Raw genomic sequence first — 131,319 nt, 5'->3', positions numbered from 1 at the left:
TCAAGCATAAGCCACTATACTATTTTTCTCAAGTGGAAAATTTTTATGTCAAATGAAAATACTAACAGAAATCCAAGTCTAACATTTGCATTATTTTCACTCAAATGAATAAATTTTTGATCAAGTGAAAATAATCACAACCGAACCTTATCTTTGCCCTATTCTCACTTTGGCAAGAAAATTTTCATTGTTATTTTCTTTTCTTCTTTTATGTTGTTATTTGTGCGTTTTCCTTATAATGTTCAAGATACTAATTATGATAAATGATAATTGCACAAAATGTATATAAATAAGTGTATGATATTCAAATTGTTATATGACGTATGATGTACCGAGTGGTAGGAATTCAAACGTGAGTCTAAGTTCCATATTGAGTAAAAATGAGAAAGTTGAGTATATATAAGGATCAAGGTCCATAAACTCATCGTCTTAAGGTGTTGGGTTGATAGTGATGTCAATGCCTTATGTGGTTGGATTCAGGTCTCATTGAGATTGTATCTCACTGGTGAAACCCCCTCTGTAGACCTAACACCGAGAACATAGTTATTGGGCCCACAAAATCGGCTTGTAAGGTGATAATTACACTCACTTATAAATTGTGAATTGGCCTCTCGTGCGTGGAACAAAAAATTAGTGAGTGGTCCGTTAACAGTCCGATATAAGATAAAACATAATGTTTAAGAAAGTTCGCTAGGATATATATATATATATATATATATATATATATATATATGATGTATGATGTATGATGTCCATAAGTTATGAGATGTGATATATTCCATTTGCACATGTTTAATTTAGATGGTGGCGTGAAATGAAAAGCAAAAATAGTTGTAGAAGAAACGTACGTGTTTGTAGAAAGCATAAAGAAGGGCATAGAGTGAATTGTGAGCATGCATGGAGCAGAAAAGAGGTTTGATGCTTTTGGCTTTTTATTTTTAAGTGCATGTATGTACCCTAAACTATTTTGGTCGGTGCAAATTAAAGCTATGCTACTCAAGTAACACATTTACGATTATAATATCATGCACTTTTCCCCTTTCTCTTTCTCTTTCTCTTTCTCTTTCTCTTTCAAAAATAACCCTTCTTATCTTCATCAAATCCAATACTTTAACTTCTCCAAATTTAATAAACCTTTTTCAAGCATCTAATTATAATTATAATGGATTTAACACCCACCCCACAATCACAAACAGAAAAGCCTTATGCCCATTTAAATGCTCAGGAATCATGCCCTTAAAATTAAATATATACACATAATTTAAACAACACATAGTTAATAAACTCACAACTAATTACATTTTATTATTTTATTAATTAATGCGGTGCTTTCAAAATTGTAAAACCTTTTTTTTTCCTCTATTTCTAGAAATATCCATTTTAGTTTCTATATCTAGCATTTCATTTTAATCTCTTATAATTTGTATGGTGAAAATCAAAAGAGACCAAACCAATATATATATATATATATATATATATATATATATATATATATATATATATATATATATATATATATATATATATATATATATATATATATATATATATATATATATATATATATATATATATATATATATATATATATATATACTAAAACTTTAAAAAATATATTAATTAGAGATGAAATCTTTTGTATACATTTCGATGTAAGTTAGAAGTTTTATATTAAAAATGACTAGTATATAAGTAGAAGAACTGGTAAATTTATTATTTAAAAATTTTAGTTTAAATAATAGTGTTTAAATTTTATATCAATTCCTTCGCAACTCATTGATGTTAAATTAATTTTGTATAGTTTAACAATTGTCTAATAAAAGATAATTTATTAGATTCAAAATAATTATTACGATAAATTATTGGTTTTAAGCTTGAAAGATAAAAATGACTTTTTTTTACTAACTAGTATAACCCATCTATATAACCATAGTAAAATCATATTTTGATTTGCATGGTATGGCACTAATTGAAGGTAAAAATGGTTTTAATTATTTTGATGTGAAAAGCAATGTGATGAGTAATGCAAACAATGAGAAAGTGAGAGAAAAAATGAAGGGTTTTGTGGTGAGTTGAGTGGAATAATAATAATTATTATTATTATTATAATTAATAATAATAATATTTGCAAAAAAAGGGCAACATAAATATTACTAATTAAAGAGTTTTAAGGTGGCTTTAAGGAGAGTTTAGAGAGTGGAAAAGAAAAGACGAGGAGAAGAGTGATTGCTTTTGAAGTGCATCATTAACACACACTTTGTATGAGAGAGAAGAGAATAATGCTTTGAGAAAAGAGGGTACTTTCACACACACGCTTACAACTTATAACATGTGTCTTTAAGACCATACAAAGAGATAAAGAGATCAACAATGAACCTTGAGACAACTAGTGATGTGAACACTGAAACTCCAAATTTAACTAATGTCCCACTACACCCATTTCGTTATATTTTTCACCTATTCTTATCACTTAAAAAAATATAAATAACCGAATTTTAAATCTAACTTAATTTTATAAAAAATTTTGTGTAAAATGATGTTTGCACGATTTATATATTATAAATTGATATTATTTTTAGTCAATATAAAATTTTTAACTCATTTTTCTTTTATATCAAAATATATGCATATATTTTGTGGATAAGATTAGATATTAATGAATAGTCTGATAACATGTAAAACAAAAGACTCAACAAATAACAAATTTTATCGAGATAAACTTTAACCTGGTCTTTTAAAATTGTTATGGATGAAGAATGGGACTGTTTTGCAGAAAGGAGCAGTGCGTAATCTTATTAAAGAAGGAAATAGTTGATCCTTGACAAGAAACAGACGACTTGCGTCGGATTGCCTGCAGGTATTCCCACCCTCAGAATTCACGTAAGAAACAGATCCAGAGAGAGTCCGACAAGAAGCAGAAGAAATATCAACACAGAGAAATTTTTAAGATCATCTAATTCCATACTAAACCGTGTCGATCAAGTAAAACCATGTTATCCCATTATATACCGTAAAATTTAGAAAAAAAATTATGTTAACTCACAGTTATATCGTACCATACCATGTTGTTTTTCTTTGTTTCTCACGTGTTTTATCTAACACTTGTTGAGGCCATTCTTGATTAATCATCTTGGCCAAAAGTTTCACAGCTAATTAATGGCCCTTAAGACACGAGCTTAGACAAAAAGGCAAAGAAGTGAAACCTTTTTCCCATTCTCTTTTATTTTTCGTTTTCCTGTTTCTTTCGTTCTTTCTTGTTTTTCTCACGTAAAAGTTTGTGGCTAGTTACTTACAGCCACCATGCATCATCTTACACGCGCCACACCACTCATCAAACTTTTTCTTTGGGGCTTCTAATTAACTCGCAAGTTTTTAAATTTAAAAAAAAAAGTGTCATTTTTACTATTCACAGACACGTTTTACGTATAAAGTTTAAATCACCATGCTTTTATAAAGTATACATTTGCATTTTAATTATCAAAATCAGTATAATTTTTCTGTATCGATCGAAATAATTTTAGAAAGATGAACGATGGATTTACACCTTGCTTGTATACGCTTTTCAATTGTAAAATTGTATTATAATAAAGTACAATGTAAGATTTTATGAAGTATAGAAAAATATATAATGGTTTTTAATGATAAATATTTTAGAAAATTTGAGTCATACTTAATTACGCTTACAAAAAGTTTAATTTATTTATGGTTTTAACATTATCGATTTCCTGTAATTTATTACTTTTATCACTTCACTATGCAGTGGATTCACTAATGGTAGCAGAGAATTTTGTCTGCTTGTCTTTGATCTTTCACTTTCTTACTTTCATGAGTTTATGGGTTTTGTACAAAATACAATTATGATGTTCTTTGTGAGAGTGTCCCTAGTTAGACAAGGGTGACAGATTGTTAGGTTTTACAAGGAGGGGGTTTCACTAGGGAGAACAAACACCAATGAAACTTGAGCCTAACCACATAAGATATTGACACCATTCTCAATCCAAAACCTTAAGACAATGGGTTTATGGGTCTTTATTCTTATATAGTGCTATATTTTTAAGTTTAATATATTTATGGTTTTAAAATTTCATAATTACATTGAAAAACACAAGTGTTTCTTTTTTTCTAATTGGCATTAATAGAATACTACAACATGTTAGTATTAGGAAATTTACATTCACCAAGTGAGTTAGAGACAAGTTATTGAAATACGATACTAAAAAAAACAAAACCAATAAACTGAATATTTTATATTAAACACTTCTCAAATTCGTGTGTTTTGATCATCAAACATTGATGAAAATATTTTTAATGTTTCTCTCTTGAATTCATGGCGACATTATAGTAATAACAAAACTTAAATTATTTTTTTTTTCTTTTAATACAAAATGATAACAACACAAATAATGTTGACACACATTGGATATATATATATATATATATATATATATATATATATATATATATATATATATATATATGTTAGTACGAGTATTAAAAAATAAAGTTTAGTTGGTGCTAATTAGAGTTGTGAAATGTAGTTGGACTACTTTTTAATGAATGCTTGATCTTATATTGAGTTGAAGAAATTTTTTATCAACATTAGAAATCTAAAAGCTATATTGTAATTAACAAGCACAGATATATTACTTAATTATTAACGGTTACATGATTTTATTCTAACCTTATACTATAAAACTAACATTGGTTATTGTATTAAATGATGGGTTAAATATAGTTTTAGTCCCTTAATTTAAGTGAATTTTGGAATTAGTCCATTTCAAAACTTTAGACCAATTTAGTCATTCATCTTTCAAAATACGTGAATTTAGTTCTTTTAATCAATTTTGTTAAGTTTATTTGATGTTTCGTTTGCATTTCAAGATTGTATTTGAGTTGTTTATACTGTTTGACACATTTTTGTTTTAATGTTAAGTCAAATACTATTATGAAACACACTTGAAATGTCAAATAAATTTAACAAAATTTGATTAAATAAACTAAATTCACGTATTTCGAAAAATAAATGACTAAATTGATTAAAAGTTTTAAAATGAACTAATTCCAAAATTCAACTAAGTTAAGAGGGCCAAAAACATATTTAACCCTTAAATGATTTAATAAAAATGGGTTATGGACTTATTTATTTCATATGATTGTGTGAAAGGTAATTAAGACCTTCATTCATATTGAGTTGTGAAACCATAGTGAGAATAAGATATCAAAGTTTTACAAAAATTTTGGTAAAATATTTTATTGGGTATGTATAATAAGTCAAATAGATTGCATATGTAGGTAAGGGAAGTTTTGTACAATACATAAGTGAGTGTGTATAACAAACTATATTAACTAGTTACATGTGATAATTGTGTTTCAAGTTAATTTAATCAATATTTATTTTCTTAACTCTTTATTCATATATATTATTTAACTTTGCCAGACAAGAAAAATGTTTATATATTATATATTTAAATTTGATAAATTATACTCATTTAAATAAGTTTTGATTTATCCTTTTTAATCTTTCAAGGCACACATAAACATGTGAAAGGAAGAATTTGACAGTGAAGGCCAATAACATTCGATGATATGCATGCACAGTCACGGAAGATTTGAAGGGTCTTTTCCCCATTTTTTTGTTTGTTTTATGTATTGTCCTTGTTGCATAAGAAACTTGCAGAAAACAACACTATATGAAATGAAAAGCAGCAAGCACATTCATTTCATCTTGCAACCTCATTTGTAAAGGGAAAAAGAATAAACTTTTGCGACCAATAAGTACGTTGGAGGATTCCTAGAAGTACACAAATATGTGTACATGTGAATAGAATTTATAATATAGTGTCTTGTTGTGGTACACACAGTGCTGTAAACCATACCAACAAAACATTGTTTCTCAGAATGGACTTTAAAATTAATTTAGGTTTGATGCTTTGCTTCATTTACAACACAATATTGTGTTCACACATTTTCATTCTCCTTTTTTGTGACTTTAATCACAAACACCATCACCTATTATTAGTTTATATGAATTGAATTCACTTGTTCATTGTTAATCCCTTTGGATTTTCTTAAGTTTATTGATTAAGCAGATACCGAGTTTGATTAATAAAAATAAATTATTAACTTAAAAATCATCTTAACATAATATGTGATTAATTAAGCATATAAGTTGTGTTTCCGTTATAGGGACTAAACACCTATCTTCAACACTTTTTACTTCACATTTATTACAGCATTAATTGTACTTATCCGAACGAACTTGAACTGACTTAAACATTAGAACCTTTTAGACAAGTATCCCGATCTTCTGGACAATCGAACCAGAAAAAGAACGAGATAGCGGATAATAAAATGTTGTACAAAAAAACTTAAAAGATTATATAAGTGTTGGACATAGGTGTTTGGTCCCTATACCTGAAACAAGTTGTTTTATATTGTGAATAAAATAATCCCTTTTGCTAAATAAAATTGAGTTAGATTTTATTTATTTATCCAAGTTTTTTGTATGGTTTGGTCTGAATTCACATATGATGATGATTTTGAGGGTTTGGTATTATATATTCTTCATGAATCTGAGCATGTTCAGAAAAAAAAAAATGGTGATATTGTTTTGTCCCTTCAAAGAGTCTCATCTGAATTGTATCGAAACTCATGATATATTCCTTTTGTCTATGTGAAAATAAAACCTTTTCAAATTTGATGGATGCATTTTATTTCAAGCAGAGGAATTTTCACTGCTCTAGATTTGTACCTTATCTTTCTATTTTAGTAAATATAAATATTAATTTCATGTATCTCATTCAATGTCTATAAAAAGACAACTAAGTTTGGAACTACTTATATTAGATTCAAGGAAAAAAAAAAAAACCAAACTAGTAAAAGTTTCTCAAATCCTGTCACAAAAACTGTCACCACAAATGTGATGATTTTACTTAAAAAAGTAACTCGAACACTCTATTTACTCTCATGCAAGAAGATGAATTCAGATTCCAATATGTTTTAGCTTTTCTTTTATAGACAAATCATTATAAATAAATTAATCTATGATAAACAAATATACAGATACCTTGAAAATATGTAAAAAAAGATGCATTAATTGTTACTCAAAAAGTATTTTTTTTATATCATATCAAATAAAATAATTTTAAAGTAATATTAAAAATATAATATAGTACAAAAAAAATTTACCCATGGAGTTTAATTTTATCTATTACACTAAAAAAAATATGAGTTTTCTAATCTGTGATCTAAGTTGTTACTTCAAGCATGTCAAGGTAAAAAATTCAGTGTTATATTTATTCATTTCATTTAAGTATAGTTTGGTAACTAATGAGAGATGTGTTTGAATTATTTGAATTGATATGTACAACGAATTGTATTGAAGAGTAATTGAAGTTGAGGCTTAATTTAATATTTTTGAATTTTTCTTCAACATTGTATGTGTTTTATTGATTTAGATTGTATGCACTTTACCTTTAACCAGAAAGGTCCAACATTTGAGCTATATTCCCCCACTAAACTCACGAGACAGAAAACTACATTATTATGTAATAGAATAAATGAAATTTACATTAAATAATTATTGTGATAACAATATACTTTTTTTTAGTACCAACGAGTAAAAAGATTAATATCAGACATATATAATTTTTTATCTCACCAAACTAGTTATTTTTTACTACAACCCTGTATTCAAATTTAATAACAAATTTAATAACAATATACATACATTACATTACATGTTAGTGAAGATAAAGCAATTATCAGTGTTAACTTTGATTTTTTACAACAATAAACAATCCTTTAAAGTGCACACTTTTGTATAATTCTACTCCAATCCTATCTCAGCATATTACAGTGTTTCTTGACATTAATGTATTGATGAAATAAAAACCAGAATTCTTTTATTGAACTGAAAACCTTAATTTCTAGTTAAGAACTTCAACATAACCTACACGCAAAGAGAAAGCTAAATCTGAGTACAATAAGTGCCAAATTTCGGCTACAAGTTATTGTCTTGAAACAATAATATGAAACACCCAACAACCAGCACCAAAATCATTCAATTATTGCATGAAATCATAATGTCAAGTTATTAGACAGAAGAATGAATATATTTATTTTCTGTTAAGCATGCATAAACTGAGGAGTGTAACGATTGAAGAAGAAGAAGGAGGGTATAATAAAAATTAAGTGACATGTGAGGGCATGCAGAGAGAAAAGAGAGAAAGTTTTGTGAGAGTGAATAAATTGAAATCTGACAAAGACGATCTATAGAAAAGAATTCATAGATATGGGTTGGAAGGACTATCTTAGGAAAAAAGGAAAAGATATGGATGACACCTTAGATTATAGACTACAGTATATAGCTCAGTGCTACTCAACAACATGCTTTAATTTTATTCTCAAAAATAAATAACATCCAAATTACATGCGTGCCACACACACACCCTAATTGCGTGCACGCGCCTTTCTTCCGATTGAGACGTCAGTGCTGCCGACGTGACTCCCACGCGCCAGAGCCCACAAGCAATGAGTGGCGTCATGTGAGTTCTTAGAGACTCCATAAAATTACAAAAACAACACAACAAAAGTCTTTATGCTCTCTTTCTCTTCCATTCCTCTCTCTCTCTTTCTACTACTTATTATCAGAGCCTGATTATTGGAGAGAGAAGAAGAAAGGAAGCCATTTTCAGTTTCACTTTCCATAACAAGCCAAAGCCATAACCAGAGGAACAAGGAACAAGGAAGACAAAGGTGGTTGTGTTTATAGGGAGAAGATCAATTTACAGATTATAAGGTTTGTGTTGTTGTGTTGTGGAGGAAGAAGAAGAAGAAGATGATGAAGAGAGAGAAGAAATAAAAGAGATAGAAAGAGGGACACAGTAAGTAAGTAAGAAGTCGTTATTGCATTTTCTCATTCACTGCTCCCTCTGCACTCTGCTGGACCCTTCAGAAACTGATTTTCTTTCTTTCTTACTCAGAAACCAAAACTTTTTCTTCCTGTGAAAAAAGCCAAAGTGACAGTAGTAGTAGTAGCCACAATAGCAGCAGCAGAAGCAGAAACAGAAGAAGCAGAGAAGTTGTTCGTTTTCCCTTCCTTTTCATAGAGAGAGAAAAATCTAAGTTTACTCAACTCTCATCCCCCAACAAACAACAAGATCTCTCATCTCTTTCTCACCAACAAACTCCATCAAAAGAGAACTTCTCTTTTCCTCCACCAACAAATTCTTTCCCTGCCACACAGACCCCACACCGAGAAGAATAACACCCGCATTAGATACACCCTCATATATACACAACATATAAATACATACTCTCACACTCACACACAACATACCTGTTACAAGATCTATGTTTCATCATCTTCTTCGATAGTTCTGTGCTTCCCACGCACCATACATCCTACCCTCATCAACACTGTATAATTTTTTTATTTTATTGTCTTTCATCTGAGAAATCAAGCACTTTCAGTTGTGGCTACTACAAGGAGGTTACCTTCAGATTCTGGTGCCTTTGCGGACTGGGCAGCGACTGCTTCCTCCGCCGCTGCTGCTGCTGGCCGTGCTGTCCCCGTGGACGACCTCTCCCTTGGTTTCAATGCTGGTCCTGCCGCCCCAGCAGCCGCCACCGGACAAACCACCGGAATGTGGTCCGGCGCCAGCAGGTCGATCAATTACCCCGAAATGGGAATGTTCGTGGTGGCGCCAGCCTCGTCCTTCCACCACCATCACCACCACCAGCAACAGCCCCCGCACGACCCCGTCATGGCAGATTCCCTCAACCCCGCCACTGCACTCGGCGTCGGCGTCATCCCTCTTCTTGCCGCCACGCCGTGTCTGGAATCCGACAACTTTCTCGGAAACAGGTCACGTGGTGGGGGAATTCAGTTTTGGCAAGACCAAGGGCCCCATCAGAGCCACTACATGAAGAAGCAGCAGCAGGGGCTTCTCGACCAAAGTAACACGAGTTCTGGAAATTTGGTTCAAACCAGTGGCGGCTTAACTGCTTCGGGTACCAGTAGTGGGGGAACTACGTGCCAGGATTGCGGAAACCAGGCCAAGAAAGATTGTACCAATAGAAGGTGTAGGACTTGCTGCAAAAGTCGAGGTTTCGATTGCCCTACCCATGTTAAGAGCACATGGGTCCCCGCCGCACGCCGGAGAGAGCGCCAGCTCATGACTGCGGCCACTGCGGCGGTCGCTGGCTCCAGTGGCTCCACCTCCGGGACTAAAAAACCTAGGCTCATTGCTTCGCAAACCACTACAACATCTCACACTTCCACCTCCAACACCACCCCTCCCAGAAGCTTCGACACAAGCTCTAGCCATCAAGGTTCGTACTTTCCTCTCCCAATACCATTTTTTTTTTCCTTTGGTTTCCCATGTGTTCTCCTCCCCCGTCAATCACAGTGTTAGATGCTAAATTTTGCAGAGTTTCTTGATAAGTATGCATGATTACACACAACCATAAACTCATGCATTGTAGTTTCTTTTGGGTTCATGCTTTGACTAGGAGTTCATCGGTTGAATTGTGTGCAGATGCGGGGTTCAAGGAGTCTTTACCTGGGCAAGTACGTGCACCGGCGGTTTTCAAGTGTGTTAGAGTGACGGCGGTGGAGGACGGGCAAGACGAGTACGCGTACCAGGCTGTGGTGAAGATCGGTGGGCACGTGTTCAAAGGGTTTCTGTATGATCAAGGGGTGGAGAATAGGGATGTGTATCCAAACCTATCGGAGTTGCATTTGGGTGGTGGAAACGGCGGAAGTGGGAGCGGAGGGAGTGGTGGGGTGGGGAGAAATGGGGTTTCTTCTTCTTCTCCGATGATGGATCCTTCTGATGTTTATGCAGGTTCGGGTGGAGGGTTACTTGGGGGTTCTTCTGCTTATGGTAATCCAATGAACTGAACTTAAAGGGTCTTTCCAAGTGCAAGAAGATATTAGTACACACGGGCTTGGAGTGGCTGACGTAGGTTGTGGTTCAAAATCTTTAATTTTCTTCTAGGATTTTGTATCTCTATTGCGCATGTTACTCTTTCTTGCTGCTATTTTTCAACTTGTTTTTAGTTCTCTATTCTTTCTCGCCCAATTTGGCCACTGTCATTGCATGAGATCATCATGGAATGTCAAGCCTGCCTCACTCTATCTAACTGTTAAACAAATAGTTTCTTTATGTACTAAATTAACTCAAAATGGAAACAAAAGGTGGATAAAACTTGTTTTACTCGGTTCACCATTTTAATTTTAGTTATATACCATTATTCATTCCAAGTTTCCAACCCAAATCACTTCTGTTTTCCTTTATTTTCATTATTATATAGTTTTTGATTGGTGCAAGGTGAAATCTACAGTAATGTTATACCCACAATCACAAAAGCTACAGTATAAAGCACACCATAAAGATAAAAATTTACATATGTTAATGTCTTGTGATAATTGTTATTGATGTGCGTCCAGTCCTTTGCGTGCCAGATGTATTTTCTCCATGATTTATCTTTATTCTGGACTGCCTCCATTTTTCTGAATATAATATTAAATTTCTGTGATATATTTATATATATGCTAATACTAAATTACCATTTTGTAATAGCTGAGTTGGTTCAGAAATAGTAGAATAAATAAATGTTGATTTCACAAGTAGATGCTGCTTTAGACTCGAGCAATATTAGTTGTTGTAATGTCACCATCATTGTATGTCTGTCCTTTTCATCCAAGTTTATTGGTCATCTCTGATGCGTAAGAAACCTGCAAAGTTTCTGCATTCATGAAGACTTGATGTACTCTTATTTCCTTCTGTTCTTCCATTAGAATTTGGAGTTAAGGCAACACCTGTTACCGCATCTTTCATTTTCTAACCCTTGTAACACTTTGTTTTGCATTGCTCCAACTGAAATTAGGGTTATTTAATTCTTCTGTTGCTTCATTTTCGTCTGCTAAACTTCCATTACCAATAACTGCACCTTATTGATTTCCTTTAAGTTGATCCTACATTTATTTCATTTGCAATTTAATTCCATTTAAGATTTAAAATACCATTCCTTTGTGTTTAATAGTAATATTTGCAATATTATATAGTAAATGATGTTGATATCCTAGAAGTTGCCTGGTATGTTACTTCTCAACAAGATAAATTCATGTCGGAGTTGCATACTCAGCTTTTATATACTTTATTGTGGGGAAACTGCAGTTAAAATATGTGACACTTATTTTTTTGGCTAGATTCTTAGTTGCCGATTCCGACCATGATAAACAAATGAATGATTGTCTCTATTCATTGCATATTTAGATTATCTTTCCCTGCACATGCTTCCCCCTTTTAGCTGTCTGAAAGTGTTTTATATATTGGACGATTATGTCATGTGGATTGCAATACATTTTATATATATACATATATTTATTTATTCATTTGTTACCTGTGTTTGCTACATCTGAAAAGTGCATGAAGCATAAGATTGTTTGTGGCATGGTATGATAGTGCTCATCAACTAATATGAAGAATGCAATCACGTTTTTATACTGGACCTTTTTCTTAGTGTTGTGAGGTTTTGAATCATACACCATTCATATCATGTCAATGAAAAAGTGATCATCGGCTATACTTTTCACTGATGTAGAATCAATTACCCTGTCTTTAGTTTAGTCCATCTAAGGGTTCTATTGGAATTTTGAACAATTTGTTTGTGTTGTGCCCTAGAGAAGGCATTTCTTGTGTTGATATTGATATTAGTTCTAGCTTGTTTGGTGCTGGCTATTTTGTTTTTTCCTTTCTGGGATTTTGGAGTAAATGAAGATATGTGATCTTAAGCACACTATCTATGATTTGTTTTCTTCTCCACTGTAAATGATTGGGTAACCACTCTTCCTACTATCTGCTATAAGCTACTATTTTTTACACATGGTTGGTGCAAAAATGTTGGTACATTTAGGTACATGTCTGAGTTTCTGAGTACACTATTCTTAAATTTCTCACATTAAGTAGTACAGTTGAATTTTGTGTCTGCCTTGGTGTGGTTCTGCGAACAATTTGGTTGCTTGGTGCCTTATGATTTCTGCATTTTGTCATGTTCTGAAACATGGTTATTTTTTGTTTGTGAACCCTTCTTCACACACTCTCTGTTGTTACACACGTATAGATATATGGATTTTCATTTTGGTTTATGTTTTGTTTTGTCCTATCTGTGCTTTGTTAATTAAACTTGTAGAGATATGATTAAGGTCTTTGCAGTGACATAACTTTCTCCCTTCTGTGTTATGTTTTGTTTTTGGACAATGAATTATTTCTCCAAACATGATGGTTCTGCCAGAGAGTCTAAAAGTTTCGATTGTATATATATATATATATATATATATATATATATATATATATATATATATATATATATATATATATATATATTTTTCCAAAGACACAGTCTTGTGATTTCTAGGAAAATGATTGTTTGTGTAAGGTGATTTCTGTTGCATATTCTTTTCACTTATTTTTACCTTCTCTTGGGTTTTGCAGTGTGTAAATTGCTGCAATCATATTCTTCAGTCTCAGTGGTTTTTTTTATCAGTGTGGCCACTGTACAAGATGATTTTTATTGTGTAAGAAACTGGGAATTTTTTAGGTGAATAAATTAAGTAACTTATTTGGTGGATGATTGAATTGTATACTTATCATGTGTGCTCATTTTTTAATGTTGCAGTGTTTTGTTGACACCATCTACATACCAAAGTGAGCCTCATTTGTTTCATCTTATTCTTGCATGGACACACCATTTTTTTCTTTTATCTTTTTGAATTAATTAGGTCATTTTAGGGGGGAAATTTCATTATTCACCATAATTGTTATTCTGTTTGTTTTAGGTTATTGCATTTCTATGTTATGGATTTTGCTAAAAGTCTCTTGTTTATTATTAGTTTTTTTCTGATGATTTCATTGTATATGATTCTGTTTTGAACTTGAATTCTTGTTGTTCCTTATCTTAACATACCATTGTGGTTAACTTAATCGTGATTAAGTTTAATTTAAAATTTAATATATCGTAAAATTTAACTTTGATTTATTTTAAATTCCTATTATACAAAATTTATCGTTTTTATTTTTTATTTTGTAATCTTTGGATGTACTAAATTCTGATTGCTATTCGTTGAAATCGGATTATTAGTACAATAATTGTTGAGGTTAGAACTATGTCATATATTACAAACACATGGGATTTTGTTTTGTAGTTAAACTTTCAAGTTATTTTAATGTAATGGAGAATCTTTACTTTATTTAATTTTCACAAGTACTTCAAAAAAAATATTATTTGTCATGTCATCTTCCTTCTCTTAAGTATTTACATAGTTTTTTGAATTTTTGTTATATTGTACACATATTTTTGATTTAATGGTCGTTATTGTATACGTGTTTTTCTTTAATAATTTGAGTGTGATAGATTAATGTAGAATGATTATATTCTCTAACATTCTAAATCATTTTTAGTCTGCGATTCAGTTATAATAATTTTTTCATTGGAGACATTTGAAAATAAGATTTATTTATTTATTTTTAACTTGTGTTATCTACTGTTCAAATAAACAATTATTTTGCTTGAAATACTTTTAAATGCAGGTCTTTCTTTTAATGGATGGTTTTTCCAAAGCATGAACTAGCCGACTTTGAATTCATACCTAAAAGAAAATTATCTATTAATATTGGTTAGTTTATCGTATTTATACACAGAAAATTAAAAGGTTAATATTAATGAATTAAATTAGTCTTTTTTTTATTGCATGAATAATGTTCATACAAAATTATTCACATGATAACAAATACGCTTTAAACAGTTAAAGTAAAAGAAAGTTGTAGTTTTCATGACCACTGAAAGAAAAGTCTGCAACTTGCTGAGAAGATTTTGTTGATGCATTGTATTATGAACAAAATTTCTTTGATTTCCTAAGCAAAAGTTTGCAGAGTGTCCTCATGATTGAAAACATGGTTTGAAATGAAATCGGAAAATGCATGAATTCCAATGCAATTTTTTTCTGTAAATAGACAAGTTCTATCACACATGGGTGCATGAGCATGACCTCCATTAATGGTGTGAAGGACAACAAAACCTGCACAAAACATAATTTTCACCTAAAAACTGTCATATCCTAATTCCAAGGTTCATATGCCATTTCGTACGAAAACAAAACAACTACGAACAAAGAACAAAAGAATATATAGAGCAATGATAATCATAATATAAATAACTAAAGTTCTTCACCACTGTTAATGGGAGACAAACTAACTTTCACGTGAAATTATATAAACATGCCCAAAAAAAATAGTATTGAAAAATAAAAAATAAAAAATAAAAAATTCCAAAAAAGTTATTGTACTGTGTGAGAACATCAAATAATTATTTATTAATGAAAGTGGTAGGGTCGGAAAAAAAAACGTAAATTAATTTTGTTGCGGAAAGTAGAATGATAGAGGTCACTATGTAAGTGTGTTTTGTCGCATGATTGAAAGTATTAGGGTTTCAAAAACAATTTATAGAATATGCGAAAAAATATTTGTTTTTGTTAAAGCAGAATCTTAATGTATATTATATTACTGCAACAAAAATATCTTATTCTTTTTTAAGCATACACCAGATAATACTCTTTTTATTTATTTTTCTTAGTTTTATAATAATATTTAAAATTTAAATTTTTTATTAGAGATGTAAATGAAAATTTAATTACATGTTAAATAGAAATGAATTGGAAAAACAATATATAAAAAAGGAAGATCTACATATCTTTTATCTTACAATTTTAAATTAAGTAATATTTTAACTTTCTTAAATAAAATATTTATGATTTGTTGATAAAAAACCTTTTCTAGGATGAAGTAACATGACCTTATACTAAATTTTATTCTTCTTAAACAAAATTATTAACACAATTAATTACATGATTCTCCCTGTTTATCTTATCCGAAACTGTCTTCTTTTTTCCTCTATTTCTTTTGGCATTAATCTACCATCACACATTTTGTTAAACTATTTCACTTTAATTATTATTTTAGGAAACCAGCCACTTTTTCTCATTTTATCCACTTTTTCTTCTTTGACCCTTGTAAACCATAAATTAAATCAATAGAGTTAAATAAATAGTCACTATCATCATATAAGTAAAAAACCTTTCTACAAAATATTAAATTCAACCTCATACACAATAAAAATAAAAATACTAATAGATAGACACATCTACGAGTCTTTCTGCTAATAATAAATATTGAAACTTTGACTCGTATGAACTTTGTGGATGAAAGGACTTACAAGATAAGAGGACTAATATATTAAGTTTATCCTGTTACTTTATTATTTTTATAAGATTTAAACAAATTTAATTTCTAAAATATAACTTGACATGTCTTGTTGCTATCAAATTTTAAAAATATTATCTTTATATTAAAAATGAATTTTGTGAAACCAGATTCATACTTTTAATTAAATGTGAGAATGAAACAAAACAATGAACACAAATTTGTTGCAAAGTGATAACAAAAAAAACAGAATAAGATATTGAAGAGAGTTAAAATCGTCACAAATGTGAAGTTAAAAAAAAAAACAAAAGTTGTGGGGACTATAACTAACTTCATATTGTGTTTTATAAGAATATGATTTAATCAAAAGTTTAAGTAGTTGATGTTGAAGTCAATTGTTAAGTGCCCACCACCCTCACTTTTGATATAATTAAGGTTTTGTTTAAAGATTAAAGATGCATGTTAATGAAATATTACAACTACCTATACCCAACCTTAAGCTAAAACTCATAGCATGAAATCATTTTGGACACGGCATCTAACCTAAGAGCATCAAAATTTTGACTTCATGTACTTAGACGTGATAGTTAAATTCATATTTGTTAAACATTGGTTCGTCTTTTCCAAGAGAAAATAAAGAAGTTTAGACATAATATATATATATATATATATATATATATATATATATATATATATATATATATATAAATCACTTTTATTCACGAAATAATGATAGGACAAAAATTTGTCCGTGGATTTTGGATAAAGTTTACTAAAACATTTATCGACAAGAATAGATAATCTCAAATTTGTTGTAAATAGCCGTCGATAATATTTACTAAAATACATAATAAGATTTTCTTTTTGTCCATCCTCTTCACTTATTTTTTTTCCCTCCTCGCCATTGACCGACAAGTGCGCCAACACCATTAGTCCAAGTTATTTCATCATTTGGGTTTCATCATCATCCTCTTATTTCTCTTCCTCTTCCTGCTTCCTTTTTTCACACCTCTTACTATAAGTCAGGCCACTACCATCACCGTTAGTGTCGATCATCGTCATTGGCGCACCTCACCAGGGCGCATTATCGACAAGCCTCCATATCACCTTTATTGACAAAAATTCCATTGTCGATAACTGTGATGGTAAGTTATCGACGGATTTTTCCAACAAATTTTATACTCATTTCATATCAACAAAAGTATCGTCATTAAATTTAAATATGAAATATGTTAAAAACATTCATCGATAAATTAGAATTTACTCAAAGATTATTGGTTGTCAATAATATAATTAATTAGTCTTCTATTGAATTGATGTTAACATTGTTTGAATATATTACATATCAAAATTTGATCATCTTCTTCCTTCAATCCTCCTTTTTTTTTCTGTCCTCCAAATTAATTAGCTTTTATATATAGAATCAAAATTATTTTTATATTCGTTTAATTGAACTAAGAAAAATTTGAGACAAAAATAATGTCCACCTGAACTCGTTTTATGCTCATTATAAAGTGTCTCCAAAAGTGATTCTACGTTGTATCGACATTGCTGAAGGAATTTTGTTTTTTTAGGTTAATGAGTGGAGTTCATTCTTTTGGGATGTCGTTTCCATTTTGGTTTCTAAACCACACATTCCAATCAACCAACTCATTGGATGCCTCCTTCTTTACACCCTCTCCATAAAACATCTCAAAACTAAAAGGAAAAAAAAAATATCAAATATACAATTTAAATATTTATACTCATTTCGTATATTTGTATATCCTTATTTAAATTTACATTTGAGTTTCATAACATATTTTATTTTTTTAATTTGAATGTTTATACTTAAAAACAAGTTTTTTAATTTATTGTAATTCATTTTTATTATTATGATTATATAATATCAATTAATTACTTGTTCCCAGAAACAGCTCTCACAGTACCAAAGGAATAATTAAGAACTAATTTATATTTTCGGTGTGACTTCTATGGATGGAAAACGACTAAGAAAAATTTGGAAAGGAATAAACTTTTTTGCCGTCAAAATTGGGAAAAAGTGGATTGCGAAAAACTCTGAATTGTTAATATGTTAATTGGATGAAACTAGTAAGAATTATTTATATAGAGACATTCTAAATGCACATTATTGTTATTGGTTTATGGAACATTATTCTAAAGTGGTTGGTTTTGTGGGTTGATGAAAACTTTAGTTTATAGAATACAATAAGAAGATATTTCAAATAGTTTTTTTAGTCTTTGAGCATCTTGAGAATTGCTTTATAAATCAATCGTTGAGAATCAAAATAAAAGTTTTGGTTGGAATGTGCACCAATAAGTGCTAATCACACTTTTAAATCAATTTTCATGGTTTCATTAGAATCACTCTAAAAGTTTCTTTTTGTCATGTTAGTTTAGTGATTCACCTTCTAATTAATTGCACACCATTAAAGTTGCTTCACTCTCCTACTCATCTTCTACAAAATTCCAAATTCTTTCCTTTTAGGTCTAACCTTTTTCAATTTTTCAAATAACTCTCTTTCCTCGTTGATCCTCATTTTAATTCACAACAAATAAGTAAAAATCTTAAAAAATGTTATTTATACTAATTCTAATTACATGTACTAAGAATGTGTTTTGTTCAGCGTTAAAAATAATTGATTCTAGCTGAATCAATTCTCTAATGTAGAAACAATAACTAATTGTTTCTCATTCATAAAGAGATGAAACAAAATACTTTATATTCAATTTACAGACGAAACATAATTTTTTTATAGTAATTTAAGAAGGTAAACCTATTTAATTTTTTTTTTCATATCACATAACCCTCGTGTATGTTATATCTCATTTTCTATAATATAAAATTTAAATTTTACTTATATAGTTAAAGATATAATCTTTATTACATATTGTTGTAATTATCTTTTCACATGTATATTTCTATTCTTAGCTATCTGATTTCGTTTCGAAAAGTTAATTATACTAGGACGCTATATTAAAGATAAAAAAGAAAATAGTTTTGAAAAATTTAAGGATTATGAAGCGTAGAGTTAACATTTCAAAAATAAATGAATTAAATTTAATCATCACAGAATCACAATTAATTAGTGGTCTTGGAGCTGCTTATGTTCGTTATATATATCCAAACATTTACAAGGATTATTATATTTTAGTTCTTTCGATACAGATTTTGATCGTGTTTTTTCGTTAGGGATTTTTTAGAAATAATTATTAATCGTCTTTAAAATTTTTCGAAAAAATAAATTATGAAATTTTTAATATTTTAATATTTTTTTTATCGAATAACAAGAATATAATTTAGTTCGGCTTTACCTATAAATGGGCCACTCACAAGTTTTAACATGGCCCTTATATCAAAATAAAAGAAGGGCCGTAACTATACCTGACAGTTACTGGACTTTTGCTGTAGGTCGATTATCTGGGCCATTGTTTTATTAGTCTCGAAGTAATTTCTTTCAGCACCACCGTAAATTTTATATGCACCCATCAATTTTGTATTTTTCAGTATGCAGTTTAAAATATAACACTTTTTTTGTATTTTAAATTGTATATTATAAAATAAAAATATGAAATATATTTCAAATTATACATTTTGACATATAAGGTTTATATTTTAAATTATATAATTTAAAATATAAAAATTTATGAAAATGTAGATTGAAATTTTTGAAGTGACACTGTCTAGTATTAATTTTCTTTCACTGGGTTTTGTAGTTGGGTAACATACAACCTGCTTTCTTAACCTACTGTTTTTGGTGTAATAACTATTTAGTTTTTACTATTTTGATTAATATTTTAATTTTATCTTTTTATTTCAAATGCTCTCAAATTACTCTTTTTTTTATGATTATAAATATTTCGATATATTAAACTGATGGTAAAAGTGTTAAAATAATAATATATGATACTAAAAAAGTAATAATATGTCAATTTGTAAATTGGTGAAAGCTGACATGTGTTACCATAGAAACGCTAATATCATGTCTTTGATGAGTAGAATAGTGCTAAGTCATATTTCTAAAAGTACCATGGTAAATTAAAAACATAAAAATAGTATTAAGCACACGGTTCATAGATAGTACAATTATATCATATACAATACTTAATATTATAGATTAATTAAAATAGTCTTTCAAGAAATTTAAGATGGATATATTACAAAACATAATTATATACACAATCATAGCATGTGGATATTATAACAACCAAACATTAAGCTAGAATAAATTTAACTCATACTACTTATAAAGTTAACATCAATCCATAAGAATCATTCAACCTTTCATGATTCAAATGTTATACTCAAATAAATCAAATGTCTAAAGTGTATCACACAAACAAAGCCCTCTGACTAATTTACACACAATTAGACATTTGACGTCACCTCTAAAGGACAAATATGTGGAGTAAAATCTGAAATCATACACATGTTATCACCCACTTACTCTTGCCTCTTAAAAGTTATAGTTATATCATGGTCGGACCACATCCTGAGCAAAGAGTATGACTCTCACAACTAAATATATTTCTCTATGTGAGTTCAACTAAATATATAATCTCATTACGGATTGTATCGTTATTACACTTCACACATCACCACATAGTAGTATCCACCCTAGGAATCACTATACTCACAGTATACAACACAAGCTAAAGACCGTATTACACATTCATAATTAATATTCTCGCTCCAGTAAGATAAAACTCACTTGATGACTATATCACTCGTCCAACAAGATTATATCACTGATGCTCTATGTTTTCACATTAAATTCCCTGCTCACCGAAGTGCATGTTCACCCACAATGAGATAATGCTAGGCTAAATTCTTTGAAAATTCACCAAGTGTAAATCCTCTTGTTTAGTGAGTCAAGCAAATACATCACTCATAGGTTTTTGATATATTCATTTTCGGTCAGCCACTCTTTTATTCGCCCAACGAACATAACTCTTTGCACTACTTTTGGCAAGCTCGTCTAACGAGTTATGGTTAGCCGAACGAGTAAAGGTGTTGGAGTTCCCTTTAATGCAGATTCTGCGTTTTCGCTCAACGAGCCAAATGCTCGTCAAGCTAGTCTACATAATTTTATAGAGTAAGTTATGATAAACCACTCTTAACCAATCTATCAAGGCATTCCACTCATTTTTTAGATAAAAACAAACAAATTATAATTTTATCAATGTCTCAGACAAATCTAACTGGATGTCATAATCAACTAAAATTACCATCACAACAAAACTAGCTCAGAACACACACTAAAAAAAACTTGATTATTAAAAAATTATTTATAATTATATATATATATATATATATATAATAAACATTAAAATACACTAATCTTTTTCATGTGTTAAAAATATTATAATTATTTGGCACGAAAGTTGGATTACATTTCACTCTAAACATGATATTTAATATTTTGTATGTTAATTAATTGAATTGTAACAGTAATAGCAATAAAATCTTTATATATATATATACTCACAGTATACAACACAAGCTAAAGACCGTATTACACATTCATAATTAATATTCTCGCTCCAGTAAGATAAAACTCACTTGATGACTATATCACTCGTCCAACAAGATTATATCTCTGATGCTCTATGTTTTCACATTAAATTCCCTGCTCACCGAAGTGCATGTTCACCCACAATGAGATAATGCTAGGCTAAATTCTTTGAAAATTCACCAAGTGTAAATCCTCTTGTTTAGTGAGTCAAGCAAATACATCACTCATAGGTTCTTGATATATTCATTTTCGGTCAGCCACTCTTTTATTCGCCCAACGAACATAACTCTTTGCACTACTTTTGGCAAGCTCGTCTAACGAGTTATGGTTAGCCGAACGAGTAAAGGTGTTGGAGTTCCCTTTAATGCAGATTCTGCGTTTTCGCTCAACGAGCCAAATGCTCGTCAAGCTAGTCTACATAATTTTATAGAGTAAGTTATGATAAACCACTCTTAACCAATCTATCAAGGCATTCCACTCATTTTTTAGATAAAAACAAACAAATTATAATTTTATCAATGTCTCAGACAAATCTAACTGGATGTCATAATCAACTAAAATTACCATCACAACAAAACTAGCTCAGAACACACACTAAAAAAAACTTGATTATTAAAAAATTATTTATAATTATATATATATATATATATATATATATATATATATATATATATATAATAAACATTAAAATACACTAATCTTTTTCATGTGTTAAAAATATTATAATTATTTGGCACGAAAGTTGGATTACATTTCACTCTAAACATGATATTTAATATTTTGTATGTTAATTAATTGAATTGTAACAGTAATAGCAATAAAATCTTTATATATATATATATATATATATATATATATATATATATATATATATATATATATATAATACATAAATGTAATAAATGTCATATTTAATATTGTGTAGATAAATTTAAGAAATAACCTTAAATGGTGCATAAATCGTGTATTTAGAGGAGTATCAAAATGAGTAGATTCGATTTACACGGGTTGGCTAACCATGGGTTGAGTTAAAAAATGGTCAGCTCAACCCGACTTAATTTATGGTGAGCCATAAATTTTGCAACCTGGTCTGATCACCACGGATTGATGAATTAGTGAGTTAGTTTACTTACCAATGTTTTTTTTTTTTACAATTTTATATATTTATTGCATTATAATTATAGTGAATTGACTTAATTTATTTTTTATAATAGTGAAATCAAAATAGTAAAAACTCATTGTTACAATAACACTTATCACTATTATGAAGTTGATTAACAATATTATAAAAAATAAAATTGAAATTATGAAATGTGATAACATGTCAAATAATTTAATGTAAAATTTATTAAATGTATTACTTTGTTCTTACATAACAATTAAATGTAATGAAAATTGATTCATTTTTATCTCTCATTTTAAAAAATTTAATGTAATATAACTGTTTTTTCCTAATTATATCCTTATTTCAATTTTTATTATGAACTAATTATTTTTTGAAAAAAAAAATCTCAAAAGAGTAAAATAGATAATAGGTAACTTAATTCTGCATATTTTTTTTTATTAAAACATAAAACTTATGGATATGAAAAGTAAATATTCAAATTTGATTTCGTAAAAACTATCATATCTTCATTTAAAACTTTGATTTTTCTTTAATATTATGAATAATATGTCTTTTTTGTCTGATTAGTTTTTCTTTTATTTAAATAAATTCTTCTTTGTCTTTTTATTTTTGAGTCAATTTTGAAAAGTTTGGCCAGAATGAGAATGAGAGTTCCCATGTGGTCTCATTATGGACAAGATAAACCTGTTAGTACATCATCATAAAGATATAATCACTTTAATTGCAACTAACTAGATTGAAGTTTACAAATTGTTAAAATAATTATTTTTTATATAATTATTCTATATTGAAATTTTATTTTCAATTACTTATCTTTATATTGTTGTTGTCGTGTGACCAGTAATGACTAAGTTATATACACGGGCATATATAAGTACAACTGTAAAGAAAATATTTAAACTAAAATAAAAGTTTTATTTTAACTTATTTTATCTTTTAAATATTTGTATTTATGAATAATTTGCATATATTTAAGTTATATAAAAAAAATATTATATATTTTACAAAGATGGATTATCTTATATGTTTAATTTTTGTTTTCTAAAGATGTCACAATATATTTGTATAAATATTGCGTTATTACCTTTCTAAAATGTAGTTTTTTATATTCATTTATCAATAATTATATGACGTCAATAAATTTTGTTTTTTTTATAATTTAGCATGTTAATATTTTTTTATAAAATATTAATTAATAAAGAAAATACTATCATATCATATATAAAAAAGTTAAATAAGTTGCTGGAATCTTTAAAATTGGTACAAATTGAAATTAACACCTTTAATTTCTTTTTCAATATTTTTAAATCCTATATTTAATAAACATGTCAATTTGATTTCGAGAGTAATTATATTACTCCTTAATTAATTAGTAATGTTGACATAGGAACATATTAATATATTTGTAGATACATTGTTATATGACGTTCACAAAATTAACTTAACAATACGAATGATTCAAAAGTAACATAATAATAATAATTATCAGAACTAAATTAACTCCTTATATATATATATATATATATATATATATATATATATATATATATATATATATATATATATATATATATATATATATGTATGTATATAATCAATATTAAAAACACTAGTTTTTTTTTTTCAAAAAATACTAATTTATTACCAACCAAATGTTAATATGTGTGTAGACACATTACTATATGGCATTCACAAAATCAACAAAATCAACATATAAATAAGATTAATTCAAAAGTAACATAATAATTATCAGAACTAAATTTTCTCCTTATATATACACACAACATATATAATATTAATATAAAAAATACCAATTTTTTAAATACTAATTTTATTACCAGGCAATTTTAGAATTACTACAAACTTATTTAACCATACATAATTTTTTTTATAAACACAAACCACTTCCTTGGAAAAATATAAGAATTTATTTATGTATTTGTAAAGAAATTAAGTACTATGAAAAAAATATTTATTTATATATTTGTAATATTATAATTAAGTACTAAATGAATATTCATTATCGATTTTAGTTTCTCTTTTTTTCAAGTCGAGTTCACGGTAGATATATTTCTCTCAATTTCATCAACTTAGTTTTCCAAAAGAAAATAATTGAAGCCAATTTTATCCTCGAAAATAGATGAGGAGACTTTCCACTGATTAAATTATGAAAAAAGAAATGCTAAAAAACTACTATTTAATAATTTAAGTATTTTACATAGAATATAAGTTATATTTATTCTCTACTTAATAAAAATTGCACAAAATTCATGTAAAAGATTGATATCTTTTTTTTTTTAATTATTTGAAGTGATTAATGAATAATACATCAAAACGATATATTATTTAAAATGAATGCTTTCAATACAACTAAGTAGAATTGACGACTCAGTAGCAATGGTCCTAACAATAATCAACATGACATCACACTTTTCTAAGTTATTTATTTGAACTTTACCATTCTCAACAAAACTTCTTATTGCAACTCTGCAAAATTATCCCAATAATAATAGTATACTACATTTTTCAAATATTCTTTACCTAATGTTCACATTCATCCTACAAGGCACCTTTAATTTAATTTCATCTAACATTAGTAATAAAGTCAAAAGATATTTGACTTTTTATGACTTTTAACTTAGTGGAAAGTTCTTCTAGGTTCTAGCTCACAATTTATGGAAATGCTAGCCACACATGACACTACTTAACCTAATAAATTATTGCAATATTTTGGCAAAACAAATTGATTGCAATTTTGACCAGACATTATGAGAAAAACTCTCAAGTAGTGCACGACAATGGTGTTCATGATTTCAATTTCAATCGATCCTTATATAAACATATATCTAAATTTTTATTTATTTTTAAATAATGATATTTAATAGATTTTACTACACATAATTTAAAATAGGGTTAAATATGTTTTTTGTCTTTAACTCTTAGTGAAAATTGAAATTAGTTTCTCTCTGAAATTTTGACTCAATTTAGTCTCCAAACTTTAGAAATATATGAATTTAGTCCTTCTAACCAAATTTTGTTAAGTTTATTTAACATTTCAAACACATCTCATGATAGTATTTGAGTTGTTTACCCCATTTAATACATTTATACTTCAATATTAGCTAAGAAACTATCATAAAACATATTTGAAGTGTCTATTAAATTTAATAGTTAGAAAACTAAATTCATATATTTATAAAATTGAGGGATTAAATTGGATCAAAAGTTTAAAATATAGACTAATTTGAATATTTACCGAAGAAAAAAAAACGCATATAACCCTTTAAAATAAATCATTATATACAGCTACTTAAGAGGACAAAAAGTCTTACATTGATGTTGTTGTTAGGAAGGAATAAAATGATAACAGTTGTGTTCCACTGGGGAATGAAAAAACCCAATTAATTAATAAATTATGGGGAAGTCTATGTCATCACGTTTCATCATGCTATGCATGCATGGGGTATGAACAATTTGACAGTGATGTGAAGTTTTCTTTTTCCCACTAATTCTAGTGTTTCTCTCTTTCTCTTCTATGGTGAAGGTCATTACCAATGGCTACGAGTAGTAAAGAAAAAAGAAACAGTGAAAGGTTATGATTTCTGATGTTACCTCCATTGCACATATATGCCACATCTTCAGGACTTCCAACATTAACTTTTTTGCTTAATCATCATTCAAATTAACAAAGTGAAATGGATTTTCCAACAACTCCCTCTGTTACAAAAAGTTTGGTGTGGAGAAAGCTTCCTTATCAGAGTTAGGACATGAAAAACTTTTTAACCAAGAATCTCAATTTAAGACACTTCATTCTTATCTTCCAACTACTTCAACCTCCATCTTGAGTTCTTGACTTGAAGTCAAAGATATCAGAATCCACACAAAGTTGAAAAATAAATTATGGTGATAATTCCAAAATCAACTCTTTATTTATTTGTATGAATACCAAGTTGACCAACACTATTTATGTATTTAAACTCTAGGAGTTGTCTAAAATGAGAGAAGAAAACACAGACAAGATTTGTGTTGTGTTATTTGATTATGAGAGACAGGGTAATTTATGTTGTCTGAATGGTGAGGGTAGCATGAAGTGAGTGATAATGAAGATGGTGGGAAGTGGGTCCTGCAACAGCATTAGTGTGAGTGGAGGAAGTTGTGCACTAGAGATATATGGAAGCTGCATTGTCAAGCAAAGCAAACACCAAAAGAAAAGTGGCATCCAAACAAACATGTACATCATAACACTCTTCTCTGTTCATTTCCATGCCTTCATCCTTCAATTTTTTCACCTACTACCACAATTTCTTTAAACCCCACTTCCATTCAATAAAGCAACCCACTTCATTCACCTCCAAGTTTCTCTCTTTATCCATGCTTCTTCCTTAATCCATGGACTCATTTCACAAATGTCTTCAACTACAACAACATTCTTATCTACCTTTCTCTTACCATTCATTCTTCTAGGTGAGTAAAGAAAACCCTCTTCTTCTGCTGCTGCTGCTGTTTAATCCTTTAAAAACTTCATCTTTTTGCCTACTTTCTTCCACTTATTTGTTTTTTATGTATCTGAAAGGTGATCATTGATGATCCAAATATCTGCACCTACTCTTTTTCTCTTGTGTTTCCTGATTTTGGAAACTTTTTGGAAGAGAAGCTCCAAGGCATAAGAGGGTTGGAATGGATTCATTCAATCAGAATTGTCAGAATAGCAGCTTCAGATACAGTCCAAATTTGAACACTGGGACACATGCTGATGATGAAGAAGATGAATTCTCAGGGATTCTTGATATCTTTGTCCATCATGCAAGAAATATTCATAACATATGCATCTATGACAACCAGGATGTGTATGCTAAGTTCTCTCTAACATACAACCCTGATGAGACCCTCTCCACCAGAATCATCAATGGAGGTGGCAAAAACCCAACATTCAATGAAAACATGAGGATGAACATCACCCAAATAGACGCTGTTCTGAAATGTGAAATTTGGATGTTTAGCAGGGCAAGGATTCACATGGAAGACCAGTTACTGGGATTTGCTTTGGTCCCAATTTCACAAGTTCTTGGCAAAGGAAAGGTAACTGAAGATTACAGTCTTTCCTCCACTGATCTTTTCCACTCTCCTGCTGGAACTGTTCAATTGACACTGTCTTTAGACCCTTCTTTGGCGCTGAATTCCTCAGTGAATTTGATACCTGAATCAGCAAAGACTTCATCCATATCATCAGAAGTTATTTTTCTTGATAGAAAGATCTCAGAAGTTATGTTGGACCCAGTTGAGTATGCAAGAATTGAATTTCCTGACATCAGTGTTGTGAAGGAGAACCAGAAAATGGTGTCTGAGTACTTCAATCTTGCAGCTACTTCAAGGTCCAACAATGGAAGATCACTACCATTTCTCCACCTTGGTGCATCTCCTCAACTTGATGATCACGAGATGAGTATGAGTCCACCAGATGAGAATCATGTAGGGTCCCTTTCTCCAAACGAGAGCATTCAGAACTCATGCTTCCTAGGCTCCACCATCACAACCTTGAGTGATGACAGAAACTCAGCAGATTCAGTTGAGAAAAAGAACCACTTGAATTCTGTGACCGTGGAAGCTACTCAAAACTGTGGTGGTGCTTGTCCTGATACACCAACTTCTAAGAAAGAAGGTGAGGCCCCAGATGAAAAAGATGCAACCTTTTCGACAAGCAAAGACAAGGAAAGCAAAATCAGTAGCAAGAACACAACAGAAGCTTCAAAGTTTGGTCAAGTTTTTTCAGCTCCTTTAGGGAACATCAATCTTGAGGCTGAGCAAGCTGCTATGCAGAAACAGATAGTGGACATGTATATGAGAAGCATGCAGCAGTTCACTGAGTCCTTGGCCAAAATGAAGCTCCCGATGGACCTTGACAAGCCTGAGAAAGTTGATCATGGCGATGGTGATGTGATTCAGAATCATGAAAACAGCAAGTTAGAAACTGACAAGAAGAAAAAAGATGGATCTCGTGTGTTTTATGGTAGTCGAGCATTCTTCTAATCACCTCTTAGTGCTGAAAGTAGCAAGAATGAGATTGTGAGAAATTAGTTATCGTAACATCAGGTACCTACCTTACCTCAATTTGATCAGTGATATTTGTTAAAGATTTTAGTTTTAGTCCTGGTTTGTTTGACCTCCACTTTAGGTGATCACAATAATCTTCTGTTTTAAATATCTTGTTCATTGATTAACTCATACCTGTGTAACCTCAAAAACACCTTCATCAGTATGCAAGTTTTCATACCGTAATCAAGACAACTTTTGTCAAAAAATATAAATATATATATATATATATATATATATATATATATATATATATATATATATTGTAAATTTGTCTTTAACATATCCTACACCGAATCATATAAATCTTTAGCACGAGACTAGGTGTTAACGACCGATCAGATAACGGATAGCATGATAGGTCCAACAAACAACAAATCTTACTAGGATAAACTTCAGATGTCTTTGATACTATCTTAAAAAGTGAACTTTAAACCTAACTCGACTTTACAAACTAATTTGTTAGGTAAAGTTTACGTTGAATTATATATGGGTTCAATATGTTTTTGGTCCCTCAAGTTTCAGTGAAATTTGGAATTAGTTTCTCCTCTTCAGAATTTTTGACCAATTTAGTCTTTCATTTTTAGAAATGCGTGAATTTAGTTCTTCTAACCAAATTTTGTTAAGTTTATCTGAAGTTTTAAACGCATTTCATGATAATATTTGAATTGTTTATACAGTTTGACACATTTTCGCTTCAATGTTAACTCAAATATTACCATAAAACATGTTTGAAATGTGAAATAAACTTAATAAAATTTGGTTAGAAGGATTAAATTCATACATTTCTGAAGATGAAAAACTAAATTGGTCAAAATTTTTGAAGAGAAACTAATTTCAAATTTCACTGAAACCTGAGGGACAAAAACATATTTAACCCATTATATATTGTATACATACATACTATATATAGCAAAGTGAAAAGCTCCTTTCACCATTCTAGTGTGATATAAGTTTTTGATTGAAAAATAGTGTCATGATGAAGTCTAAGAAATCTTAACCAAATTTTGTTAATTATTGTAATTCTGGTGCACGGTGGGGTAGATTCACCAATTTTGTCAACACAATATGGAGGTGATAGTGAGAACGGTGCAAGAAACACACTTCATGAGATGAGACAAGGAAATCTAATATAATCCACATCCATATTGGTTTTGTTATTGCTTATTGCCACAATCAAAATCGCAAAATGCTTCACAATTGTCAACGTAACTGCAACTAACTAGATTGATGTGAAAAATAGTTAATGAGGTTTAGGTAAGTAACCATAATCAAATTAGGCACATCATCAATCATACACTATTTTGGTTAATAGTGTTGCTTAAGGAATAAACAATCTATTTTTGTGTGCTTAGGACAAAAAAAGGGACACCCCCAAATTTGTTTGATCCAGCAAACAAATTGAATTGATTGGCCTCGGACCTGGTCCATACTACGTTGTTGATGTTGACTATGAATTGGTTGCTTTATTGTTAACCATTTTTCAATGGTTTGTTTTGAAATATTGATAACCTAGCCATCGTGATAATCGATTCAGAACTAAATATCTCACTTTCTCATCGATTGAATGGGACAATACTGTCACAGTTATGCTTTTATTTCATCAGAAATTTCTCATCTTCATACTTATTATATACCTTTTTTTTATTTTTTTTAATACATTTGAAAAATCCTCTCAACGAAAATGTTTTTTTAATTGGTAATAATTTAATTTAAGAATAGTTTTCTTCTATTTTTTTTAATTCTGAATTTAAAGGAATTCTGAGGTTTCTATGGAATAACCCAAAGTGTACCAATATCAAGTGAACCAAAGCACCAATTTTAAAAAATATTAAACCATAAAGTGTCACTACTTTTATGATTGGATTGGATTAACAATCCTTGTCCATATTTAAAAAAATAATACTAAGGATTTTCTCAAAACCACTTACAAAAATGAATGGGGATTTCTTCCTCCACCTTCAAGATTTCTTCTGCATCCCAAATATTTTTTCAATTCCAAAAATGTCTTTTGACTATTTGACTAGAGTAAAGCAGATTTCACTTCCAAATTTATTTTTTATTTTTTTTTAAGTAATTTATTTTAAAATTTATATATTTTACAATTTTTAATATTTTTAATATATATATAATTTTATATATATATATATATATATATATATATATATATATATATATAAATTATCAGATGTCTACTGATGATATATATTAATATTTATGAATGTCGACTTCTAGTAATATATACTGAAAATCAACTTCTGATTATATATAAATATACATGTTTTTTTACATTCGAAAGTTTAAAATCTTCATCATATGTCGACATAGGAAAGTATTTTTTATGGAAAGTCCACATCCGAAAACAAATTTAGGGTGAAATTTACTTTACTTGGTCAAATGATCAAAAGACATTTTTGGAATTTGAAAAATATTTGGGAGTACAAAAGAAATCCCCAAATTAATTTGGTTTCTGTATTGATTTTAAACCTATAATGGGCTTTAGGTTGTGACCCAATTGTAAATCCAGTTTTTAAAAAACATTCTTTTAACTATACGCTGGTTTTTTCAAAAAGCAGTCTTAAACTTGGAAAAATCAGTTTGTCAAGAGGATCTATCTGAATTTTACTGAAAAATATTATATTAGAAATAATTAAATTTGATGTGTTTTAAAACCAATTTGAATACCAACTTGATGTGTTCACCAAATTAATACTTGATTTCGTCTCTGATTAAGTTATATCTTGAACTTTAAATTTATAAATGAAAAATAATCGTTTTAAATACAAATTAAATTTGGAATTAAAAAGTTTTGAAAAAACGGTTGTTGATTACTAATACTAAATATATATATTTTTTACCAATTTTTTTAGAGAATAAAAGTTAAAATCATGAGTTCCAAAAACAGTTTTTTATTTGTATTTAACAAACTTACCTTATGGTTGTTTAGTTACAACTAAAAACTAGTTGATGTTTTTTTTTTTTTTTTTTTACTTTTGGATTATTTTAATAATGTTTAATTTTTATTATTTTTATAAATGATTTTACTTCTAGAGGGTTTCGGTTTGGACACGGGAAGAAATGGAGTTTAAGTAATTGACGTACACGTGGGATGATGGGAATAAGTCATCCAAGATGTTACTCTTTTCATTTTATTATTAATTTAATATTATTTTATTTTTAAGTAACTAAACAGAAAATAATAAATAAGAAATAATTTAATGACAAGAAAAAGGAATAAACAATTTGGTTTTTAAAAGTTTAGGTTTATTTAATAGGTTTTTTAATTATATTTTCATCCAAATGATTTTTGAAAAGTTTTCAATTATTCATTTAATAGCGACATTGTTCACAGAATTCTATATCAACATAAATGTGATGGTAACTTTTTTTTTTCACTCGTCCAAGATTAGAGATGATAATATCTTGGATAGAGTACGGTAAGTGTTGAAAATAATTTCATTAAATAATTTAATTATGAATTTAAGTTTTACATTAAATAAAATTAATAAAGATAAACACTACATAAGAAAAAAATTATAATTTCAATATCTTAGATTTTGAATTAAAAATTATATTAATCCCTTGTATCGGTTGGTTAAGATCACATTTATATAATCCATTAGCTAATGTCTATATGTTATTTGTTTAGTCTAAAAAAATAGTTGGGGTTTAAATATTTATTTAAAAACAATTTTTAAAATATAAACCTAAACAAAAAAGATTAATTTAAAGTGCAGTACAAATTAAATTGTACAGAAATTATTAATACAAATAAATTTGGTCTCTTAAAAAGTAAATTTAAATGAGATATACCAAAATATAAAATTTAAAAACTTTTTTGTTTAATAATTCATCACTTAATTTTTTTTAAAAATATTCAAATAAAATTCAATAATAATTCTTAGCGGATGATGGGATAATTGTGGGTTAAATAGCATTAGGAATGACAATAGAACCGCGGATACAAGTTTCGTTATCCCATACTTATTCTTATATAAAAAAATTTCTCTTTATTTTCATACCTAAATCTAACGGGTATCAAACTTTTATCCCATCTTCCTCCCCACCGGGTAACGGATATATTCTCATACTCATATTCGTACCAATTTTCTTACTATTTTAATATTAATTAATTAATTTTTGTAAAATAATACAAAAATTACAGTAAATGAATCATAATATTATCAAATATTCAATATTAAGAGGATAGTTGTTTCTTCGATATCAAATATTTACAAATAAATTGTAATTGTTTACCATTAAAATTAAAATATCAAATAAAATTTCATGACAACCAAAATATTTATTAAATTTGGAAACACTAATGGAACTTGATAAAATTTAAAAGTATTTCAAAATATATATAAAAAGAAAACAAATATTCAATTTAAAATATACTTTAAATATTTGTTAACTTCAATTTTTTAAATTCCATTAAATATCTTTTTTATACACTAATAAAAGTTAGAATACATCACTCTATCAAAATCATACAAAGAACAAATATTAAACTAATAATAATAAAATTTTAACATATCGTGTATATCTTTTGAACTTCAATATATTTTGTATGATGATAAAAAAATCATGGCCCTTACATTAAATTTTTGTAGTAAATAACATTTATTTATATAATTATAGTGATAAAGTTACAGTATGATTGATAATGAGTTTAGAAAATAAAAAATAATTATACAAAATATATCAAAATAGCATTCTACATAATAAAATAAACAACAAATAAAAATATTAAAAAATTATTAAATGTGTGTGTTAGAAACAATTTGAGAGACTATTAAATAGAATAACATCAAAGAAAAAAAATGTATAGTTAAAGGTATGATAAGATGAAAAAATTTCAGATATCAAGTAAAGTCAATGGTTGAAAAATAATAAAAATTGTTTTAGGAAAAAAAAAAGTTTTTCAAATGAAACAAATATTAATAATAATAGAGTAAAACAGATAATTTGTTTATATTTGTTAGTAAGTGAAAGGTTTATGCTATTAAGCACTTGAATTGAGAAAGTTGAACATTCTCATGTGAAAGGAAAAAATATAATATATAAAAATATTAAAAAAGAGTATAAATATTAAAATACGAGGCATAAAGATATTTAATTGACATATATCATTTCAGCATAACTGTATAAAGGTTATGATAAGATGAAAAAATGTATTGGGAAATGCCAATGAGGATATGGTGTGGACGAGTATACGAGTATTATGGCACACATGAGGATGGGAATGAGGCGGATATGTACATCCCATACCCAATTAAAAGAGTCAGGAATTCCTCATATTCATATCCATACATAGTCAATGCAAAGATTTTTCATCAAAACGAGGACAGATTCGAACAATACCACAGGGGCGAGTTTATTTGTCATTCCTAAATATCATAATACCCAAACTCAAGAAGCAAATAAGTAAATTTTCATACCCACCATATGAGGGTATTCATTAAAGATATTCATTTAGTATATATCATATCTCTTACCCATAAAATATGACTAGCGCATATCTCTATGTTATCCCTAAGATATGTTGTAATAAAACTTAAATGCATATAATTGACGGTTTCACATCTTAATTACTTTTAAAATATTTTCAAAGAATCATTAATATAAACTAAAAATTCACATTATTATTTGTTTTTTCACCTCTTCTATGGATTTGGAAACATGATAGACAATTATAAAAAAAACAATATATATTTTGTTATAAAGCACTTTTTTACCCTTTTTTTTTAAGTTATCAAAAAGTGTGTAGGGATGACAATCGATGAAAGAGTATGGGTTGACCATTTCAATATTATCATTTATGAAATAAAAATTCATTTTTTTTTTGGTTTAATATCTAATAAGTAGTATATTTTTGTCTCATTCTCATTTTCATCAAGAAATGGATATACTAATCATACCCATAATCCAACGTCAAATATCAAGAAAAAGATTATAATTGTATAAATATAAAATAAAAGTATAAAATAACAAATTGATAAAGGTTAAATAATTATAGAAAAGAGTAAAAAAACCAATTGGTTCTTACAAATAAGTTACAAAAGTAAAACAAATAAAATTAATATAAGTTTGTTATAGATTACTTGAGAAATTAAAGATGTTTTAGTAATTAAATACTTGGATATGTACATACACATTTTTGTCTCTGTATCCAATTTAAATATTATACATACATATAATAATACAAATATTTTTTTGTCAAAATCAAAACCAATTTAAACGATACATGTGAGGACGAATTCATTTACCATCTCTAATTGTATATTTGTTAGAAATAAGATTGTATGTATAGTGTGGTGGGTGGTAATGGTAGAGAATTGAGGTTATTTGAGTCTATGTTGGTAATGGTGGTAGAGGAGAAGTAGTAAGGATGATTTTGTGATGGTATATTGAGATCAAAGATTTTGTTTAGATCATTGACTATTAGCTACATAGGTTAATGAAGAGAGTTTCAATTTTATTTGGTAGGTATTGTTGGTTTATCCATCATGCTAAACTTTTGCTAAATTAAAAGATTTCTATTGTGTGTCTGTCTGACTAATTTATTTACTTATTTTATCATTTCATTGATTTTAGTTGACATGGAATTGTTTTTTTTTTACGAGAATGAGTTAGAAGAATCATTTACAACACAATTACATGTCTTTATAACTCTCATTTGAATTGACTTTTACAACTAAGAGTAGTTAAAAGTCAGACTGAGTGAGAAATGTAATACAATAACATTCAATTACAGATAATAATCAATTAAAGAATCAAATAAGAGCGAGAAATGTACTCCATAATATTTAATTGTCCATGTTAACTCTCATAACGGTTAAGAGTTTTACTAACAAAAAGACTTAATATGCAACACGACAAAACAAGTCCACTCATTATTAATATTTTGACACTCACTTCAATAATATCGTTAGGATCAATCATCGCATTTCTAATATATTGTCTGTTTTGGAGAGTGAAACTTCGTTACCAATACCGAAACTTAAACAAAAAAATCCATGAGTACCAAATTATATTTTTTATATATAACTTTTTTAATTAAAAAAAACTCTTCGTTTTCTCTATTCAAACCAATCACACATGGTAGTAGAATGAAAAAAATATAACTATTATGCACTATCATATCATAAAATAACCATAAAATAAACACAAAAATCCCTAAATTTCAAAATTTAAGATTATACTAATTTGGGTAAAAATATAATTAAGGTTTATACTGATTTCATAAAAGAATTCCTAAAATCGTAATTAGTATGCATATTAATTTGAAAAAAACTTAATTTAAAAGAGATTATGTGAGGATGTGTTATTCAATCTTTTTGTTAGATATACTCTGAGAATGCATTTCTTAATATCTTTGTTCTTTAATATCTGTTTCTTAATCTATTTTTTTATCTTTTTCTTTTCTCTCACCTTTTTTATATGGTTTACCTTATAACTAGACATAGAACCTTCATCTCCTTTATTAACAAAGGTCTTTATAAAGTTGCTTTTTATATTACCTTTATTTTATTTTTTATTATAATTTTTTATAATATAAATAATATAATAATAAATAAACATATAAATATAACTTTAAAAATATAAATTATATGTAAAAATCAAAATAAAAAAAAAACTTTGGGGGAGGACTCCCCGGTCATCACCAAGGTCCACCATGTCCATTATCATTTTATTCTTAAAAGGCACATTAGAGAATGAAGAAAGAAAAAAAATATTTAAATTATGTTTAATCTCGAGTCCTAAATGATGTAAAACTATTCTGTATACCTGATAATTATAATTTAAATTATAAAATATTTACACGTTACGAACCAGTCTTACCATGAACAAATCTTATTATTGCTCAAGACTAATTTAGAATAATATCATACAAGTATCAATAAATAGATCGAAGTATTTTTAAATATAAAATCATTACATCATAATAATCGGAAAACAAATATGAAGAGTAATCTAATAAATATTAGCAAAAATAAAGCAAGACCAAAATTCGTTAAATTAAGATAATAAGGATTTGCCGATAAACTTAATCCTTGGAAAAGGACTTACAAGTCCAAGAAAATTTATAAGATTGGCAAAATTAAGAATAACCAAAAAGTACTAAATATTCTACATGAAGGGATCATCATATTTCTTGAATAAATCATACACACACATATCCAAAATAAAAAAGTAAACTAGGGGACAAACCAATACTCACTTTTATTATTGAAACGGAACAAACTAACTAATTATTTCACTTCAAAAATAATATTTGCCCATATACATTAATTATATATATAAAGTAAACTAATGGATAAATCAACGGTCTATTTATATTTATTTATTTTTATTACACTATTAAAAAATTCATATTTCTTACCAATTTTGTTTTGAAATTTTTTATAGAAAATACTTATAAATTTTGTTATAAAAAAATTGTAGGAAATTGTTGTTAATTTTTTTGCAAAATATTTTGTATAAAACATTTTTTGCAATAAATTTTGTAGGAAATACTTGCAAATTTTATAATTTTGTAGGAAATAATTACCCACAAAGAAATTACCTGCCAATTAAAATTCTTAGAAAAAATAGAAGAAAAAAATTTTTTTCTTGCAAATTTTTTTAACAAATTTATAAGGAGTAATATGAGAATTTTTAATAGTGTTAAAACGAATTAAACTAACATATTTTATCATTTCTATAAAATATGTCAATACTTCTTTTTATCTATTAAAATGAAATGCAATGACTTATTTTATCATCTCTAAAAACAAATAATAAAATAAAGGCAAAAAAAAAACACAAATAAATAAATAAAATGAAAATATTAAGATACATTACAAGTGATACTAACAAATCATGACATTACACAAAACAACTCATTGCCAAATTTGAATCCTTAAAAACAATATAAAACGTCACTGTATTTATTGTTCAAAAATTTTCAAATAAATCAAACCTTCACTTATTTACTCATCCTATTTATTTACAATAAATGCTTTGAAAAAAAAATTAGATAGATGTACATTTAAATTAAATCCCTACGTAGACCCTATTCACTCAATCTTCAAAACTGTTCTATAAATAACAACACCAAATCCTCACATTTGTATCTCTGAACTCTTACTCTTTCTTTCTCTCTCTCTCTCTCTCTGATATAGCTCAGTCATAACCATGGAGAACAATGGTGAATCCTTCGTTTTTCCACCATCACCTAACCCTTCTGAGACAACAAACATTCCTAGTCCCAAAGAACCAAATGAACAAACAAATCCAACACCAGAACCACAACCAGAAGCTCCCATGGTTGAAACTGCTAAAAGTTCTGAAGGGAGTTCCCTGAACTCAGAGAACGAGTCTAATAATCCAACCATGGATTTCCCTTTACCATTCACTGATGATGATGACTCGGAATATCCGAAACCCATAATCATGATTGTTCCTGCTGGCGAGGACATCGTGAGTACCATCCTTGACTATGCTCGCGACCAAGATGTGAGCATCTTGGTGCATCATGCTTCAGGTTCTATATCTGAAGTTTCCATAACCAACCCTTTGTGCCCTTCCAGTGAGTCTTCTTTCCGAGGAAACTTGCACATGTTTTTCCTCTCAGGTGTTTACACCAAATGTCTCTCACCCACACCACCAAAGAACGTTCCTTTTTCCTTCTTCAACGTTCAATTCTCCGTGGAACACGCTCCTGAAATCTATGGTGGCCTTGTCGGAAACACACTTGTCGCTGCACATCCTGTGCCGGTCACTGCTACTCTCTTTAAGGAGCATGAGTACTATGAGTACCATGGAAGGGTGTCTGATTCAACTGCTCCAAATGTTGAACCTTCAATTCTGGGTAATGACCCTAATGCCACCGCCACCGCCACCACCACCATCACCGCAGTGACCACCGATATCACCGATGTCATCACCGACGACAACGACAACAACGACGGCAACACAGTTTATCTTCATAATGGATTCTTCTGTGGAGGTTCAGTCTCTTCTCCTACAGATTTTAGCAAGCTTCATGGAAACAACCCAACCAACCCAGGAGATGATAACTAGGTTTAGATCACAAAGCTTCATATGCAACTTTGTGTGTCATGAATAATCAATAATGTTTGTTTCTTGTTTCTTATTATGTACCCATGTGCCTTTAGGCAACAGTAATAATAATAATAATATTTTTCTTTTGTGTTTAATCGCATAGTCTTAATTTTGCATGAACTTAACGTTATGGAGTTCTTAACTCAGGGTACTGTTTCTGGTTTTCTTTAACCACTTTACTTTTCTGTTATGTTCTGCGTATGATTTTTTTGTCTGTCTTGTTCTTGAATCAAATTTTACACTACCGTTTTTTTTTTCTCTTGTGTTTTCCCTAAAATTTCGGCAATACATTGATATATAATCTCTTAAATCTTAATTAGTTAAAAGTCTTGAAGTTTAAGAAATATTTGCTTTTTGTCTGAAGGTACTGGGTGGTAAATATTGTAGTGGTTATCGTTACGAAATAACAGTGATTTTAATACTCTTGAAGTTATGAAAGTTATTATTCAACTAATCGTTAGAGTTTAAGTAACACGAGGATGTTAATGAAAGGTGTAGTTTGTATTGAAAATGATGATTGGAATATATTATTACTTTTAAGTTTTGGATTTTTGATAAAATTTTAATTCATTAGTTAATGGGTTAAATAAGAGTTTTCTACTTCAAAATTTCAATTTAGTATCAAATAATTTTGAGTGTCTGTTATACTTAATATTTAACATTCCTTTGGCTATAATAGGATATAATATAGCACCATAATATACAAAAATCAGGAAAAAAATATATAAAAAGCACAAAATTTATATATATATATATATATATATATATATATATATATATATATATATATATATATATATATATATATATATATATATATTAGGTTTGTAACATGATAACAAAATATCAATATTGTTGTGGTGGTAAATATATAACAACAATAATGATAATAAATATGAGATATGAGGATTATAATGAAAATAATAATGATACTCATGAAATAAAATAAAAAACTACGAAGAGAGTTATAAGAATAATGGTAAAAGTAGTAATGAACAATATGAATATGATAGTTGGGTGATTTTGATAAAAAACTTTTATGAAGTTAAAATTTTTAAATAATTTTAGTGAATTTAAAATAGAGTTTTGGGAAATATATATATATATATATATATATATATATATATATATACTTAAAAAAATTAGAGATAATAGTTTATAAAATACACGACTACATTTTGTCGCATAGAAGACCTACCACTTGTTATGACAATAAAAGTGGCATTGACAACAACGATGGTAAAAGAAGAGAAATTAAGGTTACAAGAGACATTCCAATTATAATTGCTACAATAAAGATAACAATGAAAGTGATAATGCTAGTAACAATATACTAATAATAATGGTAACAATGACCATGACAATGTTGTAATGTTTTTATAACAATGATGAGAAAGTGAGTATAAGCAATACATATGAACTAGTAACAACATCAATATTAAATATAATTTTTACAATAAACATTTCTTAGTTCCATCGTTATCTGAACCTATCATGTACATGATTTAACAAATATTTTTAGAAGTTCTCCATTAATATTTATTAAAGTAGATTAATGACAATAATTAATATGTAACCGTCTTAACGTATAACGCACATGATTTAACATCATTATTTTCACTACTTTTAAAAGTTTTCTCTATTAATTTTGTTTTTAGAATTAGATGGGTGACATAAATCAATATCTGTAACGCCAAACAATATTTCTCATACTTATTTTAAGTATCACCTTAATATTTAATGAAAAATTATTCTTGGAGACCTAAAATATTGATCAACACTTGAGACACATACATATAAAGAGATAACAAAAGTTATATACATTTTAATTGGTGTATATAAAATGAAGGAGCATATATATTTGTGTCTTATTTAACGTAATATATATTCAGAAAATATTTTTAAGTGTCAAAATAAATGCACATATTTTGGAAAGGACAAAAATATAAAATTTACTAAAATTAATATATATATATATATATATATATATATATATTAATTTGGTTTAATTACTCTTTTGATTCTTGATTTTGTCCAAACATGTCAAGTTGTTCCTTTAGTTTTTTTTTTAAGTTTTAATTTGGTTTTGATTTTAAAAAAATTGGTGCAATTTTATCATTTTCGTTAAATATCTTGAAATGAATCAATGATTTTTTTAATCAAAATTTATATTATGATTATGTTAATAACATCAATAAAACAAATCATCATTATTAACAACTTCAATCTTAATGTAAAAATCCTTTGTCCTTTACAAGAAATTTAGTAAAAAGGATCACATTGCATCAATTTTTTAAAAATCGAAACCAAATTGAAAATAAAAAAATTAGATGACCAACTTGACATTTTAAAAAAAAATAGCGATCAAAAGAGTAATTAAACATACTAATTTATATGCATGTGAAAAAAAGTTAGGGGACCAAAGCCCTCTCACTCTACAAACTTGATAATTGTAATCAAGATCAAATTAGTTGAAATATTACATATGTATTGTTAAACTATAATATTTTTTATACAAAAATCAGGTAAATAAATGTGAAAGCACAAAAAGTAATGAGTATTAATATATATATATATATATTTATTTATTTAATACGTTAGGTTTGTGTCATGATAAACCAAATATTAATATGTTATGGTGTAATTATACAATGATGATAATAAATATGATGACAATAATAAAAATAATAATGATAATGACAAAATAGAAATAGAGAGATTATAAGAAAGATGGTAAAAATAGAGATGAAGGTTATGATAGTTGGGTGAGTTTGATAGAAAACTTTTATGAAGTTAAAAGTTTTAAACAATTTTGGTGAATTAAAAAATTTAAAACAGTGTTTTGAGGAATATATATATATATATATATATATATATATATATATATATATTACTTTGTATATATCACTAATACTCACTGTCATTATTATTACCATCATTATTACTGTATTCTTATTAATATTATTACTTTCATTGTTATCTTTATTATAACATATATAATGGGATGTTTCTATTAACCTTAATTATATGTGTACAATAAAGATAACACAATAAAAGTGATAGTATTAATAAGAATACAGTAATAATGATGGTAATAATAATAATGACAGTGAGTATAAGTGATATATACAAAGTAATATATATAAAAGATATGATTGAAATAAAAAAATTTACAATAAATCATTTCTTAGTTTCATCGTTATCTTAACCTATAACGTACATATTTTAAAAAATATTTTTAGGAGTTCTCCATTAATATTTATTAAATTAGATTAATGACAATAATTAATATTTATAATCGTCTTAACGTATAACGCACATGATTTAACATGACTATTTTCAATATTTTTAAAAGTTCTTTCTGATAAATTTTTTTTAAATCAGATGGGTGAGACTAATAAATATTTGTAACGCCAACAATATTTCTTATACTTATTTTAAGTATCACCTTAATATTTAATGAAAAAAATATTTTTGAAGACTCAAAATATTGATCAACATTTGAGACACGTATAAAGACACAACAAAAGTTATATAAATTTTAATAGGAGTACATAAAATGAAGGAACATGTATATTATTGTCTTATTTAATATACATGGATATTCAGAAAATGTGTTTAAGTGCCAAAATAATTGTACACAAATTTTGGAAAGCAAAAAATACAAAAATTACTAAATTAAAAAGGAAAAACTTATATGTATGTCAAAAAAAGATAGAGGACAAAGCCCTCTCACTCTACACAAACTTGATAATTGTACTCAGGATAAAAATAGTTGAAACATTAAATATGTATGGTTAAACTATAATATTTTTATATACGAAAATTACATTAAAAAATATGAAAGCACCAAAAGTAATATATATATATATATATATATATATATATATATATATATATATATATATATATATATATATATATATATATATATATATATATATATATATCAGAATACTTTTGTTAATAATATTCAATTTATTATATATAATCAATTATAATTTTGTAATTCAATAAATGTGATTTAGATGTTGAAATTTTAGAATAGAAGATCTATTCCATTCGATCTCATTAATATCAATCATCTTTTATCATATAATAGTTCTACATTGTTTAAGAGTTGAGTCAAATATAATTTAAATATGCATCATTTCATCAATTCTTTGAAATATCTTTGTATAACAAAATTGTGACACAAATTAGTGACTCCAAAAGAAACAACATTCACATAATGTGATTGATTTTAACATTGTTGTCTAAATGAACTTGAAATTGAAACATTAATAATATTTAATGTATTGTGTAAAAGGTATAAAGATTTAAGATTTTTTTTTCACTATTTTTAAAGTTATCGATTCATTTTTATATATAATATTTTTAATTGATGAATGTGATTGAAATATTAAAATTTGACGATAAAACATCTCTATCACGCAATTTTATCACTATCAAATACTTTTAACTACAATATACATGACAAAAATGTTTAATAATATTCTTTTCTCTTTTTGTATAAAAGTTGTGATTTTTAATTATCTAACTAAAAAACCACATTCTTTACATAAATTAATTCAATGCTTCAATGTAAGTATATAAGTGAAGTCATACCAAGTCTCTCCAAATTAATTCAAGACATGAAAAAAAAAATGTAATCCAATTGTTTATAATATAAGTATAAGAGTGAGCATTAGATTAGATCTGGATCATCTATACTCATCATCACAAACTTAGACAAAAAAATTTAGGAGTACCAAAAAAAATTCTTCATTTCCTTTCCTTAAACCCTTTTCATACAATTATATGCATTTTAATTTATTATATTTCTAATTTAATGAATTCACACAACATGGATATTCTAATTTTTATTACAATTTAAGGCTATCAACTAATTTATTATTTGCAGCGGAATTCGTAATGCAGCCCAATATATATTCATAAAATTTTACAAATTTTATCATATACAACAGAAAATACAAAATTCCTAAATTTCATAATTTAGGATTATACTAATGTGGATAAAAGTATAATTAGGGTTCATGTCAATTTCATAAAAGAAAGAATCCCTAATATCATAATTAGGATTCATACTAATCCGGAGAAAACTTAATTTTGGTCAAACATTGTAATAGCACAATCATAAATTTAAGATATGTAAATCATAATAGAATACTAATCTTGATTCATGATTTATGAGAAATATTGTGATAATGTATTCTTTAATCTCTCTATTTTCCGATTTATCTCTTTATCTTTTTTTCTACTTTCATACTTTCTTGATGACTTACTGAGAAATAATTTTATGGCGAGTCGAAACTCTAATGTCTTTAATTAACCAATGTCTATCAAATTGATTTTTATTCTATTTTTTAGACAATAAAAATATATAAATAAATAATGTATATATAAATAAAATGGTGTAAAACTTTCCAAAACTTAATAAATAATATATAAATATATAAATATAATTTTAAAATATATAAAATTTAAAATTTAAAAATTTGGGAGGAATATGTCACGTTTAAGTTCCACCGATGTTCATCATTCAACTTGAGTAAGAGTGCAGTAGTTTCGATTGTGTCAAAAAGAATTATTTAATCATAAATGAACTCCAGCCAATCTAATTAGAATTGATGGATGAGTTAGATTATCAAATAAACACATTTATTAAAACCATAGTTATATTCATAATACTCAATTTATTATATATTATTAAATATAATTTTTAGTTAAGTAAATTAACATTTCGAAATTTGATACTAAATATATTTTATTAAATAAATAATTGGCTACTGTACATTATATCTCTACTTTAATTACCTTAACATGTAATTAGTCAAAACACATGTATATGTGTGATTTTTTCTTTTTGCAACAAAAATTATTATTATTTGTATACAAGTAAGTTTAAATAATTTTTATATTTTATTGTATTTTATTATAATAGTTATTTTAGTTTTAAAAAATATTTAAATTTTAGGAAATAAAACGGTCAAATTAAAAAAGAAATGGTCACTTTAAAGGATAAATACGGAAACCGTAAAAGTGTACATCAAAAGAGATAATTTTCTTTATGTAATAGTATAAGAATATAGATAAGAATTAAATATGTTTTTTCCCTTAATTTTTACTTAAAATTGAAATTAGTTCTTTTTTAAAACTTTGGTCTAATTTAGTTTTCTAACTTTAAAAATGTATGGATTGAATCTTTTTAACAATTTTTTTTTAAGTTTATTAACATTTTAAACATGTTGTATGAGAATATTTGAGTTGTTTAACCCGCTTGACACATCTCTGCTTCAATGTTAGTTAAGAAACTGTCTTAGAAACATATTCGAGATGTGAAATAAACTTAACAAAATTTTGTTAAAAGAACTAAATCCAAACATTTGTAAAGTTGGAGCACTAAATTTGGCCAAAGTTTTGTAGAGGGACTAATTACAATTTTCACTGAAAATTAGGGAATCAAAAACATATTTAACCCCTATAGATAATGTACATATAAGATAAAAATATATTAAAGTAACTTAATTTATTTTGTACAATTAAATACGATACTTTTGTTGATAATATATAATTTATCATATAATGTAACTAAGTATAATATGTTTTGTTGAATGAATATGATTAAAACATTAAAATTTTATATTCAAATGTTTCTTTCATTCTAATTCCATTATTATCAATTACATTAACTTTAACTTATAATATAGTTAACCGTGCATTTTGTCCCACTTTTCTAAGTTTTTGTTATTGCATCCATGTTTTAAGCATTGTAATATAATCACTTCCACTTGAAAAAGACGTTGTTAAGAATCTAATGACGTAATACATATGTTCTTGATGTATCTTATGTATATTTAGTCATGGTGTGACACAAAAGCAACATATTTTTTTATTATTCTTAATAAAGTTAAAGACTTAATTGAAAATATAAATTTTAAATTCTTGTACATATTTTTTTATTTATATATAAGTTAATTTTAACTTATAAAAAAAATTAAACTATAATATGTGAGTAATTAATATGATCTTCGAACACTATTTCATTAACTTGGTTTTCATATTTTGAAATTGATTTTAATCAAAGTCTCTTTAACTTGATTTTAATTAGAACTTTTAACTCTGGTCTCAAATAAGTTGTTTACAAAAGCGAATTAAATTAAAACAAACAACTTGGATTGGTTCACTTTTTATTCTTTAAAAATCAATCAATTTTAATAATTTTTTAGTTAAATTAAAAAAACATTTTTAAACTGATTTTTTTATTGGCTTCTTTAGTGCTATTAAAAGTAGACCTTTAAGTTTAAGTTAATTTAAAAAAAAATAACTTGTTAAGTTAGTTTTACATTCACTTTTATATATCTATTGTGAATTTGTATTATCCAATAAGATTACCATATTAAGAAACAATTTATTCTATTTAAAGTTTTATTTATTTTGGGACCAAGATTTGTAGAATTCTTTTCCACAACCTAGTCCATCATGTATTGTGCTGTGGTGCAAAAATAAACAAACACACTCATCACTAATTATAATGGTGCAATATTTTACTAAAATATATACATATAATTTAACATTATATTTTTTAGGGCCCAGGCTTCATCTGTTACTAATTTTCTCAATAAAAATTATACCTGAAAATTAACAACTTAAAGAGATATGTGCATAGTACATCCAGCTTCAACACTCAACACAGATCTTATTACAACATAAAATTATACCCAAAAGCGATGTGAGTGAGTGATGAAATTATCTAAAAAATACTTTGATTTACAAAATAATAAAACAATTTTTATGTATATTCTGAAGAGAGTTACAATATATGAAGTGTGGATTAGTAGGGAGGAATTAAAAAATAATAATAAGAAAAGCTCCAGATCCGAACCTCTAGCTTTCACACATGTATTTTATTTTATAGAGAGAATTGCTGCTCCTTCTAAAATAATTTACTCCGGATATTTTTTAGTGAGAATCATAGTTATAATTTTTAATGAATTTTAATCATAATTAAATATAGCTATTAAAAGAATGTATAAAGAAAGATAAGGATAAACCTCGGGAGATGAGTATATATAAAACCTATTTCTAAATCCGAAATATTCTTCAAAGAACCTTCCAAGAGAAACAGGCACATCAAGATTCATAACAAAACCTCATATTCCAAGTTCTAACAAAAAGTTTAAAGAAGAAGAAGAAGACCATGTTACATTGCCTTGAGCTTTTTCTCCGCTGACATCTTAACAATTATTTCAAACCAAAAAACAAAGAAAAAGAAAAAAAAAAGTGACAGACATAAAATGCAGCAGGAGCAGCCTCGTGATGCACACGGCGGTTCAAGCCGACTTGGGCGGCGCCGCCGGCTTATTCTTGGTCGGAGAAACGGCGGCGTGAGGGGAATCTTTGATCTCTTGGTGGGTCGAAATGCGTGAGGCTTGGGAAAGAGAAGCGGCGGCGGTGGCGGCCGCGGCCGCTCCGGCTTGCTCGGCGACGGCGTGTGTGAAGTCAAAGGGCTTCGTGATGTCGTCGCCGGCGAAAATTTCCGGCGGAAGGGCTTGGGAGGGTTGGCGTCGATGACGGGACATGGCTACTCGGAAGTGAGAGAAAAGAGAGAGAGAGAGAGAGTGTGAGAAAATATGAGAATGGATATGAATATGAATGTGTTTGGGATTTTATGGGGATGTTTGGTTTGGTTTGGTTTCGACAGAGAACTAGACTCACGCGCTTTTGTGTTTCGTGGTTTTTGAAACTTTCTTCTTTCTCTTCTTCTTTGGGGTTTGTACGAAGGAGAGAAAAACAAAAGCAAACTAGTTTTGCAAGAAAGACAACTTGCGAAGTGCCAATGTCTACGCCTTCATGGTTCCATGTTACCCGACGTGCTTCTTCAATTTTTTAGCTTTTTCTTAAATCTTCTTTTCTAAGAGATAATTTAAACAAATTATTTCTAATGTTTAATCAATGCGATTCTTCATCTACAAGCTTCTATTATATGTTTTCTTCACATGATTTGTGATCTCATTTGTTTAATTGAACTTGCATATATACAATTTATGTTATAACTTAAAGACACTTTTTTTTTAAATTTTATATTCAACATAGGATGAATCGAGAAAACCTAAGTAAAGTTATTTATTAGTAGTAAGAATTGAACCTATTTTGATTAGTGACGATTGTTGAATTGTGGCAATTAAAGGTTGGACAAACTTGAATTGTATTGTAAATTATTAGAAGTTGCCAAAACCCTACATGTTGGGTACATGGAAGAAATGCATCGTGCAATGAGGGAGTGGATCCCTTGGTGAACAACTATGGAAATGTATTTATATGAACACCCTAATGCACAAATAATTAGGGTTCGGGTAAATGCGAGTGAGTAATCAATCAAAATTATAGGAATGATGTTTTGAATAAGGTATATATACATACCAAAGAAGGAATCTTGGTTCGAAAGTGTAGAGGTTAATTTCAATTATGAGATTGGATTTTAAAATTTTTTGCCATATATTTTGAGGAGATAAATTTAAGTTATGTTTACAGTAATTTCTAACTCACCTCAGTATAGTTAGGAACTAATTTTTTTTTTCAACATAACTTCGATAGAAAGTATTTTTTTTTTTAGAAAATTACTTTTCTAAAAAAGTGTCTTTAATTCAATTTTTTTAAATAATCACAAATAGAGATAATTTTAAAATGTAAATTAATTATTTTTTCAGTTTATGATTATAAATTACAAACACAAACTTGCTTCAACTTTTCCCTTAAAGCATGATTTTTTTCTTCTTCAAGATTTCCTAGTTTCATAGTTCTTCTTTCTGGTTTTGTGGCGTTTGTGATATCTATGGCCTTATTCATTATTCTTGTTCATGATCTGGGTTGCTTGTTGCTTGTTTTTAAATGGTTACCAATGACTACTTCAGAAGAGAAAGACAATTCTTGTATTTGCTTCGATGGTAAAAATTATCTTACTTCAAAATTTCAATCCAAGATTCAAAGGAAAAAAAAATTATGAGATCACTTGGGTGGAAAGACACAGCACTAGTACAAAATTGCATTTTTACCTCGCCTTATAGGTCTCGGTTGGTAAGGAACCGAAGCATATAACGGCGCGGTGGCATTTTTGCAATTCCAGGCAACTTTTATGCCTCAGTTCAAGAAAAGTCCGAAGCCAAAAGGGGTTATAGGCTTCGGTTCAAAAAAAACTGGTGCCAAAAGGTCCTTATATGCTTCGGTTGAACAGACCCGAAGCCAAAAAGGTGGCTAAAAATTTTAAAAATGCCACTAGCTGTTATGTCTTTGGCCTCGGGTGGCACTGAACCGGGACCAAAGAGGGTTATATGCCTCGGTTATTAATTGAACCGAGGCCATATAGTTTAATTAGGGAAAAAAAAAACACGAACCCTCTACTTCTTCCTCGCGCCGCTGCCTCTCTTCCATCTCTCTCTGCGACAACACTGACCCCTCACCCTGTTCAAAATGAACACTCTCCTCACTCTTCCCCTTATCGCCACTCTCCAAAACATCATCCGGCATAACAACAACCTCATTGGTATTCTCCAGCGAGACCAAAACCTACGCCTCTGCGCGCACTGAGGGATTGGTAGAAGACCCGCCACTTTGGTTGGCGTTAGAAGAAGAACCACCGCCGGAAGAACCCCTCTGACAACGCAACGCAAACCCTAATCCCTCTCACGGGGACTACGTCAACGATTCACGCCGGCGCGCATTCGTCTCCAAACCCTAACTCTCTTCTTCCGCACGAGAGAAACGTCCTAGGTCCTGCGACTCGCTGCCACCACGCCAGTCACCGAGACTGGGTCCGCGAGCACCAAGGACCGCTCCTGTCCGAGACTCCGACTCTCTAGAGGTTCCATTGACCAGCCGTGTTGTTTCTGGGAGAGGCTGATGAGGTTGTGTCGATTTTGGAGAAGGAGTTTCCGCTTCTTGGGTTGAAGAAGGAGAATTGTACCGAGGTGAGTTGGATTGATTCTGTTCTGTGGTGGAACGATGATGAGAGTTTGAAAAACAGTGACAAACCTAAGACCCTACTGGATCGAAATCTAAACTCTGTTGGTTTTTTGAAAAGAAAATCCGATTATGTTGAGAACGCCATTTTAAGAGACGGGTTGGAATGGATATTCAAGAGGATGATCGAGCTGGGAAAAACGGGGTTTGTTTTCAGCCCTTACGGAGGGAAAATGGGAGAGATTGCTTCTGATGCGACACCGTTTCCTCACCGCAAGGGGAACCTGTTCAAGATTCAGTATTTTGTGAACTAGGACGATCCTTCAAGCGGTGCGGCTCAGAATTTCACGAATCAGGCTAAGAGGCTTTACAATTACATGACCCCTTTTGTTTCTAAGAATCCCAGAAGGGCTTTTTTGAATTACAGAGACCTTGATATTGGAGTGAACAACTTCGGTGAGAATAGCTTTGAAGAAGGACAGGTTTATGGGAGCAAGTACTTCATTCAGAATTTGGAGAGGCTGGTGAACATTAAGACCAAAGTGGATCCTGAAAACGTTTTCAAGAATGAACAGAGTGTCATTAACTGGGTGCAGATGTGTGTTCGTGTGACTACAGCGGATGATGGAGATGATGAGTATGCATATCACCTATGGCCTCGGTCCTAACTGACCCGAGGCAGTAAGCTACGTATATGACACCGGTTTCAAAACAACCGAGGCATAAAATTGGATCTATGGCTTCGGGTGATAACCGAGGCCAAAATGTGTACCTTTTGGCCTCGCCCCAATATGTCTCGGTTCCAGACCCGAGGCAAAATGTGGAAAACAACCAGGGCAGAAAGCCCTTACTGCACTAGTGCAGTCCAAAAAAAAATTGTTATATCTACATGGGAGGTAAAATATATAATAACATTTATTATAAAGATGATTCATTTTTTTATGTACATTTCACCCTTTAAGTTAATATAAATTTAACTATTGTATATTATAAAATAAATATTTTATCATTTTAACAATTATTTTTTAAAATTTAAATAACTATTTACAATAAAAATTTATAATTATTTTATAATTATTTTTAATAAAAAAATTAACGCACGTTTCGACTTGTAAATCTCAATATAAATTTTACACTCATTTTAGTTTTTAATTTACTTTTACATAATTTAATAAGATAAATCTATTATTACGTCAATTACGGAAATTAACATGGTTTTGTCTCTTATTACCCTTTGAAAAATCCAGATTTAGCTTTATATAAATAATATCACTCATATTTCGGTCGAATAATGAAGAGATTTAAGTCATGACTTAAGCCTAAACACATATTTAGTATTAATATTTATACGTACTTTTTTATTTGTAGATGCGTAATGATAACTAAGGAGTATAAGGCTTCTAATTTTTCCATTACTCTCTCTAAAATTAAAAATTACTTAGTTATTAATTTCAATTAAAAATCCTGTCTCTATATTGGATATCGTTAATTTTATCCCCTAACTAGTAATACAAATATTATTGTTTTAATAAATTATTATTATTATTCATAATAACTATCTTTACTAATTTTAAGAACACGTGGCCTAAAAACATTCATTTTGAGCATAAAAATATATTCTAATGATCCTAAAAAGTAAAAATTCACATCATCCTCAAAATTTAACACAAGTCTAGTGTGTCTTGATAGGTTAAATATCAAATTTGTGAATCAATCTTATGCATTATGGATTCAAATTGGATTAGATAAAATGATTTTAACACAAGTTAAAAGTGGATTGACTCATAATTTATTAACAATCTTTTATTATTTTTTATCATTTTTTCATAAATTTAATATTATAATTATTTACTATTTTTAATGATAATCAAGATTCAAATAGTTTACATATTTAATTTATTTATTTGTCAGAGATTATGTAGTATAACACTATAATTTTTATGTAGTATTTTTATTGATATTATAACACTATAATTATTTTGATTCATTTAATACCCAAGTGTGGCCATGGTTATATAAGCTATGGAAAAAGTGGGCCACAAGCTACCTAGTAATACTATTAGTAGGAAAAAAAATGGATGCAGGGTACGATAATATATTATGAAGTGTAGAAGACCAAGTATCCAACTTATACATACATGCATATGTATGAACCTTCCGTACGTACGTGTTTATAGTTTGTACGAGGAATGAAAACATTCAATTTTGTTCAAATGATCAAAAGGAGTGTAATTATCATTAAAACATATGCATAATTCAATTTTTATATTTCTATTTACCATATATAAATAATTAGTATAGCCATTAATTTGCCTCATTCAATGATTGTGTGTCAACTAGCATTTCATGAAACTCTTGCTATGTAATGTTTTATACGTTTGAAAAAGTTTCTTGTAAAATTTATTAAAATTAGTTTAAAAGAACTCTTTATTTTCATGCAATAGTTTTGTTAGAATTTTATATCAATTGATTAAATTATAAAATTTATTGTGTATGAAAAATTAGTCAGGTTTTAATGTAATGTTTTTGAATTCGAGCAAAAGCTTTTCAGTCATGAACTCTTAAGTTAAGCTTTCATTTAGAAAAACACATCAGAAAAATGGGTGGCATAGGAAAAGTTGAACAGAGATTTTCTCAGATGTTATGTTTAAGGAAAGAGTCAAAAAAAAAAATTGAAAAAAGGAAAATTAGAAAATGAAATTCGTTAAAGTATCAAAATCAAGATAGGACATCGATGACATGTGGTGTATTCTTAATGAAAGACATTAATCAGTAGTTTGTCCAAGAATAATAATTGCATATTTTGTGGGGATCTTATGATCCTGTAATGGGTTTTTCTTTTGTATAAATATTCCAAAAGTCTGAATTTAGAAATGGAAATCTGAAAGATGAAAAAAACAACGTTGTTCAGGAAAATGTTTTCAGATTACCAGAGTGAATAAGCTAGTAGTCTTATAATTAATGATAATTCGATGATCACCATATCAAAATCTCTAATCCTCGGAAAAAATGATAAAAAAACGAAAAGAAGAATATAAATAGACAAAACAAGTTATTTAGTTGAAAATAAATGAAAAAATAAAGTTAAGTTTATTTATTTTTAATTCATTAATTTATTCCAATATACTTATTTCTTTATTATTATTATTATTTATTATTTATTTAGAGTTGTTGTATTATATAATAATCGAGATCATCTCCAATTATATATATCAGAATACTTAAATGTGAAAGAACGACTATGACGTCTTAAACTAAAGAGTGAAAACATAAAAAGCTAAGGGCCTTTATCAAGATATATGTGGTCGAAAGAAAAAAGGAAACTCATGGTACTGCGTCTAGGTGCCTTCGGTGTGCATAAGGGCTTTTAAGTAAGTTTCTAAAAAGCCAAATCACGCATAAATTACATTTTAAATATGGTTTACAACAGACGGTTTAAAAAAAAAGTGTAAGATTTTTTCTTGAAGAAGAACAACACATAATAAATTAAAAAAAAAATTGAAAAAAATTAACTCTAAATTATGTGTAGCGGACAATCTATTAAAGAACTAAGTTAAAATGTTAGAGTATTTGATAATAAGGTGTAATGGATGGATGTGATGGAAGGGTATGATAGAAGGTGACAGTACTCTTTCCTAGAGATTGTCGACTGTAATAGATAGTCGAGTACAAAAAATTAGTAAATTATCACAATTAGGTTAAATTTATCAATAAATTTTAGAATTTTAAATTATTGATAAAAATATCTATAAGTAATGAATCAATTAGTAATATTTCTTAGTAAATTTACATATGACGTATATATTCATCGATAAATTTCATTTATTTTAAAATTTTTATATTTGTCTATCGATAAACTTTGTTAATAAAATAACGATAAATTATTAACTGAGTTTTATCAATTTGTGTAAAATCCATCAATAAAATTCCTCAATAATCATGCCTTAGAAAATTCATTTGTAATTTATAATTATTTTTTTCAACAAATTTTTCCATGAGTAAATTTTGTAGTAAAATGAGTGGAAAAAATTATCGTCAAGTCAAATGATTTTTTTTTTTTTATAAATCAAGTGGAGATGAGTGTGAAAAAGAAAAGAAGGAGGAGAAGTGAAGTCAGAGCTCTTGTAACAGTGATGATGGAAAAAATGCTACATCAGCTCGTCGATGGTGCAATAGCAAAATAACGATGAGCCCACACATTACAAACATTACAAGAAAATCTTCATTTAAAAATTAATTTTAGAAACAAAAAATAGCTATTTACAGTAATAACCAATTTAAATTTAAATTTACAAAATTAAAAATTATTAATTATTAAAATAATCATTATTATAATAAAAATTTATAATTGATTAATAAATTGTTCATTAATTAATTAAATTTTAATTATCTACGATTATAATTGGATTTTACGTTATGATCATTCACTTTATATACCACAATAGTTTGTTAGTACATATGACTTTTTTTTTTATTTAGGTTATTATTGTGTCAATGATTATTACTTTTTGTTTACAAAATTAAAGAACAAGAAAAAGAAAATCGTCCTTCACACTTATTTTTAGCAACAATATAAAAAAAATGTCAAGAAATTTCTATTCTTTTTCCCTTTCATTTACCATCCTGAGTGGTTGGCACACTCGAAGCATCATCATCATGGTGTTGGAGTTTGTATTTTGTTTGGCAAGTTGAATTTTGTAAATTCAAAATAATAGAATAAAAAGAAAAACATTGCTCCTTGTAACATGGTGAAAACAAGGGATCAATGAAGAGACAGCAGCAACGTTGTTGGGTTGCAAAATGGAGAGAGTTTGCGAAACACGATTGTTGTGGAAGCAGTGGCACATGCAAAAACACGTTGTGTATAGTAAGAAACCAGTGGTCGATGATGATGGTGTTGGGGAAAAGAAGGTGCAAAAACAAAATCTATTGTTCTCCATTATTTTTACGTGTGCAATTAGGGCAAGAGAAGAAGACAAAGAAGGTGCAGTGACGCGCGCGCGTGGTGTTGGATACGGTGGAAGATTGAAGTGAAAAGGTTGGACGCGTGGCAATAAAAGAGCCTCATCTTAAAAATCTATTATCTTTGTGGTGTGGGTCTAAAATCTATATATATAGTTCAACTAACCAAATCTAATGCATACATGTGCAACAAAAATAATTGGCACAAACACTTTCTTTTTTCAATCTCTTCCTTTAAAATCGATCAAATAAATATTTTTTAGATTAAATTAAATTCAAAGCACGTGCCTTTCATAAAACTTTCTTATGTTTAGGTCAAATATTACTACTTTTTAGATGCCTTGTTGATAAAAATCTATCCACAGTTCGTACATGTAGAATTATTTAAAACTGTATTTTAAGATTCTAAGCATTGTAAAATATATTTTGTTTCATGGGTTAGAAAAGAATGTAATTAAAATATGCTAATAGTTTAAAAAGTTTCATTATTATTTAATCACGAGCTATTATTTATGATGGTTATTTTTCATTTACATAAGGACTACAAAAATCGCATTTAAAGTAATTTTCCTCCGCTTGGTAGAAAAAAAATACTTCCGAAGAAAATAAGTTAAAGAAAATATGCAATACCCATCTGACATCCTGCACAACTATTGAAATACAATGGATATTGTGCATAAGGATATAAAAGTAAACTTAGAAGTGTACATTACTCTTAAATCAATCTTATAAAATTAATTTATAAGATAATATTTGTATTTATTTATATATTGTAAATTATTTTTATTTTTAATTGATGTGAAATTTTCAATATACATTGAGTCATATATATCTTGAATGAGGGAATAAATATGAATAATTGATTCAATAGTGATCCAATAGTTGATAAAACAATAAGTTTAACAAACAATAAATTTCTTTAAGATAGACTTTAATCATGATTTTGGTACCATACGAAAAAGTGAATTTAAATTTAACTTAATCTTACAAAATCGATTTCTAAGATATGGTTTGTATCTACAAAAATATTTATATTAACTTTTTTATTTATACACATTAAATCAACCTATACAAAATTTTTAATAAATTACATGTATGTTGTATTAATTGAATATATAAGATATATAAGTAGGTGATGGTTTCTCCTTTTTTTCATATAATGTAAAATGATTATATTTTAGTTGATTTTTGAGTGTACATTCACAAAATTAAGTATTAATCAGTAAGTTTTTGAAAAAAGAATTTAGAAGAGCTACTTCAATTCATACAAGGAATTAACATGATTAATAAGTTTATGGGTCAAACTTTTTCATTTTTATATATTGTAAGACTTAGACTTATATTTCATTATAAAAAAATTCTTGAATAATAACCAATTTTAGTGATAAAAAATAATTAGTCACCAGTGATCAATTTATAAACTAAAAATTATTGATAATTAAAATAATTTCAAAAAATTATAATTGGTTTCTAAATTAGTAACAAAATTAGTTCATATTATGAATTGATTTCTAAATCGGTCACTAACACCAATTACCTAGGTTTTGACTTCCAAATGATTTAGTCTTTAAATTAGTCTTTAATTAGAAAATTAGTCTCTAAATTATTTTTTGTCACTAAAATTGATTATTATTTAATAATTTTCTTGTAGTGTTGGGATTTCCAACACTTAAGGGGTGAATTTCACACATTAATGTATTTTTCCTCGAACATAAAAATTCCCAACCACAAATATCTTAAGTTTTTATACCTATTTTATGGTATCAATGAGACACACTTATCTAAAACTCCTCTTTAAGAATATTTTCAATACAAGAAATCATCTCTTCTACAATTTCATTATAATATATTTGAATACTATGATCAGAAAATTGAATCTTAGTTGAATTTGAAGTGTATTAAATTATGGTACATGGCATATGGAGGCAGAAAGATAATCCCAGAGTGTTGGGAGGATCCCATAAATGCAGAATAATTGATGTACGATGGTTTTGATATTGTAGTTATTGTAGTTCATCACAATTGCTAAAAATAAATGAGAGGGGACACCACTGCTTTTGTCTTCATCCCCATTTATTCTTCAACAAACCACAACACTGCCAAAATATCCTTCTAACATTATCCATTCTATATTCTAAATCTTCCTTTTTATTTTACTGCATTATTATCCATCCATTCTGCATTCACTCTTTATGCTTTCTACACGTGGGATGTCTATCATTTTCACCATTCCATTTTCTTTATTGCCTTTTCTCTTTAAATCATTCATCAACTCTTTTAGTACCACATACAATAAACTATATACCAAACTGTTATTCAGAATACACATGGGATGAGATGAAGATGTGACTGATATGTTTTTGCATCGGAAGAATGTAAAGCAGTGTAAATGAGGGACTGTTACAGCTAAATTAAGGAGCTACTCGAAACGATGGAGTCTTTAAAATTGGAATGCTGCTAATGGTATGAAGCAAAAGATTTTGGACTTGTGCTGATCACGCAGGAATATGCCAGACATATACTTAGGGAGACATACATATCGCTTTTACTCTTTGTTAGTGAATTACAATGGTGATTCTTGTAGTTTTGTTTTAAGTGGAATCTTTTATTTTGATGGAGCTAAAATGCTACACTAGAACATTAATGTATATAACAATGTTTTTTGTATAAAGATTAAAATATACCTCAAGTGCTCTTTTTAATTAAATTTATTCTTTGTTAATAAAAAAATTATATACAGTAAACTCTTGGAATAAATACTCTTGTTGAGTAAAAGGAAAGTTAATTTATTGTTTTTATAAAATAAAACTTTAAGGAGGAATATGGTGATTTTTTAATTTGATATTAACCGAGGAAGGATTGTGAGATTAGATATTAAAAATTTTGGTTGATTTTTGGCAAGTTTTAGTATTGATATTTAAAAGATAATTCTCATATCAAAATTCTCTATATTATTAAACTCGAATGAATTTTTAGCTTTGATTGGAGGTTGTTTGTGTAAATAAATATGTTTAGTAATTAGTACTGAATGTTATGGTTTGCACAAGTTAAAGAATTTAAACTAATTGAACTAAAACATTGTAGGTAAAGTTGATAAGCATGGTTTGAATATGTAAGTTTTAATTTATGGTTAAATCGAGAAATAAATATACATGATAGTTGTACATTTTAATTTAATATAACAGTCCCTTTTTATGACACTTAAAATAGATTTTTTATGTTGATTTCTAAACTATTATAGATACAGATGTAGAAAGTTTACATTTTTTTTATGATAGTTCTGTAACTATCGTAAAAAATTCACTTTCTGTATATAGTTCAGATTTTTTTTTTTCATAAAAAAGGTTTTCTGATGTAGTCTAGAAATATTTTCATGATTATCCAATATAATTTTTTGTTTTTGACAAAAAATATTAGTATTGTAAAATAAAATAAAAATTACTATCCAATTACATAATCTCAAAATTACTTTCTAATTACAGAATTCAAAAGTCAATATCAAGATTATGAAGACTTCCATCACAAGAAGACATGATAAATTTTCTAAGAGTAAGAGTAACATATAAATTATATATCTATAATCTATAACAATATATAAAGTGATTTTCTTTTTGTGTCCACACTTCATAATATCAATTATACTCTTTATTATATAATTATTTATTAAATTTTAAAAATTAATAGTTATTTTTACTTGTTGTCTATAAAACTATTTATCTTTTTTTTCTTATTCATCAACAATTAATTTCTCTATTCATTTCACTTTTTTTTTAATAAATATAAATTTACTTTATATATTAACTTAATAACATTTCACTCTAACATACTATTATTTATATATTACCAGCGTCTATGTGTAGGCTAGTAATATATAAAGATGATTCTCTCTTTTGTGTCCACATTTCATAATACCAATTTTACCCTTTACAATATAATTATTTATTAATTTTTTAAAATTAATGGTTATTTTTACCTATTTTCTATAAATCTATTTATCTTTTATTATTTTTTTTATTCATCAAGAATTAATTTTTCTATTCATTTCACTTTATTTTTAACATTTCACTTTATTTTTAATAAATATAAATTTATTTTATATATTAACTTAATAACATTATATTATTATTACCTACTAAAATATTATCATTCATATTTAAAGAATGCGACAAACACAATAACACCTATGTATACGCCGATAAATCAAAAAAAAAAAAAAACACCATCGATGAAACAACGGCAAAAAGACACATCGAAAGGACGATGTGGAAAGATATAATATAATAGAGACTAAGGATGCTCGGGTCTTTTACACCATGTAAAGATGCATGAGGAAATCATTTGGGTGCAAAAAGAAATTTCATTTTTTTGAAATCCAAAATAGTTACTTTGGGCCTTACTTCGGACATGTGTGGTTGCAAAGTGGCCCACAATTGAGAGTCGTAAAGGTATGATTTGGCACGGTTTTAATGTGTTATTGGGTCACTTCACCAAACATTTCAATAGAGGCTGTTACTTCATGCATCCATCAAATTTATTCTTGCACCTATCATTTCGGATTTTATTTTTCATAACGCATTAAACTACCTTCGAAAAGATTTTCTCAAAAAACACTCACTCACTTTTCCGAAACATAATCACCCACTGTGTTAGGTTACTAAATAAGAAAACTAACACAGTTTAATTACTAAACATAATCACTCACTCCAGACTTTCTTAAACTTTCTTCACTTTCCTTCTTTTTCTTTTTCATGTTTGTGTTGAGTGTTGTGTTTTGCACTGCTTTCTCACCACATTCATCTCTTTCACTTTCATTTTGATTTCAATTTTGGAGTCAGACGTATGATACACACTTAGATTCACCATCTCGGTCTCTTCAACCTTCAAATTTCCGCGTTTTCTAGAGCTGCCTAGTTGCACCACTCGTTGAAAAGTCAACCCCCCAGAAATCCCTTTTCCTCACCCCACCACTGTCTTCCTTTCCTTCCTTTAACACATTTCCCACCCTTCTCTTTTCTATTCCAAAGTTTCAATCTTTTGCGTCTTTTCTCATCCAAGGTTGGATTTTCCCCCATTGGGATGCTCTGAATATATTGCAAGTTCAGATCTGTTGACGTGAGTCATTGTTCACGTTCTACCATGCGTTTGTCCCCTTTTTTGGGTTTAGGTTCCTGGGGTTTATGTAGCAGTTTTTTTTTTTTTTTATTTTATTGGGTTTGGTTTGTTTCAAATTGCATTGGATTTTAGTTACATGGCATATTAACCACTTTATGTTTTCATGCAGATTTTTCTTGTGGAGCAAATGACTGAAGGATTGTGTTTATCTCTATTGACTATAGTTATGCATTATAGCTGTAATTTTGAAGAACCGCAGTGGTGTCAGTGAGTTTTAAATTTTAATTTAATCTGTAAGAGTTTGTTTCTGGGGATTTCGGAAATTCGTATTGGAATTGGACAAGATTTTGAAAATGAGGAAAAGCATCGGACGGGTCAAGTCACTGCTCTTTCTGCTTATGGTGCTTTTGTTTTTCTTTGCCACTTACAATTTGGTAGCTATGATCTTGGAGCATAAGGCCGATGGGTTGGAACATTCGAATAGAAAATTGATGAGGTCCAATGAAAAGTTTCATGTTGCCCTTACTGCAACTGATTCTGCTTACAATCAATGGCAATGCCGGATTATGTACTATTGGTATAAGAAAGTGAAGGATTTGCATGGATCAGAAATGGGGAAGTTCACCCGGATACTGCATTCTGGTAGGCCAGACCAGTTAATGGATGAGATTCCTACTTTTGTAGTTGATCCACTTCCTGAGGGCTTGGACAGGGTAAATATTTTTCTGTTTCCCCAGTAGAATTGTATGTTTTTTTGGCTCACCTAAACTTGTCTCTTTTTGGTGAATTTCTGACCTAATACCAAATTTACTAATCATGACATAATGAATAAGCCTATTCCTTTTACAACTTTGGGGTGAGGGGAGCAATAGGTGGAAAAAAGGAGATGGTAGTCTGGCTAAAGTAATATGTTTTAATTTGTTGCTATTTAATTGTGAAATAAGCTGTCTAAAAGAATTCGGAGAATGGTCGTTATTCGGTACCTTGTTGAATGTTCTCCTGATCATACATAGAAGAGTTTATGTTTTTAAAGGGACTGAATTTGATAAAACTGCAATGAGATATGTTTAGAGTGAAATTGGATCGTGTCATGGTTTTGGTTGAATATCTTGTATATTTCTTGTACTGTTATAGACCTGATTATTTCTGGCTTTAATTTGCCTTATATTGTAGTAGTAATAATGATTGTTTCTAGTTTTTGGATTTGAAAAGCCATTTCCATTTTCTTGTTCTTGTGACTAAATTAATCTCATGATTGCTGATGGTGATTGACACTCAACTGCATATATATCTAAGTATGTTGCTCTGCTACTATTCAAGTTCTGATGCAAAAAAAGAAAAAAATTGTTTAGTGGGGGCAACAGAAGCTGAAGTGCAGAAATATAATATCATAATATGCTGCTATTTTTTTTGAAAATTTATGGTCTAATCACGTGTCCATAATGAAATGTTGGAAGATAAATATGTAATTTTTTAATGTGCATTTAAAGAAGAGTGTATATTTTTTGTAACCACATGTCATTGTATGTACCTTGGTGGGCTCTACATGTCATTTTCCTTGCATATTGAATTGTTCCTGTCAAATAGTGAAGGCTTTTGCACATGGAGAAAAAAAGGGAAATAGAAATGAGGTTTGCTAGTAACTGTTGCAGTTATTTTGCCTCCCTTTTTTCTGAAATAATTTGTTTCCATCCTTGAATAAAACAGACAATAACTTAGTGATTTTAGTTTCTTCCTCTCTCTCTTCCTTGGTGACTAATTTTTTTAAGCAAGGTTATGTTAGAGCTAAAGAGTATTTTTCTCACTTTACTGTGCATCTTACTGTGTGATTATTCCAAATTGCCAATGTGTACTGGTAGTATTTATTGATGTTTTTCAGCTGAGGAACTCTCTTAGCTTAGATTAGTTTCTAAACTCACTAGTTACAAGCCATTGATAATTATCAACTGTATCATGAAAGCCATTATTGTGATCTTTCTATGGTTTTCCGATCAATTCATGCTGTCATAAAAAATTTACATCCTTTTATGTTTGGTGCAGGGTTATATTGTCCTAAATAGACCATGGGCTTTCGTTCAGTGGCTAGAGAAAGCAGATATTCAAGAAGAGTAAGTGTCACAGTTATGGTTTTCTACAATTTCTTTGCTCTCCAATAATGAAATCTAAGTAGCAGTGCATTTTATGATTGGTGCAGATATATTCTGATGGCAGAACCTGACCACATATTTGTAAATCCCTTGCCTAATTTGGCTTATGGATCCCAACCCGCCGCATTTCCGTTTTTCTACATAAAACCAGCTCAAAATGAAAAAGTACTCAGGAAATTCTATCCTGAGGAAATGGGTCCTGTCACTAACATTGATCCAATTGGAAATTCTCCTGTGATCATTAAGAAGGTGAAGTCTGAATTAATAGCTTGCATACAGTGCTGTTATGGTTATTGTTATTAGTTGTTTGTTACTCTGTTACCCTTATAGCTGTTATGGTTACTGTCATAACTAATATCAGATTTTCTTGATTTTCCCATAAGCAACATATTCTTTCATTTAAGGCATTGAGTTTTTTTTTTTTCATCACCAGTCTTTGATGGAGGATATAGCTCCCACATGGGTAAATGTTTCACTGAGAATGAAAGACGATCCAGAGACTGATAAAGCTTTTGGATGGGTGCTTGAAATGTGAGTAATACTAGTCTAATTCAAGATTTATGGTGTTTATTTATTTTCATTTTGTTATCATTTACTTATATTCTTTTCATTTTATAAATTTTCCTGGACCCTTCCCTAACATTGTGCTCCTTTGATTCTCTGCTGAGTGAAGGTATGCTTATGCAGTGGCATCTGCATTGCATGGTGTAAAGCATAATCTGCGAAAAGACTTTATGCTGCAGGTTTGAATTGCGTGTGTTGTGTTGTATTTGTTTACTTGAGGTAGTCATACATAAAAGTTCATGACATGAATTGTTGGAATGTTTCAGCCACCATGGGACTTAAAGGTTGAGGATAGATTCATCATCCATTATACATATGGATGTGACTATAATTTAAAGGTGAGTTCTTTTCTCCTAACTTCAGAGTATTATGATGTGAAAATAAGGTAGATAAACTATATTTCTATGGTTAGTATTCCTTTTCCATGTGAAAAATTTTAGTCTTGCATGCTTAATTGTTCTATGTGTAAGTTACTCACTCCTTGTTTCTTCATCCAGGGGGAACTGACATATGGGAAGGTTGGAGAATGGCGATTTGACAAGAGATCTTATCTTATGGGTCCTCCGCCGAAAAACCTCCCCTTACCACCTCCAGGAGTTCCTGAAAGTGTGGTAAGTCATGTTTCAAAATTTCTGGGTGTTTTGCTTTGAAATTGTTAATCATAGCCATCTTGGTGAAGAGCTGATGTTGGAAAGTTGCTATTTTTCATTCAGTGTAAATTGTTATGCTCTTTCTTGATCTTGATGATTTGAAATAGGTAACATCACCTGAAAAAAGCAGGGAAAAATGTTAAATTTGAGATTCCACTTGGGATGAAAATCTGTTACTCAGGGACCATAAATGCCATAAGATCCTACTTTGTTATTTAAAATGAAAAATCACACTATATATGTGTGTGTGTGTGTGTGGTTCTGTGGTTTGAATTTGTGGTTGTTAACGTGTTTGGTGGAGTTCTGAGTGTGATTTCATTTTACAGTCTCTGCTAAACCTTGATACTAGTGGTGTTTTAAGTGAAGCTTCTTCATAGTGTGATTTAATAGTTACTTACTGCAAGAATGATTTTCAGGTGCGGCTTGTAAAAATGGTGAATGAAGCTACTGCAAACTTACCTGAATGGGATTCAGTAAACAGAAGTTGATGGAAAGAAGAAAAATGGTGATGAGGACTAGAAATACTTGTCAAAATAGATTAGTTTAAGCAAATAGGAATGGTGATGAATACAAATGATGTTGTGTTTTCTCTGAAAATATAGTTTTTTTTTTTTTTTTTTTACCAACAGCTAGTTAATTCTTTTTTGCATTCAAACGTATACGAGACATTTGCAATCTATTGCACTGTTGTAATTTTGCCAACTGAATGTTGTCACAGTGCAACCAATGGAGGAATTACATCTTATTTCTTCTGTTTTTATTCCTTTTTTTGAGACATGAAACTATTGTTTTGCCTCCTCTTGTGTGTGTGTGTTTTTGTTTGCATTGATTATTTTATGTGATGTAATACGTACGATATTAATTGGTATTAAATGCCATTTTTTAATATTTTTTTTATACAAAATTTAGTACTGTAAAATGTTATCATATAACGATGTTTTATTACAATAAAGGTTTTAATCTAATTTTATATATGAATTTTACAAATTATGTGAAGCATAATGCATAATTACCACTTCCAAAAAATTATATTCTTGGGATTGTTCTATGTCATCATATTATATATACAAAATCAATACCAGCGATAATGGGATTCTTTCTAAATAGTACGCAAAATAACACAATCAAAATAGTAGAGACAAATAAATTTGTTAATATGCTTTCTTTATGTAACAAAATGCATATATTTTATATAGATAAGTTAAGCTTCAGAAACCACGTCCTTAAATCATATTTTTTTTAAAAAAATAACATTATAATAAACATAATTTTTTTTTCACTTAATGTGATCTTAATTTTTGTTATTCCCACTTTAATTATTATATTTACTTGTATTGAATAAATATATTTAAATTTAATTAGGATAAACTGCTCATTTATATTCATGACATTTTTTTATCATTCTTTTGTAGCTTTACTAAATATTTATTTCTTTACATGTTTGAAATAATATCAAATTTCAAGTTTAAATATTTTTTAATTATTTATTGAAACTAGTTGTTATATAATGTGACAACTTCCTAATATTGAAACTGATATAAATTACAATCTAGGTGCGTATATGGTTTTGCAAGATTAAGTCCCTTACGTCCTACTCACCAAGATCACTTCTTCCATCAGATCAAGTTTTCATTAATAAATCTCACTTGTGATTTTTTTAATTTTAAATAAATTGACACCAACATTGTGTAATAAAAAGAATTCATTGTAATTTTTTATTTTTCAAATACTGACCAAGGAATAATGCACCACCTAAAATATGTTAGTGCATTGAAAAAACATTAAAATTACAATATCGTCCGAAGATGTAAAGTTCTTGTTATCGCTTCATAAATTGTTTCAAACTTGCCCTACATTTTTCAAATTGGAAGAGAAAATTTGAGCCAAACATAGAAAAGCTTTGAAAAAAATTTGACTTCCGGCTTCCCCACTTTTTCTCAAGTATTTCAACTCTTCCTTTTCTAATATTTTAAGCTAAAAAATTAAATTCTAACAATCAATTAACTCTTATTTTAAACTTTGGGACTTTAAAATAATTTTACAAAAAAAGATCCACAACCGAAGAAAAAAAGAGACATCCATGATCCATAATCCACTTCTAAATGCTCCAAGCTACTTCTGAAGCACAAGCAAGTGAACACAGCAACAGGAAATAAAAAGAGACAATGGAACTTTTACTTCAGGTAATAATGGATCAAGATATCCACAATCCACGATCCATAATCCAAAATCCAAAAGGGATTATTTATTTATAAGTTCGAGAAAACCCCGACTAGGTAAAAGGGAGAAAGTAAATCGTACATCACTGGTTATGAAAAAACATAAAAGCCTTAACAAAGATGCAACCACTAAACACTTGTACTTACTCAAGCATGCTTCACAATGTCATTATCATATTCATATCCCATTATCCAGCTTAGAGGAGCGCTTCATATCCAACTAGTCTGAAGCTTTGACGAGTTAGAAACAAAAACGGGTAGAATCATGTATCACCGGCAGCTAGATAGTATCAATTCTTTCAGGTGCAGAGAAGTGAACAAACCATAGTAGCATACCACCAAATCCCAGACGATACACACAAGCTCCAAGATGACTGTACTTTATTTATCACCCTCTATCCACCCTAAAGATGCATGTTTATCTTCATCCACCCGGACTTTAGAGCTCAGCAAATTCTACAATAATTTACAAGCAAATTATGCCAGAGTAGATTCCGCAGTTAACACAAAATGGCCAATCAGCAGTTAAGAAGATACAGCCTTGATACCTAAAATTCCCAACACAGTTTACGAAGATAGTAATAGAGGCTAAGCTAAATCAGAAGCAAGACAACTAGACACATAAGATGGGAATTTGAAAAAGTCAGAGGAAGGGTTTATGTTTCATACACATTATCCAAATTTCAATTTGTGTTTAGGCCATCTTTATGTAACCACAAAAGAGTAAGTTGGTACCCACCTTTTGTAGTAGCAACCTCCCGCAAAATGTCTAGGCCAGATAAACTCCAACATTCAACGACAACGAAGTAGCGCTGGAGTTTGACGGGGTAGCAAAGGGATGCAGCACATTTAATAATCCTTCAAGGACCTATTGATGTTAGCAAACCAAATGATTAAACAAAAAGACACCCTTCAAACAAAATAAATATAGATCTTCACATATCGGATTTTAAAAGAGAAAAGACATCCAATCCAATGACTTAGGTTTTCTTGATTTATCATCCAATTGACTTGATTTAAAACTTAAATTCAATCCGTTTCAGTTTGAAATGAGTAAGTTTTCTTTATTTTAAACAGTAAACATATGCATAAGCTGTATAAGGTTTGAACTGAATCGGTTTACAAAATCTAACCCATTCTAATAAAAAAAAGAAGTCATTTTTTCAATTAAGTTCTTTTTTTTTGTTTAGCTGGTTTCCAAGTTTTGGGGTTGGTTATAAATAAACCCTAGCAATAAAAAACAAATGTGAAGCTTACCACCAATATTCTCACACAGAAGAGCGACATCACACGAAGTGTTGACCTGTCCAAATTGATTGTCCTTGGAATTGCTCAGGCAGAGGAGTAAGATGCTGATTTCCATTTGTGAGAACCTGTGGCTGCAACTGCTGATTTTGGTGTGCTTTTAAAAGCTCAAGTGTCCGATGATCATGCCAGCCATTGTTACCAACTTGATGGGAATTTGACTGAGAGTAACTGAGAGGACCATTTGGACCTAAACCTTTGGTTGACACAGGCAACTGATATCCATCCAACCAACTGTAATCATCCATAATTGAATTTCCACCAATTGAATCTGGACCAGTGGGTTCAATACCATGTTTAAGAGGAACATGACTGAATCCAGGAGGAGGTCCAAGGTGCCTAGAAGGTCGACTGATAGGAGATTTTTTAAAACCAGCTTGCATGGTGGATGGCGTTCTCACAACAGAGTTGTCAGTAAGTGTTTCAGCAGACGCATTGGCATCAACTTTGAATGAATTTCCAAAGTCTCCAGCTTTTGAGAGATCATGAGCATAAAGCATACTAGCACCAGCTCTTACAGATAGCTGGGTAGGAACTGCAAGTGCAGGACGGTCAGAGATTGGCACAACTTCTTTAAATGGTAGGTCAGGTTTCATCATGTGCCCATTCTCCAAAAATCTAAGACCTTTCAAACTGTTAGCAAGAGATATTTCCTCCTCTAACCACCTCAAAGAATGTGGTTGAACTGGTAGTAGTCGTTGAGGAACCATAGCATTGACAGAAGCAGGTAAAGAATTTTGATGATTCGGATCATTGAGAGGGTTAGAAGTAGAATTTTCATTAAATTTCATATCCCCTACAGAAGCTGTTGGAACTGATTTTAAGCCTTCATGGGGTGCCCATGATGAGGCAACCACCATATCAGCTTGTTTCTCAGGTACTATAGGATTGAAAACAATAACCTCATCATCGTCCTCTCCTTCAATATAATGATGGTAGTCTGCACTAGGTGTGTCTGAAAGGGAGGAAATAACAAAATCATCTGAGATTTGAGGCTGAACACCAACAACAAATTTCTTTCCCTTTGAGTCAAAATATATCATTTTCTGATCAACTCTAATAACGTTTGCTAAAGCCTTTCCTGCAGCTAAAATCCTTTGAATCCGAGCTTTTCTTTCCTTTTCACTGTCACTTCCAAGGGAATTCTTCCTTGAAAAATCCAAGATGGTTTGTGCAGGTAGAAGTGGAACAAATCCTCTTAACTCAAAATCCTCCCACAAAGCAAGCCGATTTTCCGTTTCCCCTTCTTTATACCAGCTCATGTTATTAAAGCAAGTTTCCTCTCCATCATCTTCTGACATAGGCAAAAGTGAAAGCAACTTGTTCAAGAAGGATAGACAATGATTCCAAAATTTTGATCTAATAGTTGTCGCATTATCTTCGTCCTTGCCAGCAGCAATATCTGGATAACATGCCAACCACTCAACAAAAACCAAAATGCCTGGTAAGAGATAACTGGAAGGAGGATCCTGCAGCTGCATACATTTCTCTACTACTAAACTCATCAATTCGAAAGCTGCAGTGAATGCATTCTGAAGTAGAGCAGCACGCTGTAGAATTTCTGCATACGTTTGACCTTCAGATTCCTTTTTCACATTATGAACTGTAAATATGATCATGGAAACAATTCTGACAATGACCAGTTTGTTCACAAGAGTATCTATGCCAAATTTCAGCTCTTCATCTTGTCCTGATGATAGAAGTTCATGCAGGCCAGCACTTACACGAGATAGAACTTCAGCGAAGGTCTCAAGGCTATCATGACATGAGAAAAAAAGAAAAGTCAGTATAATTTTTCACAATTTATTGTGCACAGAATGGTGAGGTAGACTGAATGCATTAATAATATGTACCTTGTTCGCGTGAATAAGATTCCATTAAGACGGACAAGGCATGTGCAGAAAGATTTGTAAGTTTCCCGTATATTGGATGCTCCCTCCTTTGTAGAACAGGTTTCCACACCCGTATCCCGGGTCACAAGTTTCGCTTCCCCTTTTCCTATTCCAGTGATTGCATGTGCTTTAACATCACCAGACAGCTTAGAGTAACTTTGGCGATTCTATATTGTAAAACAGATAGTTAGAATGCCAACAGCACTCCCAAAGTATGAAAATAAATAGATGATCAAGCTCGAGCTAATTCTTCACCAATCATGGCAAATAAACAGAACTCCTTTATGTGAAAAGGTATGCTGTGTTGCAGTTTTCTATTCATGTATGCTCGAACAACTTGAAAACCAATGTGAATTTAGGGCTACAAAAAAATGAACTGAACTAAACTAGCCCTGAAAGAACAGTAACTAAAGAAACCGAACTGACTTTTAGTTTAGTTCTTAAAAACTAAACAACACTTAAACTGAATTATTCAAACTGAACTGTAACTCCTGAAATTGAAACATATGCTTAAAAATAAGATGTATGCTCAAAACAGTTCAAACTATTAGGGTAGTTCAAGCAGGTCAGAGTATATTTGTTAAGTTCGGTCAATCTTAACCGTGACACGGTTCAGTGCAAGTCGCTTGAATAGTTATGTAGTTCAGTGAAGTCAAACCACTTTTATAGTTTAATTCAGTTCTTCATTTGTGTTGCTCAGTACGAGTATTTTGCTCATCCCTAGTGAAATTTACAACTTGTACTTTCAATGCATTCAGCTCTGAATACCAAGCAGTATAAGTAGTAGAAAAGACAGAACATGAAACATCATTATTGTACTTCAGTTTGAAAGTAAACAAAAACACACCAAACTTTAACACATCAAGATCAATGAACAATTTACGTCTCAAAAAATTGAGACTTCTAGACGAAAGAATCCAAGAATTTCGAAACCAACCCCATATTCATATTACCTTCTCAAATGCAAGTACCAAATTATCCCTGGCAGTTGAAAATGGACTATCCACAGCCAAACTCCGAAAATAACAATAAACAGTAGTCAGCTCATCCTCATTATATGAAGCCAACAAGGCAAGCTGAAAATAATAGACATGTCAAAATGGAATACAATAGCTATGAATCATGATTCAACAAAAAACCAAAACACAGCAGAGACAGGAATGCCAAAAACCTGATGATAGGGATTTCCACTTGAAGGCCAAATAGTTGCAGCTTGTAGATAGTAACTAGAAGCTGCCGCATATTCACGCTTTTTTGAGTCGCTTCCACCATATAAGCCTTTGTAGCGAGCGAGATCACCCAAGTATATCAAACAACGGTGACAGGATATTAAACCTTTCTTCATCTGAGAAGATTTCTTTTCATCCTTTTCCATTACAATTTTATTTTCTGAGTCCTCAAAGTAACCAAGTGGAAGTCCATACTTAGCTCTAATATTCATAATAAGATCATGGTAAAATCCAGTTGCTTCTGAAAGAAAAGTCTTAAATTGCAGCCTTATTTTAGTTATCCGGTCAGGTCGAACAGAACCTTTCCCTCCAGGAGATGATTTTGAGCTTACAGAAGTATGAGCAGCATTAAAGTATGCCCTCAATTCCTCAATCCGCTTATAGTGCAATTGCCATAGAGCATACTCAATGTTATGCTTCTCCGAGAAGGCATGATCCTCGAGAATTATTGCTTCATAATTCTCACGTATCTGCTGCCAAGCATTTGGATCTGATGGAACCTGTGCCTGAGCTGATCTCCTTCGCTTATTCTCCAATTCAAGGTTCTAAGTGAGAAAACATTGAAATTTTAAAAAATAGCTTTGGACTCATACCATATCCAAGAAAAAAAAAGTAAGCCTTGGTAAGAAAAATAATCTCTGGTTCTGCACTATACATGGTTTTCCATGTTGAGTTCTTAATTTTATTCAGTTACTTAACCTTCAAGAACCCGACAAGTGCTTACTAACCAGTGTGATACTGGATGCCAATTGCAAAAGCCCAGCTTAAATAAAAGAGCCAAAACACTAAGCAACAGTTCTTGGCTGTGTAATATACACTATACAGTACTAATAACAAGGTCTATCATTAATTCCAAAACAAATTCAAACCTAAAGATATCAAACCAACCTTGCAAAGTGGGGTTATCTTTCCATTAGAGGAAGGAGAATAACATCAATTAATGAATCCCAAACCTATAACATCTAAATAGCTCAATCAACAGTGGACACGTCTTTCCACAACTGTAACTTCTATGTGCAGATACATTATACGAAGATGAAGATAGTGCAGTTAAATTAATTAAGATCAGATTCCTTTACATTTGCAAATTTTGAGAGATCTACAGATGATCCCTTGTTCAGTGATTACATGTGACACACTGACATGGTCTACCGGGTGAATGAATGAGAGAGACAGAGAGAGAAACAAGTACCTTCTCATAAAGGCGATGGGCACGATCCCATGATGAAGGAACAGACACTTTATCCATCTCTACTATATTGACAAAGCCCAAGCTACATAAAACCTACAGATAAAAAATCAAATGAATAACTCAGTTCAAAGAAACGGGTGTAACAGAGAAAAAGAAAGAAAAAAGTTGCAAGAACCACTGATGATCAACAAAAATAACTATGGTCTCCACACTATAAAAAAGTACCCATTGAAAGTGAAATTCAACGCTAGGGTTCAATCAAACAAAATTAATACCAATTTCAGTCGTCAACAGCTATAACCATTAGCTAGGGTTCAATCAAACAAAATTAATACCAATTTCAGTCGTCAAAAGCTATAACCATTAACAACGAGTGATGATATTTCCAAAACAAAGCCTGATTCAATTTACCCCAACTCAGTGAAAGCTGTACTTCAAACACAAATTCCAGACACCAAATTAGGTTGACCACAGAACACACTCGAAAACGGAAACAACAAACATGAATTGGGAAATCAGGTTTACTTATAGCTTCTACTATCAGTGTACATGCACAAAATCAGTTATAGGAAGGTGAAATATGAACAAACATACAAAATGTGAAATGCACAACACTCATGCTAGCAGTGAGAAACAAAACCAGATCCATGAAATTCAATTCAACAATGATACATACTTGAGAGTGAATAGGCTAATATCAATAATCGATAAACCGGAATGAGAAAAGAGGAAACGAAAGAGAAAAGTTCGAAAACATAACTAAAGAATTGAAAACGGTAAAAGAAGTCACCTGTGGAAGAGGATCGAATAATCGATCAGAAGGAAAGTGTTGGTGTTTGGTACTTGTGTTGTGTGCGTGAGAAGAGGAGAGAGAAAGAGAGAGAGGCGTGGTTGAAGTGGTTGTTGTGTTGGAGGGTCCTAAAGGGATAACGAGTAACTCTTTTATTTCTTCTGGGTTTTAGTTTTTCTTTCCCATGCACTGGTCTGGTTGAAGTGGTTGAAGTGATTCTCTAACGCCGTTTAGACCAATCACAACAACTTTGACCTCACCCGCTACTGATTCTTCACGATTCTTTTCTCTTCGAAATCTCTGAATTTTTTCAATTTAAATTAACACCGTTTATCTAAAATATAACCGCTTGTTTATCTTTTAATTTTATATTTTGAATAAAAACTTCTTAAAATTAAATTATTATTTTATTAATTTTGCAACCGTATATTTGACCTAAATCATTCTTTTTATTTAATTATTTTTTAAATTTAAGCACTTTTCAATTATAAAAGTATTTGCAAAATAAATAAATATAAATTATAAAAAAATATAAAACATATTTAATTTAATTTTATAATTATAATATAATAGTTTTTTTGTTATGCATAAAAAGTGAACAAACGTGTATTAAATATTTTTTATTTAAACTAGTTTTTAAAAAATATTTATGTTATTAAAAATATTTTTTAATTTTATAAATTAGTTATTATTTTAGAATTAATAAATTAATTTAGATATTATAAATATTTTATATTGTGAATTTATATATATATTATATTATCATATATTTCATATCTTTCTTATTTTCGTAATTTTCGTAATTTTTAAAAATTATAAGTATTCATAATATTTCATATTGTATTAATATGATTCATAATATTTCATATAATAATGATATCACGTTTAATATTTCATAATGTAATTATATCTATCATATATAGTATCTCTTAATTTCACAATTCTTACAAATTTTCAACACACATAATATTTCATACATAATTATATGATTTTTAACATTTAATATTATAATGACATGGCTCTTAAAATTTTCGTAAGTTTTTCTAATTAAATTTACATCAAACTCTCCGTATTAATATTTATACTGTAATTATATGATTCATAATATTTCATGTTGTAATTGTATGACTTTTAAAATTTCGTAAGTTCTCTCTATTAAATCCATATCAAACTTTTTGTATCACGAATTGAATACTCAACTAATTTTTATATTTATTTTTTAATTAATTTAAAAAATTAATAATGAAAAAATAGAAGAAAATTTATTATAAGATAATGTAAAATATATTACAAGTAATGTATGGTTTAGTATATTCTATGGTTTTATTTTTTTTTATTTTTTGACTTCTTTGATATTATAATAATTTTTTGTTTTGAAAATTAATAATAGATTAAGAGTATTAAAAACAATTTAAAAAATTTTGATGATTAATTTGCTACACAAAAAAAAATGACAATAACAAAGAAATCAAATAACTGAAATGTTATATTTCTTTATTTTTAAAAAATATTTTGTTATCAATTCCTGATTCTTTACGTATAGATCTTGTCATTCACACACTTGGAAGCATAGGTTTTGGTGATAATTTCCTTAACCTAATAATTTATGTCTCAAAAACAACTAATTCACTTATCAACATTGAGAAACAACAATTGTCAAACCAAATACACTGTGGAATGGAATCATATACTTTAGGACGAAGAATGAGGGGTGTGTTTGAAAGATTCAAAGGATCAAGGTCAACCAACGAGGAGGTGCAAATAGTTCATGGAAATCAGAGGGAGTGCAAATAGTAATCTATCTAAAAAATACAAAATGGGAAAAAAGGCACGTAGGTGCATGAAGAAACTTTCGTTTTAAAACCCATACATGGTTAGAACTGCTATGGTTGGATTTCAATTTTTTTTTTCTCAACTATTTTAAATTTTGCATTTTGAGAATCTTTCTGGTTCAACACTGCCACCACTTCCGGCGGTCATTTCCTCCTATTTCCGTCGACGCCAAGGTTCCGTCGCCGGTAACCTCACTGTCTCTCGCTCTGCCTGCATCTTAACGTTTACTCTTTATGCTTCTGGATCGATTTCTTTCCGTTACTGAAACCAAAGATGTGAGATCCCACAGCTTCTGTTCTCTTCACTTGGCTTTAACTTTTCGATAATCGCGTTTTTCGAATTCCATTTGTTTTCTCGAAATCTCTCGCTCCAATTTTGCATTCAATTTCGAAGGATTTCCTTCACCTGCTTTCGTAGCAATTAGCATGGACTACGTAACTACATTTTCATCAGTGTGTTATATTTGAAATATCAACATTGTTAAAGTGCTTAACTACCGTGGAGGAGAATGATCGATTGCACTGCAATCCCTGGCCTCTGGTTACTGCCAGTGTTCTCAGTTGTTATTCTACTGAAATTTATTTTATTGATTTGAAATTTGAAAACGATAGTAAATATTCCTGTACAACAAAAAATGACTATTTGACGTATTTCTACAAATCATTTCGCGTTTGGTAATTTTAGCTTTCTAATCGTTTGTTTTTTACGTGTTTGTGTATTCCATTTTTTGTTTTTCTTTTAAAATCTGTGTTTTTAACCATACGTTATCCGACGCTCTTAGCGAACATCATATGTGTTTTGAAATGGTTTGATAAATTTAGTGCTTAGTAGTGTATTAGTTTTTGTCGAGACTTCAATTCTAATTTCTAGGTCATGAGTTTTGATTATATAACTCCTGTTGGGGTGGATTAAGGAGTGATGTGAGTAAAGGGAATAACTTTCAACTTTTGAGCCTGGATTGGTATTGCCAGCTTTGATCATACTCGGTATGTATGCAAACAAAATTTTATGTTTGGTTTTTATTTCTTTCCTAAATTGGAAAAACTCAACTACTCTAGTTTATGGATCAGAGAAGAATATAGTGGTATGCATTGTTGAAGTTGATTTACGGATGTGGCCTTTCAGTTTCAGAATGACTAGAATTTGTGGTTGTACGGTTTTAAATTAAATGCACGTCTTCTAATTCATGGGGTCATTGTAGTTTCCCTTCTCTTATACAGTTATACTTATATTACTGAACACATTGGGTTTCCTTGCTACCTTAAACTTTTGTTCCTTGTATTGTTGCCTGTACTTTTTCTATGGACATAGGAAGCCTTATATTTGTGATCTATTTCCTTTGAAAAATTTGATATTTTAGTGGCTGGGTAACTTGAGCTTTATATTATAATTTATGTGTTTTGTTCAATGAGAGTTGAACTGTGTTGAACTTTTAGCAGTTGGTCGTCCTAGCATCATTTTTTGGATTTAATATTTTCTATGGTGGTGGTGCTGTAGTATGCTCTTTAAATAAATCTGTCCATGGAGAATATGATTCACATTTCACACTCATTTATTAACAGAGTTTGGTTATTTATTGTGTGTTTCAGCGAAGGCAAGGTGCTTGATCTTCTGAGTTGTTGGTAAAATGGTTTCTTTTGAGATGAATGATCGAAAGAGTAAGTGGAATATGATATTTTCATTCTTTTATCAAGAATAATGATATCCTACTGATTTTGAAGTGATCTAGCATCTTTAATGTTTATGTATAAGAATGAAATATTGTGGAAAAGTAGTAGTCACAACTGTGCTTCTAATTTTATTGAAATATTATTCTTCTTATAATTGGTTATTTCAAAGTAATGGCATCACCAATTGAAGCTAATTGAGATTGACCAATAATGGCATTGTGTTTAACACTGTTAATAATGGTATTCCAATACATCATACAGGTTCTCTTCTGGTTCTTGGACAAGAAGACATCTTTAGGATTATGTTATTAGTTTTCGTTAACAATAACATTATACAGTTTTCAATAAATATATTAGTGTCTTTATGGTGTTGTATCACGGTGACTGGCATAAGTATTCATTTGATGAAACTGTGCATTAATTATTTTTCTGTATTACATATTTGATATCTACTACTGTCCTATTGTTTAACTTATTTGCAGTTTTATTATCTTACTATATTTAATGTATGTGATTGGCACATGATACAGAGGTTGGATTAGGGTTAACTGGCTTTGGTATATTTTTCTCATTCCTTGGGGTTATCTTCTTCTTTGACAAGGGATTGCTAGCCATGGGAAACGTACGATTCATATACAAATTACTTGTTTAAGAAGTTGCTTCTTATTTGATTTTGCTTAATTACATATTTTTTGAGGCCTTGTTATCTGTATTGATGCTCAAATCAGATCCTGTTTGTTTCTGGAGTGTCCCTAACCATTGGGCTGAAGTCCACTATGCAATTTTTCATGAAACGAAGTAATTTCAAGGTTAACTTCTTACATTTTATCAGTCTTTTCACTTGGTGCCTCGTGCTTCCTTCCTAGTAAATTTTCCCCACTCACGTTTTACTCTTCTTCAAGGGGACAATCTCTTTTGGTGTCGGGTTCTTTATTCTCATAATCGGGTGGCCTATTTTGGGCATGATTGTTGAGTCCTACGGATTCATCATACTATTCAGGTTTAGTGCAAATTTAAAAGAATTCTATTATGTTTGAGTATTTTACATGCTTAAAGCTAATTATGAATTGTGCTGCGCAGTGGATTCTGGCCTACACTGGCCGTTTTCTTACAGAAGATTCCTGTTCTTGGTTGGTTGGTTGAACAACCATATATTCGATCGGTATGTTTTTGTGATGAATTTGCCTGTCATCTTAAGTCTTCACAAAAGTATTTACTCATTCACTGGCCTGGGTTATATACATGTCAATAGCTAGTGTTCATGAAAGTTATCAAGAAAGTTTTAGTCACTTTGGTTGATTGATTGATTGATCAATCTTGTTTTCCATCAATTAGTGTGAATGTTGATATAAAGAGCAAAACTGACTACATAATGAACAATCTGACATCAATTGTTGGTTCTATATATCTGTCTAGAAATTGTTGAGTGATGCTTCTTCTGTTTCTTTCTATCGATCCCATTAGAAGGATAACACCCAGGTTAAGAAATATAATTAACATTATCGTTTATACTAAAATTGTTTTTAACTTAATGTCTGTCGCTATTATTTCTTTGTCATTTATGATATGTGTGGAAAGTATATCAGAATTAGGTAGAGATAAGGTCATGGTTGAGAACGTATTAATTGATAATATGAAGTGCCAAACTTTCTAGATATTGAAGCCCTTTGCTTTTATATGCTGAAATTTTCAAATTGATCCTGCTAATTTTCTGTGCATTTGCAGCTGTTTGATCGCTATAGAGGCAAGCGAGTGCCCGTGTAAGACAGGAATCTATGGAAACATAATGTAACTGCTAGCAGGTGCATTTGTAAGTCAATGTAAAGAAAATTCTCTAGTATGGATATCTAACTGAATTGAGTTCGCTTTTTGATGGTAGAAAATGATTATCATTTCATCATGATACTCATTCAATGGAAAGGAAAATTGCAAAGGGAAAAGGTTTTCACTTTACTGCTTGTTTGGCTCATATTGATTGTATTACTTGGTGGGAAATCAATTGATATGGGGAGTGGTGATCAGCTCCATCTACTTTACGATTCCAATCAGAAACATTTGGAGGTTTCCACGCCAAGTATCATCCTTTTGCCTTTTGTTCACACTCATAAAAGGAATATAATGTCATTGCAGCAATATAGAACTCTTTTCTTTCTTCCCTATTTTTTTTTCTTTTTTCCAGATTTTAGGTTTCTAATGTGAGATAGATTCGGTGGAAGTCTGCAATGTAATTTACTCTAAATATTGCACCTTTGCCTACCATGGGATATTTTGTTTCTTTAGAATTGGTGTTTTTCTTTCTTCTTTTTCCTTCAGGGTGAGTTGTGTTATTTATGTAACAACTCACATTTTATATAATATTTTGTGTTTATCATTTCTTCTATGTCATGTATTACATTTCGTTTCTCCTTTAGATTAATAAATTGTTTTATACCTTATTGCACAAATAACATTTCTTTTTTAGGTTTAGTTGCACTTTTAGTAAGTTTCAATTCTATTTTGAAGTAATTTTTGTATTTAATCTTTTTTAACAAAATTTGTACATTGTTTTTTTCTATTTAAAATCCTCTATATCTTATTGCCCTTTTTAATATTCTTGCTGGATCTGGGATATGCAATCATTTTGAAAGTTAAAGAGTAAAAAAAATTTGAAGGATTTAGTATAATGTGAGATTAGGCTTTGAAGGGAAGATAGGGATATTTTTATTTTATTTTAAGTGAAATATGATATTTATATTTGAGTTGAGTTAAAGTTGCAAAATAGTTTAATTAATTTTATTTATGATTTTATTAGTTGAAATAAGAATGAGGAATTGTTGAAAATCTTAAGCGTATTAAATTAAATATTAAATACACTTAAAAATTATAAGGACCTATGAAAAACAAACTCTTTTTATGTAATAATAATTAATTACTTTAATTAAATTTTAAGTCATCTCAAAATTTGAAAATATTTAATTGAGTATTTAATATTTGTTTGTATATTGATAACTTTATTTTTATATTTTTCAATTATGTTTTCTATTATTTTATTGTTTTCACGAACAAGGTGATAGTTGTTATCTTATACTTTTATGTGCGTGACCAAAAAAAAATGTTAATTTTATAATTAATACAAAAATGATATTACTAAGACATAAATAAACATAATTTTTATTGTTTTAACTGAAAACATGTTGGATCTCTTTATCTATAAGTAATAATATAAAATTCACAAGAGAACATGACAATCTTCAATATACAACATACTTTTTAATTAAAGTAATAAAAATACCTGTCATTTTACATTAACCATTATGAAGACAAGTAAACACAAAATAAGAAACTACTCATATACTAACCAAAGAATTGAACCGAGAAATACTCAACTAAAGAATATAATTTTTTTTAGTACATAATAATGAAATTTACAAGATATTGAAAGTTTAATTAAGCCTAATAAATTTGCAAGTTCACACTTGTTTTAAACCTACCAACCTTGCGGGCTTGGCATGTAGTGTTAGATATTAGACCTTAGACTTGAGATTGCTACACTATAAATAGAAAAGTTACACAAGAACCAATTAAAACAAAACTTTATTTTATAATTTGGTAGATTATAACTCGATGAATTTAAGTAATATAGTCAATTTATATACATAATAATCAATTTAAAAATGTGTTTAATTAAAATCAAAATAATAAACAAATGGTTTCACTGATAGGTAACACGGCATAGTGGTTAGTTTGTACAATAAGTGGAGAATTATTTAAAGAAACAAATCATGCTAACTATAAATAAGAAAACAAGGTTGAGAGGAAAATTGTATCTTGTGATTCGAGAAAAAAACTCAGACTGACACGAGAAAATCCATTGTTGATACAAACTCTTCTTTAGATGATTTTAAGAAAAGCAGAATAGAATCTGAGTGTTGACCACAAACAACTTTGTAGATACACAACAATCATTCCACATAGGTAACAAACTGGCAATTGTATGTTCCTATGTACAAAGAATTTGCCAAAACAGTAATTAAAATTTCCTCACTTAGGTTGTTTGTTCAACGACAAAATTCCCCATCTATTGACATATAATATAATTACACCAAATTCCACCCCCACCCTAAAGAAACAAAAGAACTCAAATGTTATTAAAAGGGAAAGCCTTTCATTTCAACTCCAATGAACTTCACTACCAAAAGAAGAAGAAAAAATTAAGAAGGAGCCAAGAGAATGAAGCAGTGCACAGACCATAAGGGATACAAATATATGCAGCAAGTCAAAGACTGAAAGGATATACAACATGTCAGCCAAAATTCTTCCACAGATTTTATGAAGCACCTATTTGGCCAGTCAACTCCATGATGGTGATGACGGTTTATAGACAAAGTCTTGGGAAGTTGTAGAACCATAATTCAAATCAAGGTTATGGAGTTGTTCCATCAGCTGGGACCGCCGTTCCTTGAAAAAATCGAGACGAGTAGTTAACTCTACTAACGTTGAAGATGCTACAGATGGATGTCTTGCATATTCACCCACCTGAAACCATAATATATAAGTGCGTGTAAATCTCATCTTACAGATGATTTTATGACGTTAAATTAAGATTAAAGTACTCATGACACTCAATGTGGCTAAAGTAATGGAATGATGATGACATTTCTTTATCTTTCTTTTTTATCGATAAATGTTAGTTGTTAGTAGGGTATCGAGGTAGAGTCGATGACACTGAGATCTGAATGCTTACCTCTGCTGCCCTTGAGGTGGAGGGCACTGAGGCAGAGTCGACGGCACCAAGATCATCGACAGATATGCTTGTTGATGCCTCGGTGCTTTTTGAATCACTAGGGCTTGACTCTACAAATTGCTTTCGAGAAGGTTGCCTACTACCATTACCAGATGCCAATACTTGTCCTTTGATATTTCTCCAATCAGTGCCCATCAAATTCTCCTGCAAAAATAATAAGGCAAATTTTACTGTTGTTTGAGTGCTCTGAAAACAATGAAACTAGACAGGGTGTGAAATTAGAGAAAGAAGTGCTTTAGCCAGGGACAGAACTTTGGATCAGGAGAATTTCAGATTCTAATACACTGAATTCCCAATTTATAGAGCCTTCAAATACCATTTCCATGGTAATAATGAGTACAAAAAGGAAAGGAAAATAACAAGAAATGTTTTTTCTTCACTAATGGGGCTAACTATGGAACTAACTTTGGTAATCATGTATCAAGCATCAACTAAAGTAATTACTTAAATACTAAAAGGAAGGAGTTGAAAAGGTTAGATTAGGGACATAGAGAAGATTCAACCTCCTTCCTGGCTGTTTTTCGTTTAAATTTTGATTGTGAAATCGACTCCATAAAACATACCTCAGTTCTTTGTTTCCTTTCATGATTACAGAAGGCCAGCGTTGAATCAAAATCTTGCTGAAGAAATCTCCTGCACGAGTGAAAAAAATAAGAAAAATAAATAGCTACAATAGAAAGAAATAATAAGTTCACATGGATTTCAATTAAAAGGCGGATCCCATAAAAGAATGAAAGAAGTGCAGCAAAGGATACAATTACACAAAGAATCCTTACAAGGAAACCAAGAAGATAATAGATTACAACATTTCATCGGCATGTTTCAAGAAATTTTTTAAATCCAATACTGAGTATGAACTCAAGTGGTGGTCTTTTGAAGTTGGTATACATGCCAGTACATTTAAATTAAATTTGGAATCAAAATCATGTGGAACTGCACCAATTTTGAATTTTGAAGAACATCAAAAGCTTTTGTAATTAAATTTCCTTTGTAGTAGATTCTTCCTCTTGGTGTTAGAAATAACATGGGTCTGCATACTCACTGTTGAGAATGATTTTGGGCATGTTGGTATCGATCACCCACATCAGTAAGTGAACCATAGTGATGCTGCCGTTGTTGATTAAGTTGATGATGGAGTTCTGCAACCTTCTGCTTCAACCTAGCCACGTCGGCTTCTGCAAGTGCGATCTCTTCCAGTTCAGCCTTTGTCTGTATATTTGCATATTTAGTACAGAGGTTACTGAGAAAGATACCAAAAAGGAAAAAAGGTTAACATTACAAGAACACAAAAGCACCTTGGAATCCATGCCACGTGAATTGGAAAGCTGTCCTGAAGACATACTCAAACCTACTTCCAATGCAGCTCTAAGATCCCTCTCAGCTTGTAACTGTTCTTGCAATCTTGAAACCTGCAGATTAAAAACCCAGTTGCAACTTATTAAGGGTCCAAAATAAATAAAAAAATACAAAATATGACAGAAATATACCCATGAATTATCTTTATTGTACTGCAACTCTGGCCAGAACCAAGATAACTTAAATCATTGTAAAGTGGAATGTATTTTATCCGTATCATAAATCATTGTAAAGTGATTCCATTACTAGCAACCAATATCTTGCATAGGTTGTAGTAATACACAATAAAAATTCATTAGAACCACTTTTGGTTTTTGAAAGAATAATTTCACAATTTTAATTCAAGAGGGTTCAATATCTTTAGAGAAAAAAGCAGAGCAAATTATTTAAAGAATACCAAACCCAAAAACGTCTAGAAATCACGCCACATTAAAAATAAGCAGCAAAGCACAGGGCAAAGTAGCAAATCAAATTTAAACTGTCCCAATTCATAATGGAGATATATGAACAGTAAGTACATCTTGCTCAAGTGCCAAGCGCCGCTCATGCAAAGCCTGCTTCCTTCTCTCTAAGCTTGCTTGTAAAATTGCATTGCCTCTAGCCTAAAATGAAAACAGGACCAATTCCGTTAGAAAAATTCTCATTATATCCTTTGGCATAAAATAAGTAAGCACAAGAAATCTACCTCCTTTGCAATTCTGTGTTGCAAATCACTTTTTGCAATCTCTAGCCTCTGAATAGCAAGCCTACAGACATCAAAACTATTACAGTCATTTGCTTTCAAGGAATAAAATAGAAATCACATGACACAAGGAGCCATCAAAACAAGGCTGTTAAAGCTGATGAAAATGTCAACCCGCCATTTCCAAAACATCCATGAAAAGGGATCAAAGAATAACTCCAAATTCTAACAAGAAACATAACGCTAGAGAACACACTATACAATGGAAAAAAAGAAAAGTACAAATCTAGTATCTTACTCCTCTTCTCCAGAAGAATCAACTGACTCCACTGATGGTGTCTTCCTTGGCTGCTTATATCAGAACAAATTATCAGATGCCATGTAAAAAAAAACTAAAATATCTGGGAAGAAAAATTTTCCCCTCATAACAAAATTTAAGTACATCCACTGCTAACATATTAAGTCTGCACATTTTAATCGCCAGGTTACTGCAAGTATATTTTCTGTCAAATAAATGTCTCATTATCCTACAAATGGTTTAGTGTAATTGTGATTCCTGTAATAAACTCACTATATAATCACTTAGATCTCTGACAAATTTGTTAGGGAGTAAATGGTCAAAAAATAAAAACTCACATTGCTCCTTCCCCAGAATGTTGACCGCTTAGAACTGAAACTAGCACTACTTGCTTTACCAGTTTGCTTCCCAGATCCTGACTCAACCACGGGAATGGGTAAATGGTTGCCAGGGTCCATAGAAGATAAAATCTCACCCATAGATCGATAAGATTCAGTGGAAGGCAACAAATTTGAAGGATCATTATCATCAACTGGGTTTTCACTGCCCTTTCTTTGCTTGTTTTGGTCCTCAGTCGGTGGGGTATCTGGAACAGCATTCAGATTACCATTTTCTGTCTTATTATGGTTACTACTGGATGATCCAACATCAGAGTCATCACCTCCAAATGCCTGCAGGATCACAAAGAAGAATTTAAGAGGATAGGGGGAGAAGAAAACAACATTGTTAATCACAGAAGATGATTATTCAACATAAAGTCTCTATCCCTAGCCTGATAAAATTTCCACATAAACAGCAGCAACACAAGTAGCTTTATCTCACTTGGTGAAGTTAGTTACATGGATCACACAATGCCAATGAACGCGGTTTAAAACCAAATTCTTGGATATTATTCACCAAAACAGGGCATCTACTCCCCGCAACAGTGGCATTCAATGAATTTCGTTGTCTATGGCCAAACCACCTTGACCAATCATCTGTCATTTTTCTTGAAGAATCACACTGATATCTTAAACTATACAATTATTCCATTTCATATCTTCTTTTGTGGAACTGAACACAAAATTAATCTTAACGTACTCATTTATGTTATTTCCACCGATTTCTCTAGTGCCATTATAACCTAACCTTCAATACCATAAAGTATAGCAAATTGTATTATATGATAAAAATTCTCACCGAGTTTGGCAGATATTTTGCAATAACAAAGATTTCCTTCATTTTAGCCACATAACTAGTGTATTGTTAATCTTTTTCCAAATCATGGTGCCCACCAACACCAAAGACTTACCTTCACTCATTTTAACACCACTTTCGAGGGTCAATGTAGTGACTCTAGCTAATTTAAAAGTGTACTTGAGTCATACAAAACATTACTTTTAGGAAATAACTTAAGTAGTAAGGATATCCTATTGAGTGGATTGACGTTTGGGGTTTCAACAAGTTTTATCAACCGAACACAACCAATTTTTCTCCACTCAATCTTGGGACTGACTATGGCTAAACATAGTAAATTACCAACATACCTTAGATGTTTTAGGTTTATTAAATAGATTTCTCCTACATGGCTATATCATGAAAAGATTTAATTCCCTTGCATGTACAAAAATGTAACAACTAAATCCAAAGATGCCAGGCCCAACATATTTATTGACTCACCCACTGGCTTGTAAATATTTGTGGTGAAATCCCATTCCCATCCGAGTCTACTATAAAGAGTAACATTGGAAAAAAATATAAGAACAAACTCATGGTAGATTAATCTTCAACTCAAACAGTATGGCACAGAATCAAATTTATGCTAAAGTGAAGGGAAAGCTGTCCTTCCCCTCTTACAAAAACAGATGGCTGAACAAGGGTGTGAATGACACTTCACCACAAACTTCAACGATCTAACTGTTACACGAGGCTAATGAATCTGTTAGGTTAACAACGACACAAAGTCTCTACAGGTTTTCTTACTCAGGTAGATATATGTAGCAAATTGTATTTTATTTCAGGTTTGATTAAAAAATCAGCCACAAATGACAGGACCAGAAGAACAGAGGAAATAACCTTGTAATCATAAAGATCACTGCCAGCATAACCACTACTTTCACTCAATTTTCCACTCTGAACACGATCAGCATCTTCATCTGTCTCCTGATCAACTTCATTCTCTGCATCATGGTAACCATTTTCTTTCACATCTATATTATCATCATCAGTTGAATCTTCACTCCCACTGTTTTCAACCCGAGAATCTGCTGACATGGAACATCTCTGTATATTTTCTTCCTGAAACAGCCAACAAAAATTAGGTTGCATTGCTCAAACATGGAATGAAAATAAACATTTTCAGACATTTAATTTTAGCTACACTATAGGAATAACTTATACTACAAGAGGTCAAACCATTTTAGCTGAGCATACAATCAAAAGATCAAAAATTTATAGAGTTAACTTGATCGACCAGTCCCACAGAAAACCTTATAATAAGTTTTGCATGTTTGATACAGACAAAAGAAGCTCATATAAGAAAAAATAAATAAAAGCTGAGCCCACAAGTAATTAAGATACCTCGAAGTTAAATAAAACATATATGCAACTAGAAGTTACTGTTCCTAATTGGAAGCATACACAAACCAGGAAACAATTAACCAAAAAAGTATATGTTGATTTAGAGATTCTCACATCAAATATATTCTCATACTCCTCCAACAAAGTGGTAATAATGGCTTGTGCATTATTAGCAGCATTGGCGGCAGCAAGAAGCTGAGCTGAACTATCACCACTGACATCAAATTCATCCTCCAGTTCACACTCTCCAGCTAGCAGAGGTCGTAAAAGCAAGGGTGCCATGCAAGCAGCAACAGCAGATTGAGTCATCCTATTCTCTTGAGAATGAGAACCAATTGTGTGCATCATCTTCAGAATTCTGCAATGGTAGAGATGACAATTAAATTATGGTTAAAAAGTTAAGGTATTTGTTTTTGTTAGTGCAACATAGCCATTAGCTACTGCATATGGACATAATAACTGTAACAGGGTATTGTTCAATACCAAATATTATCATAGATAACAAAAAATTCACAAAAACTGAGGTGAGCTTGTTTTTAGTTTGTCGGATAAAGATAGTGAAACAAAAGTTTTGAAAACTTAATTTTATTGTATCTAGAGGCTTTTTGCTAAGGCCGCAAAAACCTGAATAACAAAATATACCAAAACAAACAGATTCTAACATACACACGAAATTGTGATCAAGAAAACCCAGTTAACATTTTTAAGTGTATGTTTTTAATTATTCTACATTAACCATTCCATTGCATACTAATACGAGGATGACATAGAGTGAATGAAGGAAAGAGTATGTGGGTGTGAGCGTGAGTAGACTGTACAGTTGCCAGTTAAGAGGAAAGAGAGAGAGAGAGAGAGAGAGAGAGAGAAAGAGAGAGCAAGAGACCACCTTTGCAACAATCTGCGATTTGGCTCAGGAAAAGTCTCCAATATAGCACATCTCATTGCATTAATCCTAGCTTCCTTACGATCAATTTCTTGCAAAATGAAAACAGTAACAATTAACTTAAGCATAGATTGTATCCAAAGAACCCATGAAAAGAAACAAAATAACTGAACGATATTCATGAAGGAAAATAGCAAAACCATTAGACAGAAGAACCTACGCAGTTTAGCTTATCCCATACATGATGCGTGTAAAGTTATAAAGGGAAAAACGGGTAACATTCAAATTGGAGTTCTGTAAATAGTAACTGCACCAAACATTCATTTGCCAAAACCATTATAGCAAAAAAAACTACTCCAAGGGAGGGACCTTTTGCTCATTTTATGGTGATTTCACAGTAAAAAATCATCTATCTAACATGAATGAAATAAAACACTACAGAAATTGCACTACAAGATTTCATCTACATGCACATCTCTATTTCACAGAAAATCTTTAACAGTGACAATTGTCTTCTTAAATCAATATATTTTCAAAGTTCAAATATATTCCATATGAAAAAAGCAGCAGAGGATAATGTAATTTCGTTCACCTATAAAAGGAAATTATGCAGGAACATATAAAATATTCAAAGTATCAGTGAGAATAGTTCTTGCTAAGTTATTTCCCTCTAAATGACATTGAAAATAAGTCCAGTCGCTCAATAATTATCATTTATAACAAAATCTAGATTATCTGAATATAAGATTCTTTATTAAAATCCAATTAATAAAAAAATATATAAAATAAAATCAAGAAAAAAAAAGGCAAAGAATATATGGAGAAATATGCATCATTTTGTCAGAAGCATATGGTTATAAGGAAAATAAACATAGAGCTCAACAACTTACTATAAGCCTCCAACAAAGCAGTGCAGCATGAGGCAGGAACCGGAGAGGAGGGAAGCTCCCTCAGAACATGCTGTAAATACACCCAGTGGACTGTCATTAAATAAAATGCACAATCCAACATTCCAACAGAACATTATAAAAACACAGGATCTATATTAATTAGATTGATTGCACCAAAATTACAGTTGCTTCCAAATCAGGCTTCTATTATTAATTTCTTAGGCTGATGAAAGAATGCATGATTGATTTTATGACCTTTAGGTCTTAATTATAAGCACTGGGAAACTATGAAAAGAGTGGAAGTTCCTGTATTAATTAATTTTACATACTAGTATCTAATACACAATGAGTTGATAAAAGGGAGTGTTTTTTTTATAAAAATGACTGACAGCTAAGGCATCACAATAATGAATTTTAATACACTACCTCCGCTCATGTCATTCAGGCATATTTGGTTTACTAATTGCTGATGCAGTTTCTTTTAGTTAGAAGCACACAACAGCCCTATAGATTGGTCCTCTAGCAGTTCTTGTTAGTGTGCCCTTTAATAGCCGTCAAACAATAAAAATCAGAGACAAGTGATGCTAAAACCTATGTCTGAATAGCACTACCACTACGCACTATAAGGAGTAATTTTACTAACTATACATTATATACATTATTAGATCAGATTCCTGTAAACTGGAAATCAAATCCTGTCAAATCACAATATCTCAAATATATAATATTTATTCCTGATTCTCGACACTCCTATTATGATATCCATTATGTAAGTAGAGTTTGGTTGTTCGAAGACTGGTTGTAAGAACATTACAGTCTGGTAATAGAAATCTTATCAAAATTGAACTCATTTTTATGTCTTTTCTTCCCTGTTCAGCATACAGTCTCTTTCCTGGTTTTACTCAGAAGACATGCAGAGGGACTGCACTCTTCTACACTTATCAGTAATGTAATTGTCAATTTTACTTTAAATGTTTTGTTTTACACTCTTCTACACTTATTTTACTCCTATGTGTAAACTTCTTTCTACTTCTAGACGGTAAATTTAGCAGGGGAGAAGTTTATGGAATTCTTAAAACTTCCTCTGCATAATGAGGTCCATAATTTTTATTTCCCACAGTTGAATGATATGTGGGTTAGATAGCCTCACCTTTCCTAATGTTTGTATTTAATATTAGATTGAGGATTTTCTAATCCGTGATCTAGTATGCATGCTCCACATATAGGTCATTTGCTTTTCTTTTCAAATATGTAATGAATTATTAAAAAAACCTAGAATAAATACCTTAACACAGTCACCAACAACATGGGCATCCTCCTCAGCACCAAATTCAGTCTTGCCTGGAAATATCAATTAAAAAAAGGGCATTCATAAGTGGCATCCATCAGAACATAAATCCATATATTAGTCCAAGTGTTTAAGCCTGAAGCCATTAACTGTCTCTCACCAGAAGGGTTAAACCAAGAAAATAGTCATCATATCAGTCCAATATCAAGGGCAACTGATACTAAAAATGACTCCATACTTACTAAGTTATAGCTTTTAAATTGGATGGCAAGGAAAACTACTGCAGAACAACATAACTCAAAGAGGTACACTATACTTGGTTAATGCATTTTCTCACTTTGGATAATTGGGATATATGAAAGTTAGATTTCCTTTCCTCCAATTTTTTTCTCTCCTAGCTGCTTCGATGAAGCCCAATTAACTTTATTATAATGCTATCTGTACCAACGACACACCATCTTCAAATGCACAGAATGCCAGGGTTTTAAGAATATTGTGCTACCTTGTTCATATTCTTGAACTCTCCTATCTACTTCCTCAACATCTGCAGACTGCCGCAGTATTCCTTCAACTTTAGTTCCTGCAAATTAAAAATGGAAAAATCAGTAGAACTCTTCACTGAAGAATAAGATAGAACATGTTTCATGCATTCAGCATTTTTCTTTTCCATTATACAGTCAGACGCATGAGAGGACAAAATGTGAAATGAAATGCAGATGTATTACATATGTAATAGAAGACCATAACTTACCATACTTCTCTAGAAACCGAAGAGCCTTCTCAAGGAAAGATGGGCCTCCATCAATATCTTCTAGAGCTAGCAGAATTGGTCTTCCAACAACCAGAGACTTAATTGGGCGTTTGTCCCTCCCTGGAAACACCACAAAAAATATGGTGAAAATGAGGGCATATTTTTTCCAATAAGATAAAAAAAATAACATGGATGACATAAATCGGTACAATCCTATAAATAAAATCTTGAAAAATTAAATATAAAAGAAACAAGCATAATCATACAGAAGCAACAGCAGAATTGACATATAACTAATAAGCTAATAAACATAAAACAAATAAACAACATTTAACAAATAATGAGCACATACATTGATGGAAAGACCCTTCAATAGAATCACTAGCATCACTCCGAAAAATCCCATTGTGTCCCATAACAAGGGCAGCACTTGGTGCCTGTGCAAGGGCTTGTTCAAGCGCTGTCTTCCATTCAAACAGGTCTTCTGATGTCTCAGCCTGATATTTGAAAAAAACAATCCGGGTTTATATGGCCCGACAATTAATAATGCATTTAGAAGTTGTACAAGTGAATTTTATTCTCATTTTCTTAAAAATATAATAAATAAAACACCTTAAGGGTGAATGCTCGCCCATCCCTTCCATCCGGAAATAATACTGTAAGAAGCTTTTTGTCTTCTCTAACGACAACACTGGAAAATAAAATTCACAATTTTTATACAGAATGAACATCAAAATTGACAAGTACAAATCATCAATGTGTCAAACGTACCTCCCTGAATTGTTTAAGTCTATACCCCCCAATGTCAGGTTTACTTCACCCCCTCTCTGTGGAAGGGCACTCTGCACGACCAATCAAAGTAAAGACAATTATAAATAATGACAACAGAAGTAACTCTGATATATTTGAGTAAAAGAAATCAGCACTAATAGGTAAAGACTTTTCTAGTATTATCCAATCCTGTGTTGTCTAATCCATATCTTACTCTCCATTCCCCTATAAGAATTGTACAGTAAATATAATGCCATTTTACAAAAAAATCAAATCAGCACAAAGTATATCCACAAAAATGCCCATTAGTGCCAAGAAAGCTTAATAAATCACTATATTACTTATGGTCATGATCTGCAACCATATCTTCTTAATTGAGAGTTGAATCACACAAAACAACAGCAAAAAAGAACACAAAAGATACCAAAAGAAGAATGAGAAAGATTTAAGAGATACTGACAGGATCATTTTTGAAGAAAACCAATGACGTGCGTGTGAGTATAAACCACCGCTTCTTCCAAGACTTCCAACCTATTCCTACAGAATATCAAAATGGGATAACACTGATAAATTCCTGTATCATTGATTTATTCAGATATAACAAATGCAAAACCATGGAGAACAGATGTGTCAGATACGTCGCATTAGTAGTTTGTAGTTCAAAACATTAGGTTAGTAGTTACCTATCTGTCAGTTCTTTTAGTGAGTACAGTTGGTAATGTGAGATGCTTGGTAAAGTTATTTTTCCTAAAAATTATAAGGGGTGTTTTGAGGGAGGGATATACGGTCACTTTGTGTGAGGATTGAGGCCAATGTACATTTGCAGGTGCAGAGCCTCGAAGTTCTACAAGTTCAATCAGTTTTATTTCTGATTTTCCTTAGTTCTTACAAGAAGCTAGCTAAAAATCTAAGTATACTGTCGAGAAAATAAGAAAATAAACAACAAGAAATGTAAAATGCGGGGAGACAAAGATTACCAACCTTTTGAAGATATGAAAAGTGGCCCACTCTTAAAAACCTGCTGAATAGAAACATCAGTTAGAAACCACAAGGTATGTTCTGACTAACTTAACTGAAATAAAATAAGTTTGACCAAAACACATAACACCCCACCACCAAATCCTACTCAATACTTGGGTAAATACTAACATCATCATATTTATGGACAGGGAATATCAAAATTGTAGTTAACCAGCGGAAACACAGGAGCATTAGTGCTTGTGTGTCCACCTTTTCTTACCCACTAAAATCACACTAACCAAAATAAAAATAATAACAGCATATATAGAAGCACACATTTACCAAAATGTTGAGTAAGGGTAAAATTGTACAAAAAATCTGTACAATGAAAACAGTTAAAGAAATTAGTAGTATCCCATTTATATATTAGTATTAGTATAGAATAAGAAAACATAGCTTCTTCAGATTTGTCAACTACAATATATTGTTTCACTGCTATTTCTTCATCTTGACAATGTAGTTCAGCAAACAGGTGAGTCAATCAGTTCTAATTAATGGGCTAAAATGCTCAGTATTTTTTATTTACATTTTTCTCACCCGTCAATCTATTACGTGTATATTATCATCCTCCAGACTGTTAAACCCCTTCTTTAGTTTAACAAAAGAATAAACAAATATATATATGAAATCTGAGGTAATAATCTTAGCCTCCAAAATGTCAGCAATTATCAATCACATTGCCCACATAAGTCCCTCTCGTTGCCACAAAATTATAAACACAAACAAAAATTCAAACGAAAGGAAAAGAAAACCAATTATATTGAGCAAATTTAAATTAAAGTAACGTAAAAGTCCCTGCTACGAAATCAAAGTCCTGATTTTAACTGGGACCAAGAAAAAATACACTCTGCACACATTCCCTCATCAAACTCAATACTCTAGAAGAAAAAGAAACCACCGAGGCCAAATCCCACTTCCATCTTCAACATTGCCTAGGAAACTAACACAAACAAGGGCCAAACCAAATGTGTCCCAGTTCAGTCAACAAATCAGGACCTTTATCTGAAACTCATTTTTTCATTCCCTAAAGTCTGCATTGGACTCAAAACCAAAATTTGCAACAAAAATTCAAAATAATCTCAGCCCCTCCAAAGCAAAGCATACCGTATTAGAAGCACCAGGTCTCGGACGCTCAAAAGCCGCTAAAGAAGCAGACATTTCCACACAAACGCAGTATCACCGAACAACCAGCATTGCCACTAACTTCAAAACCCCAAACACCCCATCAACCCCAAAAAGAAAATCAAACTAAGTCGTCAATCTCCCAACATTTGAAAACCCCCCACAAAACCAATCACAGTTCCCTGTTGAGTCAACCCATCAGAGAGATCCCCCAGTGAGTTCCAACCCCAACAGCAAACCCACCAAAATCTCTGAGATCTGACCGAAAAGTCCTAACCTTTCAGCTCCTAGGGTTAAAAATTTCCATCTTGATTCTATCCCCACATGAACCACAAAAGGGGCAAAAACTCTCCCCTTCCGGGACTCAATTTTCCGTCACTTTCTCAGCGATTTTCTCGCACTTTCTGGGGAGATTAGGTGGGAAGAGGAAGCAACAGTGGTTGTGCGGTAATGTGAAAATTCTTAAGAGAAGGGTTCCTTGCTTTTCACCTACTTCTGGTGTCTGAGTGTGCTTGGGAAGGTAGAGAGAGAAAGAAGGGGTAGAGAGAGAAAGAGAGGGAGAGAGGGTAAGGGCATTGGGTCCGATATAGTCAAGTTTAAGTCTCGTCAGGTAACAGTCCAATCAAAATTTGCCACGTCAGCAACATACCAGAGTGAGTGCTCGTAAATTATGAATGTTACCTAAACATATAAATAATGTTCTCATTTGGATGGTTGGATTTTGGTTTTGGATGCTCTTTCTAATTCAAAATTCACTTACCACCTTAAATTTTCTTTGTACCATTTTTCTAGGAATTAAAAACTTTCACATAAATGTTTTTTAGTTGCATAGATAAATAATATATATATATAGAGAGAGACACACACAAAAAAAAAGTGTCATTTGTAAATTTTACCATAAGTTTTGTTTGATAAATAAAAATCATTTCTTTATTTGGAATATTTAACTCTTTTAACTAAAGTTTGAGGTTTAGATTATGATTTGAATATAGATTTTAGATTAAGATTAATTAAATATCAATAAAAGTCTCAGTATTTTCTAACCATAAAATAAATATCAAAATTCATTACTCACACTATTTTTCACTTTTTCTTTCTAATTTTGACAAGATTTTCTTCACATGCATGTGTTAATTATTAACAAGATTTGAAACGTACATAGAAAGAGATAGTTCTATATGTGTAAACTTAACTAGTTCAGGGTCTAAGACTATAACATTCAGAAACTAGTTGAATTTCTGAAAATGGTTATAACTTGCACTTTAATTTCTATCTAATAATATTGAAGGTAATTTCAGTTATATCACTGTCAATTCAAAACATCTATTCAAAATAAAAATAATAACACATAAATTCAAAACACAAATATGCGTGTATATATGATTTTTTTTTAAAAAAAAATATTAACTCAATCAAATATATTTGGGCAAATTTTCCCAATAAATGGAAAGATAGTTTAGGGTGTGATTGATTGCCTCTTCTGTTGAGCACATGAACCTCTAACCCCTATCATGGAAACCTACAACACATGCTTTTCTCTTTTTTATTAGTTTTGTTTAAAAGGGTTAAAATGAGGTTTATGATGAAATGGATTTGTAATTGGTAATTTAATATATGTTTAACATCAATGTTTATGATAATTAATGCAATGAAGGGCATGTTTGGAGTAAACTCAGTTTAAAATAATTAATTAATTGTAAAATTAGTAAATATTTGATTTAATTAGTTAGATGATTACTTAGATATGTCAGTTTAGTACTCGTTTTTAAAAAAGTTCAATTGAATCTCAACTTTTGAACAGATACTTCAATTAGGTCATTTTCAGCAAAAAAAAAAATATTAACACTGTTAATAATATTGATATTTAAAATGACTTACAAAATTAAGTATTGATATTTATATCAAGATGTGTGGTAAAAGTCATAAATTAAGTTAACGGCTTTAGTATTTTTTATCTAAAAGGAACTTATTAAAACACTTCTTCAAAAGTTTGGATTAGATTGATACATTTTTAAAAAAGGGTACCAAATTGACACATCTAAATAAAAATGAGTATTATCCGACTAATTAAACCTAAATATTTTTATTACAAAACACAATTTTTCATTCACCAAAAATATTCTTGAACCAATAGTTTGAAGACATGGAGGTCACCTAATATTGATTAGAATATTGAAGGTGAAGCATATCATGATTAAGGGTGCCATGTTATTTTAAATGAAACACAATAAGAAAAGTGTTTAAAGAAAAGATTAAATGTTTGCACGTGAATTCTCTTTGTTTTTTCTTAAGAAAATATATATTAACAGCACCAGAATTGATTTAGCATTTCAAAATTAAACTCGAAAAGTGTGAGAATGCAGAGAGAGGATGATGATAAAAAAAAGTTTATTATCTGCATAAACAATTTTGAAGAGTGCAAATGGATACTGTTTTCTTAATCAACATGCCAGTGAGGCATTAATACAAAAAGCAGTTGCACAAGTTTTTTTCTTTTATAGAAAAGAAAGAAAAAAAAAGTGAAAAGGGATGAAAAAGAAAGAGCACATAGTCATAATTATGGCTTTGTATTAGAGGCATCTACCCTTCTTTATTTGTATTTCTGTGGTCTTTTTCAATATGAATTATGAAAGAGGTTGCAAAGTTAAAATACTCCATTTATTGAACCTTTGCTTACACTACAACAAACACAACCATTGCAAATATTCATATTCTACGTAGTTATATGTTAAATATATTCGTAGTAGTCTTCCCTCTTCGATCCAAATCGAAATCCATTCATATTTTAAACTTTGACACGTTTTAGTTATTAAATTTTAAAAATAAATATCTTTTTATCAATAAATGTTAGTTGTCAATATTTTATTATATGTTAAATGTATTTTACACTGACATTTAAGTTAAAATGTATCAAACGAGTTGAACAAATTTAAATAACAGTCTCAAACGTTATCTGAAATAAATAATTTAAGAAAAATGCTTTTTTAACAATTCAATTTTTAACATCTTTTTTTTATGATTAAGTGACTTCCGATTTTTCTATTTTCTCATTTCTTTATATTTCAAAATCACTTAGAAGATGTTATTTCAATTCTAACATAAAATTGTCAAAATTTCATTATTCATATTTTAATTCAGTTCGGTCAGGGAAAACTATGTCTATTCATTTCTTAAATCTTGGAACTAAACTCTGTCAAAGTTTAAAACAAAGACAATTTTTCAATTTTGCATTACATAAATTAAACAAAGATTGTGAGATATATATATAACATGCATTGTGGTGGTGATGAGAGGATTTGAACCATGTTTGTTTGTGTATTGAAAAAAAAAAAGAGTTGTTGAGTAGTGACTGGTTATGGAGGTAGCAGGTGAAGTGGTGTTCTGGACAATTTGTCTGGTTCGGTTAGAACAATGAAATGATGAAATAATGAGTGAATGAAAGAGGTTAGACTTGGTAGGCTTTGTCTTTTGGGTACCTTTTTTGGTGTCACATTCCTACACCATCATCTCTACCTCATTGTGGTCCAAAACCCTAATCCAAACATCTTCTATGAAGTTCCTACACAAATTTTAACCTATTCATTTTTATATGCATGAAAGCAACTTGCTTTTATAGACAAAATGTTTTCTTACTAAATTTTAACTAGAAGCTTTGGATACATAGCTTACTTTGAAAACCAATTTTTTCTCTTTTTTATAAAATCAAAGAAAAAAAAGTTTCCCAAACATCTGAATTTGGTTGAGTGTTACTGGGAACATCAATAAAGCAGTTACACATTTTTGTTCTAAAGTAAAGGAAGCATGAAGTGGTAGTCCTTTTTATAAGTGAATTCTTTGGCCAAACTTAGCAATGGCATAAATTAGGGAGGGAGGGGATATAAAAGTTAAAAAGTGCAAAAAGACATAAAGTTAAAATGAGGGGAAACATGTTATAATTAAAAAAAGTATTTTGTTAAGTACTTTTGTGAAAAATTACAAGAATGTTTAATTTAACAATAGTATTTGCAAGCTTTAATCGGAATGTCTTTGAAGACATATGGTTCATCATGTCTTCTCACAAAATTTGATGATCTTTTATACACAGATTTTTTTTTCTTATGAATTAACACTACAAATATTCTATTAGCAACCAAAAGTTGTTAGTCACTATAGTGATAAATTTAGATATCAATTTACAAAATTAAAAATTATTAGTTACTAAAATAGTCAATGTTATCAATAAAAAATTATAATTAGTTACTAATTAATTAAAAATTAATTTAAAAACTAACTAATTTTGGTAGCCAAAACCTCGATAGCTAATTTTTAGTGACTAATTTCTTTTGGTAGCCAAAATCATGATAGCTAAATTTTATAAACCATTTATAGACAAATTATAATTTTCATTCATAATAGTGATCATTTTAGTAACCAATCATTTTTTATTTTGTAAATTGGTCACTATAATAACTAACAACATTTGATTACTAAAATTGATAACTAATGAGATATTTTCTTGTAATGTAACTTTTGTAAAATTAATAAAAAGTGTTTACTAATTCAGTCTTTCTAGAGAGAATTCAACGGAGAGGCTTAATACTAATTAGACACGAGTCTAACTCACATAAGAGATTAATATTAATTTTAGATCCAAAATCTTAGAACAATGAATCTATGAGTCATCTATCTTATAAAGTGCTCAACTTCTTCGTTTATATCAAATGTGTAACTTAAACTTACATTTAGATTAACATGTAACAAAACATAAATTGGTGCATTGGGAGTTCAATCTTTATCAACTAGGTCAACTTTTATTGGATTGATCATGATTCCTCGTGCATAGAGTACAAGAAGAAGAGTTTCCAAAAGAAAGAGATAACTCAGAGGTTGAAACTATCTTTTTTTTCCTAGCCTCATGTTTCATGTCTTACATTTTACACCTTGTCAGTGTCAACCTCTTAGCCATACAAATTGGTAAATAGATCCAATTAACTTGTTTTTTCTCTTATAATTCTCATCTAATATTGATCTTTAATCACTAAATTCTTTGCATTTAGTATATCAACTCATTATTGTTTTCAGTACTCCTATCAATCTACACCAAGAAAGTAATACTTTTTTTTTTTTATTAAATCTAAACAAGGTTACTAGAAAAATTGTTTTGAGACATGGTCATCATGTTTGTCCAATGTTATTTAACCAGATTATATATATATATATATATATATATATATATATATATATGAAAACTTTGATCCCTGTGACGGCCATTGTCTAATAAACAATAATGTCACTTAAAACTTACACCACATGTGACCCATTTTGAAAGAAACCTTTCTCATAGCAAAAGGATGATTGAGGCAACACCAAAAATATTCAGTTTGAAAATTCTAAAGGAAGAGGAAGAAAACATTATCTAAAGCATGATGAATTACTTTATCTGAAAAGTCAAAACATCATCACCTTCTTTGGTTACTATATGTTTACTCAAATTTTCATGTACTTGCATTGCAGTGTCTATCTTCAAATAAACTCAAGGATTCAAAGATTTGTTGTGGTTTCCTATTTCAGCATTCGTTGGTACTTTCAACTCCTTCTCACCATCATGGAGTGTGCACATGAGAGTTTTCATGGAGATGGTAGATTCGTTGCTTCTTCCTCTCCTTACCCTTATCAAACAACTTCATATCTACTCACAAAGCAAAAAGAACATTCTTCTTTAAGCTTCATCTTTACATTATTTATGAACTGCATTTTGTTAAGTCTATAGAGGGGGTTTCACTGGGGAAATACAACACCAATGAGACCTGAGTCTAATCACATAAGGCATTGACACTACTCTCAACCTAAAACTTTAAGACAATGGGTTTTATGGGTCTTTATTCTTATATAGTGTTCTACTTTCTAATTTTTATTCAATCTGAGACCTAGACTCACACTTGAATTCTTAACACATTCTGTATGTTATGTTTCTTTCTGCTATGTATTGCATTCTACTTTAAGTCTTCTCTGTTGCACATGCTTTTGTTCTGATTGCATTTGATGCATGAAAAACAAGTACAAACAAACTTGTTTCTCACTGACCCAACAGTATCTCAGTCATGTGTATACCAATTGATTTGTGATTCATCATGCAGATTCAAAACCAGTGTCTAAAATAACAATAAAAGTTAATAAATGTTCACAGTTCACAATAACTCGCATTGCCTTTTAAAATATGAATCTCTTTGAACTTTTATGTTAAGTTTATAATTTTCAAAGATGTACTATTTGTTGTGTATGTATCCTGCCTTATAACTTGTACTATTTACCTTATCCTTATGACATATTTATCTTATCCTTATGTCAGTACAAAAATTTATCATAACTTTCTGATACAAATATCATGTTATATCAGGTGCCCTTGGTGTAAAAACTTGCAGAGACATGTACTTCAATGGATGGCCTAAGAAATTCACTCACATTTCTTGTTTAATGTTGATGAATGGAAGATAGCATATTAAGGGATTTTGGAGCCACTAAGTAATGAAGAGTGTACATGCCCAGAAGAGACTTTAATGCACCATTAAAGCTAAGAAGTTTTTACTTATAATAAACATTCAAGATATATAGGCATTGGAGCCTCTCATTCATGAGATGGTCATTTGTCTTTTACACTTCATATGCTCGAGCACAATAGCCATATCTCCTTAGCTTCATATAAGGAGCTCGATCAGGATGTTAAGAATTCAAGTATGAGTCTAAGTCTCGTATTGGCTAGAAATGAAAAAATAGAACACTATATAAGGATAAATACCCATAAACCTATTGTCTTAAGGTTTTGGGTTGAGAGTGGTGTCAATGTCTTATGTGGTTGGACTTAAGTCTCATTGGTGTTTGTTCTCTCCAATGATATTCCTCCTTAAAAACCAAACAAGTGGTATCAGAGCCGATGGTTTAAGGTTTTGAGTTGAGAATGGTGTCAATGCCTTATGTGACCAACCTCGCAAAGATACCATCAGGATTTTACCACATGTTTTACTGAAACAGAATCCAAACACGATAAGAACAAAGAGAAAGAATGAGAGTATGATTATTTTAGTTAACACTTAATGCTATAGTGGCTTATTTTCTGAAGATGAGAAAATCAGTAGGGAAGATTATGCAGTGGGGTTGGTCTTATGTGGTGTGAATGGTTAAGTCATTGGACATGGGAAGGAGCTATATATGTTAATGTGTGGGGATAGAGAAGAAAAAATAATCTTGTCTTGTAATGCATTCAGAGGAAGGACAATGCCATGTGAAGATGCATAATGTGGTCCGTGATGGGGTGCGACATCACTGATCGAGGTAAACGTGGCAAAAAAATCTAGGAGCAAAAAGGGAAGTTTTATATCTGCATCATTTGAGGTACAAAATCAACTTCTTTATCAATCTGTTTGATGTAATATTGATACATATTGAAAGTGGATTTTTAGTATCAAATGTACCTTTTCAATGTGCATGAAGTTATGAGTGCAGTTTCTACAGATTATGGAGAAGTACTTTTGCCATCACTGCCACATTCATGAACTCTTCTACTAGAGCACAAGAAAAGTATCATTTGAAAATTTTCAAGCCATATGAGTCATAGATGATGATGAGTTAACTGTGCCGTCTGAGGCATTTGTTGAGTGATTGAAGCTTCACCAATACAACTTTTAACCTAGTTTGTTGATTACAATTTTACAATTGGCTAAAATTGAGAAAGTAGAGCACGATATAAGAATAAAGACTCATATACTCATTGCCTTAAGATTTTGGGTTGATAGTGATATCAATGTCTTATGTGGTTAAGCTTAAGTCTTACTAGTATTGTATTTCTCCAATGAAACCCCTCTTTATAAACCTAACAAATCACGACTCATTCAGGTATGATTGTGAAATTGGCAATTTCATTCCAAAGGAAGCAGTAATTGAAATAAAATCCCCTGGCACTTGCTCATGATTTTTGAAGCAGCATGATGAAGATTCAATGCATATATGTGACCACAGAGAAAAAAACAAGTACTCTAAGAAAGTAAGTGGCTAAGTTGTGGTTGTCTTCAGTAGGAAACCTATTCACATGTGAGGGGGGAAATGTCCCCTCTTTCACTTCAACAAAAATTACAAAACAAGTATTGTAAGTTTTTATATTTTGTCTGTTATTGCTGCAATTTTCAATGAACTGAATCCAAATTGTATTTGAGTTTTAATTAAATCCCACAATTTATAAACTTAAAATGTTTTTTTATTGAAGTAAAAAACCTTAAGAAAACGTACCTATTATATTTAAATTTAGATCATTCTCATAAAAAATCATATAATATATATAATAATCATATTATTTTCAAAAACAACTTTAAAAAATTACACCCTGTCCTTTTTCTTCATTTTATCGTAAACTAACGGTCAAATATGAATTATCTTTTTCCCTCTTTCTATGTATACAAACACTTACTTCATATATGTTCAATTATTTTTTAAGTTTAAAGTTAAATAAGATAATCATCTTATATTACTAAATGATTTGATAGTGAGATCAACTAGTTGATTAAGAGTGTCAACGAAAAATAAACTGAAGAACTATAGTAAGAACATGTTGATTAATGAAATGATGATTTATCTCTGTACGAAAGATTTTATCTGTGTAACCTAAATAACAATGATTAATGGTGGATTGGTAAGTAGAGCAAAAGTCATCGAGAAATGAACAAATGTAAATGATTTAAATGGTGTGATATTAAGAAGAGCATGATTCTTGGATTCAATGGTAGACTGATTGATAAGTTTTTGTTTTTCATTGCGACAAGACTCTTCTTTCATCAATAGTGTATTTGGATGCTTTGGAGTGTTCAATAATGATAAAGCGTACGATGTGCATTTTCATTCTATAATTTTGTTCATTTTCTTGTTTCTTTTAGTTAACATTATATATTTGGTTTCATGTACAAAAATCTGAATAAAAGTAAATGAATTTCTATAATTTGGTTTAGATTGGCTTTATGGTTTTGCTGTATTTTTTCATAACAATAAACGTCCCGAGGAAGAATGAGTATTTTGTACCGCCACAATAGCTGTTCATTAACGGTAAAAAAAGTGACGCGCATGAATTCCTTCACACCGTTGCTTTCTTCAACTCGCGTTTATTAGCTTTCTGGCTAGACAGACAGATCCAAACATGCTGTCACAAACGTCAGAGATGGTCTCTTACAGCTCAAAAATATGGCTAACTTGGAACAGTTGTTTCATGGTCCACCGTCAACAAACTTTTTTTTTTCAAAATTTAGACGATTTCATTTAATATAATAACATTTTAATCTACTTTTTCTGATCCATTTTTATCCCACAATTCCAATCACGATTTAATTATCTATTTTTAATTTTTTTTAATGTTACAATGTGATAATCTAAAAATAATTAGAATAGTGAATAAAAATAGATCAGAAAAATAGGTTAAAATATAATTATGAATTGATCTATAGCAACTTGTGCAATCTTAAGGTTCAGCAAGAACGTTAAAAAGAGGGGAAGTCGGATAAATTAAAAAGAAAAATATACATTAAGCTGATGCAGTTCACGTGCATCAATTTCACAGAGAGAACAAGGGCCGAGAAGTTTAAGAATACCGGTTCGCTGAGCTTTGAAGAAACAAATGGAATTTAAGACTTGCCCTTTCCCGTCTTGAACAAGAGAACATTCATGACACATTGACACCCTCAAGCTGCAACACTGTACATCAACTAAAATCTTTGGGCTGGTATGAGAATACAGTAAATGACATAAGTTTTCTGCCCCCTCAAACTTTATATGAAAAAAAAAAAGAAAACACTTCAATCTATGGCAAGAACTTCAGTAGCAGAAAAGTGGACAACCCAGTAATATAGTTGAAGAAATGGAATCCGCAAATCAGAGGCAGATAAAAAAGAAGTGACGTCTGCAAGTTGAAGACGACAAGGAAGCACACATAGAATTCACTTGCCAATCCTTCACTAAAAGCAAGATGGTAGCGCGGGCCCATGGCAAACAAAAGCCAGCACAATATAAACTATCACGAGTAGGAGGACAATAAGTGCAATCCTGCAACATGCAACGGTTTAGTCAGTAAGACCCAAAAACAGAGACTCCTCTAACTTTAGTTAAAGATTGATTAATGAAGTTATGACAAGGATTTACAATTGAAACAGTTTGTTGCCTGCTATTTGAAATTATCCTAAATCTAGTAGAGGTGAATTCAAATTTTACTTAATGGAACTCTCACCACACAAAAACTTAACATTTATTATATTTAAAAATGATGTTGCACTCTGAATAACATAAAAATCAATCGAATGTAGGGGGATTTGACACGCAAATATAGCTTGCCAATTATAACTTTATATCATGAGAATATGGAACCTTCATGATAACACTATTTTTGGGTTTCTTGGAAACCTTATATGTTGCAAGTTAGACACCCTCGCATGGCCCTTCCCCTTAAATGTGTTCAACCAAGGGCCCATTTGTCATAAAGTTGCCTAGAATTGGTTTTTATACAATTAATTTTGAACCATTGAAACAATTAGAACATGTCCAAATTAATAACCATAGGTTTATACTGGTACTGCTGTTGTTATTAGAAAGTGTGATTTTCAGACACCAAAGAAGCTAGATCTAACTTTGAAGTACGACACCTTTATTTTTCCATCACTCGGATGCATAATAGTTTTGGAATGAACTTTTAGATAATTTTGGTGAGGCATGGGTGTTTTTTAGTTCACTGGATCAATTTCTATACATTCACTTTGAAAGGCTTGGTAAGAAGAAGGAACATAAAAATGTTGTGGCAATGCACTGTTTATGCGAATTTGTGGGTTTGATAGGAAAACCCACATCTTCAAGGCTGTGTCCTCACCTCTACATTTTTACGAGATAAAACCATTTTCACCTCTTCAAGTGTATCGGTATTGGACAGCAAGGAGACTACACAACTCTCCTACTTTAACTAGTTTCTAGGAGCTTCCATTTGTCTCTGTTTTTTCTCTACTTTGGTCTTTGTTGAGGATTTCTTATCCTCTTCCTTTCTATAATACTTTTTCTTCTTATATACTTTTACAAGTGAAATTACTTCTACCAAGAAAATTACTTTAGCACATTTAGAAGGTTTTACCAACACTTCAAGTTTCAACCAAAGTTTAAGCCAAGGTGGTTTCCGTCAAAGTCCTCTGAAATTCTACTATCAGCATTTAGGAAAGTCCAGTTAATCATGCAAGAAATGATACAAAAAGAATGGAGATGAGGTTTCAGATTCATTCAAAAGACTGAAGTTTTTCATTGCAAGTTCAGCTAACATGACTGAGTTTTAGATTGAGAACATACGTGAGCTTGACATTTCTCCACCAGACGGTGCTTCTGAAGCGGCGAGCTTGCTTCCTGAAACGAAATGTATTTCCTTGCATATTGGCAGTTTTATCCACCAGCAACTCCAACCGATCACCTCTATCTAAAACTTTGTCAATATTTTCTATCATGACATTTCGTACCTGTTAAAGAACCCAGAAGATAAGAGAACACAAACATGAGAGCAAAACAACCAAGTGAACAACAAATAAGGCTCAACCAAGTGAACAACAAATAAGGCTCGGTTCGGAAAAAATTCTAAACAAATACACAAGGGAAAATAAAATAAAGTGGTAAATAAATCCAGCTTCTCTCACAAATTAAAAACTTAAAATTAACTTAGTCTTATACACCTCTACTTTTTCGGAAGCTCTCTAATCAAAACTTCTCCAAAAGCTATAGAGCATAACAGGATTTTAACTTAAACGGAGAAGTTCGATAAATTCTATTTCTCTGTTTATTCTCTTTTAAGTGTTTATATAGAAGCTTATCCAAACTAGACCAAAGTATAAAATGTAAAAGTCAAAGTGCAGGTCAGTGCAGGACTCTCTTAGAACATATATCAAATAGAAACGCCGCTGACTAATCATTATTAGATGTATCTGTTCCATTAATTATAAATTTATTGTTCCAGTACCAAGCTCATTTAACTTGGGCAGTGTTGAATTACTAAACAAGGATGAAATGAAGTGGAATTGATGCAAAAATGTAATTACACAACCTATTAACTCACTGATTACCACTGTCAGTGTTGTTTAGCCACACACTCGCCAAACAATGAGTTCTAAATTTTCAATTACTCAAAAAACCGAAGAGAAAAACCACCACACCTGAGACATTTCACCTTTGAGCCGATTGATCCTATCGGCGTTGGGATCGCTGGAGTAATACTCCATCTGCTGATTCAAAACCCTAGAGAACTCCTCGTTCATTCCGTAAGGCTGCGCGGAGTGAACGGCTCGTCCGTAAGTCCGCACGAACTTCTGATGAATATCCTCGAGAAACGCAAAAGGAAGTCTCCCTGCAACGAATGAATTCAAAACATTAAAAGCGAACAAGTGACGGATTTAGGTTTTACAGAAGGAGAAGTGAACAGATCAGAAAACGCACTGCCGGCAGTGTCGTCAGCCATGCAGAGAACGGTGAGTCCATCGGTGCGTTTAACGTGGAAGATGTAGCGATCCTGAGAGTAGGAAACGTGCGTGTCGTTGTTGCCTGGGATCTTCTCGAGAATCTGCCGCGCGATTGCGCTGGCGTTGGTGGTGGTGCCGCTGTACTCCGCCAGCACCACCGATCCGCGACCTACCAGCGCGTACAGAATCCCCATTCGGTTCCGATCGGTGAATCAATCGAAAAGCGGCAACACAACACAACACAACACCAAACGCTCTTCTCTTCTATTCTCTTCTTCTTCCACTCCTGTTCATGAAGTGTCCCTTTCTTTTTGACTTTTTGCTTTTACCATCATCACTACCTTCTGCTTTCTGATTGGAATTTAATTATTGTCTTCGGATTTTAAAATTGCCGTCAAAATTTGTTTCCCTCTGTTATTTATTTCAGTTACCATTCAAAATTGAGTGAAATTACTTTCATGATATTTAAATTAATTGTTTTAATATTTCTATGATCGAAAGTCTTTTTTTTTTCCAAAATTTATTTAATCATGATGTTGATGATGAAAAGATTAATGTTTAGGCTTAATAATATTTTATTTCTCAGCCACGTCTTACTTCCAGCTGTTGCCACGTACTCTCTTAATAATATAGTAATATTACTTAAAAAATGGTGTTATAATAATGAAATAAATGTTCAACACCAACTATTACGTCTCTAATAAATTAATATGTAATTCTAATAATTAAATTGGATATTTTAGCTATAAAAGATGGAGATTCAAATAAAAAATTGTAAGAGTATGGTTGTATAAATAAGGATGGGGTGCATGTCCACTTTAATGTTGTAATATACAATTCGAGCATTAATGTTATATTGAAAATTCTTAGTTTTTGTTCTTAAATTCAGATCCCTATAATTTTTTTATCTCTGAAATTTTGTAAATGTCTGATTTTACTTTATGTACAAAAACTAATTACATATTTGGTATTTAAATTTTTTTAAATTAAACAATTTTTGTTCACTTTTATTATATTTTCCAAATATAAATAGAAAATAAAATTCTTGGTTGATGATAATGTTAGTTAATCAATGTAAGGTACTGATAATGTTGTTTAGTGTTAAGTTTTAACATTTGTTTTTCAAGGAGGTATATTAATATATTTTGTTAATAACTAGATAATATGTAAGACCGTATAAAACACTTTACACTAATACAATGTTATGAAATTGCGAGATTTGAGGTGATTTGTGAAAAAGAATCGTGAGATTAATAGAAATTCAAATTTTTACGTGCTGTCTATGATATTCATTAAATAATTTATAAACTTTAACTTATTTTCTTTTAAAATATTTTCATTTTAGTCTCTTTATCCATTGTAATTAATAATATAATATAAATATCTTCTTTATCTCTCAAGTTCATCACTCATTCACTCTCTCTCAAATTCATATTTTAAACAAACAAAAGTGAGATAAAACTTTTATAATACATTCAATTATTTTATTATTAAAAAGCTTTAGTATAAATAAAAAGACTAAATTACTTTTTTTTTATTGTTTTTGTTAATAAGTGTGAAGTTGGTCCTTCGTATTTATTTTATCTAAATTTAGTCATTATTTTTTTAAGAGTGATTCAATTTGGTTGTTAGTTTTCACAAACGTGTTAAAGTCGGTGTTATGTGTCAATTTGTGATTTTTTTAATTTTTTACGCATGTCACTACAAGGTTGTGCCACGTGGGCAAAATCTCAATTTGGTTTCTACATTTATTTTTTAATTTTAATTTAGTCCTAATTTTAGTAGAAGTGAAGCAATATTATCTCTTTTTAAATTGAGACTCAATTTCATTTTTATATAAATCTTCAATTATTTTTACTAAAATTGACATTTTTATTAAATATTTATAGAAGTATTTTTAAACAAAATTTAAAATCTATACGAAATTTTTACGATGACTCACATGGGTGAATTGCTAGAGTTAATACTTGAATCTTATGAGTTATACTATCCAACTTATTAATTTTAATTTGATCATGTGTTTTTTGTTGCATAATTTGTGTTATGTTTCACGCTAAATTTAAGAATCACCTTCAAACTTTAACTAACATGATCTGAAACATGTATTTCGTATAAATTTTAAAGTTAATTTTAAAATATTTTCAAAAATATTTAATAAAAATTTTAATTGTAGTAGAAATATCAACATAAAATTATATAAAAAGTAAATTGAGTCTCAACTTAAGGAGTGACAATATTGCTTCATTTTTATAAAATAAAATGGGACTAAATTAAAACTAAAATTAAATATATGAACTAAATTGAGACTCTAACAACCAACATGCCACAAATGTTGAGTAACATGTGTAAAAAAATAAAAATAAAAATAACCCAAAATTGAAACGTAGTACTGACTTTAACCCCGTTTGTGAAAAACTAACAATAATGATCAAATTGAATCACTTAAAAAAGAAATCAGAATCAAAAGAGTAGTTTAGTCAAATAAAAATCAGTTTAGTCTCGTACAATTTGTAAAAGCTATTATCTATCTAAAAGATAGAACATTCTACTTTTCTCTAAGTTCTTGATCTTTCTACCTTTTTGTTTGAAGATCAAAGCATACTATAGCACTATTGGTCGTGAGGCCTGACTTTTTATTTGATTAAATTGTTGATAAAATAAGTTCATCTTTTAATTTTTTTTTTTGTTGAGTCGTTTGAAGTCTTTGGCATGCATGTGTAGTCTTTAAGATTACATGTTTGGTATAAGAGTTCTTGGTGAACGGTTTAATTTTGTTAGGGTGTGATCAAATAATTTATTTGAGCTTTTTTGTGGAAATTAGAAGTACTTGGTGAAAATTATTGTATTTTGTGCTCTTAGTCAGGTAAGGAAAGTTGGTTATTTAAAAAAAATATTCTTTTTGGTATAAAATTGTGGTTTAAATCTCATTTGGATATGTTGAAATTGATGAATTAAATGAAATGACTTGTTTGTGAAATTTATGTTTTAATTTGGTTGATTTGATATTGTTAGTAGAGATATATACATGTAATTATTGTTTGATGGTATTCTTGTTTCTATAATTAGTAAACTTGATTCAATCGATTTTCAGTTAGAGCATTTGATAAGTTATTATTTGTTTTGGCCTCTGAAGAGAAAAGAAAAACACCATTTTGAAACCAAAATATGTGTAAATTGGTGTTGATGGAATGTATATATATTGTTTTTGTTTTGTGTATTGAAACTTATGATAGAGATTTTAACCTCACCAATAATCTAAATCATATGAACAAAAATACAAAGCGTACGACACATAAAGGGAGTTTGTTATACATTTGGTACGATATAGATATGAAATTTGATGTCTCAAATTAACTCTATACCTATCAAGCTCAAATATATATTTATATGATAATTGTGTTAATGTCTTATAGAATCTGATGTTTCTTCCTAAATGTGTTAGTAAAGATTACTTGATGAAGATTTTTAGTTGTATAAATTTATGTGTGGTTTATATATGTATGCATGTTGTTCTTGTATGGAATCAAGTTGTCTTAAGATGTCTTAATTACTCTTGCTTGAATGTTTGAGATGTCCACAAACTGATTAATGTTTTGATCGACTAAGGAGTGGGTACCTGGAGACATTCAAACGCTCAAGTTTATTTGATGTTTGAAATGTGTTTTATGATAGTTTCTTAATTAACGTAAAAGCAAAAATGTGTAAAACGGTATATAACTCAATTGATATAATGAAATACGTTTGAAACGTTAAATAATTTAACAACAAAAGTTAAAAGAACTAAATTCACACAGTTTTAAAGTTGAAAAACTAAATTAAGTCAAAATTTAAGAAATAAATTAATTTTATTTTTTTTTAAAGTTAAAAAATAAAAAACATATTTAACTGAAAATTTTATCTTTAAATTGTAGAAGAAGTGAATTTGAATTATTCATCATTTATAAACGAGTTTTTTTTAATGATAGTGGTGTTAATAAAAGAATTTTGTCTTCATTTGATTGATGTGGTGATTGGTTAGCCGCACTTATCACGTGCTCCCACCTTAATATACCTTCATATACACGTTGTGATAGGGCCAACCATCAAATACTCCATCATTTTTTTAAATGTATATTTACATTGAACATATATATTTTAAAAATATATTTAATTATATAAATATTTAATAAATTTGTAAATGGTTAATCGATGTTTTTGAATTGAATAAAATAAAAGAATCACTGATTGGTCTCAATTATTTTCCTTAATTTTGTTTACTGAATGTACTTTATTTCTTAATTATCCTCCGCATTAATTTTTTGAACATTCTCTGGGTTTTACTTGCCATGCGGTTGAAATAGTGAGAATAAACAGACTTGTTGAAAATAAAATCAAAAATAAATATAAAGTATCCATGAATGAAATTAATTTCTAATATCATTTGTTTTTTAGATTTCCTTGCATTTATCTTCAGATAAACTACATTTAATTCATTTAACTAAACGTTCGCGTCACCTAATCCACTGAATTCACGTAAATTACAATTATTTATTTAACTTGGAAATTCGATATCATTTTCTTTGTCTACCTAGAAAAAAAAAGGTATAAGAAAAATAAGAGATCATTTTTATTTTCTTACTATATGTTAAATTTGAAAATAGAATAGTCAATATAATAAATTTATTTCAATTTAATAAAACATTTGTAATTTTTTTATTTAATCATTTTAGTTTACACGTAGTAATAAATAGGATTAAATATGTTTTTAGTCCATCAAGTTTTAATAAAAATTGAAATCAGTAATTTTTTAAAATTTTTGATCAGTTTAGTCATTTATTTTATAAAATACGTAAATTTAGTCCTTTTAACCATTTTTTTAAGTTTATCTTACGTTTCAAGCGTATTTTATGATAGTTTTTGAATTGTTTATCCCGTTTGACACATTTTCGCTTCAACGTTAACTCAAATATTATCATAAAATGCGTTTAAAATGTCAAATAAACTTAATAAAATTTGGTAAAAGATTAAATTTACGTATTTCTAGAGATAAAAGACTAGATTTATATAAAGTTTCAAAAATAGACTAATACCAAGATTCACTGAAATTTGATGGACAAAAATATATTTAATCCTAATAAATAAATAAAAATTAAACTAAATTAAATAACTTTCCTAAATATAATATTCTTTGTTTTGGGTGGAGTATCTTGTAATATGAGTTGTTAGAAAGAAAAAAGAATATCTGCGCCGAAAGCTTTTTTTTTTTTTTTTCTTTTTCGATAAAGTTCATATAAAGCAATTTTCTGATGCAAATAACATATCACATCAGAGAATTTAGGTGCGCTCGTAGTGCCGTATTTTAAAATAGAAAAAAAATAATCCATAAAAAGAACATTCATATTTATTTATTTCAGGAATTAAAACTGTAGTTGATTACTTATACTATTTTATGTTTAATTTATCACAAATCGAGTCAATAAAATGTTTAATTTGTCTGATAGTAGAAGGAGAAAATCAACTTTTGGGAAAGAAAAAAAAAAGAGTCAACAAAGTGCGAAATGCATGCATACTTAAAAAGTCACACTAGAAGGAAAAGTCAAATTAGAAGATTAATAGGATTAAAAAGATTTCCTCTATAATTTATATTATTAGTTTTGACAGGGATATTTTAAAATTTTTGTTTTTTGTTCATATAACTTGTGAAGCCGTAAAAAATGTTAATTATTCGATTTAAGTTTCTCTACTCATAACTTATTATACTTTTAATTAAAGTGTTTTTTATTCTATAGAAAACGAGACTCGCAAACACAGAACAAGGGAATATTCATTCTTTGTAAACTCAGAATAAGTGTTTCCGAAGTTTGCAAAATTTTAAAAGTTATTTGTTTGATTTAAAGACAAGACATAATTTTTTATAATAAATTAAAATTAGTAAACATATTTAACTCATAAACTATTTTCAGTTTGTTTAAACTTAAAATAATTAGTTTTTTCTTCTATTTCCTAAATAAATACACCAAAACATGTTAACAGTCATACCAAGTAATTACTTTATTGAAGAAAACATTTTTTTTTCTTGAAAAAAGTAAAAGAAAAAACAAGAATGCACTTATTTGGTTGCATGGGCACTTTTAGAAAAACAATTCAGTCTATTTATTTCTTTGAAGAATTTATGATTTTAAAAATGGAAAAGGATGGTAAATTCATTGCAACATGACAGTTGATGATAACCATTCCTTTGGAATCATTCAACAACACCAGATTTCTCAAACTCCGAGAAGAAGTCAGTTTCAAATTTGAGTCCCCCTCAATAAAGAAGGTATATGAAAAATAAAATAAAATAATTGTCTTATTATGTCACAATTCAAAAGAATATTGCAATTAATAATAGTGTCATTTTTTATAAAAGAATTATTATATAGTGCTTTTATTTTGGTCAAAGAAATAATTATGAAAAGGTGTTAAGATTTTAGTTGGAAACTTAAATTAAGTGAAACTAAAGCCATATAATATTTCATCTGAAATTTAAATGCATCCTCAATATTATCTATCTTGATATTCTCCACGATCATGTAAATGCAATATATTTAATATTTCATGAAAGATCATTAAAAAACTAGCTAACATGGTTAAAATTATACCTTTAATACAAAAGATAGCAATAAGTGAGATTAAATAAAGGTGGAAAAATACAAATGGTATTTGTGGTGGCTATTATAAGAAGACCAACATTGATGTGACGTAGCAATAATGTTAAATCAAAGACAAGGTCGTGTTGTGGCATACACAACTTCAAATTCGTTAGTAATAACTGAAACTGATGTTGTTCTATTGATTTGATTCCTCAATTTCTCCAACCCAAACTAAATTTCCTGTTTTGATCGCTTCACTGCATTCAGTTCTCACTTCTGAATTGTTTTTGCGACACAATCATTCATTCTACCATGGCTTCACTAAGCCGGCGGTTATCCGCCGCCGGCGCCGCCGCATCGGTCGGTCGGGCTCAGTTACGGCGCCCCGCCGGGGTAAGCGGGCTGCGTTACAGTTACTGCGTCAGGAGGCCAATGCGGTTGGTGGCGGCGGGGGACACCGTGGGAGGCGGCGCGTGGGTGACATTCGCCTCCGGAGGGAGGGAGGAGAAGGTGGGGGCTTGCTCCTACGCGGTGGAGGATCGGAAGGTGGCGGTAGATGGTGGAAGGGAATCGGTGGAGGGGAGTGGTAAGCGGGCGGCGGAAGTGGCGGCGGCGGCGGCCGCGACGGTGGTGCTAGGTGTGGGGAACCGGGTTTTGTATAAGCTGGCTTTGGTTCCTTTGAAGCAGTACCCTTTCTTCCTTGCTCAACTTGCCACTTTCGGGTACTTTACCTTTAAAAGAAAAAAAAAATTAATTGAAATATATTATTAATAACCATATTCTACTTATAGATTATGATGGGAATACTTTTATATTTATAATTAATATAAAAACTGTATCAAGTAATGATAGTAACAATAAATAGACACTTATAATTATAACATAGATCAAACATTCCAACAGTTATTATTTCTCATTTTTTTTATTTTTATCTGGGAATGGTTCCTACGTAGTTCAAAGGGTAAACAACTCTGAAAGTATCCAAAAAAATATTTAAAAAATAATTACTTTTTAAGAAGCAGCGAATGTTTGATATTGTACATTATTTATTTCAGATATATAATAGTGTACTTTGGCATTTTGTATATTCGACATCATGCGGGTATTGTGACTGATGAAATGTTAAATGCGCCAAAGGCTCCGTTTATTGGTATTGGTCTATTGGAGGCTCTTGCTGCTGCAACTGGAATGGCTGCAGGAGGTAACTTTGTACTCTTTCTCAGTTTCTGAATCCCATTTTCAACTTTTTTTTTCACAAAAGTTATCAACTTTGTTCTGTGACAGCATTGATATTCACAGCATAAAGTAGGTTAGATTCTGAATTTGGTTACTGTTGTGCTCTTTCTTGTATCAGCAATTCTATCTGGAGCATCCATTCCAATTTTGTCTCAGGTAAAAGGAACGAACAGTTAATTGCACTCTCGTGGTCATTCTTAATTCCTGTTACTATTACATCTGCATGACATGACTGTTTTTGAGCAAAGGCAATGGATTACATAGTTGTCTAAGATAATATTGAAATTTAGTATATAATGTTGGCAATGTTATCTTCTAAACCAGTTCAGTTTCTGTTTTAGCTCATGTATGCAGAACTTACTTAGGTGTTCAAAAAATTGTAAAACAAAGGTGGTAGTTAATTTGAGGTATTCTCTTGCAGACTTTTCTGGTGTGGCAAATACTCCTCTCTATTATTTTTCTCGGAAGAAGATATAAAGTGAACCAACTACTTGGGTGTTTTCTTGTATCCATTGGTGTAGTTGTTACTGTAGCAAGGTCAGTAAGTACATGTAATTTTATCAAGGATCTTAGACCATGGTGATTCATGTTATCAGTATCAGTAAAAGCAATGCATGATCGTTAGTCAATAAACTAATTCTGAAAGTCTTTAAGCAACTTAACACAATTAATGGTAGTTGTCGAGCAAATTGACTATAAGGTTTCTCTTCAATCTGTGAATTATAAGAGTTTACTGGTAAAAAATATATGAAATTTATGTCAGTTTTTATGGCTTCGTACTTATATACCTCTGTTTACTATTGTAGTGGGGCTGGTGCTGGGAATTCATTGAAGGAAGGTGGTATGTTTTGGAGTCTTCTGATGATAATTTCGTTTTTTCTCCAAGCAGCTGGCACCGTGCTGAAGGTTATCATGGTTTATAATGTTTTCTGCATTTTTCCAACTGTAAAACTATTCTTCTGTAGTTACATTGTCCTTTTCATATTTTTGCAGGAAACAATCTTTTTGGACTCAACCCAAAAACTGAAGGTATGTACTGTAGTGAATGTTTTAATCTATGTTTCTGCTAATTATATGTCTGAATGTTTTGGAATAAACTGATCAGTGTTCAGTATCATCTTAAGCAGGGAGGTTCTATGGACTTGTTTGTTGTCAATTCATACGGATCTGCTTTCCAAGTAAGTGTTCTTCAATTTTCATGAAAAATTCATCTTTTAGATTTGCAATATAAATGAAAATAGATGCCTAAATGTAAGATTATATGCTTAATATAGGCACTATTCATATGTCTTCTTCTACCCTTCTTGTCAAAATTATGGGGCATTCCCTTCAGTCAGCTTCCAAATTACCTTAAAGATGGTGCAGCCTGCTTCCTAAATGTTGGTACATTATCAAGTGGTAAGCTGCATTTCCTTTTCTAATGCTCAGTTTGATGTCAATGAGGGTGAAAATTTCAGGATGAATGATAAAAAATTGTATGAAAATTCATCCCTAAACATTTCACGCCCAATTCCAAATTATCTGTTTGATGAGATGACTTAAAAATCCGTGTTTTCTACTCTTGCTGTTTTTGTGATAATGGTGATGAAAGAAAGGGTTTTCTGGTTCCAGGATGTGATGGTGCTCCTCTGCTGCCTCTGCTGTTTATCATCGTAAACATAGGTTTCAACATTGCACTGCTTCATCTCCTCAAAATCTCTTCAGCTGTTGTATCTTGTCTTGCTTCCACATTTTCAGGTACGCAAGGTGTTTGATAAAATTATTGTATGGCCCTGGACCAATACACTACACATCCATGTCCCAGATGAAAATTTTCAATCTACAAATACATGCTAATGTGAAAAATTATGAGCATACCCAATTGATAGAATGTGGTTTTGTGTTGTGGCAGTTCCAATATCAATCTATGTGTTCACCATGCCATTGCCATACCTTGGTGTTGCTTCCTCTCTTCCAACAGGTTTCATGGCAGGTGCCATCATTCTCCTTTTGGGTTTACTCATCTATGCATGGACTCCTTCAAATGGTTCTTTCTCAGCTTCCACCTAGAATGAGTTAACATGTCATTGAACACACTAAAACAGCAGAAGGAACTAATTCATGTTCACTTCTCAGTGGTGGCTAAAACAAGGAAAAAGAATGTGTTGTTCTTATAATTGCTGGGAAGCGTTTTTTATGAACTAAGCTCAAGTTAGAAAGAAATAATGTAGATTGTAGATTGTTGGAGATCTATATTCGTTAAAGATAACCTTTAATTATAACATATAAATGGGATATATTTTATCTTATCTCAATTCAATAAGTTAAGATTTATCCCTATTTATATATTATAATTTTATTTTATTTTTAACAAATATCTGACATTCAATTTTTGTATAAGCTAAAAAAGAATGAATAGAGAATAAACTTCATTTTGTTCATGTTCTCCCCGCACCTCCATGTTTCTTTATTGCACCCTAGAAGCAATTAAAAAATCAAAATTGCCATCTTCTTCTTCCCTCCTCCTTCTCCATATTTTATTCCACCTTCGTCCTGTTCTCTTAAGGTTTGCGATGTGTACTGTAATTGAATGTAGGAAATCAAATTGTTGTAAATTCAATATTTTTTTTACTACCAAAATAATTCTTCCCTATTAACGATGAAACCCATAACTTTTGAGATTTTTTCTTGAAAAAAAATGAAAAATATGATTTGATTGTATTTATAAAAATGATTATGTAGATGATATTAAATATATATAAATTTTACACCGTAAATACTTTAGTAATATAAGTATGAGTTAAGAATTCATGTGAAATAAAAATGAAAATATTCAATAACATATAAAAAAGAAAACTCTTGAACATTAAACCTTAAATTCTTTTATTAAAGATGATATGAGGTCTTTTATACCACACTTTAGTCGTGTAAATATTTCCTTTATACCTTCCTAAGAGTATAAAAAAAACAATGCATTTTAAAAAGTAATCAACTTATTACAAAAAAAAAATACAATTTAAAAAATAATAACTTATTACCAAGTTTTTATCTAGTTAAGGAAAAATTCTCTAACAACCTTTTATGATTAGATTAATAAGTGAGTTGCAAAATAATACTACGAATTACTTGAATTAGTTTTAAATTTGGACCTTCTTCTAACTCATTTAATTTTCTTTATATTTTACTTTTAAATTTATTATTTGAGTAACATATTTTTTCTACTTTTAAATTTATTTTTTGAGTATCATATTGTGAAAATAATAGAGTCGGACCGATCAGTTTAAATGTTTCCAAGTTATCAATTAATTTATAAGTGCAACAAATTATTACCAATGGTTGAGAAATCATTGTTCTTCAATGAATAAAAAAAATTGAATTATGTGCATGTTAGATATCAAGGGTGTTTATTAGTAATCTTAATAAATACATTAATATGTTATAGTAATTAAATAATATATTAATGCTGGACAAAATTATTTAACGTTGAAAAACTAAAAACAAATATGCAATTAACTTTTATAATTATTAAAATTATACACTCAACATGAAGTAAAACTGGATTTAGCTAAATTACATACTGTATTTAATAAATATAATAAACAGTATAATTAATTGCGTGTTAAATACACACGTTTGATATTATTTACACTAATGAACATAATAAATAACATTTATTTAACAATTAAGTTAAATATAGTATTACTCTTTAATTTTGTCACGCAAAACTATAATTAATAATGAAATTTGTAAACAAATTTTCCTTTAAAATTTAGAATAAATAAATATATTTTTTTATATATGAAACTTTCAAATATGCTTCTTGTGTGAATATTTAAATAGTTTACGACATATTTTTATTTCATTTAAAAAAAATTGTGCTCTTAAAATAATTAAATTTTATGTAATAAATAACTTGTCAATATATAAGTTTACTTGAGAAGTGATATATATTTGATAAATTAGATGGTGTTCATATGAAGTTGTGAGTGTAGGTGAAGTCTTAGTCTTGCGAAGGAAATATCAATAACCACAATGTCAATGTTGAGAGCAATTTGTGCTCTGAGAGTGGGAGTGACAACTCCAAAACCTTACCTTCTTCCTTCAATCTTCTCATCATCCTTCAACATTCATACTCTCTCACACACCACTTTTTCTAGAACCTTCCGCTTCCACTCACCTTCGATTCCTCTTTCATCCTTTTTGCCCCTCATACCTCCCAAAGCAGCAGGTACTCATTTTCTGAAAACCCCATTATGTTTTTCCCCTTAATTTTGTTTCTGATAGCATTTGGTTACGTGTCAATGTGTTCTTGTTATGTGGTAAAAAAGTTTTCATGAAAAAAAAATGTAATTTTTTCATGCAAAAATATGTTTTTTCATGAAAAAAATCTGATTTTTCAGCCTCTTATGGCACTGGGAGTGGTGGTGCTGAAGGTGGTAGGCCAAGGGAACTATTGGTGCAGCATTTGTTGGTCAAAGAAGATGACCAGAAGCTTCTGTTGGATCTTCAGCAAAAAATCTCTTCAGGTTAGTGATACTGAGGGAATTCGGTTATTTTCTGCGACCAGTGTTAGTTTTCGGAAGGTGTTTGTTTCCAGGGTAATCGTCTACGGCTTAGATTTTTTTTTTTATGTGTTGTTTTTGTGTTCAGGTGAAGATTTGAGTGATCTTGCGGTGGAACATTCAGTTTGCCCATCCAAAGAAGAAGGAGGAATGCTTGGATGGATCAAAAAGGGTCAAATGGTATGCTTTTGAGATTAGGTTAAACCTTATTTTTGGGGTTTCCTGAATTTGCAACCTTTTTGTGCTTTGTTGAGAACCTGTTTCAGTTGATTTCTTCTATGCCCTGTGTACTTTTAATGGATAGGATACAGATATAATTACTATAAATTTTCTCTGGGTAGGTGATATAAGTATGATTTGGCCATATCATATGGTTCTGGAAAGGAAGAAGATGGGGTAGTGATCTGGTTATGGTTTTTTCCACTAATTTTACTTAAACTGTACAATTGTGTGATTTCAAATTGGTGTCTGATGGTGAAAATGTGATAGGTTCCTGAATTTGAGGAGGCTGCGTTCAGTGCACCTTTAAACAAAGTTGTAAAGTGCAAAACCAAATTCGGATGGCACCTGCTGCAGGTTTTATCTGAAAGGTATTTACAGGTTTATGCTTCTAAGTTGGATGATTAGATGTTTTTAATTTCTCTGAATTTTCTTTAGGAATTTCAAAATGGTATTCTGATGCAATTAGTCAGCACCACTCAGTGGAGTAATGCTTGGAGGGTGTTGTTGTTAGTTACAATGAATGTTCTTATGCCTTGTAATTTTATTTTTCTATCTGACAGGGAAGAATCAATTCTTCAAGACATTCAACCTCATGAGCTGCATGGGAAAATTCAAGATCCCAATTTTTTGGAGGAGGCACAATTAATTGACGTTCGAGAGCCTGAAGAAGTGTAGGCTTTGATCTTGTTCAACTTCAATTAATTTTGTAATCATTGAAATTAAGATTGATATGGCAATTAGCTTGAAAAAAGAGAAACTATAGTGGTATATAACTCTAATTGACATCTCAAATGGAACAAGGTCTACATTTTTTTGACTTCATGGATATCATTTACTGCCCCTTACACTTGTGTGCATTTATTTTTCCCTTGTTCTGTGGTTTTTTGGAATCATCCACCTTTCTTGCTTGTGTTTAGTTTATCTGCATTTAAATTACATTCTCATCATGAACAGGGCCAAAGCATCTTTGCAAGGATTTACTGTTCTTCCCCTCCGACAATTCGGAAGTTGGGGGCCTGAAATAACTACAAAATTTGACCCTGAAAAGGATATATTCGTTATGGTAAGTGCAGATTTTCTTCCAAAACATTATATGGTATCCAGAAACTAGACCTTTAATCCTAATTATTACTGTTTTTTTACATGGCTTGATTGTTGTTCTTTTCTGAAATATCTGTTCATGTTGTGTCTTTTCCTGTTCCTCCTTAATTTGTTTGGAGGTTGTAAGTTGATAAAAGTTTGAAACCGGAATTCTCTGAATAGGTTCCTGCTTTTGTTGCAGTCTAAGTTTGAATTTTAGAGGCCTTTCATTGGAGATATTGAAGAAAACACTATGTTTGAATTCATTGATCTTTCTTTCAGACTTTTGTAGTTTACTGTTCAGGTGTCTTGTTGCTACAATACACACACAAGTGGATTAGCTTTGGATCTGATTTGGCATTGTTTTTTTTCTTTTGTGTGTTGATTATGTTCAATAACTTGTGTTCTTCTGAATGCAGTGTCATCATGGCATGCGGTCATTACAGGTTGCCAAATGGTTGCTGTCACAGGTAAAATATTTTTATTTCTAAGACGTCACTGAGTGACGATTTAAGACGTTAGAGTAATTAGAATTTTTTTGAGTCTCAATCCAACGACCTTTTAAAGTAAAAGTAAAGAATTAGGGGAGGGAAAAATTAGAGGAGCAAATATATAAGATGACGGGGGCAAAATAATATTTTTTTCGAATATCTGGTAATAATTTTAACAAAACAAGCACACCTTCATGTACACATAAGTTTGTTAGGTTTTTAAGGAAGGGTTTCACGAGGAAGATACAACACTAATGAGAACTGAGTCCAACCACATAAGGTATTGATACCACTCTCAACCCAACACCTTAAGACAATAGGTTTATGGGTTTTTATTCTTATGTAGTGCTCTACTTTCTCATTTCTAACAATATAAAATATAGACTCACACTTGGATGATGTCACTCATTGTGTTTCCTGTGATTTCCAATTTTTCCATTTGTTGTTAAGATAAGAAATGTATAAAGGAATCGTTGATTGTGAACTTTTCAGGGTTTCAGGAAAGTATACAATGTTTCTGGGGGAATCCATGCCTATGCTGTTCAGGTTGATCCATCAATACCCACATACTGATCACATTACCTTTAGGAATTGGAACTCTCTTATTATTTGTTTACAATATTGAAGGTTACATATTGTTAGAATAGTTTATGTTATTGAATAATTATTTTAATGTTTAATTTCCTTTCAATACTCTATGGCTCTCTATTCCTGCCAGGAAATGGATTCATAGCTGTGTTAAGGGTTCCTTCACTGAGTATTTGTTTGGAATACAACCTCTTTCTCATCAGAAAATAATATTAGTTTGTCTGACCAAATTTTCAAAGAACACAACAATGGTAATAAGAACCTTTTTTTACTCTTGAAAAATTCCGGATGTTATTGATTCAAACATTTATGCATTATCTTTGGTTAACATGAACAGAACTTCAGATGGTTTAATCATGACAGATTATTCTTAAACCATTGTTCACAAATAATAAATGTGTATAAAATATGTATATTATTAATTATAGTAATAAACTATACTTCTATACTTATTATAGAAAAAAGATTCTCTACTTTGATATACATTTTTCTTAATATTATTCTTTAAATATTTTTTTAAATAAAAAATAATTGTTTTACTAATTTTATTTGATTTTTTTAATTTGACTGTTTTTTCTTAAACTTAACTATTCTTTTAAACTAAAATAACTATTATAGTACAAAAATTACCTAAAAGAAAATAAAAATTCTACAATAAAATTTTAAAAAATTAACATGTATGTATAAAAATGAATTTATCATATAAAAAAATAACATGTATTTTCACTAGTTGATAATAGAAGGATTAACAATAAGCAACAATTTGGGATGGTTTTAAAGAAAGAATTCAAATGAAAGCGTGATTAGGAGATGAGTTTATGTCTGTTTGGAGAATCTTGTTAAAGTATATGAAATAACCTCTTTTTTTTCATAAATGTTAAAATTGATATGTATAAGTTGAAAATAAAATTTAAAAAAGTTAATATGAAATCAGTTTTATAAACTAATAATTCATTAAAATGTTATTTTTAAATTGAGTTACAAAAGGAAAAACTTATATATAGACGACGACTAAAGAGGTTATGATACAATAATAGTTAGCCTTTTAATCTATTAAGAAGAATAGAGTATTTACATTTTTGTTTAGTATAAAAACTACTTTAATAAATATAAATGAAGAAATATAATACAAATTTGTGTACTAATGAATGTTAGTTATGCTTTTTAATTAATCTTTTTATATCTTTTATACTAATTAGACTACAAATAATTAATAGAATAAAAAGCTAAAAGAAACAAAGGAGAATAACCTACCCTTGTTGTGTACCACTAGATAATTATGCTTGATTAATCCCTAAGTAAGTATTTACAAAAAAAAAATCAATTAAAAGTCATCTTTCAATCAATTTTATTACTTCCAAAAATAAGTCTTTAATAACTTTCATAAAAAAAATGCCTAAATTGATCAAAAAGGACCCATTTGACTTAAGTTGGTTAAGATTTAGTATTTAATATAATTATTTTATTTTATTTTGTTATTCAATTTTCCATTTCTATATAATATATTATATGTAACTATAATAATTAAATACACATATTTTATATTTTTTTATACAAATATACCTCATCATTTTTTTAAAAGTTAAAAAAAACGCTTAATATAATTTGGAGATGCCTAATATTTCGAGTAAAAAACAATTGAAAATAATAAATTATTTATTTATCCAAACATTATATAAAACAATTCTGAAATCCATAATCATACACCAATTAACTATTATCATACATTTTAATATGCCAAAAATATACACATAAAAATATTTTAATATATATATTACAGTATAATAATATAATTATTTAATTTCTTTTTTACATTATTTAGTTTCTCATTTCTATATCACACTTATGCTTATATATAATTATAATTAAATAAACATATCTTAAACTAAAAAGTTTGTGCTACCCATGGGTCTCAAACCAGTTTAATATAATTTAGAGATGTTAATATTTAGAGTAAAAAATAATTGAAAATGATGTGTATGTTTTGCGGTGACATGATTTATCTGTAAAAAGCGTTGAAGAATGTAAAAATGGAAGTAAAAACAGAAAGAGTGATGTGATAAGAGTTGTATTGTGGGAGGAGACTTGTTGAGACTTGGAAAAAGGAAAAGGTTGTTCCAGATGTGTAACAGACCAAAATCCATTTTTATTATTCCCTGTTCCGAGAAGTGCTCACCACCCTTGTCTCAATAAAAAGCCAAAGGAAGAGTCTTAATTTGCTCCCTCTAATTCTCTTCACCAACACCCCTTTTAACACCCTTTCAAATTTCCCCATACCTTTTTTTTAGACAATTTTTTTTTCCTCTTTCCCAACAACAGACACTTCCCCTCATGCTAACACCTTCTCTCCAGAAAACAAATACAACATAATTTTTGAGCCCTCAAATCACACCACCTTGACCTATATCTATCAACTCACATCCCTTCCTTTCCCTCCACCCCTTTTGTTCCTGTTCTCCCTTCCATTCCACCATGGGCAACTGTTGCTCAGGTGGCACCAATGAATCTGATAACAAGGGAGAAACCAACCAACAAAACGACAACGAAGGGGGAACTGCAAATGCCCCACCACAATCTAAGCCTAACCATCCTCCAACAAAGCCTTCCAAGCCGGCCCCTATCGGACCTGTGCTTGGAAGGCCGATGGAGGATGTTAGAAGTACATACAGCATGGGGAAAGAGCTAGGGAGAGGCCAGTTTGGTGTGACACATTTGTGCACACACAAGAGCACAGGGAAGCAATATGCCTGCAAAACCATTGCCAAGAGAAAGCTGGTTAACAAGGAGGACATTGAGGATGTCAAGAGGGAGGTCCAGATCATGCACCATCTCTCAGGGCAACCCAACGTTGTGGAGCTTGTCAGTGTTTTTGAGGACAAGCAATCCGTTCATTTGGTTATGGAGTTGTGTGCTGGGGGTGAGCTCTTTGATCGCATCATTGCCAAGGGACATTACACTGAACGTGCTGCAGCTTCCCTCTTGAGAACCATAGTGCAGATTGTCCACACCTGTCATTCCATGGGAGTCATTCACAGAGATCTTAAGCCTGAAAATTTCCTCCTCTCCAGCAAGGATGAAAATGCACCTCTCAAGGCCACCGATTTCGGTCTCTCAGTTTTCTACAAACAAGGTCAATCATCATCATCATCTTTCAATGTTGCTTTCTTATCAGCTTTCAATTTCTGGGATCTACCTAACAATTGTTTCTGGGATCTCTGAGATTATATATATATCAGTCACATTTATCTGTAATATTAAGAATCCTGACAAAACCATGATTATGATATGACTGTAATTTAACAAATGTGGATAAAGAACTCACCAGCAGTGCCTCATCTTGATAGAACTTCTGTTTGGAAAGATTTACTGCTAAACAATGGAATCCATCACCTTTTTGACAGGAGAGGTGTTTAAGGACATTGTTGGAAGCGCATATTACATTGCACCTGAGGTCTTGAAGAGGAAATATGGTCCAGAAGTTGACATTTGGAGTATTGGTGTCATGCTATACATTCTTCTATCTGGTGTTCCACCATTTTGGGCAGGTTATATTCGTTCACTCAGAAAACACTACAATTCCTGTAAAATCAATCGTATATCTGCATGACACTGAAACCAAAACATGGTTTTGACAGAATCCGAAAATGGAATATTCAAGGCAATTCTACGAGGTCATATTGACTTTACAAGCGACCCATGGCCATCCATTTCGCCTGCAGCAAAAGATCTCGTAAGGAAAATGTTGAATTCGGACCCCAGACAGAGGCTGACAGCATACGAAGTTCTGAGTAAGTGTAACACTGGCTTGCTTTCTAAGAAAAACTTGAACTTAACCACGAAGTAATGGTTTGAAAAGAAATTTTACTTTGGCCTCAACAATTAGTTCTAATGTGAAAAACAGATCACCCATGGATCAAGGAGGATGGAGAAGCACCAGATAAACCTCTTGACAACGCAGTACTGAATAGGCTCAAGCAGTTCAGAGCAATGAACGAATTCAAGAAAGTTGCTCTAAGGGTAATAATTCATTCGTTCTATTGTTAATAAATCAATCAATGTTTGGTTAGAGATGGCAAAAACAAAACTACTTGGTCTGAATTTTCCACTGATTCGCATATGAATACGAATATAGGTCATCGCGGGCTGCTTATCAGAGGAAGAAATCATGGGATTGAAGCAGATGTTCAGGGGAATGGACACTGACAACAGCGGCACCATTACAATTGAAGAGCTCAAACAAGGGCTTGCAAAACAAGGGACCAAGCTAACAGAACAAGAAGTCAAGCAATTAATGGAAGCTGTAAGTTAACTACTGCATCACAAAACAAGTTCTTCCCAATGCCATTACTCAAACTATTTTCTTTCTTCTGCATATTACAGGCAGATGCTGATGGCAATGGAACCATTGATTACGATGAATTCATCACAGCAACAATGCACATGAACCGCATGAACAAAGAAGATCACCTTTATACTGCCTTCCAATACTTTGACAAAGATAACAGCGGGTAAAGACAAAAAAATCAACTACACTTCAATGTGTATCAGTCACCCCTTCGGAAATTTGTTGGTGCTAAACGTTCTAATCTCATTGCTTTGTCATAATTAGGTACATTACCATTGAAGAACTAGAACAGGCTCTCATCGAGTTTAACATGCACGATGGTAGGGACATCAAGGATATCATTTCAGAAGTTGATGCAGATAATGTAAGTTCTTCACTCAATGAATTAAATATACAAATGCATATAACTTCAAATAAAAACCGAGACAAAATTATGTGGTTTCTAATAAATTCCAATCTATAATAGTGAGTTCACGAGAATGTTACTAGCACTTCTATGGTTCCAATTCAACTAACTTTCTATCACATATGTTGTTAACAACTAGCATACTCTTGTGCATACAGCGTATCTGAATCACGTTTAAGGAAATTTATGAAAAAATTCTGTCATTGCAGGATGGCCGGATTAACTACGATGAATTTGCTGCAATGATGAACAAAGGAAACCTAGAAGTTAATACCAAGAAGAGGCGTGATTCAAGCTTATTTTAGTTGGGGATTATACAAATATTTAGAAGGCATCATGGCCTCTTTAGGCCTGTGTCGTTGGTTGGTGCAGATGCTGATAAGCGAGTGAAATATCAAGGAGCGTTGTGGTGCATGATCACTATTTGGTTGGGACTGAGGATTTAACGTGGGGAATGGGTCAAGGTGGTAAACAAACAAATTAGAGGGGGAAAGAACTTGAATCAACCATTGAGAAATGTAAACACACATATATATGAGGGGTTGCTTCTCTTGTATTGCTTCTCACTTAGGAATCAAATCAAAAAGGATTTTAAATTATGTATAGGTTCCTTTTCAACACTAGGTTCAAATGCATTCATTGTTAAGATTCTACATTTTAATACCCTTTCAATCAAACAGAAAGAATCAGTGTAAGGTTTCCACTCTTGAAATTTATGCTGAATTCAGCTATCTTTTCAGATTCAGTTTTAATACCAAAGAAATTAACACTACTCTATCATACATTGTAGAGTTCATACAAAATGGCTCTTACAGAAACGCACGATTACATTATCAATGAGTTTGAATTAAAATAGAGCAATTCAAGGCCACATTAATTTTAGTAATTTTCAAGTCCATAGTCCTTATGCAACGCTTGTGATTTCAAAGACAAGACTCTTTTAAGAATAAATCAGAGATAAATATAATACAAGAGAAAACAAGGTAATAAGAATCACCATATTAAATCCATGGTTTGCAAATTTTCATTGGTTAACTGGTCCATTCAAAACCCATCTGTTTCCGATAATTGCTACAAAACTAGGTAATATAACAGCACAAAAAAGGAAAAGAGTCTCCCCAAGGAACAAAAATGGCTCCAACCAAAATTAGCAATCAGATTGAAGAGGTTTTCATGAAGGTATATGAAGTTGCACTCGTAAGAAAAATCTTCTATGACAAACCCTATTCCTTCACAATAAAGGGGCACAATCTGATCAACAAATTAGAACAAAATGCACCAAATCATAAACAAATTAAGATGAAATCTAAAATGCAGGACCGTGAACAATGGTTCAAACATTTTTGGCAAACATGTAATGTGCAGAATCAAGGATTGAGCAAACAGGTACATGATAGCTCCTCAGAAGCGAACTTCAAACCAAATGAATTCAGATTGAGCAAAACAGAAGGAAACCCTCACGGAACCTTGTATAGTTGACTTGCAAAAACAAATTTCATTTAATTCAATACACAGACGGCAAGCACAACATAGAAAAAAAAAAACCTAAATTTACCAAAGAGAAAAGAGAAGGCCTTCAAAAAGCAACAATCTTCGAGTTTCCCCAGTTCAAACTTTCAAAAGTTTCCTTGCTAACTCTTACGCTGACAGAACGAATAAAGCATTACCTAACCTTTTCCACTCCTGAAACTAACGCTGAACTCAGCCGCACATCGAGAAGTGTAAACCAAAGTAAATTAACGCCAATTCAACTCAATACAGAACGCCGCAACGAGAAATTCACTCAACGTACGAATCGCGTTTGAAAGAACATCAACGCTATTAAATTTAACCATTTATACTATTCAATAGCAACTTAAGCATCCAATATTACTCGAACAACGACACAATTACACTGTAGATGCACATACAGAGCGCGTTTGTCGAAAACCCTAACTAACAAACAGAAGCATTTCTGATGAATTTATATTTCATTTCATTCATTCTAACAGTAACACTCGTTTCATCGTAAACATTAATAGTCACTTATACTTACTCCAATAACAATACATTAAACCATCAACACAGTCTCGAAAACCCTAACTAACATCCCAAGGCTTTTGCGAGAACGAACTATTTACTTATCTTTGGTGGAGACGCCGTACTTCTCCTGCATACGCGCAATCTCATCCTCCTTCTTCTTCTGATCGAACTTTTTGCTCATCTTCGCTTGCTGATAATACAGCACGATAAGGTAGCGATTTGCGACATTGAAGCCGGAGAGGTGATCGACGGCGGTTTTAGCGTCGTAGATGTCCTCGTAGACGACGAAGGCCGTTCCGCGCGTGTCCTTGTTGGTGCCGATGCGGATCTGGCGAATCGCGCCGTATTTGCCGAAGATGTCGTACATCTCCTCGCTCGTTATGTTGAAAGGAAGGTTGCGTACGTACAGAACGCGGTTTACCTCCGGCGGCAGCCGCGTGTTCCCTTTCCGGAGACTGATCGCCGCCATCGACGCTTTTTGGAAGCACGGAGAGTGAGGGAAATTTTCGAGAGCGAAGAGCAGAAAGAAAAGAAGATTACCTATTGCTGGGTCTTTTAATTTATTTTGACAATAAATTATTTATTCCGCATTTTTTTTAACAAAATTGTCCTTGTCTCTTTTTTATATTACTTGAGTGAGATCGGAAAACGAAAAGTAAGTCTTATAAATCGATTTCATTAAAATACGAAATTGCTTATGAAAACACAATTTCAATTTATATTTCTTTAATATGAAACCCTAGTTTAAAATATTATTACAGTTTTACTATTATTATTATCATAAAATTAAAGAAAAAGATAACGATGAACTTTTATTGACAAAATTAAATCATATTTCTGGTGATGATTTTACTTTTTTCAATAAAAATAGTATCTAAATTATTCATATATGTTTATACCAATATATCAATATATCAAGAAGATATTCCATCATATTTTATTATTAATTTTATCTTTAATAAGTAATTATCTTTTCAAATTAGAAGAATTGTTTAACTATTTTTACATTTTAAGTAACCTCTTTTTTAATTCACCTGTTCCATTATTTATTTATTTATTTTGAAAATAATATTTTTAAATTAAAATAAATATATTCAGTAAAATAGTTACTATAAATAAATAAATAAAAATTTAAATTTATTTTTAAATTTTAAAAAGTGTCAAACTAGTCATGTATAAAGAAAATTTACTTTATTGTACACATTTTTTTTAGTTTTATCTTTTAATAATTATTATTTTAAATTAAAATAATTATATTTTTATGTTTACCTTTTAAATAACTGTTAATTTATATTTAATTATTTTATAAATTAAAATAATTATTTTACCAATTTATTAAGAAATATTTTTTAAATTTATCAATTAACTATCGTTTGTAAATCTAATAAATATTTTGATTCTCAATCAATTTTATTTGATATTTTAATTTAAATTATATATAACTATAATTTTTTTTATAAATATTTAATATTAAATAAATAAAAGTACGGTCATTTTAATATTGACTATTTGATAATATTTTTTTTATCGTAATTTTGTATTATTTTATAATTAGTTAATTGATATTAAAACTGTAAGAAAGCGGGTACGAATATGAATATATACATGTTATTCAGCAGAGATGAGGATGAAACAAAAATTTAATATATGTTGTGTTTGAGTGTGAGAATGACGATAAATTTTTTCTATAAGTATGAATATTAAACAGCGAAATCGGTCCTCGTCCCACCTTATTGTCATCTCTAGGGAGAGTAAATAAATAGATTTGAAGAGATAAATAAAAGATTGTGATGTTTTTAAGGAATTGATGAAAAGATTTTAACGGAAAATATATTGAAATTTGTGAATAAATTGATTTTTGTAAGGGATAAAAGGAATATTTTAGTAAATAAAATGTGTTGATTACTATATTAATCTTATGCTTAAAATAAATATAAAATAAAAATGTTAATGCTATTATTAATATAATAATATTTATTATTATTGTTATTATTAATAAAAATAATTATAATAATTAATGATATTATTTTTAATATTATTATTACTTTTATTAATGATATGATTATTATTCTTTCACAATGTTGATTTTGGAATTAAAATTATAAATTTTTAATATTATAATTAATATTAGTATTATTAATCATAATTTTGTTGTCATGGATAACATAGTTTAATAAGCTGGTGCAACTTTAATTTAAAATAAGAATGAGATTATATTTTGGTTGAAGTTATTCTATTTTTTTATTTATGTTGAACAGTAAATTCGTGGTCATCTCTTCAATCTGCGAGGATGATTCATAAAGAACATTCTTTCCAATGTGTTTGCGCACACACCTTTAAATGCCTAAACACAAACACCCTTCATCCTAACACATTTGTTCATGCATACACTTCATTACTTATTCAAACATAAGGCTACATGTTAGTTTTTTGTATTTTGTCAACTAAGGAGTTGAACAAAAAATTTCTCCCATCATCTCTTATAACTTTATCATTAAGTTAATTTTGTAACTTTTTAATTAATTTATTATATGAAGTTTGTGGACATTCATAAATAAGAAAGCAACAAGAAAAAAAATATTGACATGCAATTTTTAGAAAACTAAAATATTGATATACTATTTATTTGTAGTTTTGTGAATTTTTATATTTTCATTGAAAAAAAGTATATGAATAAGTTTTTAACATAAACTATTATATCTATTTTACCTATTCTAAAGTTAGGTAATATTATGTTGTAATTTTCAAAATCACATAATAGAAGACAAATAATAAGTGGATAACCATATTTTTTTGTCCTACTTTAACTCCGATCACAAGACATTAATCTACAAACACACAAAAATTGTTGAGCCTTTCTTTTAAAATCTATATTTTAAGTATTTAGTGTAACAAAATATCTTGTTTTATCATTGTTTCTTATAGTTAATTTAAACAATTTCTAGTTATATTTTATAAATTAGTAGAAACAAACAATTCATTTTGAACAATAGTAGTAGCCACATGTTTTTAGGGTCCCTCGCCATTCCACTCGGCCATGGGACAACACGAGGTAGTTATAATCTTAAAATTTGCACAAATTCTTCAAGTTAGAAGTTAAGCATGAAATATGTGGTATAGAAAAAGAAAATTTGTGATTTTATGTATAGTTAAGTTGTGTTTTTTTATTTATCAGCTTACTACTCTAACTACTTGTAAGACATTTAGATGTTCATGCTAATTGTTAAATGTTAATCACATTATGAAATGGATAATGAACATTTATTAGAATATGAACAAAAAACATGTTTAAAATGAAATTCTTACATATTTTTTACTTTAATGCACGTCACAAAATGAGCAACAACAATTGTATTGACCGATATTACTTGATGCAGAAAGATGTCACTATAATACCTGTGCCTAATTTTGAAGGAGAGTGGAACCAAGAAACACGAAGAGCTACTAACTATTCAATGGTTTTCGCCCAAGCTCAACAAAACAAAAAGCACAAAAAAATGAGCATGTCTAAAACCAAACGTAGAAGTCTTGAAAATGAAGAGGAGTTTGCTATTGCCAAACATGGTCAAGCTCCTTTTCATCATGCTTATGCCCAAGAAGATCTTATGGTGAGTTATAAAATTGTATGTGTTTCTTCAAATCTCAATGATTGTCATATTTTTTTATCGACATATGTTAGTTATTAATTTTTGTCAGCGGAAGAGTTGAACCCACAATATCTCTTACTCTTCTTTTTAAACCTACTAAACTAATCTTATTTCTCCAAATTGTTAACTTATTGAATAGATACAAATTGTATGCTTATTGAATATGTATAAATCACTCAGTGTCAAAATCAAAATACATCAAAAGATTAATTTAGCAAATTACTATAAAAGTTTGTTTAAACTTTTGTATCATCTTGATTTTAAGTGTTTATTTTTCCAATTTATGTTTGACATATATGATATGTATTGAAGAAGTACAATTTTCTAATTCATTTGTGTTGATTATGATGATGCAGAGAAAAAAAAGGATCATCACCTACATAAATTGTTGTATTAGGCCTACAATAGCCATTCCATGATGTTCAAATCAACAACACTATGCTAAAGCATTAGGAATCCAAACTTGTACAAACATACATAGATGAGATGAGTTAAAATATATTTTAAAACTCTCACAATCTTAGTATGTGTTAAGTATTGTAAATTATTTTATTTAAGTCATTTTCCTTTTTTTTTTCTGCGAGTTTTAGAGAATAAACAATGTACACCACATGAATGAGAAATGTACATTATCTATTGAAATAAACATGTCCTTACTTGGGTCAAGATGAACTATATATCTTGAACCTTCTTTCTTAAAACAATCTATTTATAAGTATTTTTTTTAATATATTGTTTATAAGTAAGATCCGTGATTTTACTTTTAAAATTCCCATAAATGTACTTGAGTAAAAAATGTCTCAATTAACATATATTTTCCTTTAAAAATAATTCATTTTTTCTTACATGAAATAAGATAATAATAATAATAATATATTTTTTAAATAGCATAAATCAAATTTAACCAAAATGAAATAGAATTATGAGCCCATATGATAAGTTTGTCATTGAATATTTTTTTTAAAATCACTTTTTGTGTGTTTGTTAAAATTTTAAAATAATAAAATAGAAAATGGAAAGTTTAGTTAGAAAAAAAGCTATTTAAAGCGAATTCTATTAAAATAAGTTATTTCTTATTTTTTTAAAACAACCTAAAAGGTAATCACTAAATTATTTTATACTTAAACATCTGTTTAATCCTAAACAATAAGATCCATATCTATCAAATCTTATTTTATAATATATAAATCAATTGTAGTTGTACCTACCCATTTACGAACATTTGATTAAAAAAACCAATCTATGAACATTCAGAGCTGAAGCTAGTGAAAAAAAAAAATTAAGAAAACACCTCATTTAAGACTATTTAGATAATCATAAAGAGAAAAGAAGTATATTCATGCTTTTCACTAAGCAATTAATTAACTAATCATAGTTAAATCTGAATTAATTACAAATATGCTTAAACCAATCCGTTTCCTAGTAGAGTTAATTCAAGTTTTTATATGATATGTATATGTTTTAAAAAACATGTCAAATACCTAATTTCAAAGAGACTAAAACAACAAAAACATAAAATGAAAAATAAACATAATTGTACAAACATTTTCGATTTGTTAGATTCCTATGGAGTTTTTGAAAAGAAATTTTTTAAATGAGTTTGATGAT

At 30.1% G+C, this 131,319-nt stretch overlaps 13 protein-coding genes and 1 pseudogene across 26 annotated transcripts; 10 read left to right on the top strand and 4 right to left on the bottom strand.

The window, feature by feature from the left end:
- Nucleotides 1-8,522: 8,522 nt before the first annotated feature.
- LOC114194574 (protein LATERAL ROOT PRIMORDIUM 1) lies at nt 8,523-11,240 on the top strand. 4 transcript variants are annotated; one of them, XM_028084903.1, is made up of 3 exons: nt 8,523-8,885; nt 9,475-10,335; nt 10,542-11,240. In XM_028084903.1, exons 2-3 carry the CDS (start codon nt 9,648-9,650, stop codon nt 10,904-10,906), a joined length of 1,053 nt encoding a protein of 350 aa, XP_027940704.1. In that variant the 5' UTR covers nt 8,523-8,885; nt 9,475-9,647; the 3' UTR covers nt 10,907-11,240. The 4 variants fall into 4 exon arrangements, with proteins under 4 accessions (XP_027940704.1, XP_027940702.1, XP_027940703.1 ...); XM_028084901.1 differs by having other exon boundaries at nt 8,985-10,335; XM_028084902.1 differs by having other exon boundaries at nt 8,523-8,889.
- A 15,732-nt stretch (nt 11,241-26,972) lies between these two features.
- On the top strand, nt 26,973-29,187 carry LOC114195604. The gene is made up of 2 exons (XM_028086127.1): nt 26,973-27,371; nt 27,481-29,187. The coding sequence occupies exon 2, from the start codon at nt 27,585-27,587 to the stop codon at nt 28,932-28,934; it is 1,350 nt and encodes a 449-aa protein (XP_027941928.1). The 5' UTR covers nt 26,973-27,371; nt 27,481-27,584; the 3' UTR covers nt 28,935-29,187.
- An 8,990-nt stretch (nt 29,188-38,177) lies between these two features.
- Nucleotides 38,178-39,065, top strand: LOC114195162 (AT-hook motif nuclear-localized protein 14-like). The gene has a single exon (XM_028085551.1). It carries the CDS (start codon nt 38,178-38,180, stop codon nt 39,063-39,065), a length of 888 nt encoding a protein of 295 aa, XP_027941352.1.
- Nucleotides 39,066-49,376: 10,311 nt separating this feature from the next.
- LOC114195161 lies at nt 49,377-50,734 on the top strand (annotated as a pseudogene).
- Nucleotides 50,735-59,674: 8,940 nt separating this feature from the next.
- Nucleotides 59,675-64,261, top strand: LOC114195585 (hydroxyproline O-arabinosyltransferase 3-like). The gene is made up of 9 exons (XM_028086104.1): nt 59,675-60,140; nt 60,310-60,853; nt 62,181-62,248; nt 62,335-62,536; nt 62,721-62,818; nt 62,961-63,030; nt 63,118-63,189; nt 63,349-63,462; nt 63,918-64,261. The coding sequence occupies exons 2-9, from the start codon at nt 60,494-60,496 to the stop codon at nt 63,987-63,989; spliced, it is 1,056 nt and encodes a 351-aa protein (XP_027941905.1). The 5' UTR covers nt 59,675-60,140; nt 60,310-60,493; the 3' UTR covers nt 63,990-64,261.
- A 1,393-nt stretch (nt 64,262-65,654) lies between these two features.
- LOC114193987 (protein SMG7-like) lies at nt 65,655-72,364 on the bottom strand. The gene is made up of 8 exons (XM_028084002.1): nt 72,129-72,364; nt 71,339-71,431; nt 70,089-70,691; nt 69,871-69,993; nt 68,879-69,084; nt 66,978-68,780; nt 66,460-66,588; nt 65,655-66,176 (listed from the first exon to the last, which is right to left on the bottom strand). The coding sequence occupies exons 2-6, from the start codon at nt 71,393-71,395 to the stop codon at nt 67,007-67,009; spliced, it is 2,763 nt and encodes a 920-aa protein (XP_027939803.1). The 5' UTR covers nt 71,396-71,431; nt 72,129-72,364; the 3' UTR covers nt 65,655-66,176; nt 66,460-66,588; nt 66,978-67,006.
- A 1,662-nt stretch (nt 72,365-74,026) lies between these two features.
- LOC114193476 (vesicle transport protein GOT1-like) lies at nt 74,027-77,910 on the top strand. Of its 5 annotated transcripts, none has more exons than XM_028083300.1 (8): nt 74,027-74,146; nt 75,551-75,619; nt 76,162-76,253; nt 76,360-76,440; nt 76,534-76,631; nt 76,712-76,793; nt 77,357-77,419; nt 77,511-77,910. In XM_028083300.1, exons 2-7 carry the CDS (start codon nt 75,589-75,591, stop codon nt 77,393-77,395), a joined length of 423 nt encoding a protein of 140 aa, XP_027939101.1. In that variant the 5' UTR covers nt 74,027-74,146; nt 75,551-75,588; the 3' UTR covers nt 77,396-77,419; nt 77,511-77,910. The 5 variants fall into 5 exon arrangements, with proteins under 5 accessions (XP_027939101.1, XP_027939099.1, XP_027939100.1 ...); XM_028083298.1 differs by having other exon boundaries at nt 77,357-77,433; XM_028083299.1 differs by having other exon boundaries at nt 77,357-77,441.
- A 1,629-nt stretch (nt 77,911-79,539) lies between these two features.
- Nucleotides 79,540-92,600, bottom strand: LOC114194195 (rho GTPase-activating protein 7). 3 transcript variants are annotated; one of them, XM_028084298.1, is made up of 22 exons: nt 92,017-92,600; nt 90,874-90,913; nt 90,353-90,429; nt 89,893-89,963; nt 89,734-89,812; nt 89,474-89,618; nt 89,122-89,241; nt 88,873-88,950; nt 88,368-88,423; nt 87,083-87,152; nt 86,196-86,283; nt 85,424-85,667; nt 84,806-85,027; nt 83,089-83,421; nt 82,751-82,803; nt 82,456-82,516; nt 82,289-82,372; nt 81,710-81,823; nt 81,457-81,623; nt 80,978-81,047; nt 80,355-80,558; nt 79,540-80,146 (listed from the first exon to the last, which is right to left on the bottom strand). In XM_028084298.1, exons 1-22 carry the CDS (start codon nt 92,068-92,070, stop codon nt 79,961-79,963), a joined length of 2,616 nt encoding a protein of 871 aa, XP_027940099.1. In that variant the 5' UTR covers nt 92,071-92,600; the 3' UTR covers nt 79,540-79,960. The 3 variants fall into 3 exon arrangements, with proteins under 3 accessions (XP_027940099.1, XP_027940100.1, XP_027940101.1); XM_028084299.1 differs by having other exon boundaries at nt 82,751-82,800; XM_028084300.1 differs by having other exon boundaries at nt 90,874-90,910.
- An 8,902-nt stretch (nt 92,601-101,502) lies between these two features.
- On the bottom strand, nt 101,503-104,853 carry LOC114195409 (vesicle-associated membrane protein 711). Its single transcript, XM_028085871.1, has 4 exons — nt 104,500-104,853; nt 104,220-104,410; nt 103,369-103,532; nt 101,503-102,090 (listed from the first exon to the last, which is right to left on the bottom strand). The coding sequence occupies exons 1-4, from the start codon at nt 104,714-104,716 to the stop codon at nt 102,003-102,005; spliced, it is 660 nt and encodes a 219-aa protein (XP_027941672.1). The 5' UTR covers nt 104,717-104,853; the 3' UTR covers nt 101,503-102,002.
- A 6,384-nt stretch (nt 104,854-111,237) lies between these two features.
- LOC114193590 (protein CLT3, chloroplastic-like) lies at nt 111,238-114,793 on the top strand. 4 transcript variants are annotated; one of them, XM_028083455.1, is made up of 10 exons: nt 111,240-111,855; nt 112,189-112,334; nt 112,488-112,525; nt 112,791-112,906; nt 113,176-113,275; nt 113,363-113,398; nt 113,497-113,547; nt 113,644-113,767; nt 113,981-114,106; nt 114,261-114,793. In XM_028083455.1, the coding sequence occupies exons 1-10, from the start codon at nt 111,446-111,448 to the stop codon at nt 114,416-114,418; spliced, it is 1,305 nt and encodes a 434-aa protein (XP_027939256.1). In that variant the 5' UTR covers nt 111,240-111,445; the 3' UTR covers nt 114,419-114,793. The 4 variants fall into 4 exon arrangements, with proteins under 4 accessions (XP_027939259.1, XP_027939260.1, XP_027939256.1 ...); XM_028083454.1 differs by having other exon boundaries at nt 113,482-113,547; XM_028083458.1 differs by lacking the exon at nt 112,488-112,525 and having other exon boundaries at nt 111,238-111,855; nt 112,271-112,334; nt 113,482-113,547.
- A 1,507-nt stretch (nt 114,794-116,300) lies between these two features.
- On the top strand, nt 116,301-119,456 carry LOC114193666 (rhodanese-like/PpiC domain-containing protein 12, chloroplastic). The gene is made up of 8 exons (XM_028083554.1): nt 116,301-116,576; nt 116,749-116,874; nt 116,999-117,090; nt 117,400-117,500; nt 117,693-117,803; nt 118,087-118,195; nt 118,632-118,682; nt 119,196-119,456. The coding sequence occupies exons 1-8, from the start codon at nt 116,381-116,383 to the stop codon at nt 119,274-119,276; spliced, it is 867 nt and encodes a 288-aa protein (XP_027939355.1). The 5' UTR covers nt 116,301-116,380; the 3' UTR covers nt 119,277-119,456.
- A 2,107-nt stretch (nt 119,457-121,563) lies between these two features.
- Nucleotides 121,564-126,097, top strand: LOC114195220 (calcium-dependent protein kinase 34). 2 transcript variants are annotated; one of them, XM_028085614.1, is made up of 8 exons: nt 121,564-122,421; nt 122,693-122,836; nt 122,927-123,079; nt 123,193-123,308; nt 123,424-123,591; nt 123,672-123,799; nt 123,901-124,000; nt 124,252-126,097. In XM_028085614.1, exons 1-8 carry the CDS (start codon nt 121,764-121,766, stop codon nt 124,345-124,347), a joined length of 1,563 nt encoding a protein of 520 aa, XP_027941415.1. In that variant the 5' UTR covers nt 121,564-121,763; the 3' UTR covers nt 124,348-126,097. The 2 variants fall into 2 exon arrangements, with proteins under 2 accessions (XP_027941415.1, XP_027941416.1); XM_028085615.1 differs by having other exon boundaries at nt 122,693-122,872; nt 122,963-123,079.
- On the bottom strand, nt 125,891-126,616 carry LOC114195222 (splicing factor 3B subunit 6-like protein). The gene has a single exon (XM_028085616.1). It carries the CDS (start codon nt 126,531-126,533, stop codon nt 126,159-126,161), a length of 375 nt encoding a protein of 124 aa, XP_027941417.1. The 5' UTR covers nt 126,534-126,616; the 3' UTR covers nt 125,891-126,158.
- A 2,378-nt stretch (nt 126,617-128,994) lies between these two features.
- Nucleotides 128,995-130,367, top strand: LOC114193107. The gene is made up of 3 exons (XM_028082808.1): nt 128,995-129,116; nt 129,442-129,672; nt 130,068-130,367. Exons 1-3 carry the CDS (start codon nt 129,102-129,104, stop codon nt 130,128-130,130), a joined length of 309 nt encoding a protein of 102 aa, XP_027938609.1. The 5' UTR covers nt 128,995-129,101; the 3' UTR covers nt 130,131-130,367.
- Nucleotides 130,368-131,319: the final 952 nt, after the last annotated feature.

This window comes from Vigna unguiculata, chromosome 8, assembly GCF_004118075.2.
Source record: "Vigna unguiculata cultivar IT97K-499-35 chromosome 8, ASM411807v1, whole genome shotgun sequence".
NCBI lineage: Eukaryota > Viridiplantae > Streptophyta > Magnoliopsida > Fabales > Fabaceae > Vigna > Vigna unguiculata.
The sequence above is the reverse complement of the archived record's forward strand: the minus strand, read 5'-3'. Positions and strand labels throughout refer to the sequence as shown.

Excerpts from the sequence above, each read along its gene's own strand:
- LOC114195162 (XM_028085551.1), top strand. The coding sequence starts at position 38,178 with ATGGAGAACAATGGTGAATCCTTCGTTTTTCCACCATCACCTAACCCT.
- LOC114193987 (XM_028084002.1), bottom strand. The coding sequence starts at position 71,395 with ATGGATAAAGTGTCTGTTCCTTCATCATGGGATCGTGCCCATCGCCTT. Across the intron at positions 69,994-70,088 it reads GTGGAAATCCCTATCATCAG|CTTGCCTTGTTGGCTTCATA; the intron begins GTTTTTGGCATT and ends TATTATTTTCAG. Across the intron at positions 68,781-68,878 it reads ATCTTATTCACGCGAACAAG|CCTTGAGACCTTCGCTGAAG; the intron begins GTACATATTATT and ends ATGTCATGATAG.
- LOC114193666 (XM_028083554.1), top strand. The coding sequence starts at position 116,381 with ATGTCAATGTTGAGAGCAATTTGTGCTCTGAGAGTGGGAGTGACAACT. Across the intron at positions 116,577-116,748 it reads CATACCTCCCAAAGCAGCAG|CCTCTTATGGCACTGGGAGT; the intron begins GTACTCATTTTC and ends CTGATTTTTCAG. Across the intron at positions 117,501-117,692 it reads CTGCAGGTTTTATCTGAAAG|GGAAGAATCAATTCTTCAAG; the intron begins GTATTTACAGGT and ends TCTATCTGACAG.
- LOC114193107 (XM_028082808.1), top strand. Across the intron at positions 129,673-130,067 it reads ATGCCCAAGAAGATCTTATG|AGAAAAAAAAGGATCATCAC; the intron begins GTGAGTTATAAA and ends ATGATGATGCAG.
- LOC114194574 (XM_028084903.1), top strand. The coding sequence starts at position 9,648 with ATGTGGTCCGGCGCCAGCAGGTCGATCAATTACCCCGAAATGGGAATG. Across the intron at positions 10,336-10,541 it reads CACAAGCTCTAGCCATCAAG|ATGCGGGGTTCAAGGAGTCT; the intron begins GTTCGTACTTTC and ends AATTGTGTGCAG.
- LOC114195220 (XM_028085614.1), top strand. The coding sequence starts at position 121,764 with ATGGGCAACTGTTGCTCAGGTGGCACCAATGAATCTGATAACAAGGGA. Across the intron at positions 123,080-123,192 it reads GACAGCATACGAAGTTCTGA|ATCACCCATGGATCAAGGAG; the intron begins GTAAGTGTAACA and ends TGTGAAAAACAG. Across the intron at positions 123,592-123,671 it reads TCAAGCAATTAATGGAAGCT|GCAGATGCTGATGGCAATGG; the intron begins GTAAGTTAACTA and ends TGCATATTACAG.
- LOC114193476 (XM_028083300.1), top strand. The coding sequence starts at position 75,589 with ATGGTTTCTTTTGAGATGAATGATCGAAAGA. Across the intron at positions 76,254-76,359 it reads GATTGCTAGCCATGGGAAAC|ATCCTGTTTGTTTCTGGAGT; the intron begins GTACGATTCATA and ends TGCTCAAATCAG. Across the intron at positions 76,632-76,711 it reads GGATTCATCATACTATTCAG|TGGATTCTGGCCTACACTGG; the intron begins GTTTAGTGCAAA and ends TGTGCTGCGCAG.
- LOC114195585 (XM_028086104.1), top strand. The coding sequence starts at position 60,494 with ATGAGGAAAAGCATCGGACGGGTCAAGTCACTGCTCTTTCTGCTTATG. Across the intron at positions 62,249-62,334 it reads AAAGCAGATATTCAAGAAGA|ATATATTCTGATGGCAGAAC; the intron begins GTAAGTGTCACA and ends TGATTGGTGCAG. Across the intron at positions 63,463-63,917 it reads CAGGAGTTCCTGAAAGTGTG|GTGCGGCTTGTAAAAATGGT; the intron begins GTAAGTCATGTT and ends AATGATTTTCAG.
- LOC114195222 (XM_028085616.1), bottom strand. The coding sequence starts at position 126,533 with ATGGCGGCGATCAGTCTCCGGAAAGGGAACACGCGGCTGCCGCCGGAG.
- LOC114195409 (XM_028085871.1), bottom strand. The coding sequence starts at position 104,716 with ATGGGGATTCTGTACGCGCTGGTAGGTCGCGGATCGGTGGTGCTGGCG. Across the intron at positions 103,533-104,219 it reads TCAAAGGTGAAATGTCTCAG|GTACGAAATGTCATGATAGA; the intron begins GTGTGGTGGTTT and ends GTTCTTTAACAG. Across the intron at positions 102,091-103,368 it reads TGGAGAAATGTCAAGCTCAC|GATTGCACTTATTGTCCTCC; the intron begins GTATGTTCTCAA and ends TGCATGTTGCAG.
- LOC114193590 (XM_028083454.1), top strand. The coding sequence starts at position 111,446 with ATGGCTTCACTAAGCCGGCGGTTATCCGCCGCCGGCGCCGCCGCATCG. Across the intron at positions 111,856-112,188 it reads GCTCAACTTGCCACTTTCGG|ATATATAATAGTGTACTTTG; the intron begins GTACTTTACCTT and ends TATTTATTTCAG. Across the intron at positions 113,548-113,643 it reads CATACGGATCTGCTTTCCAA|GCACTATTCATATGTCTTCT; the intron begins GTAAGTGTTCTT and ends TGCTTAATATAG.
- LOC114195604 (XM_028086127.1), top strand. The coding sequence starts at position 27,585 with ATGGATTCATTCAATCAGAATTGTCAGAATAGCAGCTTCAGATACAGT.
- LOC114194195 (XM_028084298.1), bottom strand. The coding sequence starts at position 92,070 with ATGTCTGCTTCTTTAGCGGCTTTTGAGCGTCCGAGACCTGGTGCTTCT. Across the intron at positions 87,153-88,367 it reads TTGTTGGTGACTGTGTTAAG|CATGTTCTGAGGGAGCTTCC; the intron begins GTATTTATTCTA and ends GTGTATTTACAG. Across the intron at positions 86,284-87,082 it reads TGCTTTGTTGGAGGCTTATA|AAATTGATCGTAAGGAAGCT; the intron begins GTAAGTTGTTGA and ends TCATTTTGCAAG.